A 141552-nucleotide genomic window follows, 5' to 3' on the forward strand; every position below is an offset into this window, starting at 1 on the left:
CCCTGGACCCAAACGGGCGCCCTGAGCAGCGGGGGGAGCCAAGACCTCGAGGCAATACCACAGGGGCCACCAGGTGGCGCCAGCGCAGCGCTCCTCTGGGTGGGAGTGGCCGGCTGCTGTCCTGACTCGGTTTCTCAGCCCCTCCCCTAGTGGGTCGCTGGGCAGGTGCCCGCGGGGTCAGGCCGGAGGGAGTGGCAGCACCAGGAGCAGGACCCGGCCTCCCGTGACCCCCGCAGGGGTGCCGTCCTGTGTCTCCCCACGGCCCCGGCCCACGCGGCCCACCGGCACTGCCCTGGCTCTTGTGGCCTTCAGCTGTGGGCAGGGCTGGGAGCGCTGACCTCTGCATCTTCAAGGACACGGGAGGTGCCCGCCCCCCAGCCTCGCTTCTGCACTGACGGACACGTCCCGCAGCTCAGCCGCCCGACACAGTAGTGGTCATCTCTGGCCACCCACGGGGACAGCAGCCGGGACAGCCCACAAAGCCTTCGCTTCCCTCCACTGGCGCTGGCTTGGACGGAGACAGCCCTGCGCCGACCGCGGCCGCTGTGGGGCCAGGGCCCAGCTCCGGGCCTGGAAGGTGGGCAGCACCTCCGCCAGCCGCTGCCCAGGACCGCGCACCACCCTCCCCTGCCCTTGAAATGAACCACTCCAGACAACGGCATTTCTCCGATTATAGCTTTTTCTCTTTTCTTTTCTTTTTTTATGAAAAAGATCACACAGAATTCGCCAACAAACAAAATTCCAAAAGAAACTTAAAAAAAAAAAAAAAAGGAAAACAGTTATTCCCCCAAAAAACAAAACCAAAGTCTGGCTTTTCCTTCCCTTAAGATTGTCTGGACGAGGCCTCCCGTCCCCCTGGAAGGCGCGGGGGCTGGTAAGTGCTCTCGGGGCCGAGCCAGGGGAGCAGGGGCCCCCCCTCTCTCCCTTCCTCAGCCTCTTCTCTCCCTAACTGCTTCTCCATTCTGGGGGCAAGTACAGTACACCTGGGCCAGGGTAGCGGGCAGGCGGGGGGTGCTCAGGACGAGGGGGGCCCGTGAAGCTGGGTGCTAGACACTCACAATCTAATAGGAAATAAAAAATAATATTCTGCACGTCAGAATGTGTTCGCTTTTTTTTTATAATTTCATAGCTATTTTTTCACAGTTTTAAAAAGTTTATATTTATATATATTTATATATATTTATCTTTATATATATAATTAAAAAGTTGACTCCATTTAAAGGCATATGATACAGGGGCGGGGAGAGTCTCTCGGTACAATAAAACTGTACAGGTTATAAGAACTGCCGCCTCCGGGCTGGCTGAGGCCGGGGCGGGAGGGCCGGGCGGGGCCGGGTCGAGGACTTCAGCACCATTGGGGTTGTGTGTAGTGTAAGGGGCTGGACCGGGAGGGGTGGGCTCTCCCCAGGGCCTCAGGGCAAGCAGCCCCCCGCCCTGCTGCCTGGCACCTGCCCAATGCTCCAGGGCTCCACCCTCACCTGGCTCTCTTGCTGGAGTCCAGGCCATCCTGAGGGGCAGAGGCCGGGCCCCAGGCCGGCGCCCAGACCAAGCCTGGCCTGATCAGTGAGGCTGGCAGGCATCCGGCCACTTCCCACTCCCCTCGCTGCCCATGTCACAGCGGGAGGCTTGGGGCAGGCTCCGTGCTGAGGGGGGTCAGGCCCGAGGTGCCCCGGGGAGGACCTCCAGCAGCGGGAACCCCAGAGCGAGTGTCAGTCTGGTTCCTTGGAAACCACCCCCTCCCCCAACTGAGTCCCTGGTGGGCCTGGGCATCGGCCCAGAGGCACCGGCGTCCAGGGGGACCCAGCCTAGCCAAGTGCTTACAAGGTGCTGGAGGGAAGGCCCCTGGAGGGGGCCCAGCAGAGCCATACCCTGATAGCTGAGAGGAGCCCCATCCTGAGGGGCACCAAGGGGTTTGGGAGGGGGGCTGGAGACGTGTGCACATGTGTGCACACACGTGCATGCATACAGGCACACACATGTACACGCTCACACACGCCGGGGCGTCCAAGGGCACACCTGCATGCACACAGCCAACGCACATGGCCCCCGAGACGTGGCAGTGATGGTGAGGGCCCCCATCGGCCCTCGGGGCACAAGGCAGCTGGCAGGGTGCTGGGTGCTCAGCAGAGCACAGGCACGCCGTCGGTGGAGAAGATCATGCCTGTGGTGGGCTCGTAGGTGCCCGCGAGGTAGTACAGACCCTCGCTGTCCTGGTATTTCTTGGTCTTGAGCATCTGCTCATACTGCTCCAGGCCCACCACCAGGCACTTGTGCGACACGGTCTGCACGTCGTTCTCGTCCACGTGGGAGGACTGGTAGAGGGCGCGCTGCGGGCACGGTGGGCAGGTGTCAGGGCAGGAGGGGGGCAGAAGGAAGACCCCCCTCCCAGGCCAGAGGGACCAGGGCAAACCTTGAGGGCAGAGACAGAGAAACGCCCCTCACCCCGACCCTAGAGCAGCCCAGAGACTGGGATTCTGACACAGACCGAGAGAGGCGCCAGGACAGAGCCCTGAAAGCCTACGGCCCCAAAGTATCGCGGGGACAGAGTGTGGCAGGCAGCAGTTCAGAGCCAGAACGAGGTTGGGGTTGGAGGCCTGGGCACCTCCTCCCTGCCCTCCACCACGTGCCCCTACCTCCATGAAGTCCTTTCTCTGGCTGGAGGCTCGCAGGGCCGCAGGGAGGCTGCGGCCGGACTTCTGGTCCCAGTGCTGCATGAGGGCCAGACAAGGGGCAGCGGTGAGCCTGGCCAGGCCCTGCCCCCCCCCCCAGCAGGCACCCCGGCCTCCACCCCGGGCTGGCCGGGCCCTGGCCTCACCTGGCCCTCGTGGAGGCGCTTGCCCGGGCTGGTCTCCTCAGGGTGGTAGAACCACTTGACGCGGACCACCATGTTGCTGCCCCACGACTCCCACATGCTCTGGATGCGGCCGATGTAGGGCAGGTTGGGGCGGCCAGCCGACAGGAACACGGCGCAGTCCCCGATGCGGATCATCTCCTTGCCGCGCACGATGGCTTTGTAGAACAGCTTGCGGGCCTTGCCCTTCATGCCACGGCGCTGCGGGACACACCGTGTCAGGGGCCCCAGGCCCGCCCTGCCGCCACCGGCCCTACCCACGAGCCCTGGGCTTCTGTAGAGGGCGGGCTGGGATGGAGGGGACCCTCTGCTTGCTCTAACTGGGGGAGCCTCCTTCATCTCGCTGCACACTGGGTGTCCAACAGGGGCTTCCCTGACATGCAGGACCCACAACTAAGAGGGGCTTCCATTTCCCATCCTGGAGAAGTGCACCTGCTGTCCATGAGGCTCGCGCAGCCGAACCCAGCAGGCCCCTCCTGACCCCCAATACCGCCAATTTCCAGACAGGGACAGTGAGGTCCAGTAGGGAGACAGGGCAGTGAAGCCCCGGGGCTCCCAGCTTCGCCTGTGGACAGAGCACAGGGCTCCTCCCACGTGACTCTCACTTAGCCATGTAACGTCTCCTGGGGCCACAGGACACTGGCTGTTCAGCCTCGTTCTACACCCCAACAGGTAGTGTGGGGCTGGGAGTCAGCCACCTGAGTGGCCTAACCAGGGGCGAGGGAGTGGGGGGCACGGGCCGAGGCTGTCCCTGAGACAATGTCAAGCCCCAGGGGAAGCCCCTGACTCCGGTCAGCCCAGGGCCCACAAGGCCCAGCACTCGGTGCACATCTGCCAGGCCTGTGGTGTGCTAGGTTTTTCTTAGTCACTCAACAAACATTTCCTGGGCTGGCACTGGGACACACATGCAGGTCTGAGGAGGGAACACACCTGCCATCAGGACCCCAAAATGTACCCCAGCCCCAGGCAGCTCTAGGGTCCATCGCTGTCCCTGGGGGCAACCCCTGAGAGACCAGACCTAAGCAAAGTTCTGCTCTCCCATGGATGCAGAGTGTGATGATCTAGAACCCGGATCTAAAACTCACTTTGGGGATCCCTGGGTGGCGCAGCGGTTTGGCGCCTGCCTTTGGCCCGGGGCACAATCCTGGAGACCCGGGATCGAATCCCACATCGGGCTCCCGGTGCATGGAGCCTGCTTCTCCCTCTGCCTGTGTCTCTGCCTCTCTCTCTCTCTCTCTGTGACTATCATAAATAAATAGAAATTAAAAAAAAAAACTCACTTTGCCCGTTTCACATGGGCTGCCAGCGGACTCAGATGAGCCTAAACAGGGGAGACTGCACGCTTGTTTCCCACCTTCTCCAGCAGCCCCCTTCTCTACTTTTAATTCATTGCCTCCCTGGTGGTGAAAGACTTTCTGATGTCCTTGTCACCGATTTTCTCGTACGTTCTACAAACTGCTCAAATTCTTTTCAGCTCAAGGCTAAAAATAAATTCAAGGTGAGGTGGACAGCTACGATTTCTACATCAACTCATCTCTGACGGCCACTATGTTTCTTAGCATCCAGTGGCTACTCCCCTTCTCACAGATCCTCCTCAATCCATATGGCTCCCCAGTGGGGCTGCTCCCACCCCTGCAGTGAGCATAGGACTTGGCCTGGCCAATCTGAACATCCTGTTGTCCTTCTGGCATTGTGACTGGCTCAGAGGTGGGCTTAGCATCCAAGCCAAAGGCATTCCACCAACTACTTGTAAAAAGATACTTCCATGGGGATCCCCGGGTGGCTCAGCGGTTTAGAGCCTGCCTTCAGCCCAGGGTGTGATCCTGGAGTCCCGGGATTGAGTCCCGCATCGGGGTCCCTTCATGGAGCCTGCTCCTCCCTCTGCCTCTGTCTCTGCCCACCCCCCATTTCTCTGTGTGTCTCTCATGAATAAATAAATAAGATCTTAAAAAAAAAAAAGATACTTCCTCCCTACTGTCACTTCTGAGATGGTGGAACACAAACTGGAAGCTACAGGGGCTACTTGCTGTCAAGAGGGAAGGGACCGTCAAAGCAGGAGACGTACACAAAGGTGGGAAACCCAGGAGTGAGTCTGAAGACAGCCTTCCAAACCCCTGGATCCAGTTGTACCTGAAGCTGGACACCCCTGGACGTTTCTGTCCATTGCAGCCCTGCACCCTGATGCTAACACGGGGAACGGGCCAATCACAGTGGAGGCAAATCAGCAAGAATGTGCCAGTCTTCAGCCCCTCAATAAAGCACCTGCTGGGACCAGAGCTCCAGGACGCCCAGCAGGGAATGTCTGAGTGAGGCTTGTCAGGGAAGATCCCCACATGCTCAAATGTGCTGTCCTCAGCGGTGGCCTTGCCAAGAGAGGCTCTCATCCTGGAGCCAGCGACCTGCATAGGCTGAAAGCCAGAAAACCTATGCCCCGCAGGGTCCGAGCAGATTATCTGCACCAGGTCCAAAGTGGTGCCTCCACAGCACGGAAGCCATAGGGAGAGCAGGAGCTGAGAAGGGCCCGGGGAATGAATACTCCTGGACTCCCTGCTCCGCACCCCTTCTGAAGAGCCCTCTGGGGGGTTCTAACTGCTCCTGGTGGCACAGAGGACCCCAAAGAGCCACCTGAGACAGACACCCCCAAGCTGGAGTCATGATTCAGAACTCCCCTCCACTTTTCTGGCTTTACTGTCATACACCAGGGAGCAACACAACGTAAGCCCCCTGGCAGCCTCCCCCACAAGTCATCACTATCAATCCCAAATCCCTACACCTGCCCTGGCAGGAACTGGCAATGATGAGGGGGGAGGTATGTACCCAGTGGGGCACCTCCTCCAAGCCCACCTCGGGGGTAACCTTGGGGAGCCCGGGTTAGTGGGCAAACTGCCCAGGGGCATGGGGGGGGACTGGTGACCACAGGGGCTGTTCCCTCCTGCACATGGAAGCCTCTTGGATGCCTGTGTGTGTGCATGGGCAAGCATGTTTGTGTACACGTATAGATGTGTGCTGGCATGTGCCTGTGTGTGCACGTGTACATGCATGTTCATGTCCACATGTGCACACGCCAGACGGGCACAGGGTGGGCTGGGAGGGCTCCTTCTGGAGAATCCCTCTCTACAACAAGGGTGACCGTGTGACCCTAGACCTGGGCAACCAGAATGCTGTCCCTCTGAAAGGTGGCAGTGGGTGGGCACGTGATCCGGCCACGCCCAGCAGATTCAACCCCAGATCTCTGTGGGCAAACACGGGAAAAAGCGCCTCCTGCCGGGGTTGCTCGCCTGGTCAGCCGGAGGTCCAGGGCCATTCTGCCGCAAGGGGAGAGGACGGCTAACCATGAAGCCCACGCCGAGAGAGTCAGCCTGTGGGGTTTCGAGAGCCCTCTGCATGATAACTAAATGTCTGCCCAAAGGGTCAGGGCTTGTCCCTGCCTGTTTTTTTGCCTGTGTCCCTCAGAGTGGGGGAGGGTCTGGGCTGAGATCAGAGGGCAGCACTGCTCTGGGGAGGACACGGCTTTTGGACTCATCAAAGTGGGCATCCTTGGGTGCTCTGAGACTCAGGGGACCCACGTATAAAAGGGGATCTCCCCACACAGTGGCTGGGTGGACAGGAGGTGATGGAAGGACGGGCAGGCCCCCGCCCATGGCTACCTGGGTGGGCTTGCCGAACCACTTCCAGAGCTGCCGGGCAGGCAGGAAGGCGGCGATCTTGGGTCGGTTCTCCACGGACGGCAGGCGCTGCCGCTTGGCCAGCTCCTTGGTGGTGGGAAGGTGGACGCCCTCTCTCTTCTTGGGTCGGCTCTTGGCCCCGGCCCCGGCCCCGGCCTGAGCCTTGGGCGGCATAGGCTGTGGCGGCTGCGGCGGGGGCGCCTGGGGTGGGGGCGCCGGTGCCTTCTTGCCCGGAGAGTGGGCCGAGGAGCGAGCCTTGCCTGGCGGCTTGGGCGCCTTGCTGGGGAGGGCTGGTGGGGCGGAGGGGCCGGCCGCGGGGGTGGGCGCCGCCTCGTCATCCGAGCTGCAGGAGGAATCGTCTGTGGTGGAGGAGGAGGACGAGGAGGATGAGGAGGAGGAGGAAGAGGACGAGGAGGAGGAGGAGGACGAGGAGGAGGAGGAGGAGGAAGAGGACGAGGAGGAGGAGGAGGAAGAAGAGGACGAGGAGGACGATGACGAGGAGGACGAGGAAGAGGAGGACGAGGAAGAGGAGGACGAGGAGGATGACGCCCTGGAGCTGGAGGCGCTGCAGTTCCGGCCACCGCTGCCCTGGCCCTCTTCCTCCCCCTCAGTCTCTGAGCTGCTGCTGCTGCTGCTGCCACTGTCACTGCTGCTGCCACTCTCAGACTCCTCGGCCCCGTCCTGCTCTGCCTGGCCCTTGTCAGGGCTCTTGGGGTTGCTGGAGTCCTCAAACTCGTGCCCAGTGCCGGGCTCCTGGGCCAGGTCGCCATCCATGGGCTGGGGCCGGGTGGCCTTGGGCTCACTGCTGCCTGTGGCCGGAGGGTAGCTGCCCAGGCCCAGGAGGCCCTTGGGCTCCTGCCAGCCCCCAGCCCCCGGGTCCTCCCGCAGAAGGAGGGCCTCTTTGGCCTTCTTGCTTTTGGGTGATGTCACACCCTCGTGGTCCAGCTTGACGAGCAGCTCGGCCTCCTCCCCAGGCCTCCGGGTGCCCTTGGTGGCCGCCTCCTCGGTAGCCCGGGCCTTCTTGGGCTTGGGCCGTGTGGCGGGCATGGTGATGGGCATGGTGACAAGGGGGGCAGGGGCCAGGACCGCGGCAGGGGCTGGCAGCTCCCCAAAGGGCTCGGGAGCCGGGCAGCTGGTAAAAGTGGATGGCGCTGGGCTGGGTTGTGGGGGCGCTGAGCGAGCCTTAGGGGCTTTGGCCCGCTTATCCATGGGTTCTGGGGGGCTCTTCTTGGAATTCGGGGTACTGATGGGCTCCAGGGCCAACGGGGTACCGGGGACCTCTTCTGTTGAGGGCCCCTCCTCCAGGACGGCAGCTCTATCTAGAAGAGAGAGGAAAGAGTTTATGTGAGACTAGGGCCCGGGGCTCCTGAGCCAGAAAGCCCTGTTTCAATCCCGGCCCTGCCTGTTCCTGAACAGCGCCCATTGTGGGCCCTCACATCATCATCCTACAGGTGGAGACCCTAATGGTCCCCAGCAGTGTCGGCTCTTGGCACTTGTCCCTGAACTCTGAAGTGAGCCACCTGGCTGAAGACCAACTCTGCCCCTGATGGATCAATGCACCTTCCAAAGCCTCAGTTTCCCAATCTGTCAAATGGTCCAAGCGGCCCCATGGCCGTCCCCACAGAGGTATGCAGCCTGTCCCCATCTACTCCCACCCCTGCTCTTGTGCCTTGGCTAGGACTGAGCTGGGGCCCACATACCACTCTTGGCCTTGGTGCTGGGTTTCCGCCCACGCCCTCGGGCCTTGGCACCAGACTCCTCAGACCCTGGCGTGCTCCCATCTTTGCTGTCCCCGGTATCTTTGCTGGTCTTCCGGCTGCGGCGCTTGGCACTTGGCACCAGGAGGGCTGGGGATGGCTCCGCACCTGCATGGGCAGGACAAACGGGGGCTAGCTCTCCACTTTCCTAGCTGCCTAAGCATCATCTGTCACAAGGGACAGGGGCTGGATCACCACCTGGCTGAGCTTGCTCGGCCTGCCTGAAGGGGCTGCGCGGTTGGGGAGTGTGGCCCCGTCTGCAGGGATGCCACTCAGGTGTCTACACACACAAAATATTCCACAGGGGCCCCTCGGGTGAATGGACTGGGTGGAGCTGAGCCAAGATCCCACCTTTGTGGTTTTTATAATCCACCTGGAGGATGCTCAAAACCTACAAGTCAGGCAGTCCTCAGTCCAAGTCCTGGCTCTGCTCCTAGTCATGGGACCCTGGAAGAGCCATCCCCCCACCATGAACCTGAGCTGCTATTGGTCAGTCAAAGGGGCTGGGATCTCCAGACACACAGAGCTCTCATGGACACAGGCATGGGACATTCAGTCACAGTGACCAGCCAGCCTCGATAGTCTGGGCAGTCTGGGGAACCCCAGGAGCCCCACCCATGGTTTCTGCCATTTCCATCCCATGGGTGTAAATGGTTCAAACAATGGCCAGAGCCCGAGAGTTGGGTTCACAGGGCAGGGTCACCCTCAGCAGGCAGGAGGACCACTACTCACACTGGATCTTATAGTCAGGAGGCAGGAGGCGGATGTGGGAGAGGGGGATCCTCCCTGTGTCCCCGTCATCAAATTCCACGGTGATCAGGTCCCCGTCATCCTCGAGGCCAAGCAAGCCTGTCGGCAGAGGGGCAGGGTTAGGGAGGCCAGCGGACCCCACTCTCAGAGGGGCACGAGGGCAAAAAGGGGAGCCAAAACGAGCAGGTAAGCAGCCCTGGACTTGAGACGTACAAGGGCAGGTAGAGACTGGTGTAGAATGTGAGCTTCGGAGCCATGTGGTCTCAGCAGGAGCACCAGCACGCCCATTCCAGCATCTCGACTCACTCCCAAGACCCTCCCCGAGCCAACAGGGAGCTAGGGAGCACAAGGGCAGGCACCAGAAGGGACAGTGGGAAGCGACAAGGGGCTGGTGGCAGATGGGAGCATGGCATTTCACAGACAACCACCTACACTCGGAGGGCCCAGAAGAAGGCCCAAGAGGCACCCAGCACCTCTGAAGGTAGGGGTCAGGGAATCCCAACACTGGACAGGCTGAGGGGATAGCCCTGGGGTGCAGAGGAGCTGGGTGGGTGACCCCCACCCCATTCTACATGCAGATGCCTGGTCTGGCCCCTAAGCACAGGCCGTGGGTGGTCTGCCAGCGGCAGCAGGCACACTGTGGGTGCTGGGACCTGAGGTCCCCACAGAACATTCCTGCCCACACACAAGGTTTCTGATCCACTTACTATGGATCACCAGGGCTGAAAGGACAGCCTCTTAGGAGAGGCAGACACAGACCAGAGAGGTCAGAGGAGGATGAAGAGAGAGCCCAGGACCCCAAAAGGGAATGGGGAACCCATGACAAAAGGGAGCTGGAGAAACCTGACATGGAAACAGTAGATTTTCAGAGATATTTAAGAAAATGTAACATGGATATAACCAAACATGATATGAAACAAAACAATATAAAAACAAGAAAATAGGACACAAAAAGTTCCCGGGGAAAGAAAAAGAGAAAGAGAAAGAAAAAAAAAGAAAGGAAAAAAGAAAGATAGATTGATTCAGAGAATAAGAAAAAGCTCTTAGGAATTTCTTACATGACAGGGATTTCAACAATTCAAGACAACGGGAAGGATCAGAAGGGCAGGGTTGGCCAAGGAAACCACTCAGAGGTGGAACAAAAGGGTGATGAAACAGACAGCCGGTAGGAATAAAGATACAGATGCTGTGGGCAGCACAGCTCAGGAGCGTGAGTCCCAGGGAGCAGCTCTCTGAGGGCAGCGCGGGCGTCCAGAACAGAGGACACTTGCTTCATCCAAATCACCAGCAATGCATACAGACACAGACACACAGACACAAACCCACATGAAATCCCAGATCTAGGAAGAATGAGAACATCCTAACAGTTTCCAGAGAGAAAAAAGCAAGTCTCCTACAAAGATGTGTTTTTAATCATGGCATTGAACTTCTCAGACAATTGGAAGCCAGATAAAAATGGACCAGTGACAGAAAATTATTTCCAACCTAGAATTTATTCCAGTTCTACTATCTCTAAAGAACAGTTTAGAATAAAGAGATCTTGGGCATGCAGATACTGGGCGGATTTACACCCCCCCCCACTGCACCCCCCTATACCCTTTCTCAGAAAGCTACACAAAGATTCTCTAGGACGACAAAGGAAGAGAAAGACACAATGCAGTCCAGGAGCTGGAGAAAATAGTACTCTCAGAGGGATGACCAGGGGAAGTCCCTAGAGTGACCTCATCGTGGTTTGGGGAGACAGAGAGCTCTGGGGGACCTGAATCAAGATGAACTCTTACCACGGTAAGAGGACTTCCTGCTCAGTGCCCCCCACGCTCCCACCTTCTGCCTTACATGGATACTAGGTAGCCATGGGGTGCACTGTATTTGCAGCTGGTCGGGTGGTGACTGTTGCCTGTAATGTAGTGAACATCCATATCCCTATCTCCTGGGAATGCTGGGTCTGCAACAGCTAGGGGGAGCCCAGAGGGCATCTGTGGTGTCTGACACCTCTACCTACATCTTCTGGGGCTCCTGTTATTTTCATCTGCCTAGCTCCCAATCTCTTACTCTGCTAACAGCACCCCAATTTTCCCGGGGAAGCCACCGTCCCCTCTCTTAGTACACGTGTGGAATTAGTAAGATGACCTTGCTCGCTAGTGTCGGGGATGAGACTCACAGCAGTCAAGAAAATGCACGTGACCCACACCAGTTCTGCAGGCTCCATCCCAGGACTTATATGGAAAACGAGAGAATTCTCCCAATGACAGGATTTGTTAGGATTGTGGGATCTAGTCCCCAAGGAACTGAGTGTGAAGCCAGGCCCAGACGAGAGCAGATGGAGGGCCTGAGTCCTGAGGATGCTTGTGTGAACCATTCCTGAGCCTGGCAAGGCCCAGAGGCCCCAGAAATTTTCAGCTACCAGGAGCCAGCACAAGCGTTCATGTTTCAAACAGTCAGGGCTGGGGTTCAAGTGACTCAAGAGGAAACGGGGGAATGCCAGGGAGGGTCTACAGGAGGGATGCCTCACCTCGGACCACAGTGCCTGGGTAGAGGCAACGGTACTGCTGGCTCCAGTAGGCTGCGATTCTGGTCCCTTGTGGCAAGAAGCGAGTGGAGGCTGGCCTCACGTCATTGATCTGGGAAAAACAAAGGATTGAGCACCAGGAGAGGCCGGGTTCAGCCCCGGCCCCCATCCTCCCAGCAGCCCCGCTGTCTGGCCCCTCACCGCCTCCTGCAGCAGCTGCTCCAGACAGTAGATGTGAGGCCGGTTCCCGCGCTCACCCTCCACCACCACGCGGTATCTGCAAGGCCATGGCATGTGTGGGGTGGGGTGATACAGACCGTGGACCTTCCCAGAGAGACCCCTGCACCTCAACTACTGGCCCAGAGAGCACCAGCTCAGCCTCCCAGACCACCCACGTATGATGTCAGAGCTTGGGAGTTTGCTGATGGCCTATATAAACTTGGGGAGGCTTTCCCCTTCTGGGTCTGCTTCCTCCTCTGTACAACTAGGGGTTGCAGGTCTAAACACATACTGGGGGCTGCCATGCCCACTCAGCCCCCTCAGAGAGCACCACCCTCTCAGGGTCATTCCACGGGTTCTACGGAGGAGCTGCAGCTCAGAGAAGCAAAGCTACCTGCTCACAGAGGCCCGGCAAAGCATCCCGGACATGGGACTGGGTGAGGGTCTTTGGGCTCTGAGCCCGGCGCTGGCCCCTGCCCAGGCCCCCAGGTCTCCACTCACATGTCTGGGGAGTGCACTGTCTGTACATGCCCAGCATACAGCAGCTTGTCATCCATGGGGATGAGCACACGCAAGCCGTCCTTCAGCTCATCCTTGTCGATGATGCAGGAACGAGGAGCTGTGGGGGTTGGCGAGGAGGCAGGGCTGGAGCCAGGGGGCAGCCGGGAGACCCGCCCTCGCTGCCCCAACCTCCCTTCCCCCAGGGGAAAAGGCATAAGGCTGCCTGCAGGCAGTTTGTACCCTGTGTGTGTGTGTGTGTGATTGTGTGTGCATGTGTGTGCCCACTGGTGGGCCCAGAGGCTGCCTGTAGGCAGTGTGTGCCATGTGTGTGCGTCTGTGTGTGCACACGTACATGTGTGTGCCCACCGGTGGGCCCAGACAGACCTCATGCAGGGGCACACAGTGGGGCCATGAGCAGCCCCTACTCTCCTGACCCAGGCCTCTGGAAAGATCCCAAGTGGGTAAAGACCAAGGGTGACAGCCTACATGTGCTGCCCCTCCTCTACCTCAAAGACCACCCCCTGAGGCTTGAGCATGAGGCTCCAGGTCATCAGCCCCACCACCACTTCAGCCATGCATCCCGGACTTTCTATTGGCTTGTTCTCCACCTGGGGTGCCATTCAATCTGGTGGAAGCCAAACCCCTCTAGCCAAACTTCCCAGCGAGGCTGTCAGTACTCATTGCTCCCGCCCCTCCTCATCTGTCCCCATCCCAAAGCTACCTCTGCCTCTGGCTTAAAAGCCACCTGCTTCTAGCTCCCTCAAACAACATGCTCCTCCGTTTTCCTCCTCCAGGCTCAGCCACACTGTTTCAGGGCCCTAGGCCCACTCTTCCTGCCCTGTGGGACCTTGAACCCGGCCCTGCACTGTTGTGACCAGGCTAGAGAAATCCAGACAGCTCACTGGGGTGGACAGAACAGCCAGCCCACCTGTTCACCCCTGCCTGCAGCTACACCCCTGCCACAGCCTCACCGTGGGTGCAGTGCACTTCCCACTCCTTCACGCTGAGCATGGCCACATGACTTACTCTGGCCAATGGCACAAGAGTAGGAGTGATCAAGTGCTGATTCCGAATCTGGGCCTGAGGAGGCCTTGTCAGCTCCCACTTGACCCTGTGGGCCTCTGGCAGGATGGCCACAGGAAGAGCATGCCCTGGCTCACCCACTAGTCCAGGAGCTGAATGGCCACAGAGCAGAGCCATCCCTGCATCAGAGGACCTCTAGCCATCCCACTGTTGTGGGAACAAACCCAGCTGAGGTCAGCCCATCTGCCCTGCAGATAACTGAGACACGACTACCTCTTGCCATTTCCCACTGAGTAGCTGTTTGTTACACAGCAACAGCTGAGTGATACTCCCCCGATCATGAAGTCCCTCAACCTGGTTCATCCTCTTGCTCCATATCTGTCCCACCCAATTCCCATCCTCAGTCTCCCCTCTAAGCTCCTGGAGGAGATCCCTGGGTCCAAATGCCAAGCATACATGGCTTCCCATACACCTTCCCATACATGGTGTCCTCCAGGCACCCCCCACTCTAGCTGGCAAAGCATGGCACAGGATCTCAGCCTGCTCCCTCTGTGCCCACCCTACCACCAGCCATCCTCACCCCTTATCTGTTCACATCACACAGCCCACCCCAGAACCCCTCTCCCCCTCCCAACATGGCCAAACGCACCCCATCTCCCTCCATGCTGTCTATGGCACTACAGCCCACCATCGTTTACTGGGATCCTCACAAGGGCCTCCTACCTGGACTGCCTGGGCCCCTCAGCGCCCCCCCCCCCCCATCTGTCCTCTACAAAGCAGTCAGAGAGCACTTCTCAAAACCAATCTAACTGTGCTGATCCTCCACTTACAACCTCTGACAGCTTCTTGTTTTCATTAGGGCAAAGACCGCAAGCCTGGGTCATCTGCCTCTGCCTCCTCCCCTACCCAGGGCTGTGCTCCTGCCCCCCACCAGTTTACTAAACCAGAATCAAACCGGACTCCCTCAGTTTACCACAGATACCATGCGCCGACCTCACCTCACGGCCCTTGCACGTGCCCACTCCTCATGCTAGTCAGCCCCTGCCTGCTGCTTTCCTCGGGGAAACTTCTGCAGCCCCACACTGCAGGCCGGACCAACACGGCGTTGCTGGGACTTACCTGGAGTTAGCGGCCGCTCCACGGCCCCACCACGAGGCAGGTGCTCATCCTCAGAGAAGCTCGAGTCCTGGTTGGGCTCGAAGTCCTCCTCAGCAGCCATGCTCTCCATCAGCTTGCTCACAGCTCCCCCCTTTCCCCGGTTCTGGGGACAGAGCACAACAGACCCTCAGCTTAGGACATGCCATGCAAGTCCTGCCACTTAGGACCCTCCCTGGAAACTGGGGTCATCGTCAGGCCGCAGGGGCATCTCCCACATGTGCTAGCTGGCCTCACTCCAAAGGCCAGAGGGAGAGCAGAATGAGCCTACACCCCAGATGGCCAAGACTGCATGTGCTGAGGCAGCACCTCCAGACAAACAGTGGGCTCTGAGGAAGAACAGCCTGGCCGGGGGCTGGACAGCACTGGGGGGTGGGCAGACCCAGCACATCCCCATCAGGGAGGGGGCTATGGGGACCTCACTCTTGAGCACAGAGAGCCTTACCTCCTTTTTCACCTCCTTCCCTTTGGCCTTGGCTTTGCTCCTCTTGGCGGTGGCCGGGGAGCTGGTGTGGGGAGCCCGGGTCTCAGGGGGCAGGGCAGGAACACGGGGCGGGGGTGGTGCGGCCCCTGAGCCGGCCTCCTTTCCCTTCTTCTTCTGGGTGAGGAAGCCACACAGGTGCCATCAGAGGCTGTCCTCCCCCACAACTCGCCTCTCCTGGGAGAGGAACAAAACACCTCCCCCTCCCTTCCCGCTAGTATGTTTGTTCTTAATCTTAATTGTTTTATTACTACATGTCACTTGTGTAAAAAGAAGAAAAAAAAAGTACCAAAGTGCATATAGGCGCAACTTCCTCTCCAATGTATCCTATCATGTACACAGTGCTAACAAGAATCACCAGTGGCTGCTGGTGCATCCTTCCAGAACTTGCCATGTAAACACACAGGCTATGCAGACACATTTGCGCACAAATAGTATTTTTTTTTAAACATAGATGGGAATTTGCCCAAAGTCCTGCTTTGCAACTTCTCCCCCAAGAATGTCTGATATACACAGAGGCTGCCTCACTTCAGCGGCTGCTCACGGTACAGTTCTGTGTGCGTGTGTGTGTTGGGTGGGTGCACAATTCATTTAACCACCCTCCAGGAATGACTGCATAGGTGGCTCCACTTTGCTCTTTCAAGTGATGCCACAAAAACAGGGCAGGACCAGCTAGTTCCAAAGGCACGTTCTTGGAAGGAGGAAGCAGAACCATTCACCTGACTCCAGGGCACCCCAGCAGCGAGGGGAGAGCCAGGCCCATCCTAGCTCCAAGCACCCCCAACCCAGGGATGGCAGGGTGAAGGGGCTGCTCCCGGACCCTGCCAGCGGCCTGGAGACTTCTGAGTGCACCAGCTTTGTTCGGCAAAGCACTGCAAACAACCTGGCTGTCCTGTGACCTTAGGGAAACACTGGTGCATCACCAGATCCAGTGACAAGCTTTTGGGCCAGCGGCCGAGAGTCCCATTCGAGGAAGAGATGGCGGCGGGAAGAACAAAGTGGGGACACTTGGTGCAAGAAGCAAGCTCAGGCTAAGGTCTGCACGACCCAGGGGTGATGGGCGGGCAGTGGAGACGAGGGCGGGGGTGTGTGTGTCACTTTATGCTTTTTAAAAGACACATTCCTGAAACAAAACAACCAAGTCAAGGGACCCGAGGATGTGGGAAATGAAGAAACATAAAAAGACAATACTGGGCAACGTTAAAAAAGACCACAGCGGAAGTCACGGCTTCCTACCAGACACGTAACATCCACAGCACACAGCGTCATGAGGGGCAAGGCAGACACTCAATAATTATATTTTCTTGCATCGGATGCATGCCTTAATCTTGTTCGCATTTCTGAAATCAGAAGGCATCCCGGGGGTTGAAGGAACGGCTATGATGTGGTTCTGTTGCCTTCTCCTCCAAGTACCTACTGTAAATATATCGCCCGTCCTACAGTGCCTATCTCTGCAGCTGTGTCCACAGGGGCAGGCCAGGGATGGCAAAGAAAGTTCTGAGTGGACTTGAATTTTCGCCCTTTTCTTTTTTTTTTTTTTTCCCACCCTTTTCTGTATCCTCCAAATCACTGTTATGATCAGACAACACTGATAACTGTTTCCCATGGACCAGAAGGCCCCTTTCTGGGAACCTAATTTTTCTTTCTTTCTTTTTTTTTTAGTAAGAAAGGAATGCCAGGGGCGCCTGGGTGACTCAGTCGGTTGAGCATCTAATTCTTGGTTTTGGCTCAGGTCGTGATCTCAGGGTCGTGAGTTCAAGCCCCGTGTTAGGCTCTGTGCTCAATGTGGAGTCTGCTTGAAATTCTCTCTCTCTGTCCCTCTGTCCCTCCCCACTGCTCTCTCACTTTAAAATAAGTAAAAATCTCAAAAAAAAATTAGGCTGATGGCAAATGGAAATGTACAAGTCTAAAAAGAATACAAACATTATCTCACAAAACTATGAACAGTGGTTGCCTCTGGGGTGATTTTATGGATATCTGGTTTCTCCTCTTGTTGATAATTAGCCTGTTCTGTTCTAGTCTTTTACTGTGTCATCAGAAGGCTGGGATTGGGTGAGCCCTGATCTGCTCGCCCATACACGGCACCATATCTTGGCAAAGGGCCCACAGGCAGTAAGGCCCAGGGGGTGTTCAAAGCTCAGCTTGGATGATCATGTTAGCTGCCATGACCATGGAGGGGTTATAAGGCCACCTGTAAAGTGCAGTTAATATGAGTAAGCTATCTCACAGGGTCTTGTGATACAGGGACATGGTAAGAAATATATACTTGGGGGACACATGGGTGGCTCAGTGGTTGAGCAACTGCCTTCAGCTCAGGATGTGATCCCGGGGTCCAAGACTGAGTCCCACATTGGGCTCCTTGCAGGAAGCTTGCTTCTCTGCCTCTTTCTCTGTGTCTCTCATGAATAAATAAATAAAATCTTAAAAAAAAAAGAAATATATTCTTGGTCTCTGCCCCTGGTTTCTGATCCAGGGCTCCTAAGCCCCTTGGAAACTTCCTGGATCACAGGAGCGTCTCTCTCTTGCCTTAATGAGGCAACTTCGGGTAAGTCTCTAGCTAGCCCCAGGATGAGGGCTGCTCACTAGAAACACCAAGCCAGGAGAAGAAGCCAGGAACTCTGTGAGCTCTACCCCCCCATCCTCCAGAGAGGAGAGAGGGTCCAGAGACCGAGTTAATAATCAATCCTGCCAATGAGATGAAGGCCCCATAAAACCCTAGAAGAGGGATTCAAGGAGCCCCCAGGTAGGGAGCACCTGAAGAAAGCAGGGAAGTGCCACATGATTCCCCCGTCCCTTGTCCTGAGCATCTCTTCCATCTGGCTGTTGCAGAACTGTATGCTTTCTGATAAACGGTTATAGCAAGTAAAGTACCTTCTGGGTTCTTCACGTCCCTCTGGTGAATTATCAACCCTGAGCAGCAGGTCCTGGGAACCCCCATACACAGCCTGTGCGTCCATCAGAAGCATAGGTAACAACTGAACTCCAAGACTTGTGTGTGAAGTAGGGGTGGGCTGGGGACAGTCCTGTGGGACAGGCCCCCCCACCAACTCCAGGGAGTCAGTGCCAGAAGGGTCATGAGAAGAGAGAATAGGGGTGAGAGCCTACCTGGGCCCTACCGCAGACCACTTGGTATGATCAGCATGAGTATTCTATAGTATTCCAGCACCTTCCCCCAAAGGTCTGGGAAAAGCTGAGAGGGCTCTAGCCGCAGACAAACAGGTGAGCACAAATCACTGTGGAGGACCATAGCCCCCTTACCAGGAAAGCGATGCCGAGTCTCATCCCTCATCACAATGTCCTCTAGAATATCACTGTTATTCAAGAGATCATCCTCCACCAGGGCCAGAGTGAGGGCCAGGGAGGCCTGAGTCAGAGGCCACAGCTGAGAGCTGTTAGGTCTGAATGCAATCACCCAAAGGGGGAACAAGAGGCCACTAGCTCCCTAGCAGGCAGCACAAGGAAGGGAATAGGTTAGACCATCCAAGGGTGCTCAGAGAGCAAGCGTTCTCCACCTGGGGAGCCCAGGCAGAGAATTCACTACTCAAGAAATGAGGTTTTCCTATAGGTTGTGTGTAGGAGACCACACACACCGTAGTAGGATCCAGACAGACTTTAGCAACACAATCACTGTCACATAGCACATAATGATTACCACAGAGACCCTGAGCTATGGTTTGGGCTCATCACCTGAAGTGACAGCACTTGATAGACCCGGTGACGGGTCTCCATATCAGAAACACTCCTCCAGGAGCACATAGAGTGCCCTATCACAAGTGGGGGTGTTCAGTGTTCTGATAACTGCATGTCAGGACTGCCGTTTCCTTTGGAGTCCCAGCACCTCACTCCCGTGGGACAGTGTTACCCTGAGATGGGAGGTGAGAGCGCCTCTGGGAGGATCGATCGATGGTGGGGGGGGGCCCTTCCCACCACCCCCACCCTCCACGCAGCCCCTACCTTCCTGGGGTCCTTCCTGTCCTTGGCGCGGCCAGTGTCCTTGCGGGGGCTCAGCGGGCCACCCTTGCCACAGCGGCTGGGCTTGGTGGCCGCAGGGGCTGCGCTGCTGGGGGCCGGGGCGGCGGCTGAGGCGTCGTGCAGGAAGATGCGCTCACTGCGCCTCCGTGTCCACAGGTCATCGTCGCTAGCCTCAGGCCCTGCTTCGAAGCCGGGCTCCTTTGCACCCCGCAGCTTGCGGGCCTTGCGCCCCTTCTCTGCCGCCAGCTTGGCCTTGTCGGGGCTGGCAGGACCAGGGCCCCGGGTGCTGGGTGTGGGTGAGGCCAGGGAGGGGCCTGGCTCCCCCAGTCCCTTCTTGGGCCGCAGCAGCCCGGCGGGCGACCGCTTCCGCACCTTGACCTCACTCTCCGAGTCGGTGTACTCAAACTCCGTGCCTAGATATAGACGAGGGTGGGGGCTGTGGACAGGGGCTCCCGAGGCCCCCCACTTCCCACCCACCCAGACACCCTGGTCACCAGCAGAAGGCCACAGTCCCACTCCTCTTCCTAGGGCCCTGATGCCCACAAAAGGCTTCTCATTTCCAGGAGAGAATACCAAGGCCCAGAGGAGAAAGAGGACTCACTGGGCCACACACCTGTAAGTGGCAGGTCCTGCTAGCCCCACTGCTACCCTGAACACCCTTCGGCTGCCCAGACCCTGTTCCCTAGCCCTCACCCCAAGAACGCCATCTGGGAACGGGAAGATTCCTGCCTGGCCCCATGCGCGCTCCCCAACTGCCTCCTGTGAGCTCTGTGGGAATCCCAGAAGCCAGGGCAGACTGGGAGGGCCTAACGCCTACAGGGGCAGCGGGTCCATCGGAGGCAGGTGGAAAGCCCACATGAAATCCCCAAGCCTGGTGGGTGGGAGTGGGGGCTCTCCTCCACTTCCTGGTATCGCTTCTCAGAGCTGGGAGGTCCCTGGCACCCACCCTTCCTTCGGAGGCCTCCCCAGAACTCACACAGCCCTGGGGCCGGCCCCCTCCTCTCACCCTTGAGGCTTGTCCCTTCCCACAGACAAATGGCTAGGCTTGACCCAAACCCTGGATCTCCTGGCCTCTTTTACACAAAAACCACTCCCCAGTACCCAGCTGTGCTCCATCCCTTCAAACCTGCAGGCCTTTGCTTCTGCTGGCCCCTCTGCCTGGAGCACCATCTCTGGCTTCTACCTGGAAACCTGAGTCTCCTACCTGAGAAGACCTGCTCAGAACCCTGGGGAGGGTTCTGTCTACACCTCCATCACCATAGGCACATATCCCACTGTCAGATTCCTATCCAATGTCTGCCTATCCTGTCCTGCTCTGCCCTCCAGAAGCAGATCCCCAGATTTACTACCCCAGGCCTACTGACCCCTGGGTAGCTGGCAGCTTGCCCACGAGGGCTCCTCTGGGAGGCCCAGCCCCATTGCCCAAGAGATGTAGCCTCAGTAGCTGGGCCGGGCAAGCAGGAGGCACACTCCTTGGGAAGAAGCCACTTGCAATGCTTAATGATCCCATTAATTAATCTTTTGTTAGCAGACTTCCCACTGCACAGGGAGGCAGCTGGGGGCTTTCATGGCTGATTAGGGTGCAGGCCGTAAAACACAGGCTGGAGTTCTGCAGCAGGGTGTGACGGAATGAGGCCTCACCTGATGGCAGTCTCTTGCAGAAAACCATCAGAAAACCCAGACCCAATCAAACACTGCAGGGATGTCACATAGGGCGTGGTACTACAAAGCGGACCGGGTGGTGATGGACAGTAGACACTTGCTTGAAAGAGGAAAGTTGGAGCCGTGACTAAAGTCCTGTTGGAGCACAGCACAAACAGTGCCTGGGACAGGGGCAGGGGTCTCTCTCTGTGAGGGTCTTGTGGTAGGGGCATGCATGAAGCCCAGAGAGCAGGGAGTGTGTGCCAAGGCAGTGCCTCATTGCCACATGGTGACTCAGCAGGGAGTTGAGTCCGTATCCCTGACTCCCACCCATCGTCCTGTACTCCTGCCTCCTCCCCAAGTAATAAGGCAGTAAAGGAGGAACAGACAACAAAAAGCACAAAAAATATATAAAACAGAAGAGTAAGACACAAAGTGGCTGCAAGCCAAAGGATAAAAAAGATATACCACACAAATAGCCAAAAAAGAGCTGAGGTGGCTACACTAAATATCAGACAAAAGTGATCTTAAGATAAAAATTGTTACCAGAGACAAAGAAAGACATAGCTAAATAATAAAATGGTCAATTCATTATGGAAATATAACAATTTATAAACATAGATGAACATAATAGAGAAACATATGAAAAAAGATTATACACTATGACCAACCAAAATTTATTCCAGGAATACAAGGCTGGTTCTACGTATAAGAAAATCAACGTACTGTATTAATAAAGGACAAAGACTTCATGAACATCTTAATAGAGAAAAAGTAACGGACAAAACCTAACACCCTTTTATAATAAAACCACTCAAACCAGGAACAGAAGGAAATTTCCTCGACCATAAAATTCATCTCTAACATGGTACTTAATGGCAAAAGAATGAATGTTCTCCCCCTATGATCAGAAGACAAAGATATCTATTTTTCCCATTTCTATTCAACACTATACCAAAGATTCTAGCCAAGGCAATTAGGCTAGAAAAAGAAATAAAAGGTATACATATCTGAAAGGAAAAAATAAAACTATCTTCTCTATTTGCAGATGACGTGATCTTGTATTATAGAAAATACTAAAGACTCTACTAAAAACCTACTAGAACAAGTGAGTTCAGCAAGGTTGCAGGATACCAGATCAATATACAAAAATCAACTGTATTTCTATACACTAGCAATGAACACTCCAAAAATGAAAAGAACGTAATTTACAACAGCATCAAAAAAATACTTACAAATAAACTTAGCAAAAGAAGCGCAAAACTTTTACAGTGAAAACTACATAGCACTGTTGAAAAAAATTAAAGAAATAAATGGAAAGACATCCCATATTCATGGATCAAAAAATTTATAATATTAAGATGCCAGTACTCCCCAGTATGATCTACCGATTTAACACAATTCCTAATCAGAATCCCAATTGGCTTTTTGTAGGGATTCACAAGCTAATCCTAAAATCCATATGGAATGCAAAGGTCTCTGAGGTACCAACAATCTTGAAAAAGAACAAATGGACTCATACTTCCCAATTTCAGAGCCTCCTACAATTCCTAAGGTAATCAATTCCTATGGTAATTAGACAATATGCTACTGGTCTAAGAATAGATGTATAGATTGATGGATTAGGACAGAGGGTCTGGAAATAATCCTTCATCTTTATGTTCAGTTGATTTTCTTTTTTTTTTTATTAATTAATTAATTAATTAATTAATTTCCAGTTGATTTTCCCCAAGGGCACCAGCAGCATTCTATGGGGAAGAGAAATTACTTCTCTCAACCCATGATATGGGACAATTGGATCTCCATATACAAAAGACCCCCACATCACTCCATACATAAAAATTAACTCAAAATGGATCACAGACCTAAGTATAAGTCACAAACTATAAAACTCTTAGGAAAAAATAGGACTAAATCTTTGTGACCTTTGGTTAGGCAGTATCTTTTTTTTTTAATGTAAACACCAGAAGTACAAGTAACATCTTTGGACTTCATCAAAATTTACTTTTATTTCAAACAACCCTATCAAGAAAATGAATAGACAACTTACAGAATGGGAGAAAATACTTGCAAACCATGTTTCTAATAACAGAGTTATAGCCAGAATATACAAAGAACTCTTACTCAACAACAAAATGACAAACAACCCAATTACGGAAGAAGTAAAAGATTTAAATAGGCTTTCTCCACACACAAATGGCTACTAAGCATATGAAAGGATGCTCAGCATCATCAGGAGAAATGCAAATCAAAACCACAATGACATACTACTGCACACCCACTAGAATGGCTTCCTCTCCAATAAGGCATCAGCAAGAAGACACATAACAGGTATCAGGAAGGATTGGGGAAGAAAATGGAACCCTTGCAGAATGCTGGTGGAAATATAAAATGGTGCAGCCACTTTGGAAAACAGTTTGGCAGTTTCTCAAAAGGTTAAACATAAAGTTACCAAGTAGCCCAGCAATTTTACCCTTAGATTTATAGCCAGAACTAAAAACATGTCCACCTAATAACATATACATGAATGTTCATAGCTGCATTATTCATGATAGCCCCAAACTGGAAACCAAAAAAGTAGATAAACAGGGGCACCTGAGGGGCTCAGTCAGTTAAGCATCTGCCTTTGGCTAAGGTCATCATCCCAGGTTCCTGGGATGGAGCCCCACCTCGGGCTCCTTTTCCCTCTCCCTCTGCCTGCCGCTCCCCCTGCTTGTGCTCTCTCTGTCCAATAAATAAATGGATAAAATCTTTTTTTAAGACATCAAAATAGATTTTATTTATTTATTCATGAGAGACAGAGAGGGAGAGAGAAGCAGGCTCCCTCTCGGGAGCCCAATATGGAACTCAATCCCAGGACCCCAGGACCATGACCAGAGCCAACGGCAGACACTCAACCACTGAGCCACCCAGGCACCCAAATGGATAAAATCTTAAAAAAAAAAAAATTGATAAACAAAATGTGGTATATTCATAAAATGGAATATTATTCTGCCATAAGGTCTGAAGTCACACAAGAAGAAATAATCTGAATAGACCTTTATCTATTAAAATTGAATTAGTAATTAATAACCTTATAAAACAGATAATGCCAAGCCGAGTTCACTGTTGAATTTGAACAAAAATTTAAGGAAGAAATTATATCAATTCTCTACAATCTCTTCCGGAGGAGAGAAGCAGAGGGAATATACTTCCCAACTCATTCTGAGGTCAGAATTACTCTAATACCAAAACTAGACAAAACTACAGACCAATATCTCTCATAAACATAAATGCAAGAAATTCTCAACAAAGTAGCAGCAAATCAAGCCCAACAATGTACAAAAAAAAATTACAAACCACAACTAAGTGAGATTTATCCCAGGTATGCAGGGCTTGTTCAACATTCAAAAATCAAAAATCAATTAATGTAATCCATCACATCAACCAGCTAAAAAAGAAGAATCTCATGATATTAGTAGATACAGACAGACAAAGCATTTGACAAAATCCAGTATGCATCCATAATAAAAACTCTCAGTAAACTAGGAATAGAACTTCAACTTGATAAAGAACATCTATGAAAACCCTAAATCATCATACTTACTGAAAAAAAAAAAAGAACATCTATGAAAACCCTAAATCATCATACTTACTGATGAGAAACTAGAGGCTTTTCCACTAAGATAAGGAATAAGACAAGGATGTCCCCTCTCACCATTCCTTTTCAATATCGTACTGGAAGTCCTAGCTAATGCAGTAAGACAAGGCAAAAAAAGTATATTGATAGAGAAGGAAGAAATAAAACTGCCTTTGTCCATAAATGACACAAGTATCTATATTTAGAGAATCCGAAAGAATCAACCAAAAAATCTCCTCGAACTAATAAGCAATTGTAGCAAGGTTGCATTTTATAACCTTCATATACAAAAGTCAATCATTCCTACATACTAGCAATGAAAACTGGAATTTGGGGCACCTGGGTGCCTCAGTTGCTTGGGTGCCTGCCTTTAGCTCGGGTCGTGATCCTGGTGTCCTGGGATCGAGTCCTACATGGGGCTCCCTACTCAGTGGAGGGGCTGCTTTTTCCTCTGTCCCTCTCCGCTGCTCCCACTCTCTCTGGCTCTCTCTCTCTCAAACAAATAAATAAAATATTTTAAAAAAAAGTGGAATTTGAAATTTAAAACACAATACTGTTGTGTTGGCACTCCCCAAAATGAAATACTTAAGTTAAATCTAACAAAATATGCACAAGATCTATGGGATGAAAACTACAAAATTCTGATGAAAGAAATCAAGAAAACTTTCCATGTTCATGGATAGGAACACTCAATATTGTCAAGATGTCAATTCTTCCCAATTTGATCTTTGGATTCAATGCAGTTCCACTCAAAATCCCTGAAGTGGATATCAACACACTCATGCCAAAGTTTGTATGCAGAGTCAAGAAACCCAGAATGGCTAACTCAAGATGGAAGAACAAGGTCCGAAGACTGACAGTACCTGACTGCAAGGCTTACTATAAAGCTACAGTAATTAAGACAGTGAGGTATTGGCAAAAGAAAAATCAAACAGATTAATGGAACAGAGAAAAGACCAAAAATAGTCTCCTAAAAACAGTCAAATAATCTTTAACACAGGAGTAAAGGCAATACAATGGCGAAGGGATATATATGTCTTTCCTTTTTTTTTTTTTAAGATTATATTTATTCATGAGAGAGACAGAGGGAGAGGCAGAGATACAGACAGAGAGAGTCACAGGCTCCCTGCGAGGAGCCTGATGTGGGACTTGATCCCGAGAATCCAGAATCACGCATGGAAGCAAAGGCAGACACACAACTGCTGAGCCACCCAGGCGTCTTTCCAACAAATGGTATCCTGCTGAGCCACCCAGGATAGGTCTTTCCAACAAATGGTACTAGAACCAGGAGAGATCCACAAGCAAAACAGTGAAAGTAGACACAGATCTTACACCCTTCACAAAAATTAAATGGATCACAGGCCTAAAGGTGACATGTAAAATTCAAAAACCCCCTAGAAGACCATGTAGGAGAAACCTAGATGACTTTGGTTCTGGCAGTGAATTTTTATAACACCAAATGCACAATCTGCAAAAGTTGGACTTCCCTAAAATTATACATTTCTACTTTGTGAAAGATGCCAAAAAAGAGAATGAAAGGACAAGCCATAGCCTGGGAAAAAATATTTGCAAAAGACACACCTGATAAAGGACTGCTTTCCAAAATATACTAAGAACTCTTAAAATTCAACATTAACAACCTAATTTTAAAAATGGGTCAAAAATCATAACAAGACATGTCACCAATAGTACACAGATGGCAAATAAGCATGTAGAAAAGATGTGCCACATCGTGTTATTAGGTATCTTGTTTTAATTAGCATTTCCCTATTAGAATGTCCAAAATCCAAGACACTAATCCTAAATGTTCACAGGAATGTGAAGCAACATGATTTGTCATCCACTGCTGCTGGGAATGCAAAATGGTGCAGCCACTTTTTAAGACATTATGGCGATTTCTTACAAAACTAAACAGACTCCTACCATATGATCCAGCAATCACACCCCTTGGGATTTACCCAAAGGAGTTGAAAACTTACAACCACATGCAAAAAACTGCACACAGGTGTTTATAGCAGCTTTAGTCAAAAATGCCAATACCTGGATGCCACCAAGATGTCCTGACGCCCTGGAACAAGTGAATGAATAAATAAACCGTGGGCCATGGGATGCCTGGGTGGCTCAGTGGTTGAGCGTCTGCCTTTGAGTCAGGGCGTGAATTCGGATTCCTGGGTTCAGGTCCTGCATCGGGTTCCTTGCATGGAGCCTGCTTCTCCCTCTGCCTGTGCCTCTGCCTCTTTCTGTGTCTCTCATGAATAAATAAATAATTTTAAAAAATAATAATAAAATAAAATAAAATAAACTGTGGGCCATCCAGACAATGGGATATTATTCAGAGCTAAAAAGAAACAAGCTATCAACTCATGAAAAGACATGGGCAACCTTTAATGCATACTATTAACTCAAATAAGCCAATCTGAAAAGATACCATGCTGTATGATTCCAACTACATAACATTCTGTAGAAGACAAAACTATGGAGACAGTCAGAATATCAGTGATTGCCAGGCAACCAAGGACAGGAGAGAGATGAATAGGAGGGGTACAGAGGATTTTTAGGCAGTGAAACTACTCTATATGACACTATAATGGTGGCTATACACCATTACACATTTGCCCAAACCTACAGAATGTACAACACCAGGAGTGAATCCTAAGGTCAACTATGGATTCTGGGTGACAGCGATGTGCCAATGTAGGTTCGTCAGTGGTAACAAATGCACCACTCTGGTGGGGAATGTCAATAATAGGGGAGGCTGTGCATGTGTGCAGGGCAGGGGGAATAGAGGAGTCCCTGTATCTTCCTCTCAATTTTGCTGTGAACCTAAAACTGCTCTAAAAAAATAAAGTCTATTATTTTTTTTAAAAAAAGGAATCGGGGATCCCTGGGTGGCTCAGCGGTTTAGCGCCTGTCTTTGGCCCAGGGCGGAATCCTGGAGCCCCGGGATCGAGTCCCGCGTCAGGCTCCCGGCATGGAGCCTGTCTCTCCTTCTGCCTGTGTCTCTGCCTCTCTCTCTCTATCATAAATAAATAAAATATTTTTTAAAAAAAGGAATGAAGTACTGATACATAACATGGATGAACCTTCAAACAATTAACAAATTAAAGAAGCCAGACACAAAAGACCACATGTTGTAGGATTTCATTTATATGAAATGTCCAGGAAAATGCATAGAAGACAGAAAATAATGGTTGCCTAGGGTTGGGGGTTTGGGAGAATATGGGAAATGATATGAATAGGTATGGGGTTTCTTTGGGGAGTGGGGGATAAAAATGTCCTGAAATTAGATAGTGGTAATGGTTGCATACCTCTGTGAACACAATAAAAGCCATGAAACTGCATACTTTAAAGAATGAATTTTATATTATGTGAATTATATTCCAATAAAGCTCTTACTTCTAAAGAGTAGATTCAAGTCTGACCATGTCAACAATTACATTAAATATTAATAGATTAAACACCACAGTGAAATGACAGAGATTACAAAGTAGACTAAGAAGAACAACCCAACTATAAGCTGTCTACAAGAGACTCGCTTTAAATATGAAAGCAAAGGAAAAACACAGTAAATGACCAGGAAAAGATATGCCACACAAATAGGAAGCATAAGAAAGGTGGAGTAACTATTTACTACCAGATAAGAGGGATTTCAAAACAAAACGTATTAAGAGATAGAAAAGAACATTTTGTAATGATAAAAGGATCAATTTAACAGGAAAACAGAAAATCATAAGCGTATATACACCCAACAACAGAGCTTCAAATACATGAAGCAAACATCCACAGAATTAGATTATAAGGAGAAAGAAAATCCTGCAATCATAGCTAGAGGTTTTACACACATCTGTAAGCAATTGATAAAACTAGACAAAAACTAGCAAAGATCTTTTTTTTTAAATTAAATATTCTATTTATTCATGAGAGACAGAGAGAGGCAGAGACACAAGCAGAGGGAGAAACAGGCTCCATACAAGGATCCTGATGTGGGACTCGATCCCAGGACTCTAGGATCACGCCCTGAGCCAAAGGCAGATGCTCAACCACTGAGCCACCCAGGCACCCCGATTCACAAGATCTTAACACTTTTAATCACACTGCCTTGCCTGATAGAACTGAACGATTTACCGAACAGTATATAGAATGACATCAGAATATTTATTCTTTAAGTGCATGTGGTACATTTACTATGAATACCATATACTCTCAAATTTTAAGTTTTAAAAGATTGAAATTATACAGAGTATTTTCTCTGACCAAGATGGAACAACATGAGAAATCCATAATAATACAATAACCCGGTAACCCCCACTAATATTTGGAAAATAAATAATACTTCTAATAATCACTGGATGAGAAGTAGAAATCACAACATAAATTAAGAAATGTCAGTTGAACTGAGAGTAATAATGAAAATAGAACAATAGAAAATATGTGAGATGCAGCTAAAGCAATGTTTCGAGAGAACTTTTAAGGTTTCCACAAGAAAAGAATGTCCTAAGTTGATAACCTTAAGCTTGCACATTTAAAAATAAGAAATGGTTGGCAATTATACCCAAAGTAAACAGAAGGGAGGAAATAATAGAGTAGAAATCAATGAAATTGTTAACTTCTAGCCACACTGTTCAAGAAATAGAACAGAAAGAAATTATTTGTTTGTATTGGCAATGAAAAAGAAACATCACTACAGATCCCTCAGAATTAAAAGTATAAAAGGGGGAACTGTCTGCCAATACAGTTGACAACCTGGATAAAATGCAGAAGCCTGTAGGTTCTAAGATGGCTGGTGTATTTAGGGATGAGGATGGGGGCTGAGAACAGGATGATGCTGTCTGAGTAGCCACAGCTTGATGGTAGGGGGTCAGACAGGTGGAATGAGACCACAGGGCAAGAGGGAACCAGTGAGAGGTTCCCAGCAGAGAAGTAGTCTGATCAAGTCTGAGCTTTAAAGAAGAGGCCTTCAGCTGCTTAGGTAAAAAGAATATCTGAGACGGGTGAGCCAGGAGGGAGGCCAGTGCCACTGACTCAGGGAGCCAGGGAACAATAGTAGGAGATGGGAGTGAGAGGGAGGGAGAAGGAAAAGGAAAGAGGCAGGGCCAAGGCCTGCAGACTATGAGGCCGTCCCAGAGATGGGGTCCCACGAGGCAGTACAGGCCACAAGAATGAGCTTTCGTCCTGCAGCCTGCAGGGCATGAAGCCAGGGACAGCTGGGAGAGACCCGGGTGTAGAGCTGGGTAGCACCACTGTGCTCATTCTCCCCATGCCAGCCCCTGCCAGAGGGACTCACGTCGGGGACCCTGGACGTTCACAAAAGGTAGCATGAGTGCACATATGGAACCATTTCAGTCCCCAGCCCTCAGGTGCAGTGGGGCCGGGCCCAGGAGGGGACATTGGCCCCATGAGAATAGGGGTGGGACCAGGATAAGGTCCCCTGTGTGTTTCAAGAGGCAAGCATATGACTAGAGACAGAGAGGAAGGAAGCAAGACCAGAATGAGGTCTAGCCTTCTGTGGGAGCCTTAGGAGCAAGCCATCTCCATTTGCCCATCAGGGAAGTGGGACGGTAACCCTAACAGAGTGACACAGCATGCGACAACCCCCAGTGACAACTCTCTCCAGACCCCAACCCCAGGCTGCAGGCTCATCTCACTAAATGAACCACATCAAATGCCCAGATTTAAAGAGCCTGTACCTCTATTTTGTCTATGTATGCTTAGCCAGTTCCTGTTTCTCTCTCATGGTTAAGCCTGGGTGTCACCTACCTGGAGTGGCCTCCCTCAGGCTTCTATAGCCCTCCAGAGTACAGATCTGAGGCCTCTCTGCTTCCCAGAACTGCCTATCACCGGGCATCAGAAGTGGGGGAGTCAGGAGTATTAACAGTGAAGGTCACCCTGCATAGCTCCGGAGACCCCTCCTGGGGCAGGACAGGTCCACGTTACCAGTACCAACTGTTCTGCTCGGGACATGGTTGGCCCACAAGGCAGGGCCCCACTGGCCCCCAGCTAGACTCCTTCCATTCTCTGCATCCATTTCCTGTCTGCAGAAGGGGGCAATGGAAGCCCCGCATTCCACCTGCTGGTACTCACCCATCATGTTCTGTCGTTCTTCCTTCTTCCGGGCCTTCTGCTTGGCCTCCAGCTGCACCACGGAGAGGGAAGGCCCCACTGTGGGGCTGGGGAGGGCACTGGCTGCAAAGCGGGCCAGCAAGCCCAGCCCACTCTCCTCCAGGCCCGGCGACAGGGCCCGCTCCCGGGCCACCAGCCTATAGCCGCCGGCAGCCTCGTCCTCCTCCTCCAGCTCATCCTCCTCGTCCTCCTCCTCGGAGCTCTCATCTGGTGCAGAAAACAGGGGGCGAGTCAGAGCCTTGGCCTAAGGAGGTACCGCCCCCCACCTCCCCTACTCAGCCAGAGCACCAGCAAGGGGTGCCACAGTTCCAGCCTAGCTCATTCCTCATCAGCTGGGGGTAGATCCAATACCAGCCCATAAGTCTCCCTGCCCCATGGCCCAGTAGCCCCCATCAAAGCAAGCCCAAGACGTGGGCATCCTGGATGGCCCAGAGGTGGGCAGCAGCTTTGGGAACCAGAGGTTTTCTGTAAGGGGAGCATCGACATGCACCTGTGCTGTGGGGAGGGGTACAAACACACGGACAAGGACTGGAGACAGCTCTTTCCACCATCTCACACACACACGCACATTCACGCCCCGACATACAACATGAAGGCTGAGAAAGGAGGCAGGAGAGAAGGAAAGAGGAGGCCAGGGAGGGGCAGAGAGGGTGGGAGAGGGCCCCAGGGACTCAGGTGCCTGGGGGTCTGGGGCTGGCGTTAGGAGAAGGTGGAGTTTGAGCTCTTCTTGGGGGAGCAGGAAGGCCCTGGGTTGAAGGCCCCAACAGGCTCTGAGGTTCAAAGTTGACTCCCAGCAATACCCTCAAGCCAAGAAGCCGGGGCAAATCCTGGCTCTCTGTGAGCACTTCCTGTAAGCATGTGCTCATCTGTGGTGGCGGGGGAAGGGAGTTACGTGGTGGGGGGGCCTCCCAGCCCAGCCACCCACATAACGGGAGGCTCCCCACAGGATGGCATGTATGGAAGAGAAAGCACTTTGCAGGCTCCATGAGGACCAAACAGAAACAGAGCCAGCCTGTTCTACAAAAAGAAACCACTGTCCCCAGGGCCAAGGGAGCCACAAGCTGACTAAGCCTCCTGACCCATGCAGGTCAGCCCACTTTGCACCAGGAGATGGAGGCTCAGCGTGGCCACTCAGGCAGATGCAAACTCGGGGCTGCCTGGCTGCCTTGTCACCCAGAGCCTCCTGGAAAGAATCTAAAGATGCTCCAGCCTGTCTCTCTGGTTGGCGAAGAGACTTAGTGCTTCTCCCCAGGCACATGCCTGCGACCCGGGACCTACAGCCCTGCACCCCGCTCAGACTGTGGGAACAAAGGTGGGGCAGGCAGGAGGCTGGCAGAGGGGACAGGAAAGGCAATGTTCCCTGCAGGTGAGGCTGCCCACCAAGAAGAGAGACTTGGAGGGAGGGAACAAGCTTGCTTTGGACCTTCCCAGGGAGAGAGCGCAACACCACAAGAGTGGGCAGATGAGACATCATCAGGAGCTAACTGCCCAGGGGATGCCCAAGGGACACCTGCCAAAAAGTGCCTGTCTGCCTGAAGTGCTAGGAGCATGAAGGTGGCTCTGGGGGCCGCTGACCAAGGGCAGGGCCAGGCAAGGCTAGAGGCAACTCTGCAGCAGAAAGAGGGAAGAGACATAAAGAGGTGGCCCACAGCCTCCCATATTCTACCTGGGGCAGGGAGTGCCTGGGCTCAGGGAATGGAGATGGACAGACACAGATGGCCAACTCCACATTCTCCTGCCACACCCCAAGCCACCTGCTGGCTTGGGTGCAACTAGCAGCCCAAAGTGGTGGCCCCCATGTGCACCAATGGGGGCAGGGGTTCCTTCTGTCTACCCATGTTTCCGAGGGAGCCTGGGTCTCTGTTGAGTGACCCCTGGGTGAGGGAGGTGGAAATGAGCATAAAGGAATCCCTGAAGGGAGCTGAGAAAGGAAGGAGGCAGAGACAGAGGTTTGTTAAGAGGAGGAAAAGGAGGAGGGGGAGGAGGAGGAAGAGCAGGAAGCAGAGGAGGAGGAGGAGGAGGAGGAAGAGGAGGAGAGAAGGAGAAGGAGGAGGAGGAGGAGGGAGGAGGAGGAGGCCGGGCTCCCAGAGCAATGGATGAAGCAGGATGGAGGCCAGCGGGGCAGGCAGGCGGCAAGCAGGCAGTGCACACTTGCGATCCATTCACATTGCGGACATCACATGGTTGTCTCCGCCCCAGTGAGCCACAGCGGCAAAGCAGGCTAAGTGTAGGCAGACTTTCGACAGCGCCTGGGTCCCCCACATCAGGCCTCCCTGGGGTGGGCCAATTTGAGCAGGGTGGCGGGCGGGGGGCTGGCTGGGGTGGGGGGCACAGAGTCAGATGTATGGCCAGTTTTCCCTTCTAGAGAACGCCTTTCCTGGCTGCTCAGGTGTGGAGACTCCAGAACTCTCTCCCGTCCAGAAGGACTCCCCACCAGCAATGTCCAGCAGGGAAGGGCTGGCTCTGGGTTTCTGGATGCCCGGAATGTCTACATCGGATACCAGTCAGCCAGCAGCAGCCCAACCCAGCACCTTGAGACTGATAAGTGTTTGGGAAGGAAAAGCCAAAACCAGGGTTTGCTTCCCATAAAACAAGATTATCTTGGTCTCTGGAGACTCTCCCGGCCTCCAGCAGCTACGAGCCTGACAAGCTCCCATTGGCTGCTTCCCAAGGTGGCTGGTCTGCTCAGGATGGGGTCTGTGGGGTGGAGGGGGGTGGGGGGGGCAGGGGGGCAGAGGGGGTCTCAGGACCAAGGAAACCTTTCTGGAGCTGTCCACACCTGAGGCCACAGAGCTTGCCAAGGGCACAGGGAGAAAAAGTCCCAACAAAGCAGCCCAAGGAAATAGAGAAAAACTTTTTTTTAAATAAAAACAAAATCAAAAAACTCTTTCTTGGCTCAGTACGTGGGGTTGTCTGTTGTCACTTGGTTTGGTTTTCCAAAACCTGATCGATAAATGCCAAAGCAATCCGCTGCTGCCATAGCCGATGGGGGCAAACCCCGAGGAGGGGAGGTGCAGAGGGGACACAAAGAAAAAGGGTTTTGCCTACCTACGGAGCAACGAGCCAGGCTCGGACCCAAGCTCAGTGACCCGCTGCGCCGTCTGCCCTACTCCCAGCCTTCGCTTTGCGTCCAGAGTGCAGCGTGAGAGCAAATGCAAGAGACCAAAACAGACATTCAAAGCATCATGGGTAGGGATCAAGGGTGAAGGTATGGTCAAGCTGCTGGGGGAGAGAGCAGACACTAGAAAGCCAAGCAGTCAGGGGTTTAGTACCGGATGTCAGGAAGACCCTATTACCCAAATATCCCTGTCAAGACCTGCCCAGTGCATGTGCGTGCAGCGGGGCCCCTCCCCTCCCTTCGTCTGGGCTCCCTCCACTGCTGCATCTGGCCTGGTCTGAGGCCCCCCTAGCCCCCTCTGCCCACTCTGGGCAAATGACCTCATGCTAGGACATTGATGGGGCTGTCTGCTTCGCCCCAGGGTCAGAGTCAGGTGGAGGTGGGGCAGGAAAGCTTAAGTACATGGAAGCTGGAACCCTGACTTTAAGGGGGAGGAGCTCAGGGGGTGGGAGGAGAGGAAGGGATCATGGAGGGAGGATGGTGGTGAGCCAGCAAGACTGGTCCACAGAGGCCAGGGCTAGGGACAAATGAGGCCAACCAGCCAGTTAGTGACCTCCCCCTCCTTGGCCCAGACTGCATTCACTCAGGCATGGCAGCACAAGAGAATGTGAGTCCCAAAGGCACCTGGCTCCCTACTGTGCCACCTCTTGGTCACCCAAAGTAGACCTGGGTAAGGCAGGATGGGTGGGGGGTGTGGGCAGGAAGAAGACAGACCAGTAACAGGAGCTCAGCTGGACGCAGGGTAGCATCCAGTCCTATGGCCAGAGCTAGCTCCTATCCAGGTTGGCCTTAACATATGGGCCTCACTCTGGGACCATGGGGCCTGAGCTCTGGGAATCCCTGCAGGGGGTCTGCCCGGAAGCAAGTCCTAAACCAGGGTGAGGAAACACTTAAGGATCCTCTGGCTCCCCCACTTGGCCCCTGGGACACTTCTAACCTGGGGAGGTTGGAGCCAGGACATACACAGGGACCACTGAACCCCACCTTCTCTCCACAGGTAAGGTGGATGGGGGCCCGGGGCGGGGTGGGGTGGGGCTGGGCTGCCAGCAGACCAGGCCTGTGGGCTCAGAGGCCAGTGCTCTCTCCGAAGCCTGGGCCCCGCCGCTCAACGTGGCAATGAAGCCCACAATTTCAAATCTCACAACAAAACGGGCAGCAAATGGTCTTGACCCTGCACTGCCTACACGCCCTTTAAAACAGAAATACGTGTTAGAAAACAAGTGTATATTTTTAAACCACCGTTACATAGAAATACAGCTTTAAGAAAATAAATAACAAACAAGCAGCTAAAAAACAAAAACAAAAACAAAAAAAGATGAAGCTGGAGGTGAACGCAGTTGACTTTAAACCTGAAGAATGAAGGCATGCCAACAGCTATGAGGGATATTTGAATAATAGAGAAGAGCAGCAGACTGCATATTCCAGCTCTACCCCTGGTGGGGTGGGGAGGAGGCAAGGGAAGGGGGAGGAGGAACAAATGAGGGGAGCGGCAACCTAATGGTCTAGTCAGGACACAGCAAGAGAGACAAGGCACACGGGTTTAGTTAAAAATGAACTCGGTATGTTTAATAAAGCTTGGTATTACCAAAATCGCGGTACAAACATCAAGTCACACGCCCACACGACAGAATTCCATTTACAAAGTGTCCCTCGGGAGGCCTCCTCCGGCCACGCCCGAGAGAGACCCCGACCCAGGCCTGCGGTCTAGGGGGGCAGAGGAGGTGAGGACGGGGGGCAGAGGGGAGCGTGGAGGGTGAAGACTACAAACAGTCCGTATAAAAGCTCAAAAAGAGCCAGGCCGTGGCGTTATCACAATGATACAGGTACAAGGAGAACAAAAATAGGACTCAGGCGGATACAGCAGGCTACGCTGCCAAGAACCCAGACGGCCGCCCTCTCCGAGGCGTCCCAGGGGGGCCACCTCTGCCCGCCATCTCCTGCCATCTCCTGCGTGCTCGCTCGCGCTCGCTCTCTCGCGCTCTCTCTCACTCACTCGCTCGCTAGAAAACACGGAAGGTATTTTGTGTTTGGAGCTAGTAACCTTGGTCAAACGAGTCCTCCGAAGAATCGCTGAAGGAGGAACGGGCTTCGACCTCTTGAAGCAGCAAACAAAAGGGCTGCTTCCTGCTGGCGGCCGGCTTGGGTTTCAGAGTCCGCGCGGCCGCCAGGCCCCTCTTGGTCAGCTTGGGGCCTCCAGCCAGCTTGCCGTTCTTTGCCACCATGCCACACAGGATGGAAGACGTCAGTTTGGAGCTGGACGGGCCTTGGGCAGACCACTCGTCCTTCAGGAATTCTTCGTCTTCCTCTGAGTCCGTATCTGCAGTCAAAGTAGTTTTTAATACGGTAAGTCATCGCTGAGCGCTGGGAGGGAAGGGAGGGGCTGGTGTGTCTCGTTATTCTCAGTGGCTTTGAGGACGCCCTGGCACGTGCCAGGACAGAGAGGTCCAAACGCCTACTGGCCGTGAGACAAGCCCTGTCCCACTGCTGGACCTCTTCTCCCTGCCTGGAACGCTCGCCTCTCCCCTGGGAGGCCCCCCAGGCCTCACAGAGCTCGTCCTCTCCAGGCTGGTGGCTGCCAGCACCACCCACCACACAGCCACCTCTGCAAACAGCCTTTCCGGGCCCCCGATGGAGGGAGGAGCCCCACTCTCAGAAAGGTCTCAGCCCAGGCCATGGAGATCTGTGCACTAAGCCCACAGGCTCCTTTCGGGGAGGGACAAGGCCCAAGAAAGGAAGGGCTCAGATAAAACTCTCCTGCCCCAGGATACCGGTTTCCAGCAGTGTGCTGGGCAGCCCAGACAGACTCACAACGGCAATCACACAGGCGTGTCCCAACTCTCCGCCCAGCAGCGTCACAACGGCCATCGTGAAAGCAGTTACTCCAAGGAAACTGGCAAACCATGTTCCAATTCAAGGCTTTCCTCCCCAACTTTCTCCTATCAAAGGCCTGCGTTTACCAGCACACTGCTTGCTGCTGGCTTCTCCCAAGACTCCTGCCTTACTGTGCAGGCAAGGCTAGGGTTCTTAAGCTTTCCTGGGAGAAGATCACCCAGATTTGGGAAGGGGAGCCGTCAAGCAGGCACAACTTAGGCCCCTTCCAACCCCACCCCAAATATCCTCAACACCATTTTGATCTGTTTTATATATGGGGCTGTCAAGCAAGATTTCACTGGAAGAAACGGCTCCACAGCAAAGACTATAATCCCTCAATCTGATAAAATCCACTCTGAACATAAGGAATAGCAATAGAGCTACAACTCTGGCAGCACCTGCCATCTCCAAGTCCACGAGAAAACTACACGTGAGGCAGTGTCTTCTGGCTGCCTCTTCTGACACCTAAGCTTTCCACTCCAACCAAGACCCCCAACTGTAGGATGGCCTCAAAACTCTAGGTATGGGTAGGACATGGACAAGCCCCATCAGGTCTCTGTCCGTCCTTCTCAAGGCCACATCCCAGGCTGGAGACACCCTTGGGTGATGACAACCAAGTTGGCTTCCCACCAGGCATGCCCCTCAACCCCTATTACCCAAAGTGAAAAAGAGTAGCTTTCCCTCTTTCCACATCCTGCCAGCCATCTCCATGCTAGAAAACACTCTTGACCTCACTGTGACTGCATTCTCTCATTTACCCAGAACTACAGAAAACCCAACATAAAAATTATAAACAAGAGGCACCTGGGTGGCTCAGTCGGTTAAGTGACTGACTCTTGATCTCAGCTCAGGTCTTGATCTCAGGGTCATGAGATCGAGCCCCACATTGAGCTCTGCCCTGGGAGTGGAGCCTACTTAAAAAAAAAAAAAAAAAAAAAAAAAAACAAGATCTCTCTCCACAGTCAGCTGCATATCATAGCCAGCATCTAGTTGGACACAGATCTTCTGACCTCTTTGTTGCAACTTTAACTCCTTTCTCTCACCTGGACAGTGGAATTTTAGACACAGGTTTAACAGACTAGCAATCTGAACATGGCTTTGTGTAAGCACACATCTACACACAGTGGACTGTGGCTCAGAGCACTCCAAAGACCTCAGGGACAGAGCTTATTTCTGGCCTCTAATGCCCCCCAATCACCTGTCAGTGGGAGGAATACGGGATCCTTCTGGCAGTCAGAGCAGCAGCAATCCTCCCCAATCCCTCCATCATTCTAAAACCAGCCAAGATGGAAGAATAAAGGGAAGTCCTTCTTCCCTCCTCCTCCAGGGCTATGAGTTTCTGAGATGAGCTCATGGTGGCCATGGATGGGCCTGGGCACGGCTGTTTAGATCATACCTATCCAAAACTGAGGACCACAAAAGCTATGACAATCAAGCATGTCAACACATAAGGCACAAAAGAGCTGTTTACCTCACATATATCTCTGCGTCAGCCCTAGAGACCCATTAGTTCTAAGCAACCAAACACACGAATGCTTAAAAAAAAAAAAAAAAAAAAACTGCAATAGCAGCAGCTGAATCTTATGCCACAGCCAGCTTTTACCAACATGAGCTCACTTGAAGCTCATGACAGTCTCGTGATAATATAATTGCAAGCCCATAAAAACTTTTTCTTTTCCTCGAGAAAACAAACTTTAATAGCATTACAGGTGTCTACTTTCGTGCACTTGACAGTCAACCACTATGTTCTCCCCCAATGAACCCTGCAGAGCCAATCAACAGCCTAGACACACACATCCAGGCAGGCCCAAAGAAAAAGCCCTCCACCCTAGTCAGGGCCTGGGGGCTCCCACAGCAGACTGTGCCAACAACTGCCAGGAGCCACGACGCCCCTCCTGGCCTTCCTGCAGCGGCCACGTGCTTAGTGAATGTGTCCTGGACATTAGGGGGCTCCACCCACACACACCTAGGAGTATGAATTATGTGTCAAGCAGCATCCTAGAGCCATCAGATGCCACCAAGAGCTGGCCATGGGCACACAGACACCTAGGAGCCCCTATTACATGCCACCAGAGGCCGTGGAGGGCCAGCCATCTGCATACACACACACCTAGGAGTATCTACCACGTGCCAAGCAGCATCCTAGGGCCACTAGATGCCACCAAGAGCTGGCCATGGCCACACACTTAGGAGCACCTGCTATGTGCCACCAGGGCCTGTGGAGAGCTAGCCATCTGCACACACACACTTAGAAGCATCTACTATGTGCCAAGAAGCCTCCTAGGGCCATCAGATGCCACCAAGAGCTGGCCATGGGCACACAGACACCTAGGAGCACCCGCTATGTGCCACCAGGGCCTGTGGAGAGCTGGCCATCTGCACACACACACACTTAGAAGCATCTACTATGTGCCAAGAAGCATCCTAGGGCCATCAGATGCCACCAAGAGCTGGCCATGGGCACACAGACACCTAGGAGCACCCACTATGTGCCACCAGGGCCAGTGGAGGGCTCTCCATCTGTACACACACACACTTAAAAGCATCTACCACGTGCCAAGCAGCATCCTAGGGCCACCAGACACCACTAACAGCCGGCCATGGGCACACAGACACCTAGGAGCACCTGTTACATGCCATCAGAGGCCGCGGAGGACCAGCCATCTGCACACACACCCAGGAGCACCTACTACACGCCGGCAGAGGCCCCCTGGCCCCAGGCCAGCCGCGTTCCCGAGTGCCCAGGGAAGGTGTTCCCGTGCGGCGACCCCGGCCAGTAAGAGGCCGTGCAGCAACCCCCCGTCCAGCACTGGGTGTGCTTCCCCACTCCACAGCTCAAGCCCTAGAAGCCCCCGCCCCCAGCGGTCCACTCTCGGGGACAAGGCGCGGCAGCCACCTGGAGGCCTGTGGCCCGTGCAGCCCTCAGTACGCTGCCCAGCACAGGGTGCACCCTGCTGACCCTCAGCATCCCTCAGAACCCCGGGAGAAGAATGGAGAGCCGCTTGTGGGCAGGAGAGGCCAGCTGCTCTCTATGGTCCTCGCGAGTAGCCGCTCTAGGCCAGGCGGCGGCGGACTCCATGGCGCAAACGCTTCCGCGCCCACTGCTTGCAAACCAAGCACAAGAGGGCAGGCCAACTTCCGTTCCCACCCGCCAATCACAGGCACTTCCGCTCTCCACACCCCCCACCCCACGCACTTCCGGCCTGGAGCCCACGCGCAGAGGCGGAAGAGAGACCTTCAAGTGCCCGCGAGAGAGACAGAGAGACAGAGAGACGGAGGAGCGAGGAGCGGAGGAGCGCGAGAGACAGGACGCGCCCCGCGGCGGCGCGGCGGCCGCTACTTACTGTAGGAGTAGCTGCTCACTTCCGAGGCGAACGGGGAGTGGGCCGACTTGGGCTGGCCTCTGGCCTTGAAGCCCACCTCCATCTTCCTCGCTTTGGCGGCCCGTTTGTGTTTACCTTCTCTGGAAGCCTTGAGGGACAGGCTGAGGCCTTTGGCCAGCGCCTTCCTGTCCTTGCCCAGCAGGCTGTCGTAGGGCGTCAAGTACCTGCCGCAGCCCCCGCCGCCTTTGGACTTCCCCCCAGAACAGTCCGAGAACTTGAAGGGCGACTTGAGCTTGTCCTGCTTCGTGAGGGACAGGGCCTTGTCCAGCTTGCTGGCCAGCTGCTCCTGGTCACTGGCCATCTTCTTCTTTTTAATCTTCAGCTGCAGATGGAAGTCGGGAAGTCATGGGTTAAGACATTTGGTGAACCGGGACAGTGGGTTTCAGCACACCGGCTCTGAGGAAGCTGGGCTCCAGTCCCTTCCACCTACCTCTGTGGCAAGTGCTCAACCTCTCTGAGCCTCTGTTCTTCCCGCTGGGTAAAACAGGGACAACTAGGTGCAGCTCATCTGTTTAACTCGAGTACCTAAAGCAGCCCACGAAGACTGCAGCCCAGCCTAAGTGGCCCCATCCAACTAAATGGGCTGAAGCTGCTAAGAGAATGCCCCGGGTGTGCCTCAGATGCCCAAAGCGGAACAGAGTGACTCAAGATCTCACAAATTAAATTCCTACTTGCATGTCTGCTGCAGTCATTTGTTGTCAATATGAAATGTGCAGTTTCGAAGCCATTAATGCCCCTCATTTGAACGTTTCAGCTCTATTTTCTTTAATCAGGTAACATAAGGGGGGGAGAGTTGCTATAGGGTCATTTAAACAACGTGAAGTATCCTTCACAATTCGCAAGTAAAAGATCCTGGATGTACAGGCTGGCTCTGTTCCCTCCTCCTGAATCAAGTCTCCCTTTTGTGAATATTTCCCTCGGATGGCCAAATCAACAGACACAGTCCCCTTGCATGCGGCTTTATGAGGAGAGATGACAAGGTACATTAGTATTTAGAGACAAAGGCCTTAAATGGACGATTTCAGGGCTCTGCAGAAATAAGAAAAATCAAGGAGTTGGCTCTCACCCCATTACCCCTGGGGAGTTCACAAGGAAATTACAATGGCATCAACCCCTTGTTTCTTAGAACGACAGAATGCTGAAGCTGCTCATTAGACAATTATGCCGTTAAACAACAGTAATTGCATTATTTGGTTAAGAACCTGCAGTCTCTCTTCATGGCTTCAGCAAAGCATCATGGTACGTGCACAGGGGATGTGGCTTTCATCTTAACCCTACCTGAGGCTGTGCTACTCTGGTAAGGCTCTGACCTCCTCTGGGCCTTAATTTCCCCCTTTGTGCAATAAGAAAGCCTGGAGGAGGGGATCCCTGGGTGGCTCAGTGGGTTAGTGCCTGCCTTCAGCTCAGGTCGTGATCCTGGAGTTCTGGGATCAAGCCCCACATCAGGCTCCCTGCATGGAGCTTGTTTCTCCCTCTGCCTGTGTCTCTCATGAATAAATAAATAAAATCTTTAAAAAAAATGTACTAGAAAATTTGGAAAAAAAAAAAAAAAAAGCCTGGAAGACAGTCCCTCTGGCACTAAGGCAATTGTTTCTACACTTTCTGTGCAAGACTAGGGCCAACAGACCTACAGAGAGAGAGTGAACTCTGTCTGGCATACCCTTCCAACCTCAGCAGCACACCTAGAAGACAGGGTGACTGACCTGACTCATGAAGTCCGATGAAGCTTCATGCTCATCCCAAGGCTGGTTCCTGCCCCTCGCTTTCCCCGTTCCAACGAGGGCATCATGTTCCTCTTCAGGTCCCTTGTGTCTCTTCCTCATCCCTGCTCCAAGCTCATACTCCTCTGACGTCAGCAGGGGCTTGCTGCTCAGCCTGAAACCCAGATGCACTGCTGGTCAACACCCTGACCAGGAAAGTCTCAAGGGTTGGGGGTCGGCCCTCAAGGCCCTGAAGGGTAGGCTTTGGATGTCGAAGCACAGACAGTGATGGCAGAGTGACGAATCTGGGGAGACGGATCCTGTGAAGCTATGGTGCTGGGATTCTATTTGTGAATGGGGCAGAATGAGAGTTTAACAGGAAAGAAGGAACACTTCTCCAAGGCAGTATCCTCTGCTGGCCTCTTTCTCTCGTGCTTCTTCACACACACACACACACACACACACACACACACACACACACACACCCCTTATCAAAACGTGCCGAAAACAAGGATCAGAAATGTCAAGGAACTCCTCCAGGATGGGAGGGAGATCAAGAGTCCCTGGCTGGTCTCCTGTACCCCTGGGATTAAGACAGTCAGGATACAGTCCCAGGTTGAAGGCATCTCTTGCCTACTTTAAAATAAACCCTCACAAGTAATAGAAGCAGCTAATTTTTACTCGGTGCTTTATTATGTGCTTTGTTCCATATTAATGCTTTCTATTTCAGCCACAAAATAATGTTCTACATAATGTTTTTTACACAGGGAAACTAAGGCTCCAAAAAGCCAGCACCCAGTCTGAGGTCACAACAAACACTACATGGAGCTGGGACTCAAAGGTGCAAAAACACGCCCACCTCCAGGGGCTATGCGCCCTGATCCAGTGCTGTCTGCCAGCGGCCCAGCCTCTACTGTCTTCAGCAACTGCTTTCCTACTCTCCTTTGACTGGCTATAGGGGATTTCTTCCTCTCTCGCTTCTCCTCCAACAGGAACATCCAAGGAAGATAAATGTAAGTTGTGGGGGCCCCTTGGGGTGGTCTTTTAACAAAACCTGTGGACAACCCAGTCTCTCCTCTGCCTTCTGAAGCCACCGTGTGGCCCCCTCTGCTTCCTCAAGCCAAGCATCAGGCCGCCTAGTGTCTGCCCTGCCCCGATGTCCCAGGCTGAGGCACACTCCAACTTCATTCCTCTGATGGGCCTCATTCAGTTGATGCTACTCCCTGACACCCAGGAAGACTGCAGCATCATTCCTATCCGTGCTCAGCCTGGAGGAAGAGCTCTCATTCTAGCCACCATTCAAGAAAACCTCCAAAGGTGCCACATGTAGCTTCTGCTGCCACTCAAGATGTACAGAAAGCAGTGGCCCAGGGCCACAGGCTCAGGTGCAACAAGCCAATAGGTCAGGCCAAGAGGACAGGAATGACACTGTCAGTCACATAGGGAAACAAGTGACAGCATAAGTCAAAGCCTGTCCCAGCAGGGCTGAAGCTCAGCAGATCCCTTTGCAGGGAGGAGGTGTATGGAGAAGAGCAGGAATTAGCCCCTAACCATGGAAGAAGCAGGTGTGGCAGGAAGATGGGTGAAGCGCTTAGCTGATGGCACAGGAACCTCTCTCACTGGGGTCAGCTGCCCACTCAGTGCTGGGTGGATGAGTCTGCCTGTCCATTCCGCCACTCGCCTGGCTCACCCTCCTGGCCTGGGCAGTGTGCACCATGCTCCCTGAGAGCTACCAAACCAGATGGGTCAGAGCCCGAGGGACTCGAGGTCCCCGGTGCCCAGATGCAGGCCCTGTGTGGGCCCGCACTCCTCCCCTCCGAGCTCTGTGCCAGTCCCCGACCCACCGAGGGGCCAGCCTTACTTTCCGCTACTGTTGCGGCTCTTCCCTCTCTTGCGGGGGGGCGACAGGGCGCTCAGGGCGTGGGTCCGTTTCCTCGGCCTGCCAGGGCCTCTGCGTGCCAAGCTTCTATGGGGTTCCTCGCGCCTGTCCCTTAAAAAGAATCACACGCTTGGCTGTGAACCTGGGGGGTGGAGGGGGCGCGGAGAAGGACATACGATACACACATGTCACTCGGGTCCACACACACCTCTAATGGCCTACCACAGCCAACCTACTGAGCGCCAGCGCCTACAAGAGCCCAATCAGGGCACCGCCTGCTACAGCCTTGTCACCCGGCTGGCCGGGGCCACAGGATATGGCTAGGGCGCACACTCACTCGGAATCACGGCGTCTCTGCAGCTTCACCAGCTCTCGCTGCTTCTCCTTGTACCGCCGCTGGACCTCAGCCAGCCGCATCCGGAAGTCCAGCTCCATGGCATCCATGCTTTCCAAGGAGGACTTCATGGCATACATCTGCAGGGAGAGCGGGGTGAGGATGCCAATGCCCACCAGCTCCCACTGGCTGATCAAGCGTCCACCCAGATGGGGATGGCGAGGCTTGATGGTATAACAGGGGCCCAGCTCAAACCCCACCTCTGCCACTTACTAGCCAGGGCCCTGTGGGCAGAACACAGGATAGGAACCAAAACCCAATTTTGCAGGACTGCATCAAAGCCAAAGTGGCCCCAGACAGCTGCTCAAGCAATGTGGGCCACCGTGTCATCCATCACTCACAGATGGAGGCTCAGAGAGGTGAGGCGCTTGCCCAGGGCTCACAAGCAGCAAGGGGCACAGCCAGGCCTGCTCTTCCCAACCCATCAGGCTGTCACCCATTATCACATAAATAAACTGGGATCCTGAAAGGGGAAACAGCTTGCACAGGCTGTACAGCAAGTCAATGGCAGAAGCTGGACTCAGATCAGGCCCTTTCAACTCCAAAGCCAGCCATGTCCCCAGCATGGTGGCATCTCTGGGGGACTCACCTACAACCCCACCCCTTAGGCCACAGGTAGGCAAAAACAGGCCCAGGACACCTCACCCGCTCCTCCTTCTTCTGCATCCAGCTATACTTCTTGTTGGGGTTCAGCTCCCGCGGAAGCCGCAGATTCTTGAGCGGGTCCACAAAGGGGCTGTCCAACACCTCCTTCAGCATGTGGCTACTGGCTGCCAGCAGGCTCTCCAGCGAGGGCCGTACCGCCAGGCCCCGCTCCGCACCTACATACAGGAGGCAGGTGAGCCCATGCCTCTGCGCTGGCCCCGCCATGCTGCCTGGGGGCAGGATTCACGGATACTGCAGCCAACCCCACTCAGACCCCAAACAGGGAGGAAAATGAGGCCCAGGACCAGCTCAGGGCTTGCCCAAGGTCACATGGCCCCCAGGATGCTGACTGGACTGCGGCCTTTCTGAGAAGCAAGAAATGGTGCTAAGTGAGGAGAACAAGTGAGAGCTGGGGCACACAGCATGGACCTATCCCAAATGTCCACTGCTGCACAGTCACCGAGAGTAGCCAAGCCACCGGCAGAGGTGCTTTCTAGGGTATGCCTCTTTCTGCTATCTGTCCTTTAAATATCCCATGAGGAATATGCAAGGTGTTAATTTTCAGAAAAAAAGGAACTGAAATTAAGTTATATGAAATGTAAAAGTAATACGAGAACACCAAAAATACAAAACAGGCATAAAAATGTGAAAAATGAAAACCTTCCCCTACTCAGCACAAAGTTGCCCCCACCACTGGCGGCACTACCACTGATGTTCTTGTAAAGGGCCCTGAAAACTTTTGCCCATACTCAAACATATATGACGTCTGTGGGCATCCTTTATAAATATGGAAATGGCACCAATCCACTCGGAATCACACTTCACTCCTTTTCATGTTACCGCATAATGGACATTTACCACATATGATTAGTTTGAATCTTATAAAAGCTGCCATTTCTGCAGGTCAAAAACAACAGAATTTCAGAAGTTTTCCATGACCAAACCCACTAACAGCTGTCTAGAATTCTCTTGTATTGCTGAGTTTTAATGAATCTAAATAATCCCCCATTGATGACATTTTAGTCATTTCTAAATTTTTTTTGGTACTGGATAGGTAGGCGTATAGGACACATTTTGTTTTAGGAGAATTCCTACCTGTATGATTAACATGATCAAGGTATGTGAATTTATTCCTTTGATAAATATTCCAGCTGCCCTTCAGGAAGGGCACACCAACTCAATCTCAGCAGTGGCTCATGGGAGCCCATCTCCCCTCCAACTTCTCCCAGAGTAAAAGGAGTTTTAATTTTTTTAACTGGTGTTTTCTTTGTGATCTAACATGTGGTCAGTTTCTGTGAATGTACCTGAGGTACCCATTTTTCTTTTTTTTTTTTTAATTTTTATTTATTTATGATAGTCACACAGAGAGAAAGAGAGAGAGGCAGCGACACAGGCAGAGGGAGAAGCAGGCTCCATGCACCGGGAGCCCGACGTGGGATTCGATCCCGGGTCTCCAGGATCGCGCCCCGGGCCAAAGGCAGGCGCCAAACCGCTGCGTCACCCAGGGATCCCGGTACCCATTTTTCACGTATACCTAAGGTAAAAAAGTGTATTTTTTACTTCTGATGTGTACAGTTTCATAAAATCGACATTAACAATTATCTGGCATAGATCAGGGCTTCCCAACCTTGGCACCGTCCACACACCTTGTGGTGGTGTGCTCATCCTCTGTGCTCATCCTCTGCTACAGGGCAGCTGTCCTGGGCATGCGCTGTAGGAGGTTTCGGGGCATCCCTGCCTTTATCCACTAGATGTCAGCAGTACTCCCCCAAGCTGGGACAACCAAAAGGGTCACTGCCAATAGAGCAGTGGGTTTTGCTCTCCCATATCTTTACAGAAACTGAGGCTACAAACCGTGAACCCCATCAACTCATGAGGGGCTGGTAGGAGACTGGAGTATGTGGACCACCCCAAGGTGAGATGGGTGTGCCAACGTCCTCCAAGCCAGAAGATTTTTAGCAGTTGGGTAAGGCAGGAGAGTGCAGCTCCATTACAGAGGAGGGGGACAGAGGTGTAGCTTTGTCCCCTCCTTCATCCTCCAAACCAGTCTTGCTGAGGGTTCCCGGGCAACCTGGATGACTCTGGGCCAGCTGCTATGGGATGAACTATGTCCCCCCCAAATCCACACGTTAAAGTCCTGACCCCAAACAGACACAAAGGAGTGACCAGGAGAGAGACCTCGGCAGGACCCACCCTGCCCTCACCTTGGTCTAGAACTTCAGACCCCTGGGCGGTGGGAAAACACATTTCTGTTATCTGAGTCCCCAGTTGGTGGTTTGTGATGGCAGCCCCAACTACTATACCAGCCTTGTGGCTGTACCAACATGGAGGTGACCCATGGGCCGTGGGGAAGCTCAAAGTGTGAGGACTGATGCTCAGTATCCCATCAGCAGCTGCTGGCAAGAGAAGAGACTACCAAGACCTCCCTCACCCCGGCAGTGTACACAGCACTACACACCAGCACCACTGACTGCACTTTCCAACCCAGGGTCATGGATCAAGCTCTGGGCCACACCTCAGTGTCAGAAACCAGCTGTAGGTCACAAAACCTCCTCCTGCTGTTTCCTGGAAAGTCTGCTCTTCCAGCAGCTCAGGCCAGAAACCTTAGAGTCACTCTAATACCCACTCTGACAAAACCCACTGGCTCCACCTTAATTTACCTCCACTCAGAATCCTCTTGTTCCTCACCTCCACCTGCTACCCCAGGGCCTGGAGCCTCCTCCTGGGTCTCCCTGCATCCACCCTCGCCCCAGCATCAGTTATCTACACAGCTCCACCCCCCAAAAATGACTCTATTTAAGTCTGATCCTAACACTGCAATTCTGAACCCTCTTTCAGGAGTATCCAGGGACCTACTCCCTCCCCATCCCACAACCTGCCTGTGGTCACCACTCTCCTCCTTCCACTCCACTCCCAGCCTCCTTGCTCTTATTCAACACACCACACACAGTGCCACATACACCATTCACCTCAGGGCCTTTGCAACTGCTATTCCATCAGGTTGGAATGCCATCCCAAGAAGAGTTCCTCCCTGGCCTTTCTCAGGTCACTTTATCAAGAAAGGCTTCCCTGGCCTTCTCGCTCTGTCTTGTCCCCCCTTCCCACTGTTTCCACCTACTACTGTTACTGCCTGATGGTGCCAAGGGCTACACGTGGACGACCGTGTTCAAAAACAGTGCTGGGCACACAGCTAATTGAGAACAGGTAGGACTCCAAAACAGAAAATGAAGCAAGGATGGGCAGCAATCCCCAAACCAGGCAAGCCAGCCTCAGGCCCTCCTTCCCAGATGCTGCTGGCCCTCTGCAGCCCCCACTGAAAACCCACCACCCACTGGCAGGATTCAAGAGGGTTTCCATCTTCTTCTGAAAAATGATTTTTTGTATGAAAATACGTAAATGAGGGAAAAGTCATGAACTTTAGAACAACAAGAACCAAACCGTGGGGGAGTGGGCAGCACGTAGCCAAGCTTCCAGGGGACCAGAGGACCATGACCGTGAACAAGCCCTGAAAAGGTGACCTCGGTTCTGACCTAGCAATTCCACCCCTGGATATACCCCCAGGAAAATCGGAGGTGTGACAAGGATTTTTCTTCAGGTACAATCATCACATTGTTTACCACAGCAAAATAAAACAAAAGGTAATGCCTGACAATCTAGGATGAGGTCACTGAACACTGGGGCCTCCACTAGCTGTCCCTAAAAAAAAAATTTATTTTATTTATTTATTTTTTAAGATTTTATTTATCCATTCATGAGACAGAGAGAGGCAGAGATGCAGGCAGACGGAGAAACAACTCCACGCAGGGAGCCCAACGTGGGACTCGACCCCGGGTCTCCAGGATCATGCCCTGGGCTGACGGCAGCACCAAACGCTGAGCCACCCAGGCTGCCCCTAAAAAAAGTTTTAAAGACACATAGTTTTGAAAAATATTTCATAAAGAACATGCTAAGTGAAAAGACCAGTTCACAGAACGTTGTTTACAAAATGATCTTAATTTTAGAACTGTATGTGTGTAGAAAAAGTTCTAGAAAAAATGCACCAAAACACTGGCAACGCTATTATTACCACCTGACAGCTGTCACCCAGGCCCTTCCCTCCTCCGCGCAGGTTCTGGGCCTAGCGTGGGGTGGTGAAGCCCGCCTGGCCCACAGCCCCTTCTGTACACATTTCTTGGAGTGCCCTGAGTTTCTGTGTTGAACACAAGTGGGTTTGTGCACAGCCCAGAATTTGCTGCCCTTCTGCTGAGAGCACCCGTTTCCTTGTAAGAGCTACCCCTCCCTGTACCCCAGAGGGGACAGTCCCATCAGGGGGAGTACATGATCAGCCCATTCCTTCCCATCTCCCAGACTACAGAGTGCCTCTGCAGAAAGCATGAACCCCAGGGAGCCAATGAGAATGAATCAAGTATGTTTGCCAGAACTACCAGGAAAAGAGGTGGCCTCTTTTGAGAGTCTGCTGAATTGGGCAGGCCTGTGGGCCTGCAAGGAAGTGTTGGTGACCCCCATGAGGACAGTGGGCCTGCCGTGAATGAGGCCAACAGAGAGAAAAGTGGAGCAGGTGGAGAGAGAGATGGGGAAGGGGTAAGTATGGAAAGAAACTCCTGAGGACTTGAAATGCCGAGATCCAGCCATACCTGAAACTTATTACCTAATTAGCACCATAATACTTGGGTTCCAAGAGCCAATTTCCCCCACCTTCTTCTAAGCCAGTTCAAACAAGCGTTTCTGTCCCCTGCAACCCAAACAATGGTGCCAAAACAAAACACAGCACTGACAGAACAAGGAGAAACGTCACCACTAAGAAACCCACAGACCAGCTGCACGGCAACATGTGTGTGCTCGTAACACTACCAACCTGTAAACAACCGAAATGGTAATCTTCGTTGTGTATGTTTTGCCTCAACTTTTAAAGAATGCACACAAACCATATCCTGGGGATTTTTCAAGATTTTTAAATTCTGAGAATTAGGCAACATAAAAAATGCCACAGAAACCAACCACCCATCGTGGCTCACCTCCCACCTCCTGGCTCCTCTTCTCTAGCTCCAGCTCGGCGATCTCACTCAGCAGTGTGATGCCATGCAAGAAGCTCTGCTCCAGGACCAGGCTCTGCGCTGCCTCTAGCTTCTCCAGGGCCTGGACTCCGGCGCCCGGGGAGGGCAGAGGCCTGGCCTGGGGCAGTTCTGCAGCTGCCGCCAGGGCATTCATGCCAGCCAACGGGTCCTCCAGGCCAGGCAGAAACTGGTCAGAGCCTTCCTCCTCCAGGAAGCAGGGGCCACCGGGCACAGGCGCGGCCTCCCGGGCCTCCAAACTCAGGCACTCTCCCTCCCCGGCGGGCACGTCACAGTCTGCCAATTCCAAGCTGGGCAGGGGCTCGCTCGGGGCCACCTGGGCTAGGCCTTCCTTGGGCCCCGCCTCTGCCACGGGCACAGCCATGGGCAGGTCGACGGGCACCTCCACTGGCTCCTCCTTCGCCTCCACGAGCGTCTCCGGCGTCAGTCGCGCTCCCAGGTCCGGGGCGGCTGTGCATGATTCTGTCCGGCCCGGTGAATCAACCCGCGCTTCGACCCTCTCCGAGAAGTCCGGGCACCCGGGGGGCTCCACGCCCCCCTGCCCGCTGGCGCTCAGTGCCTGGGCCTCCAGCAGACCACCTCCACAGCCAGCCGAGGGGCTTTGGACTGCTAAGGCTTCCTCGGGGGGCAGTGTCAGAGGTGACTCCAAGGATGGCAGCTCTGCAGGGCCTTCATCCATGTCCTCCACCTCCGCCTTCACCTCCCGTTCTGCTAGCGGCTCTTCATCTGGGCCCTCTCGAAGCGGCTCTGGGATCTTGGAGGGGGACAAGCGGATGGGCTTGTCTTCAGGTGAGAGCGCCAAGCGCTCAGGCCCATCAGCTGGGAGTGGCACATCGGGAGCCAGGCCGTCAGCATCAGAGGCCGCTGTGGGCTGCAGCAGGAACGGGTAGGGCCTCCCATAGTGCGGTGGCAGCGCTTGAAACGGGTACCTGGGTGGGATATCTGCCAAGGACACGGAGAGTCAGCAGGGGCCCCTTCACCTGTCATGTCTGTCCCCATTAACGCCCACCCACCAGCCAAGACGCAGACCCACGGCCACCCTCTTATCCTGGCCAGCCTACAGAGCTGGGACCTCTTCCAGGCAGCATCTGAGGATCCCTGGGGCCTTTCTGCCATGTCCGGACCACAGAGAGAAAAAGTCAGCCACCACCCTGTCCCCAAGGAGCTTCAGGTCTCAAAGGCAGAAACCAAAATCGGCTCTTTCTTTCTCTAGACCCCGACCCCTTAGCACCCAGCACAAGGCTGGCCTAGAAGCAAAGGCTCAGTAGATCCGCCAAAGGTTTTCACCCAGCCAGTGCATCTCTGGCTCTCCATTCCCACCCCATCCCATTCATGCAGAGTTGGGCCATCCAAGTTGTTCAAGAAGTAACAGTAATGCAGTGCTCCACCCCCTCTTTCTACTCTAAAACCCCCATCCTTGAGTGTAACCACTCAGGAGGAAGACGGTGTGTGGGCCAATCTCTACAATGCTCCCAGGCAAGCTCCAGGTGCTCCACAGCAACCCGACCAGGGGGAGATGGGTGCAGGGACCAGGCCCCGGGGCCAGGCATGTGCTCAGTACCAGACATTAGCATGGCATCAATCTCCCCAGAGAGGGGCAACCACTTGCCCCAAGATCACACAGCATCCTGACGGCAGAATCCTAATCTGAACTCAAATACTCCCAAGCCTGCCCTCGCACCCTTAACAGCCACCAGGGAGGAGGGATGCCACTAAGGCCACCGGCTGGCCGTCCCCACTGACACAGGCCAGGGGAAAAGCACCTGCGCTCACAGCACACAGCAAGGGGCACCCAGAACGGGAGTCCCCATGCTACTGTTGTTGGGACAACTCAGTACTTCCCGTGTTTCAGGCACAATATGCTTTATGGTTCTTACTTTCCTTAACCCTCAGAGTGGAGTCCCTCTGCAACAGTTTTGTTTTTTGGTTTTTTTTTCTTTAAGTAGCTTCCATGCCTAACATGGAGCCCAATGTGGGGCTTGAACTCCTGACCCTGAGATCTCAAGCTGAGATCGAGTCAGACATTCAATGGACTGAGCCACCAAGGCGCCCCCTGAAGAAGTTCCAATGGAATGCCCATTTCCTTGACTTTGCTCCTGAGATGGGGCCGGGAGGAGAGACATCTCTGACCCACATACTCATGCATTCACTTCAGAGCTGAGTGGCAGGCCTGATGCAGGGCAGGTGCAGGGCAGGTACCCAGCAGAGACAGAGGAGGGAAGGAGGAAAAAAGCTGGACAAATGGATGGTAAATGAGCCAGCAGGGGTTGGTCAGTGAGCCAGAGCATGCAGCCCGCAGGGGTCTGAATCACACTCCTACCCGAGAACAAGGCCTGGAAGGGGCTGGGGGCTTCCTTCTCCAGCTCCAAGTCCTTCTTCTCCACGACGTTCTCAGGAGCCTCCTCCTTGCGGGTGATGCCAGGAGTGGGCGGTGGGGAGGCAGGTGGCGGGCTGCTGGGGTGGGAGCTGGGCGTGGCAGGGTAGGCATAGGTGGGCGCCTTGGACACATCCTCCAGCTTCTGGATGACCTTGGCCTTCAGAGCAGCCACAGGAGAAGCACGGGGAGATGGTGGTGGGCTCACGGCTTTGCCATAGGTGCCTGTGGGGCCAGCGGCCAGGCCAGGGGGCTTCCGAGGCAGCAGCCCAGGGCCCGCAGCAGCCAGGCCAGCCTTGCTTGCGGCCTGCAGGCTCCGCTTGCTCACCTTCTCCTCCATCTCCACCCGATGCTCCTGGGCCTTCAGCCGCTCCTGCTGGGGAGGGGCCCAGCAGGCAGGGTCAGCACAGCAGGAGCCATCACCCGGCACCTGCTCTGTCCCTGGGACCCCCTCGAGCAGGGTCCAGGGTGCAGGCTGCCCGCCCTCCCAGTTGGCTATAGACATTCCGTCATGGCTTGCGTGTAACAAGCACAGCGTTCCTTGTGGAACCCCAGATGGGGCCGGGGGCCTTGGTGGATCTAAAGGCTCCATCCTCCAGGGCTTGGGGTGGGGGGGCCTCCAGTCCAGATCCTGGCCCTGCTGGGAGCCTCACAGTCAGAACAAGGGGGACAGGGCAGAGACAGGAGATTCCTGATGAAGGAGCCACCCCTCTCCCTGCACTTTTATGGCATTAGAATAGCTACCTTCACAGAGAACTCACTACCAACTGAGTGCTCTCCTGCCTTAGCACCTTTGGATCTCAAAATGCCTGTGGGGGGGGTCTCTCCCTATATTTGACATCTTTTGAGGAAATGGAAGGGGCTGCTTGAGGATAGCCAATGCTTGTGGGGGTGGGGGGTGGCGGGTGGGGGCAGAGGGCCAAGCAGTCAGCACATAAAACACACTGGGAAGAAATGCTCGGGGCAACAGCCACTCTCCTGATTATTAAATCTCACTGAACAATCCTGACGACGCAGGATTACCAGCATCTCCACTTTCCAAAGAAGGAAACCTGAAGCCCAGAGACATGAAGTCATTTGCCCAAGGGCACAGAGCCAAATATGCCAGAGCTAACGTTCCAGCCCGGGGCCGTCTGCTACCCTGGTCTGCTGCCTGTGCCACCTCGGCGGCCTCCTCTGGAGTGGCTACTGCACAAAGGACAGCAGGCAGCCCAGCTGGGCTGCTCAGGGAGGAGATCAGCCTGGGCTCAGGAAACCACAGCAGCCCCTGACATCTCTTCAGTGCCCAGTGCAACTTCCCAGTCCAACCAGCTGCCTCTCCTGCCTCGGTTTCCCCATCGCTCCCCACACCCTGCCCCTGCCAGCTTCCGACCACCTCTGGGCTTTGTTCACGTTGTTCCCTCTGCCTGAGGGCTTGTCCAAAGTCAACTCCTTTGGGTCTATGGACAGACACTCTCTCCTCTGGGTGGCCCTCCCTGACCACCAGCCCCTGCCACCTTCTCTCCATCCCAGTCCCTAACTGTTGAGTTTCAGCCTGTGGACCTGTCTGCCTCTCCACCACAGATGGCGCTGCAGCAGGTCCTCCTGTGGCTGCCCCCTCCCCAACTCACCACGAGCTGGGCACTCCTCTGCAGCTCCAGGGCCTGGGCTGCCTGCTGCTGCAGGTACAGGAGTTCCTGCTGCCGCAGGAAGCGCTGCTGGGAGAAGAGCTGCAGCTGCTGGGCGTGGTGCAGGGGGCCGCGGCCCGGCGGGTACAGGGCAGCCCAGAGCGGGGGTGCCGCGGCCCGCTCCATCAGCTCCGCTAGGGGCAGGATGCACAGTGAGGCTGCACCCGCCGCCCAGTGCCCCCATGGCCCCCCTGCGGGCAGGGCGGGGCCTCCCTCTGCACCCACCTCACCGGCCCAGGGGACCAGGGCCCCGTCCACACTCCAGGTGGGATGTCCCAGGCCCTCACAGCAAGCCCTTCCTCCCACCACACCCAGTGGTCTGCCTGAGGGATGGGAGGTACCAGGGCGGCAAGGGTGGGGGAGTCTAGGCCCCAGGAAGGAAAGCCTGCTTTGGTTCTGGGTAGAAGCTTATCAAAACAAGAATTCCTATAGCTTTATGACACAGGGAAACCTTGAAGCCCTGCTCTGCCTCCTATCCCATTATTCTGGGTGGACACCTCCCCAAGAAGGCCCTTGGCATCTGGGTCTGTCTCTCCAGGTGAAGCTACCACGGCCACTGACCCCCACCAAAAGGCTGCCACTTACCAAAGTGAGGAAGGTGATCACTGGGAATGACCACCAGCTGGCCTGACTGGGGGTCCCTGACGAACTGGTAGGCTGAGGGCAGGGAGCCCCCCAGGCCAGGCGGGAAGGCAGGTGCCATGCCCTGGTGCAGAGGTGGTGGGCCCAAACCTTGGACAGACCCAGGCCAGAGTCAATGCCAGGGGCCAGGGACCCAGGCCAACCCCCTTTCTGCCCACTCCCCAGACCCCCACCTCCTGGGGCCTCTGTGCAGGAAGCTGAGGGGTGACAGGCTACAAGCATGTCCACAGCCACCCACCCCTGGGCACCACTTCCAAATGGGCTCAGCAGAGGGAGCCCCGCAAGGCCTGTGTCATAGTAACTACCCTCCTCAGACACAAGAGATCAAAGTGTGGGGAGAGGAAGTGAGGCCCAGGCCCTAGCCAAAGGAAGACAGGAGCCAGCCCTGGGCATGGGTCCCGCAAGCGACTCACCTCCACCCACAGTCCAGCCACCAGTCCTATGCTCCAGGCAAGAAATGCATTGGGCCCATTCTGTCCTCAACCACCAGAGAAAGGGGACATCACCCACCCCACACTTACCATAGGGGTGTCCGGCGAGCCACATGGACGTGCTACCCGAGCGGGGCAGCCAGGGGTGAGTGGCCAGGTGGGCTGCAGGGTCAGCAGACCAACGCCCTGAGCCCGCCAGTGATGGGCCACCAGTCACCATGAGGTTGGGGTTTAGGCCATTAGCAGCACAGCTGGTGGGGTGCAAGCGGGCCAGGTCGGCCAACTCCTTACTTTCTCTGGAGGGGAAACAGAGGCATTGCCAACAGCCTGTTTGGCTTAGGGGATGTGGGAGAGAAGGGGTATCACCCCGAACACCCAGTGGACACCCAGCATAAAGAGTAACCAGCTCTGGTTCGAGAAGGGCCCCCAAGACCTCCCCCAACACTCATTGGAGAGGGGCTGTGGGGCCATCTGGCCTAGGATCAGGGTCATGGTCCAGGCAGCTCCCACTCTCAGGACAAGAGGCCAAACGCATGGAGGGTCATCCACCCTGGTCCCAAGCCCTCACCTGAGCAGCTTCTCTTGGTCTCGGTCCAGCCGTGCCCCCAGCAGCCGCTCCTCCCGATGCCTGGTCCTTTCGTCCCCACAGTCACCATCCGCCCGGCCATGCCCTGAGGGGGGCGGGCAGGCCTTGAGTCCCCAGCCCAGGGCCCAGGTGAGCCCTCCCTCCCAGCCAGGCCTCTTTGGCTCCAGGCCCCTCTATGTTCCGCAGATGCTGCTCTGTAGCTCACACGGGGAGCTGCCATGGTAGGTAAGACAGATCCCAATCTCAACCCCAAAAAAGCAGCACAGCCAGACCCAGGTCCCAGGAGTCAGTCACCACACTTGAGCCCCACGGAGGTCCCATCATGGTTGTGGCTACTGCAGACATGCGGCTGATCTTTGTAAAACCAAGACAGGAAAATAAAACCAGAGAACATGATCCACGTGGGGGTGAGTGGAAAATGTGGGAGCGGCCCCCAGGGCTCGCCTGTCCCTGCCCGAGTACCCAGCATAAAGCACCAGCCATGTACCTCCCATGAGCTGCCCGGCCCCCAGGGGTCCCTCAGAACAGAGAAGGTGGGTCCCCAAGACCAGCCTGGCACACAACCAGTTAACTCGCGGGGGGGCGGAGCCCGTGGAGGGCACCTGCCATCTGGTCTGTCCCTTCCCACCCTGCCACCTTCCTCCAGCTCCTGCCCTGGCCCCTCTTCCTTGGTGTTTTCTACACCACGAGCCAGGAACTTGGTACACCCATGGTAGACCCAAGGCAGGCTGGGGCACATGAGGCAACAGGCACTGGCATGCAGAAAGCACCTGAGACTTTTCTCGAGAGAACCCACCGGGACTGGTGTCCATCCACCTGCATCTTGAGGGACCCACCAACACTGGGAGACATGCTCAGACAGCTGAGGGGAAACAAGGGGTCTGGCAGCGGCCCCCACACTCACACCCCTCATGGGCAAGGACTCCACTTGGAATACTGCCACTGGCCATCTCCCCTTCATTTCTCCCCTCTGCATCCCCAAAACCAGGACCTAGCAAAGAACAGAGCTCTCAGGAGAGGCTCAGGAGTGCGGGGGCTTCTCCCGGGAAGGCGGGAGCCTGCGGGCCCCAAGACGAAGAGCAGGAAGCCAGAGAGAGCACAGCGGCAACACAAGCCCACATGCCCAGAGACCAAGTGCAGAGGACAGTCAGCAGCCTAGCACTGGGGAGAGGGCACATCCTAGAGGCAGCTGGACAGACTGGGACAGCGCGACCACCCGGAAGGATGGCCCGGGAGTTCCAGAGGTGGGCCCAGACAACAGGGGAACCAACAACTGGGCATCCAGCAGCCAGGCAGCAGCAAAGGCAGGCAAGGGAGCACGTGTCTTCACAACTCAGCCCCTGTGGGACACCGAGGTACATCCCTGGCCGCCCGCTAAATCATTCATGCCGGCTGCGGTCGGCAAAGGCACCGAGCACACTTCACGCATGCCAATGCCAGCCCAAGTTGCTGCAACCTCTCCCGGCCCATGGAGGGCAGGGGAGAGGCCCCCAGGGGGAGAGCAAGGCCACAGCCAGCCTGGGACAAGACCAGTGACACCAGCCAGTATCAATGTGGTTCCGGTACCCAAGGGGACCCTGAGCCCACCCACCTATTTCAGAAAGGACCGGAAGGGGCCCTAGAATCCCCCAGGGTAGCAAGGTGCAGAAGGACAGCCCGGGCTTCCGGCAGGGCCAAGGTGTGGAGGGCCACCCGGAGTCCTGCAACTGGGCTGGGAAATCAGAGTCTGTGTGCCCCAGCTTCCTCCTCCCGGGAAATGGCCTCCCAAAGCCATCTCCTGCCCCCCAGGGCTCCCTGGATTCAGGGACAAGCTTTGGCACCGACTCCTGGAGTCCCCAAAAGGGACAAGTGCCTAGAAAGTAGCCTGGCTCCAAGTCCCCTGTCCTCTGGCCTGATGCCCCTCCACGGCTCTGGCCATCACCATTCAGGGTGTCAGTGGCTTCCCATCCCAGGTCCCACCTCCCACCACAAACTCGTTCACAGTCCCACCCATCTGGGAGCACCCACCAACCCCAAGGTCACTCAAGTCAGGGCCCCAGATGGCTTCCTCCAAATTTGATTGGTCTCTGAAGAAATACAACATGCCCCCCACGACCTCACCCCAGGCTTGGCTGGACTCCAGCCCTACCCTCATCCTTCTGCGCAACCTGTCACCTCTAACCCCTGTTCACACCTGTCCCTCCCACAGAACACTAGCCCCACAGAACCACGTCCCTGTGACCATGGTTCTCCACACTCCAGTCACACTCTGGGCCACACATGTTGTTCCCTCTGCCTTCCCCATATGTTGTTCCCTTCCCCTATGCTACTCAGCCTCTCCTGTCAGAGCTTAGCTTAAACACCACCTCTTCCAGGAATCCCTCCCTGACCTCCATCAAGCTCCCTTATTTATCTCCCTCCCAGCATTGACCACACTGACCACAACATGCTACTATTCTGCTTGCTGGTTGTTCACCATCTGTCTCCTCCATGAGAATATGGACTGCTCTGATTCAAGGAGTCCCATACCTGGCTGTGGGACTTCCCTGTACAACACTTGGCATAGGAAAAGCTCCTCAATAAACATGGATGGATGGGTGGATGGGTGGGAGGGAGGGAGTGAAGGAGGAAGGAAGGAAGGAAGGAAGGAAGGAAGGAAGGAAGGAAGGAAGGAAGGAAGGGAGGGAGGGAGGGAGGGAGGGAGGGAGGGGCGGGCTGTGTGGATATCTACAGGAAGAATGAGCTATGCAGTAGGAATAGCAAGTGCAAAGGCCCTGGGGCAGAAATGTGCCAAAGAACATCAAGGAGACTGTGGTGGCTAGAGAGAAAAATAAGCAACAGGTGTACAAGAGAGGAGACCACAAAATAGGTGGGTACAGACTATAGGGCCTTGTAGGCTGTGGAAAGGAATGTGGTTTAAATTTTGTTCAAGGTAGGAGGGGAAGCTGGAGAAAAAGTAAACCAGAAAGCCCTTCACCTTCCCATGCTGACTTGCAGGCTCATCCACAAGGCAGGGATGTGGGGCAGGTCCCAGTGACACAAGACCTCACCCCAGCCCTTCTGTACCCGGCAGGACTCTAGATCTTCACCATGCATTCACTCACTTAGGGGTCATCAACCCAGGAGGTGGGTCCCAGCCCTCTCCCACTCAAGACTAGGAAACTGAGGCACAGGAAGACAAAGAAGCCTGCCCAGGTCACACCACTGACTGACAAGTATCCTTGCTGCTTACACCCCCGAGACTCCAGCTGTGCCCGGGGTGATGCAGGCACACCCCCCCAGCCATAGGTCATGCCTGTTCTGAGTCCATCTCAGGGCCTTGATGGGCCCCTGGGGGCCTTTCTTTCTCCAGAAAGACGGAGGATTCGCGGGCACAGCCGGAGGCTCTCAGACCCCATCAGGCTGAATGCGAGCAAAGAAAAGGCAGGCCTGGGGATCCCTGGGTGGCGCAGCGGTTTGGCGCCTGCCTTTGGCCCAGGGCGCGATCCTGGAGTCCCGGGATCGAGTCCCACGTCGGGGTCCCGGTGCATGGAGCCTGCTTCTCCCTCTCTCTATCATGAATAAATAAATAAAATCTTTCAAAAAAAAAAAAAAAAAGAAAAGGCAGGCCTGTTTCTGAGGCACCTACTCTGTGCCCGGCGGCCACATCGGCAATGTGGACACCAGGCCCCAGGAGACTTGGCCCTTCTGTTCAAGGTCACGTAGCTGACGAGGAAGAGACTGGATCTGAACCCACTGATGAGCAGAAGGCTCCAAAACTTCAAGGAGACAGGGGAGATGTAAAGAGATCGGGAGACCCAGGCTGACGACCACCCACTCGGCCGGGGGTGCCCCCAGCTCCTGCCCTCCCCCAGGTGCCCGACATGGGGAAAAACCACCACTTCTTACGGGAGCTGTGTGGAGAAGAACCCGGCTGCCTCCTTTTCAACGGCTGGCAGTGAAGGAGGAGGCCTGCTTCAGGCTCATCCCACACCCGTCAGCTCCTCCCTCCATCCCCACATTCTGTCACACACATACATGGTCACACACACACAGTCACTCTCAGTCACACACACTTCATGCACTCGTACTGTCACACACTGTCACACAGTCACTGTCACAGTGTCACATTCTCTCACAGTCACACACACAGTCGCACAGTCATTCACACACTCACGGTGTGATACACACCATCACAGTCACTGTCACGGTGTCACACTCATTCTCACAGTCACACACACATTCACACACTGTCACTGACAGTCACACACATTGTCACTCACACTCATAATGTCATACACTGTCACTGTCTCAGTCATTCTCACACACACAGTCACACACTCGTTTACACATGTGTCACACATTTTCATATTCATACAGTCACATGCTGTCATTGTCGGTCACACACTGTCAGTTTCACGTTGTCATGCTCACACACACATTCTCACACACACCCTGTCTCACACTCACAATGCTCTCACACACTCATACTGTCAGTCACACACATTCTCTCATAGTCACAAATCCTGTCGTGCACAGCATCACACACATTCTCACACTCAGTCACACACCTTATCTCATACATCATCTCATGCAGTCACAAAGTCACACACTCTCTCACATATTTACACACTCATACAGTCACACACTCAATCGGTGTCACACACGTGCTCTCAGTCTTACAATCACACACACAGTCACATCGTCTCTCACACGGGTTCACATGTACTCTCTCATGTGTCTTCTCTCATACATACATTTTTCTCTCACACATACTCAGGCACACATTCTCTCTCTCTCTCACAGGACCCCATAGACACACGTCCCTCAGACATAGGCAGGTACTCAGGGAACTGTGAGCCCCTAACAGTGGTGAAACACCATGTCACCAAAGCATTCCTCCTGGAAAAGGACCCAAAGAGATCTCTGGCCTCCCAGAGGGGACCCTGAATACAAACCTCTCTCCTAGCAGGAAGGCTTGTCTACCACAGAGCCAGCCACCTCTAAGCCAAGAGCTGTCACCGCCCCCCCCTTCAATTCCAGAATGAGACAGTGCCTTGGGCCAGTCCCCCTGGGTCAGAGGACAGGCTTCCATGGCTCAGGGAGGAGGGGATGAGGAGAAGCTCCACACAGAAACATGGGCTCAGTCATTCAAAAACATCCATGAGGTGTCACTCACTCTAGGCCAGAAGAAGATCCTTTGCAGCTACGTGCATGCAAATGGGTGGGGCAAAGACCACTAGGAACCGCAACACGGCCCTATGCCTTACTGCGCTCATCCAGGAGAGCAGGGCTAAAACAGCAGGTCTAGGAGACACCTGGAACAGGACAGCCACTGACCATGGACCAATGATGAAGCACAGAAGTCAGTGCAGGTGGGCACAGGGAGGCCAGACCAAGAAAGGGATGACATTCACCCAAGATGCCTCCACAGCCTACAGGAGTAAAGTCTGGGAGGTACAGGGAAGGGGGCCATCTGGGTGCTACAGACAGGGGCCCGGGATGTTGGTGAAGCCTAAGCTTGCAACAGGCTGAGTATGGGATGCTGGCTAGACACTAGAGACAGAGGCATAGGGAAGAAACCCAGGCTGGCTGTTGCAAAGTCCCAAGAGCAAGGACCAGTGGACACAGCCTCCCTGGGCCCTTATCCCAATCTCCCAACCCCAAAGCACAACACACTAAACAGCCTAGTGTCCAACCTGTAAGGAGGGTCCTTGGCTTGACAATGGGCTGACCAAGTCCACAGTCCCAACAAAAATGCCACAAATATCCTCCCTCAAAAATACCATTCCAGCAGCACAAAATGCAAGGGACAAAAAAACATACAATCGGCTAAGTTCTAGAAAAATACTCAACTTCACCAATAATTGAAAGAAACACACCATTCTTCTCCACCAAAATTATCAACAGTATTTTTTAGGCCCCAAAGTACAACATCAAGATCCATGAGAACACTGGGACCCGGTTTCCATCCATCACACTCCATCACTCACTCCCTCATTTATCAAACACCTACTACACGCCAGGTCCCACACTAGGTATAGGGAACAATGAACTACGTACGTAAGGCTGTTACTCCCTCAAAGACTTGGAACTGAAACGGTACAGCTAGCCTGTTCCTAAGAACCTATTCTTAGAAAATGACTCAAAATATCAGGAAGGTGCGATGCACAAAAATATTCAATGCAACTTCCTAAACACAAAAACACCAGAGAAGGGAAAACAAAAATGCCCGTGAGAGGAATAGTTAGCTTTACTACAGTGTGTGCTCTAGACAGAATAGTAGAGGCCGTTAAAAAAATTATACGAAGATTTCATGACAAGAGAAGAGAAAACCCACACCGTAATGGGGAAGAATACAGGCACCAGCATCGGGTGTGCTCTAGGATCCCTGCAGGTAGGTACAGGCACAATGAACAGGAAAAAGAATCCAGGGAAAGATCTGAGAGCGGTCAGAGAGTTGAGAAAATAGAATGATCCCTTTCCTTCTTACTCCTTCTCTGCATTTCACATGTTTTTCTCTGTGCATAATGGAAAAAGCACCCTCCCCCAAGTGGATAAAGGACCAGTGGTAGCAGGAAGGCAGGGAGAAGGCGGTGCAAAGAGGCTGAGGCGGGTGGAAATGGAAAGCAAAGGTGGACAGGATTTAGGGGGCGGAGGGCGGAGAGTGGGGAAGGCCAGAGCTGGGACCCAAGACCCACCTTTGACGTTGCTCAGGGACAGGGAACGCTCCTGGTCAGCCAGTCCAGGCCCCAGCCGTCCGCTGCCACCACTGTCCTTCTGCCGGGCCACGGCCACCGCAATGCCCACGGGCGGGTGTCGCACCTCTGCCTCTCCCTGGGCACCGGAGCTCTCGCGCCCGAAAGCCTTGGCACTCTCGGGCCTCTCGGGGTCCCGCTTCAGCTGCCGGCCTCCGCCGGCCGCAGGGCCCCCGGGGTGCGGCAGGCGGGCCTGGGCACGCGGGGCGCCCGCCGCCGTGGGGGCCGGCTCGGGTTTCATGGTGCCCAGGCCTCCGAAAGGGCTCTTCTTGCCGCAGCCACCGGGGCGCACAGCCACGGCCTCGCGGGCGAAACTGCCGCTGTACTTGATGAGGCTCTGCATGGCCGAGGCCTCCCCGGGCCCGTGCGCCGGGGCGTGCACGTCGGAGCCGGGCCGGGCACAGGCGGCCGTGGCGCGGGGCAGCGCGCCCCCGGGGTCCAGGTAGGCCTTCTTGGAGGCGGCCGCCTCCTCCTCGGCGCGGCTGGCGTGGTGGTGCTGCGCGGCCAGCACGGCCATCTGCGTGGTGGCGAAGTTGCCCAGCTCGAAAGGCTTCCACTTGGGCTCAGGGCCGGCGGGCGGGGGCGGCCGCGCGGGCTCCAGGCCGAAGAGCTTGGCGGCCTGCTGGGGGGCGGCGGCGGCGGGCCCGCGGGGCGCTCGCTCGCAGGCCCGCGGCTCGGCCTCGGGCTTGAGCAGCTCCTTGGACGGGAGGTAGGCCCGGGCGTCCGGGGAGGCGCGCGCGGCCCGCGCCGGCGGGGCCTCGGCGGGCGGCGGCCGCTTGAGCGAGCGGATGACCGAGTTCTTCTCGCGCAGCGCCTCGGGCCGGTCGGGCGGCGGCCGCGGGGACCCGGGCGGGGCCTGCAGGACGCCGGGCCTGCCCACCTCGCGCTCCCGGGCCCGGGCGTCGCGCGCCTGCGACGCGATCTGGATGGGCCCCGGGCGCTCGTCGAAGGCCTCCACGGAAGGCACGAAGGTGGGCGCCACCACGCGGTGCTCGCGGCCGGGCTCGCGCGCCGCCGCCGCCGCCGCCGCCGCCGCCGCCGCCGCCGCGGCGGGGAAGATGGTGTAGACGCCGGCGGGCGCGGGCTGCGGCGCGGCGAAGGCCCCGGCCGGGGCGGCGGGGGGCGCGGGCGGGCCCTTGGGCGGCGGCGGCAGCGGCGAGGGGCAGGGGCACGGCCCGGGCAGCAGGGCCTCCGCGCGCCGCAGCCGCGCGCTCTCGTCCTGGCGCGCCGCCTCCTTGGCCACCAGCGCGGGGAGCCCCGCGTCGCCCGCGCCGTTGCAGAGGCTCAGCGCCGGGGGCGGGGGCGGCGGCGGCGGCGGCGGCGGCGGCGGCGGCGGCGGCGGCGGGTTCTTGCCCTTGCACTCGGCGGCTGCGGGGCCCGGCGCGCGCGGCGGCCCCAGCTCGGCCAGGAAGGGGGACAGGCGCTCGGCGAGGCGCGGCGGCCCGCGGTCCTGGCGGCCCTCCGCGCGCGCCTCCTGGGTCAGGTCCACCACGCCGCGCGGCCCCGCAGCCTCCTCCCGGGCCCTCGGGTCCTTCTTGCCGAACAGCGGGGGCGGCTCCCCGCCGCGGCCCGCCCGCTCCTTGGCTGGGCCTTCCCGCGAAGAGCCTTTGGCCGGGGCGCTGGACGAGTGGCCGCCCGGGGTCCTGGAGGAGGGCGCGTGAGAGTGCAGGGAGCCCGGGGCCCCCGGGGCGGGCAGGTAGAAGCCATCTGCGGAGGAGAGAGCGCGGGGGTGAGCGAGTGCCCCTCCACCCAGCCACCCATTGGCGGGGTCCCTGAGGCGCCCCTGCCCCCCCCAACACCGGGATTAAGAAGGAGAGCAGGGGCAGCCCGGGGGGCTCAGCGGTTTAGCGCCGTCTTTGGCCCAGGGCTGGCCCAGGGCGTGATCCTGCAGACCCAGGATGGAGTCGCACGTCAGGCTCCCTGCATGGAGCCTGCTTCTCCCTCTGCCAGTGTCTCTGCCTCTCTCTCTTTCTCTCTCTGTCTCTCATGAATAAATAAATAAAATCTTGGAAAAAAAAAAAAAAAAGGTAGGGCAGGCTCTTCAAACGGAGGGTAAGGAGTTCACACTCTCGCCTTGGCCGTCTAAGTTTCCTCATCTGTGAAGGGGGTGGAGTCCAGGGTTGTTTTAAGGGCCTAAGAAGGTCAGGCGACCACAGTACAACTAGAAGGCACAGAAGGGTGGAGGGGGTGTGGGGCAGGAAAACAGCTAGGTGCTGCCTGAAATACTGGGTAGCAGTGAGGGCCCCAGAGAAGTCCCTCTCCGAAGCACCCCCCCAAGCCTAGTCTCCAGGCTCCTGCCCCCTCATAATACCTTTCTGGGCATCGAAAATGCTGGGCTGGCCCAGCTGGCTGAGGAGGGGGCTCCCGCTGCTGGGGGGCTCCAGGTGGTTCAGGTGGAGGTAGGATGGGTACAGCCCGCTGGGCAGATGGGAGAAGCCTGTAAGAGAGAAGAGAAAAACCGGACTGTCCCACCGCATGGACTCCCAGGAGGAACTTCCTCCAATCCCTCTATGTTTTTTGAAAATAAAATATTTTAGCTGTCAGCCCCCACCCCCACCCAGCCTGGGAGCCCTGAGATTCAGGGCCAACTCCCCAGGGCAGGCTTGACACCCCCCCCTCCTGACCCTCCCGTCTCCCTCCAGGCCAGCCCAGGAAGCCCCCAGGGGTTCAAGGCGCTCAAATCCCCCAGGAAGAGGATCAGAATGGATCCAGCTAGGCAGGGGACAGTGATGATGACAATGATGATAGCTCTAACCGCAGGCCAAATACTGCCAACTGCTTTGCCTTTGTTATTCTCATTTAAACTTCAACAAAACAAAACTCAGCAAGGCAGATGCTTTTAACGTCCATACTGTATGAGGAAACAGAGACTCAGGCAGACTACTGGCCCAAAGTCACACAGCACTGGAGCCTGACTTTGAATGGAGGTCACTGGGACTGCTAACCTCAGCCCAACACAGACCCAGTTGAGTGGTTTCCTGACTTATGCCCCCTCTCTGCTGTGTGACCCTGAGCAGGTCACTCACCTGCTCTGAATATCAGCCCACCCAGCATCTCCAGCTGTCAGGGCTCCCAGGCCAGGAAAGACTTCCTCCTGGTGAGGATCCTCCCAGTCTCTCCCCACCAGTGCTGCCCCAAATCAGGGCTTTGAGGGACAGAGAAGACAAGAAAGGGTAGCCACAGAGAAAAAGTGAGACTCCTAAGAGGATACACAGGGAATGGAGCCCCAAGAGCTGCTCAGCAAGGCCCAGAAAGCCAGGCAGACTGGCAAGCAGGTGCTGGGCACTGGGGGGAAGGTCCTGATGCTCGACCTGGGTTGGAGATCCTACAGGACCGCAGGCCCATGGGAAATCCCTGAGACTCGGGTCCCGCGTGCCCCCAGTCGCTCCCTCTGAGGCCAGAGGTCCAGAACCTATTCCTAGACACACTGGACCCGTGCTTCCCCCACAGCGCTGCCTGATAATGGCATTAACGACAATCACAGAAAAATCAAGACCACCTGAAGCACATGATCTCTTTCAGCCCTTGAAGCATCGCATGGGATCCCTGTGCTTTCCCATCCGTAAAAGAGACCTAGCCGTCCTATCTCACAGCTGGTCGTGCGGATAAAGTGAGTTCAACTGTGCAGCGCGTGGTACACAAGTCAGCACCCTCCGTGTGTGTAACCCTTACCATGTTACTAGCATTTGTAACGCGAGAGAGAAAGGAGTAGGAAAGGGTAGAGGAACAAGCCGGTGGCACACAGACACCAGGCAGCTTCTGCTCTTCGGGCTTCTCCATACTCCCCCAGCTGGCTAAAGTAGAAGGCTCAAATGGGACCCCAACTCCAAAGGACTGCCCACCATCCCAGGCCTAGAGAGGCAGGACCACCCCCACTATGGGGGGGTACACAGGATAGCAGGTGCTTGATGACACTGGCACAGAGGAGGAAGTGGGGAGACCATGCACTGTGAAAAGCCCAAGAAAGCCCTTAGCCTGCAGTGGGTGCTCCCAGGACCCAGCATCCAAAATCCGCCAGAGGCAGGGAAGGAGCTCAGGGTCCCCCAGGCCCATCCCTTTACTAACAGAGTGAGGTTCAGGAGGTCCAGCATTTGCTCAGGGCCAGCAGGAAGCCAGGCTCCCAGAAGCCCACATTTAGAAGCACCACTGAAGAATTGCAGCAGGAGAGCCCAATGGCCCTGGCCCCATTGCTCCAACAGTGATTATCGAGGGCCTCCAGGGAGACAACAGTGAGCAGAACCAAGCCGCTGCCCCCAGAGCTCACTCTGGTAAGAAAACATCTGTCCTCACAAGTAACAGGGAGCGGGGGGGGGGGGGGGGGGGGGGGTGTCAGCTGAGCCCTAAAGGATGAACAGTGGGTGAGGGGCTGTAACAGAGGAACATTTGTACAAAGGCCCTGTGGCAGTGACCAGAGGAAGTACTGAGTGTTTGAAAAACAGCAGGGAAGCTGGATGATCAGGGCTTGCCACCCACCCCCAGCCACCGCAGGAGAGATGACCAGAGGTGAAAGGGAGTGGGCAGGATGGAGAGGTGCCAGGACAGTGGCCCACAGCCCTCAGCCCCACCCACCTGGCACACTCCTTACCTTCATGGGCATGAGCAGCCCACAGCTGCACCATAGGCAGGTTGCTGGGGGTAGGGGAGCGGAAGGAGAGGTCAGAGGGTAGGGGCACGGGGCTCCCATGGGACGAGGCTGAGGGCCCCATCCCGCTGGCCACAAAGCTGCCCAAGAAGGCCTCGCCTGCAGAGAGAAGGGGGGGCTGTCAGGCACCCAGCAGGCCCCCAATGCCCAGCCCAATGCCCCAAGACCCCCATGTCTCCCCCACTTCTCGGAACTGACACTTGCAGGAACAGCAAAGAAACCTTTCCACCCCACCTCAGACCCTGGGGCTCAGGACAAGCCTGGTCACCTCAACCACATCCAATGCTTGAAAATCTTGCAAGCATAGCCCCAGAGGAGCAGCCAGAAGGAAGCCCACCACCATTAAAGACCCTCACCTCCAGGGCCCCCAGCACTCTACAGGAGGGCATTACCATCCCCAGACCCAGTGGGGACAGTCCCCCAACCTGCTGATGAAGGCTGAGGCACACCCAGGGACCTCCTGGGGCCACAGAGCAAGGAGGTGGAGGGAAAGGGGCTCAGGGCTTAACCCCCTGCTCATCCTCTGAGCTCCTGGATCAGAACGGATCCCTCAAGTCAGAGAATGATCTCCCTGAGGACCCCACAGCAGCCCTGGTGAGCTCCGAGGAGTCCCCAGCCAGCAGAGTCCCCAGCCAGCGGGGGAACCATGCACCTATTTAATGCATAAGGATCCCCCCTGATGCTGGGGGGGGGGAGTGCCTGCGGGGGTGGGAAGTGCCTGCTCCCAGCCAGCAATCCACAACCCGAAATACACACCCAGCAAACATCCAAGGACTACAGCGAATAGAGAGAAACAGCTAAGAGATGAATGAGACCCATGGGCCTCCCACTCAAGGTCCCTCAGGTAGGGGGGTGTGGTGTGGAGCTGCTGCTTGGAAAAACAATGTGCCGGGGGCCTAGGTGGAAAGCACCTACCCCTGCCACGCCCCATTCGGCCAGGCCCATGCCAGGAGGGACGCCCCCTCCCTGCCACCACCCTGCGCACTGGCCCTCAAGATCCATGCACCCCACCCTCAGGGGAAGATCCCAGCAGGCTGCCAGGTCACAGGCCAGAGGGAGGCCTGTGAGACTTGGGCAAGAGACTGCTTCTCCCTGGCCTCAGTTTGCCCATCCACAAAATGGGAATTCTAATGTCTCCCTTAAGAACCATGTGTTTAACAAGAATAACAAGACAGCGTGCGGCAGGGTCCAGTCGCAGCTACCGAGCACCAGGCAGTCTGTGGGGATTCCGAATCCTCCCCTGAGACACCCCCAGGAGGAGGGGCAGAGGCCCGCACCCAGAGCTGAGCATGGCGGGGGTGGGGGGAGGGGGGCAGCACCCAGCAGGAGCCAGCTCTGGCCAGCCGAGCTCAGGGCTTCTCCGTGTACCCCCTCAGGCTAACATCTCCACAGCCCTGTGAAGCAGGTACCATCTGCAATGACCCAAAGAAGTGACTCTGGGGGGGCCCCAGCCCACAGGGAGCTCACAGAGCCCCATCTAACCTCTCGGTCCCCAGCAGCCCTGTATGCAGGGTCTGTGTACAACAGGTGTTCACTCACTGGGGGGCACAGGATGCCAGAATGTCCACCTAGTCCCTTTGGGGTACACGAAGGGAAACCCAGACTGCAAGGGGCAGTGCCTCTGCCTTAGTCCTCCGGAGCGGAGACAGCAGCAGACAGAAGGACACCTTCTGGCCACACGTGCCATCACCAGCACCCCGCGTCCAGGGAGCCCCCCCCGCTCCAGCCCGGCCTCACCCAGCCCTCTCACCAGACTCCAGTGCCAAGCCTTCGGGACCCAGGGCCATGGTGGCCGGTCAGTACACCCATGTGGCCCAAGCCCGGGCGGCAGGGCCTCTGGGCCCCGCTAGGCCCAAGGCTTCCTCCTTGGCAGGCGGGCGGGTAGACGGCTCCGGAAGCCGGCAGCCAGAGGTTTGCGCAAGGGCTTACATCAGCCACCAGCTCTTCCTGCCTCGGGCTGCACGGAAGCCGGGTGGCCCAGGCCTGCCCCGGCCCAGGCTTGTGAAACCCGCCCAGCAGCACCCGAGGCCTGGTGGGGGGGCGCCGGTACCCGGATGCCACCAACGGCTCCCGCCTGCCACGGGCTCAACGGTGCCCCAACTCCCTGCCCCGGGTCTGGCCGGTGCCGTTGCCCCTCCTAGACCGCAGGTTCGCAACTCTATAAACCGGGCACTGCCATCCCCACCTCAGACCAGCGCCCGGGGTCTCCCTGAAGACCCCCTCCCGGCCCATTTCCACCTTAGGGGGGGCCTTACCGCCCGCTCCATCCAAGCCTCCACCAATGTCGCTTGCTAATGCGGATCCCTGTCAGCTTCACGTCCCGCCACATCCAGCGCCCAGGACCTGGGGTCAACTTCGTAGGATTGGAAGAGAGTGTAGGTGCAGCCCCTGACCCCTGAGGATACCACACAGCATCCCAGGCCATCCTGCCTGGTGTCCCTGAGGTGGAGGACAGGCAGCTGACCCCCAGACCTGGTCACCAGACTCTCCAGGCAGCTTTCTAAACCCCATCCACGACCCCCACTAATCTGGTGCTCATGTCAAAGTCTAACTATGTACCCCTGCTCCTCACACCCACCCCTGGGGACCCAGTGATGGCCTCCTGGGTCCCCAGGGGGCAGTGACAGTCAAGCCAGAGCCCACAGGGCTCTCCCTAGACTTTGCTGGAAATCCTGCGGCACAGCCGGAGGCAGGAGGGGTCTCACTCCCTCCCACCCTGGGCTGAAAGCAAGGCCTGCCCCCACACTGGTCCCAGGCTGCCCCCTGGTGGCTACAGGCGCCACGTGCTCTCTGGACGCCTGGGAAACAAACCTCCGTGGTGACCTAGACACACAGTGAAACCGAGACCAACGACCATCCTTCGGAATAATGGCCAACATGGACAGGCTCCTGGCATCACCTGTGCCTAAACCACATCACTGTCACAGGTCATTTATGGAATCTTTTTGCCGGCCTCAGTACAACCAACAATCTCAACTCAGGGGACATTGAACCAAGAGCAGAGCTGGGGCCTACCCCAGAGCCCAGCAATAGGCCCTCCGGCCCTCCACCCCTCCACCCCTCCACCCCTATGGGGGGAGGTGGCTCACAGGAGGGCCACCAGGGTACCCACACCAGAGTGTTCCCGCCTCCCCGCTTACCGTTCAGGCCAGACCAGGTAACTGGCCCCATGACCAAGAGTGTCCGACACATGCTCTGTATCTGTGCTGACACTACAGTAGCCACTGGCCACTTGTGGCTACTGAGCACTTAAGTGTGGCGGGTAAGGAAGCACATCTTTAATTTTATTAAATTTTAATTAATTTAGACTTAATTTAGCCACAGTCTGTGAAGGCTCCTCCTGGCCGGAAGCCAGAATGGGGGCAGAGATGTGACCTCTGGCAAGCCAGTCCCTCCACCATCAGAAGGGACGTGACAGAGGGGTCCCCAGGGATGGCAGAGAGACAAACCCTGGCTGCAACGCCCACTTGTTCTGTGACTTTGGGCAAGTTTTTTAATTTCCCCAGGCTGTGTGAAGAGGATCAGAGAGTAAAACAGGGATTTGCAAAATGCCTCGGTGAAGTGCCAGGCAATGTTGGGCTAACATTTTTAATCACTGTTTACAGGGACAGCCCCTGGGGCTGAGAGAAGCAGAGCAGCTGCCCAAGGCCAGGGTCTGAGAGGGACGGCTTCCCCTGCCTGTCCTTCCTTGAAACCAAATTTCATTATTATTGTTTCTTTAAAGCTTTACTTTCTATTTATTTGAGAGAGAGGTTGAGAGCAAATGAGAGGGGGGGTGCCTGGGTGGCTCAACAGTTGAGCGTCTCCCTTTGGCTCAGGTCGTGATCCCGATGTCCTGGGAGCAAGTCCCACATCAGGCTCCCTGCAGGGAACCTGCTTCTCTCTCTGCCCATGTCTCTGCCTCTCTGTGTGTCTCATGAATAAATAAAATCTTAAAGAGAGAGAGAAAGGAAAGGAAAGGAAAGGAAAAGGAAAAGGAAAAGGAAAAGGAAAAGGAAAAGGAAAGGAAAGGAAGAGACAGACAGGTCTTCTTCTCTGGTCCCCAGTGCCCAGGGAGAGGGGCGAGGGCACCCCTGCGAGGGGCAAGAAAGGAGGCACAGAAGCCCAGCTACAGGACGTGCCCCCTGCGGTGCCTGGGGGCAGGCTTCAGGGTCCCTCTGGGAGCATGAGCAGCAGGGAGCTGGGCAAGGTCACCCTACCTCTCCAGGCCTTAGCTCCCCACGTGTGCCCCTTTCCACACACACACACACACACACACACACACACACACACACACCCAAGCTGAGACCCACCACCACTCCAGGCCCTCCTGCCCCGCACACTGCCAGCCATTCACAAGCACCTCCAGGGCACGGCAGTGAGCCGTGGATTCAGGGGTGCTGGCCAGGCTATCTTCAGCCATCACTACCCCCCTCACTGATACCTGAATACAGGAAGGCCTTCAGGGATTTGCCAGCTCTGAGGCTGCCCAAGATCACAAGAGGGCAGAATTTGAAATCCAGACAAGGTCCATCGTTCCGTCTGTCCATCCATTCATCAATGCTTATGTAGGGCTATTGTGTGTTCTGGGCTGGAGAATGAAGCCCATCCAGATGCATTTTGTAAGGGGCTATGCTATGCTCATCCACCTCAGCTGGCCTCAGTAATGGATGGTGTCACTGGGGACCCTTCTAGAAGCTGACTATATAATGGGCACCTAAAGTCCTCCTCACTGGTGGGAGCAGGGAGGGGTACTTGGTGAGGTGAGGGTGGGTACAAAGGTTTAGTGAACAGTGAAGGACTTTATCACTGCAAATGGGCTGGGCTGGAACATGGAACAGCACAGCCCCATAGGCTGCACCCCAGGGCCTTTGCACCTCAGCCTAGAATCCATTCCTCCCTCCAGATAAGGCAAATTGTCTGTAAACTCCCATCTGTATGTACCTCACTCTCTTCCCCTACACCTCAAGTAACACTTGATGAATACAGCCTTCCCTAACCCTATTTTATTTATTTATTTTGCTAACCATGCTATTTCAGATTGCAACCCACCCCACCCCCACACCCTTTCCTGAATTATTTTCCACCATAGTGCTTATCACCATTTATCATACCAAATACACATTAGTTCCTTCTTTATTATAGCGCCTTGTTTACTGTCCCCCTCCACCCACTGGAACAGGAGTCGGCAAGCTTTCTCTTGAAAAGGCCAGATAAATCATTTACACATTATGGGCCTACTCTGCCTGCTGCAGGGAAAGCAGCCCCGCACACCACTTAAACTACTGGGCTTTGTTCCAATAAAACTTTATTTACAAAAACAGGAGGGGGGCTGCCTGGGTGGCTCAGTCTGTGAAGCATCCAACTCTTGATTTTGGTTCACGTTGTGATCTCAGGGTTGTGAGATCGAGCCCCTCTCCAGGTTCTGCCTCAGTGCAGAGCCTGCTTGAGATTCTGTTCCTCTCCCTCTGCCCCATCCCCTGCTAGCACTCTAAATAAACAAATAAATAAAATCTTTTTTTTTTCTTTTTTTTTTTATTTGACAGTCACAGAGAGAGAGAGAGAGAGAGGCAGAGACACAGGCAGAGGGAGAAGCAGGCTCCATGCACCGGAAGCCAGACGTGGGATTCGATCCCGGGTCTCCAGGATCGCGCCCTGGGCCAAAGACCGGCGCCAAACCACTGCGCCACCCAGGGATCCCCAAATAAATAAAATCTTTAAGGAAAAAAAAGACAAAACAGGCAGTGGACCTAATTTGGCCAGTTTGCAGGCCCCTGCGTGACAATGTGGGTTTACTCTACCCCAAGTGCCCCCTACGCTGCACATAGTAGGTGCTCAGTTAGTATTTATGGGAGGGCGGGATGGGCAAGGTCATGCTAGGGCTGAGGGAAGGAGAAGGGCGGGGCGCTTTCCTGGGACCCGACATCACAGCCAGCATTCGGCTCATTAAAGGCTTCAAGGCTTTGCTTCATTCTGTCTCCTCATCCACTCTCAACTGGGGGTGGGGGAGGTTCTTATGCCTTTTGCAGATGAGGAATTAAGGCTTTGACTCCCAAATCTACACTTTTCCGCTCAGCCATACCACCTGGACACGGGGACCCTGTTTCCATATTTTCATTTCCCAAAGCCCCTCCCCCCCCAACCACAACAGAACAAATACTTGGTCTCTTTCCATTTAAAAGGTTTTGCCCTCGGAAAGGAGCTGCATCCTTTACCGGTGTCACCAAAGGCTATCAGAGCATCTCATCAGCATGATCAAATCAGGGTTATCACCCAGAAAAGAGCTCACTCCAGCCCAGAGCACGGACATGTGACTCAGGCGTTTCTATGACAGCAGCTGAAAATAGTGTGAGGACCCTCCGGATAAAATGACCTTCAGACTCCCACGGATCCCGAGACGCAGGGACTTCTGTGATATCTAAGCCAGAGAGTGGGTTAATGCCCTCGCTGTATAAAGAAAGAGTGCCTTATCATTCAGTAAGAATCCCAACCAAATCGCTAACCACAGTAAATGGCTGAATCCGGTGAAAAATTTGTCATTTAGGATTACAAAGAAATATTAAAACAGGATGATGTCATTTTCATCTATCAAATGAGCACATTTGGGGTTTGGCTGTGGGGAGGGGCGGGGGTGAGGTGGAAAGCAGCCCAGGGAGGATCCCCAGCTTTTGGAAAGCAAATCAGCAGAACTCTTCAAGGCTGGGAAGAGGCACAGGCCCACTTTTGAGGGTCCCTCCCAAGGAAATCACCAGATGTACTTACTAGGATGCTCACTGAGTCCAAATTGATTGAGATATTCAAAGCACTCCTAATTCAAATCCCGATAGTTTGTGTGTGTGTGTATGTGTGTGTGTGTTGTGTGTGTGTGTGTGCAGCACCTAAACATTACATACAAATGGAAAGCAGAGTCTCGGAGAGAGGTATGTAGGCACACCCACATTCCCAGTGGCATTATTCGCAATAGCCCAAAGGTGGGAACCACCGAAGGGTCCACTGGATAAACAGAATGTGGTCCATCCATACAACGGAATACGACTCAGCCTTAAAAAGAAAGGAAGCTCTGACATGTGCTCCAACACGGATGAATCCTGAGGACGTTATGCTAAGTGAAATAAACCAGACACAGAAAGGTGGTAAATCTGTATGCACTGCACTGGTTTAAAAAAAAAAAAGTTACATCAAAACGCAAAGAGTCAAGAAAAGCAGAGGCAACCTGAAAGATAAGTGGGATGTCTTTGCTGTCAAATACCCAAAGGCGTGCACTTGCCCCAGTGAAGCTGCATCGCCATCAGCACACGTGGGTACAGGACCAGACCCAGGCCAGGCCAGTCCACAAATCGCCCCACCCATGTACACACAGTAGAGAAAAGATGAGGCTGGCAGTAAACACCACTGGTCAGCCCAGATATCATGTGAGGAAAAGCCATGAGTCTTGACCTCCTAACTTCACACTGCACAGAAAAATCGATTCCAGGTAGACTGGATCTCCACGTAAAAGGCAAAACAGGAAAGCTTCTAGAACGACACACTAGAAAATACCTTCACATTCAGAGGGCAAACAAAGGTTTCTTAAAGACTATGTAAAAAGCACAAATCAGGGCACCTGGGTGGCTCAGTGGTTGAGCATCTGCCTTTGACTCAGGGCGTGATCCCAGGGTTCTGGGATCGGGTCCCGCATCGGGCTCCCTCTGAGGAGCCTGCTTCTCCCTCTGCCTGTGTCTCTGCCTCTTTTTCTGTGTCTCCCATGAATAAATAAATAAAATAGTTAAATAAATAAGTAAACAAACAAACAAACAAACAAATAAATGAAGCACAAACCAAAAGCATAAGGCTGATGTACTGGGTTACATTAAAATGAGAAATGTCTAGTGGGCGCCTGGGTGGCTCAGTCAGTTAAGCATCGGACTCCTGATTTTGGCTCAGGTCGTGATATCAGGGTCGTGGGATCAGGCCCTGCATTGGGCTCTGCACCCAGCACAGCAGAATCTGCTTGAGATTCTTTGTCTCCCTCTCCCTCTGCCCCCCCACCTGTGCTCGTGCTCGAAATAAATAAATAAATAAATAAATAAATAAATAAATAAATAAATAAATAAATAAATAAGTAAATAAATAAATATCTTAAGAAAGAAGAGGAAGAGAAATATCTATTTATCACAGGACACCATTAGAAGAAAGAAAAGGGGGATCTCCGGGTGGCTCAGTGGCTTAGCGTCAGCCTTCAGCCCAGGACCTGATCCTGGAGACCCAGGATCCAGTCTCACATCGGGCTCCTTGCATGGAGCCTGCTTCTCCCTCTGCCTGTGTCTCTGTCTCTGTCTCTCATGAATAAATAAATAAGATCGTAAAAAAAAAAAAAGAAGAAGAAGAAAGAAAAGGTGAGCCACCACATTGAATGAGATCTGTGCAGCACGTCACCAAGGAAGAGTTTGTAACTAGAATACATAAAGAACTCCTGCAGGGGACCCCTGGGTGGCCCAGGGGTTTAGCACCTGCCTTTGGCCCAGGGAGCGATCCTGGAGACCCGGGATCGAATCCCACGTCGGGCTCCCGGTGCATGGAGCCTGCTTCTCCCTCCTCCTGTGTCTCTGCCTCTCTCTCTCTCTGTGTGTGTGTGACTATCATAAATAAATAAAAATTTAAAAAAAAAGAACTCCTGCAAATCAGTAAGAGAAAAACCAGCAACCAAATGTAGAAATGGGCACCAAGAGGGTGGCAAATACATCCAAATGGCCAGAAAAATGATTACTCAGCCTCTCTTGTTTTGGCTTTTTTAGTTTATTTTTTTTTTAGTAATCCCCACACCCAACATGGCGCTTGAACCCCATGATCCCAACACCAAGAGTCACATGCTCCTCTGACTGATCCAGCCCAGCGCTCCTCAGCCTCTCAAACCAGGCAGGAAATGTGAATTATAACTACTACACTGCGGGGATCCCTGGGTGGCGCAGCGGTTTAGCGCCTGCCTTTGGCCCAGGGCATGATCCTGGAGTCCCGGGATCGAGTCCCCCATCGGGCTCCCGGTGCATGGAGCCTGCTTCTCTCTCCTCCTGTGCCTCTACCTCTCTCTCTCTCTCTCTCTCTCTCTCTCTCTCTCTGTCTATCATAAATAAATAAACCTTTAAAAAAATAACTACTACATTGCCCACCAGAGGGGCTAATGTCAACAAGGAAAGATGGACAATATTAAAAATTAATACACGGCTGGAGGAGGTGCAAATTAGTATGACCACTCGGGAGAACAGTTGGACAGAATGTGCAGACTTTCTGACCCAGCCGTGCCCTCGCAGGTGTACATACACCCAAGGGTGAGGCACGGAAATGCACAAGCAAGGCCAAATTCGAGAGTCCAACCACCAATAATAGCCAAAATCTGAAAGCAACCCAAACGTCCATCAACAGCTAAATAAACACATTGTGACATCGCCACACAATAAACACCTCCCGCAAGAGGCAAGACAACCACTCAGACCAGGACTATGGTGAGTCTCACAGCAAAAGACACACAAAACACAGCACACTGCCTGCTTCGTCGTACTGCACATGTAGTGTGTGGACAGACAACTCCAATCTCTGGGGTTCGATGGGGTCACCTGGGGACAGGGAGGGGGAAGTGACCCAGGGTTACGGGGGGGGGTCCATTTGTGAAAAAGATAATAGAGCCGTACATCTATGATCTGTGCTCATTTGTCAGTATATCTTAAACCCTAGTAACAAATATCCGCAGAAGAAAGGTCAGTGGGGGTGGAGAGGCCAATCTGAACCCTAACACAGTAAATATCACATTTTGAATAATTTTTATGAACTCTCACATTGGCAAAATTTGCGAAAACTGAAGCAAGTAAAGAAATTAAAATGAGCCAAGAAAGGAAAAAGTAAAGAAAAAGAAAAAGTCCTACCAGTGACCTAGCTCTCCCCGACCCTTGGCTTTCCAGCACATAGCTTAGGCCTTGCTCTAGTTCTAGAGCCTGTCACTTCCAAGCTGTGTGGCCTTGGGGAGGATACACAACCTCTCTGTGCCTTACTTTCCAGTAAAGTGAAATGAAGGGAGTAGCAAAGGCAAGAGGCTGAGCCTGCAGCACTCCCTTACACTGGACTGGATGCAAATGCCATGCCACAGATAAGCAGGAGTGAGGGACACAGCTCCAAGCTGGGATGGTGGAAGGGGGCTTACCCTGCATGTGCTTGGTGCTGTGGCTGGGCCGCAGGACCTGTGACCACTGCCACTGTCCCCAGCCTCCCAGCAGAGGAATCTTGAGCTGCAGTCTTGAACTGCAGAGGTTTCCCCAAACCAAGCAGAGTCCTGGGAGCTGCAGGAGCCACCAGGCCAGATCAACCAGCTCTGGCCCTGCCCCCCGAGGAGGGGAGGAGTACAGCTGGGCCCCAGCTTCCCCTCCCCATCAGGCCTCTATTCCAGCTACAGCTACTGGGCTTTGTTCCTCCAGCTCCCTTTCTCGGTCAAGTGCTACCTTGCCTCCCTCCCCTCCTGCTGGGAGCCAACCCAGACTCCCTGGAGAGGGTCAGATCCCAACAGACATCTTTTAGCTCCCCGCCACCAGAGGAAGACAATCTGGGTTTAACTCAACTCCCACTTCCAGCCCCAAAAAGGGACCCCCTGTGGGTTGGGACTTTCCCTGGCCCCCACCAGAAGCCCAACCCAAGGAGGTACTCCAGTCTAAATAAAGGGAATCCTGAAACAGCCCAGGGGGGTCAAGGCCTCAGCATAGCCAGTGATATGCAAATGCAACCACCACAGCCTGGCCCCAGGGCTCCAGACACTCTCAATTCTACAGCAATTACAGAGGACTTCCCCACTAATTTCCTCCTCCGTTATTCCCCACTAACCGAGGTCTAAGGAGGGCCTTCCAGAACCACCGGGCTGAAAGCTAGGAAACCGGTGGGTGGGAATGGCAGACAGAGGAACTTGGCCTCCCCTCCCAGGCACAAGGGCCTGGGAAGGAGAGTGGGCTGGATCCCAGTAATGGTGGCACCCAGATCTGTCATGACCAATCCTTTCCCAAATGCCAGAACCTCATGAAAATGACAGCAATGCACTTCAAAATAGAAGATGGGGCACCTGGATGGCTCAGTGGTTGAGCATCTACCTTCAGCTCAGGGCTGGATCCCGGGGTCCTGGGATGGAGTCCCACATTGGGCTCCCCACTGGGACCCTGCTTCTCCCTCTCCCTCTCTCTCTGTCTCTCATGAATAAATAAATAAAATCTTAAAAAAAAAATTCTGCCTGAAGGACCTCAGTTTCCAGATTAATATGGCCTACGGAACATCCAACACAGCAAATGCAAAAGAACCCATAGCAAGGTGCATGATGTGAAATTTCAGAACACCAGTGGTGAAAAGAATAGTAACATATTAATATCTACAAGGTTTACTTTGTGCCAAACACTGTTCTGTATATTTATGTATATAAGCCCATTTAGTCTTAGCAGACAGTAAAAGGTAGGTACTGTTACTCATTTCACCAAAAACAAAACTGAAGCATGTCCAAGACCACATGGCCAACAAGCAGTAAAGCATGAATCTTAGAGCCATTGCTTTTAACGTAGTTCTCAAAGATTTTAAGCATTTGGGAAAAAAAATTTTTAAAAAGAAAAAAGGTTCACAAACAAAAGTCAAGAATCAAAATAGCATCACATTCCAGTACCACTGGAATTTAAAAGGTGATGTTGCAATTCCTTCAAAATATTAGGGGGAAATTATTTCCAAAATGCCAGTCAAGTATAAAGGTAAACTAAATGCATACTCAGGCAGACTAGGCCTCCAAAAAACTTGCCTTCCATGGATTCTTTCACAGAAAGCTACTGCAGGATTTCCTCTACCAAAACAAGGAAATAAGGCAGAAAAAAATGGGGCACCTGGGTGGCTCAGCGGTTGGCTGCCTGCCTTTGGCTCAGGCGTGATCCCACGGTCCTGGGATTGAGTCCCACATTGGGCTCCCTGCATGCAGCCTGCTTCTTCCTCTGCCTATGTCTCTGCCTCTCTCTCTGTGTCTCTCATGAATAAATAAATAAAATCTTAAAAAAAAAAAAAACAGAGGGGATCCCTGGGTGGCTCAGCGTTTTAGCGCCTGCCTTGGGCTCAGGGGATGACCCTGGAGTCGCAGGATCAAGTCCCACTTCAGGCTCCCGGTATGGAGCCTGCTTCTCCCTCTGCCTGTGTCTCTGCCTTTCTCTCTCTCTCTCTCTCTCTCTCTCTCTCTCTCTCTCTGTGTCTTTCATGAATAAATAAATAAAATCTTTTTTTTAAGTTTTTTAATAAATATTTTTTAAAAAGATAAGAAAAGGAAAGGAAAGGAAAGAAAAGAAAGAAAAGAAAGAAAAGAAAAGAAAAGAAAAGAAAAGAAAAGAAAAGAAAAGAAAAGAAAAGAAAAGAAAAGAAAAAAGAAAAGGATTCAAGGAACAGGAGCTCCAACACAGCAAGGAGGTAAAGGGATTCTGAAGGATCATGATGGCTCTACAACAGGCCAAGCACCAAACAAACCAGACTAGACTAGTAAGATGGAAAACTAGGAAGGAAATTCCCAAGAAAGGAAGCAGCTCATGCAGTAGATTTGACCAAATGAAAAGTATTCCTAGAGACGGCAAGACAGAGATTCTAAGAAATCCAGCAATTTTTTTTTAAAAAAGGCAATGAATAACTCCGAGAAATAAATGAATTTTATTATACTACTTGGCTCAAATGTAGACAATATTTACAAAGCCAGAGCCATAATAATAAACCTGGTTTAAACAAAACTGTATTTCACATAGATTGGGAGGACAGGGAAAATAAAAATGGTTGGGGGGAGCAATAGAACAACAATAATAAATATTTACTAAGTGCTTATCATGTTTCAGACACAGTTCTGAAAGTTTTTTTAATCCTCACAACAATCTCATGAAATAGATACTACTATTTTCCCTCATCTTACAGATGAGAAAACCAAGGTAGGGAGAAGTAAAGAAACTTGCCCACAGTCTCATGCTAATAAATGGGAGTCAGACTCCAACAGTCCATGAGAAATCCTCATCCGCCACACAAATCAACAAGAGAAATATAAGTAGCAGTAGGAGCCAGTTATTACACAGAAATATGGATGACAAGGCCACAAGAAATAGCCAAAAGATTTAAACAGGGAAATCAAAAATAGGAAGGTAGGTGGCAGGGGATGGCTGGTTTTCTTCATAATTCTAACACCATCTGACTTTGAAAATGATGTGTAGGGGCACCTGGGTGGCTCAGTGGTTAGGCATCTGCCTTTTGGCTCAGGGCATGATCCCAGGGTCCTGGGATCAAGTTTCACATCAGGCTCCCCCCAGGGAGCCTGCTTCTCCCTCTGCCTATGTCTCTGCCTCTCTCTCTCTCTCATGAATCAATTTAAAAAAAAATTTTTAATAAAACAAAATGATGTGTAACTCTAACGTTTATCTTAAACATAAAGCAGAACTGTACACTTTCAATGGATGAACTTTACAGTATGGAAGTTCCTCAATAAAACTAAAAAAATAAAGGAGGAAAAAAGTTTTAAGATGCACACATAATTAGATACTAACACACTCACCAGAATGAATAGAAGCTAAAGAAACTGACAATATCATGCTAATGGCATAGACATGGAGGCACCGGAACGCTACCACTAGGAACCTACAATGGTGCGACTGCTGGAAAATTCACGACCGTGAAAGCTGAACCTACATATACCCTGTAACCAAGCAATCTGCTACTAGATACTACATCTAAAGAAATGTGTACATATGCACGTGCACCAAAAGGCCATGTTCATAACAGCCCTCTCCATAAGCAAATGCTGGAAACAACTTAAATGTCCATCGACAGGTGTGGACAAATTGTGCTATTTTTATGTATAATATTCTACAGCAACAAGAAATAAATTGCTGCACACACCAGAATATGGACTAACCTCACACACGTAAAGTTGAGTGAAAGCAACCAGAGATAAAAGAGGGCATGCTGTATGATTCCATTTATAGATAGTTGAAAAATAGGTAAAAGGAATCTAAGGTACCAGAAATAAGAATGATACTGGAGGTGGGGCAGATAGTTACTAGGAGAAAACATGAAGGAGCCCTCTGGAAGCTGGAAACATCCTGATCTGGAGCTGGTTAGTAGTTACATGGGTGTGCTCATTTTGTAAATATGCAATGTTCTCAATGCTCAAGGGTGAATAAATATGCAACGTTCTAAATGCTCAAGATTGAAGCATTTTATAGTATATGTTACACCAAAAAGAGAAGAAGAAGGAGGAGGAGGAGGAGGAGGAGGAGGAGGAAGAAAACAAAAGAAAGAAATTAAATTGATGGGTGTGGGTTAGAACCCTGGAGTCTCAGGAGCCCACAGGCCATAAACACAATTCCAGAGGCCCCTGGAGAGGACCGGACTAGAACAAGGAATTAACTTGTTAGCTTGATGACTTGACTCATCAGTTAATGATAACAGTAATTACAACAATCACTTTTACTGCAACTTTTGCAGAGGGCCGGAGCTATGCTAGGCATCTAGCTAGCATTTGCTTATTGAAACGTCACAATAGCCTAATGAATTCAGTACCACAAGTGGACCCATTTTTAGAAACGAGGAAAATCAAGGCTTAGAGAATTGCATAGCTGGTAAATGGAAGAGCCAGATGGAAGACAAGCCAATCTAACCTCAGCCGCTAGGCCAACCTTCTCCAAATGAAGCAGTTCCTTATCCAGAGACTGCAGAGTAGAATCTTCAGCTGGCTCGTGAAGGCCCAAAACGTGCAAAATTGTGAGAGTGCATGGAGAGAGTGTTTCGTCCACTTTCATTAGCTCATGAAGAAATCTCGGATGCAGGTGATGGGTGCATCTGTGGCCTACAAAGATGGAGCTTTGGGGTTTGCCACCTTCGAGGGCCCAGACTTCCTCCAGAGTCAGATGCCAGGCCTCTGTGGGCAGCTGGTGTGGTAAGGACCCTGGCCCTGGGGGCTGGGACTGACCGCTGGCCAGGGCTCCCGGCAGCCCCTGGGGAGGCCCAAGACCCATCCAGACATAAGTTCCCATGGGTCCCCTCAAATGCTAGGCTGGGAAATAAAGGGCAGGGATGGTCACAGGATGGGGCTGGAGTCTTGGCAGAAGACAGGGCTACACATGACCAGAAGGGAGTTAAGTTTGCTCCACACTAGAGCCAAAGCACCCCAAGCTGGTCACAACCAAATCAAGAATGCTCAATCACTGCCCTCCTCCCCACATCTGTTCCTGCCCATTCCTCCACAAGTAGCAAATCCAACTTTTGTCCTCTTCTCTGCCTCTCCACCTCTGTCTCAGCAGCCCAACCTCTCTACAAGGCCCCAAACCCCGGCTGCCTCCAGCCTCCCTCTTGGTCACTACCACCTCCTTCACCGCCTCCTCACCACTGTCGACCAGACAGTCTCCAGCTGGCAGCCCAGACTAATTTTGTTAAATGCATATTTTGAAATAATTTCAAACTCAGAGAAAAGTTTGAAATAGTACAATGACCTGCCATATGACCTCCCCCAGGCCCAGCCACCCTGAACTCTCCCTCCCTGGATGTTAACTCCATGTCAATGATTTAGCAGTCTCCCATCCATATGTAAATTACAGGTATTACTTTTTCTCTTCCCAAGCCATTCCTGAGAGTCTTCCGTGGCCACCTGGTCCCCTGTCCCAGGTCCCCTGTCCCTACAGGGTTCAGTGTTCTTACTTCCAGAGAGCAAGGACATTCTCTTCCATAAGCATGGTACAATTATCAACTTCCATGAAACCCACCATTGATTTGATACTATCAGCTAATCTACAGCCCATATTCCCATTTTGTCAATTGTCCCTAAGATGTCCTTCAGAGCAATTTCTTCCCTGATCCAAGATTCAAACGAAGGCCATACGTTGCCTGTTGCTGTCACATTTTGTTTTTCAGTCTTTTAATCAGGAACAGTTCTTGGCCTTCCTTTGTCTTGTATGACATCGACAGTTTTAAGAGTCCAGATCAGTTCTGTAAAACGTCCCTCACTTCGAATGGCTCCCCCTGTTTCAAACCCTGAATTGCCTTCTCATTCCTCGGTGTGAAATTCCAAGACCTCATTACTGGCCTTCAGGGACCAGCAGGGTCCCCCTCCTCCCCCCCCAACTCAACTCCCCACCACTCCCCCCCAATCCCCCCTGCTCCTAGCCGCTCCAGTTCTGGGAGCCCCAGCCCAGACGGACCCTGGGCATTCTCTTTCCTTCACAGCCTGTATCTCTATTTAAAATGATTTCCTTTGCTGATCTGTGTGCTCAGTGTCTGGCCTCCACACCAGAATGAAAGCTCCAATAAGGACAAAGATTTTTGTCTGGTCATCCCCGGATTCCCAGAGCCAGAGCAGTACCTGGCATGCGAGAGGCACTTGGAAATGGTTTGCTGAGTAAATTAACAAGAAAGGAAGCACTTGGATTGACAGCCAAAGAACCAGCAGGCTCAGGAGCCAGGGGACCCGGGGGGGGGGGGGGGGGGGCCTCCAGAGTCCAGAACCTCCCCCAGGCCTCCTCCCAGCTAGAGGAGGAAGCACCCAGCAAATCTCCTTTATCTCTGGATCGCATCACTCCACCAGCCAGTCCCACTGATTAATCTCTTTAAATCAATCCCAGTAGGCTGACGGGCTGGATTCCAGAGACAGAGCTGATGGACCCTGGAGAAAGCCCATGGCCCCCTATTGTCCACTGGCCAGTCCAAAGTGCACGGCCTCTCCAACCTGATCCTTGGGTTCCACCCCCCATTCATGTATCTTCCAGGGCCCAGGCAGCCCTGGGAGTGGGGGCAGGGAGAATAAACATCCAAGTACAAAATCCTGCTAATAGGTCTTTAATTGCAGCCTGAGGAGGACCTGAGTCCAGGCCTCCCAACCCCAGAGCCCAGAGGCAAGCCTACCAGGGGCTTGTCACTTACTTGTCCATTTCACTGACCCCGGGGAACATTTAAGGGCTCACACTATAGCAATACTCAAGGTTATGGGAAAAGTAATGGCCAACCAAACCCTGTTTATTTTTTATTTACCTCCTCTTCTGCACAGGAAAGAGCCAAATCCCTCAGCCTAGACCAGTGATGCAGAAGGGCCTCTTCTCCTGGAGACCCTCACTCACACCAACACCTGCCTGGACCAGCCCAGCCCAGAGCCTCCCAGAAGGGCAAACTCTCTCTGCCTAAAATGCTGAATTCACAGGCACTCCCACCCACTCTGCCCTGCAGACTAGAAAGGGGTCCAGAGGTAATCTGGGCCTCTGCCTTGCTGTGTGATCTAGGGCAAAAGACTCAGCCTCTCCGGGCTTCCCAGAACAAAAACAAACAAAGACAGGACCGATAAAGCTGGCCAGACCTAAGTTGCTGACAGCCAAGCAGAAGAAGCGTCTGAAAGAGAAAATTTAGCACCTGCACCCAGCAAAGAAAGAGGGGGAGGGGTGTGGGTTGAGAATTTGTAATCCACCCTGCCCAAGCAGTGAATGGGAAGCAGCTCTCTACCTCCTGGCTAATGGGATTAGCACAGGGCTGGGCTCTGGGCGTTGGCCTAGGATCCAGGGTCTCCAAGTGGCCACTCATGTTGGGGGAAGCAAGGGGCAGCACCAGCTGGCCTGCAACCCTTCCTAACCAGGTGAGCACAGGCCGGCCAGCGTTTCCCAGCGCTTCCCGAGCCTGCCTGCTACTTCCTTCATGACCTCAGCAGCCAAGCACGCAGAAGTCAGGCAGCTCCTTGGGCAGGAGGCCCAAGACAGGCCTCTGCAGCCACCTCCAGCTGGACTTCCTCCTCCTGCCTGCTGCAGTAGAGGTGCTTCACCTCTCTGGCCTCAGCCTCCCCATCTACCTAATGGGTGTTAGGCAGTCTGCCCAGTGCAGCTAAATTCAGCAGAGCGGGCTCACTGCAAGCAGGCAGAGGCACCCGTTGATTGGGGCTGTTTTCACTGCTTCTCATTAGGGCATTTGGCGCCTGTTAGGCAGGAACCAGACTAGAGATGGGGTGCCGTCTCCCCTGATCTGGGAAGGCAGAAGGCCAGGGAAGGCCCTGCCAGCCAGGAAGACCCAGGCTGTGACTCTCAGGCCCCAAAACTCCACCACCACCCTGGGCCGGCCTGAGTGACCGGATGAGCTCAAAAGACACGCAAACTGGAAAATTCCCGCGGCCTCTGGGGGCAACCAAAAGGGGATGGTACAAGCGGGCCTTTGCATCCCCAGGGCCGCCCCCAACCCCTCCTTTAGTATCCAGGCACCCCTCCAGCGCCCACAGCGCACCATTTGAGAAAAAAACCATAGTCCTGGTCATGGCCCCCTGGGCAGAATGTGGGCCGGGTACAGGAAGGACCCCGCGCACCCCAGGCCAGGACCAGGTTCCCGCGCCCCGGGGCTGGGGATGTCTGTGCTGGCTGCCCCGAATGTGCCCCTCCCCTGCCCGGCGCTTCACAAAAGGCCCTTTGTCCCGCCGAGCCCCGGGACGCCGGTTCCTGAAAAGTTCCATGAGAAAAATCAAAGAGAGGCAAACACCTCTCTCGAGCCGGCCTCGCTGGAGAAGGCAAGGACCCGTGCGACCCGGCCAGGGCGGCGGGAGGTGCCCCTCCCCAGGCCGCGGGGAGAGCCGGCGGCTCCCGGAGAAATCGCAGGAGTCCGGCCGACACTCTGGAACAGGAGAGGTGGATTTTTTTAAGTGAAGCGTAGGACGCCAGGCCAAGCAGCCGGGCGCGGCCGGGAGGAGGGAGCGGGTATCCTGGAGGTCCCCGCGCTTCCCTTCCCACCCTGCTCTACCGGAGCGGCCGCAGCCCGCCCGGGACAAGCCTCTCCCAACCCGGGTGCCGTCCCCACCGGCCTCGGTGGCCCCTCTTGGGAAAGGACGGAGGCCTGCGGGCCCTCTCAGCCACCTCCTGCGCACGGGTCCATGTGAGACCTCAGGTTTTCCGTGCGCCGCTCGGGGCCGGCCAGGTCGGCTCCTGACTCGGGGGATGGCTGCGGCCCCGGCTCTGCGCCCCGCCGCGCTGCGCGCCCGCCCGCCGGAGAACGCGGGGTTCCCGGGGCCGGGGTTTAAGTCCCGGGACAGGTGCTCTCCTCTCGCGCAGCCAGGGAGGGGTCCCCGGGACGCCGAGATGTCCGTCCTCCCCACAGCCCCGGCTCTGGGGCCGGCCGGAGCCCCCCCACCCCCACCCCGCACTGTGCGAGCGAAGGAGCTAGGAACGGCCCGGAGCCCAACGGCGCCGCCGCGCAAGGGCGTTAGCCAAGAAAACGATTGAAGCTCGGGGAACGGATGTCTCAAAGGGTGTGGGGCTGGCTTCTTTTCTTGCCCAGATTTTGAACACCCCAGCCTGGGCTGGAGCCGCAGGGGCCCCGGGGTCGGAATTACTACGGGCCGCTCGGCTTTCGGCAGATGCGTGTGCTCCGAGAGGGCACTGGCGCGCCGGGGGAAGCAGCCGAGCCGCGCGCCCCTCTCCGCCGCGCCCGGGGGTCCCCCCGCCCTGGGAGCTGAGCCTACCCGCACTCCCGTGGCCCTGCCAAGGGGAAGGGAGGTGCCGCGTCCCTGCCGAGAACGCCCAGGAACAGGCCGAGTAGGTTTTCCCCGGGCCTCCCTCCCCAGGGTCCCAGGAGGGGGCGGCCAAGGCGCAGGGCACTTACCCGGGTGCGGGTGGAGATTGAGGCCGGCCATGTACTTCCCGGGCGGCAACGGGCCGGGCAAGCCAGAAGCGGGCAGGCGTCCGGCCGCAGCGGTGCCCACGCGGTGGCTGTCCATGGCCAGGCCAGACAGCAGCGGCGGCGGGGGGCCGTGCACGGACCGCGGAGGCCCGAAGTCTCGGCCATCCATCCTCCGCGGGAGTGCCGCAGCCAGCCCCCCACCCGGCCCGCGGGCCTCGCTCAGTGGGACCTAAAAGTTCGGCCTCGGCGTAGTCCCAGAGTCCTCGGGCGGCGGGGGCTCCGCGGCGTGCATGGCGGCGGCGGCCAGCGGGGCTTGCGCTCGGCGGCGGGCCCGCGGCCCGGGGCGCACAGGCGGCCGGCGGTGGGGCCCCTCCGGGCGGCCAGGCGGAGCTGCGCGAGGCGGCGCACACGGCGTCTTGGCGGGGAGAGGAGACCGGCCGCGGAAGAAACAGGATTGGGGGGGGGGGGGAGAAAAAAAGAGGGAGGGGGGAAAACAAAGTTTCAGAAAGTCGCCTTGCCGTTCGCGGTCGGGGACGGCGGATCGGGTGGCCAGAAATGAAATCGGGGGTCACCCCTTTTCCATAAAAAGTACGAAATCCATGCTCTTTCCTCCGGCGGCCTCGCGCTCCCGGGGACCCGGCTCGGGAAGTGGCCGGTGGCGCGCTGCGCCCCAGCCCAGACTGGCTCGGCGGCTCCCGGGTCCCCTCCCGAAACCCGGGAAGGCCCCTCAGCCGCGCCCGGACGGCGCAAACACAAAACCTCCCCAGTGGGATTGATTCCTGGGCGTCACATGCTCCGGGGCTTCAACCCGTGAAACCTTTCCATGGGCGCTTCGAAATGTCTCCCTCAACACTGTGTCACTATCTGATCCGGAAAGTTTAATATTTAACCTTTTTGGCCGCTGGCCTGCCTTTTTTTTTTTTTTTTTTTTGAGTCTGTTTTCCCCTAAGCTCGCCCTGAGCCGCCAATTAGTGTTGGGGTTTTTGTTGTTGTTTTTGTTGTTGTTGTTGTTTTGGGGTTTTCCTTTTTTTGTTTTTTTTTTTTCTCTAGAGAGTGCCAAGCCGGTTTATTCTTTTTTAAAGGGGCTCGTGCCTCCTCCTGCCGCCCCCCTTGGGCACGGTGAGTCGCAGAGTCTGAGTCCGAGGACTCGAGACGTGGCACTCTCTCCCGAGGACTGGAAAGAATCCTTCAAAACAAGCTTTGGTTTCATTTTCCAACGCCTTGGCCTGAGAATCCTGCGGCCCGAAGACGTGGCCTGGCGCGGGGGGTTTGGGGGAAGGGGGGCGGCCAGAGGGGAAGCAAGGGGCTGGAGGGTCTTGCCCCTACCCTAGCTTCCCCCACCACCACCACCACCCAACCCCAAAAATAACCTACAAAGAAAACCTTCGCAGCGCGGGCGGACCAAGGGGCGCCTCCCCCAGCGTTGGATAAATCCCCCTGTAGTTCCAGTTTAAAGCTGTTTGTTTAAAAGATTTGTCGTTTGCCGATTCCCATGGGGGCGGGAGGGGGGTCTCGGAGCCAACCCTGCCCTCGCTCTCCGTCTGCCCGCGTTAGCTCGGGTTCCTGATTCCGGGAGGCCCGAGCGCTCCTAGAGCCACCGATCCACGCCAAAGCCACCGGCTCCCGGGTGCCCGCCCCGCGCCGTGAGCCCCGCGCCCGGCGCCCAGCCCCCCGAGCTGCAGACCCCCCGGCCTCCTTCTCCACCCGCCCTCCCCAACTTCGCTAAGGGTGCTTATTTTAACCCGGTTTTGGTTACAAACACCCCCTTCCCTCCCTCCCTCGCTCACTCCCATCAGGCTCTGGTTACCAGATCCGCGTTTACTTTGGAAAAAATCTAAGATCGCCACATCCGAGGATACATGTCTTAAAGGAGGCGATGAGCTTTCCGTGATTTTTTTTTTAATGTTCTTTGTGTAGCTTTCTTTTAAAAGGTAGGGCTTCGGAGCATGCCCCGACGCCCCACTTTGGGGAAGTCGAGGTGGAGGCCCCCGGAACACCCTCGTTCTGGTGGAGAAGCTGGCTCGGCCATCTGCGGGCTCCACTGCGTTCTCTCTACTTTTCTCCCCCCTCTTATATGCAGTTAAAATGGCTGAATTCCGGCTTTTAATTAAAAACAGCCTATAATCGAAAACGTCTCGGCGTCCCCGGCTCCCCCGCCGCCTGCCAGGAACCGAGAAGGGAACCGACGCCCCTCAGCCCGGCTGGGCGGGCTGGATCCGGGCTGAGGACTTAGGTGGGCGCCCGAGGCACCGCGGCCCGCCCCCGCCCTCCCCAGGGCGCCCCCACCGCACGGCCGCGGACCCCCGATCCCGTTCGTGGGGCCCGGACAGCTGCGGGGATCCCCCCGCGCACCCCGAGGGGGAGGCGGGCTAGGGGGTCAGCTGGAGAAGTTTGGAGACCGTCGTGCCCGGGCAGGGACTGACGCGCGGCCCGGCGGCGTACCTGGCGCGGCGGGGCTCCCGGCTCCGGGCTCCGGTGACGGCGACTCCGGCGGTGGCCCCGACTCCCGGCGCGGCTAGGCGCCCGTGCTGCCCGCCATCCCGCGGCTGCTGCTCCCCTTCACCACCCGCAGCCGCCTCACACTTTTTGCCCGCCTTTCCTTTTTTTGGTAGAAAACCGCTCCCCGGGCCGAGCGCTCGGCGCGCCAACTCCTCCGCCCTCCCGCGGCCCGGCTCCCGCAGCCCCCGGAAAAGCCAGCTTTCCTCCCGCCGAGCTCCTCGCTTTTTAATAAAATCCAGGTAGCGCCGGTTTAAAGAATCCCAAATCTCCATATACAGCCCGGGATTGGAAAAGGTACATTACACAACCCCCCTTTCAAGTTCCTCTCGCTGGATCTAAAAAAAAAAAAAAAAAAAAAAAAAAAAAGCCAGCGGGAGGGGGGAGGGGGCGGCTGGGGGAGGGGAGTACTCTCCAGCGAAGAAACACGCATTGTTCCCGGGCGCCCGCCTCCCCCCCCCCAGGCCGGCCCCCGGCCTCCACCCATTGGCCGCGCGCACCGCCAATCACGCGCATGTAAACACCTTGGCCCTCAGCCATTCCTATAAAACCAATTACGGACCAAGGGGCTCCAGCAGTTTCCAGGCTCCCCACGGCGGGGCTGAATGATCAAAACTGGTGGTGAGAATTTTTCCCGGCCGTTTCTAGGCAGCCCTCCCCCTCCACCAGCTCGGACCCCCCCCTTCCCTCCCTCTCCTCCCTCTTCCTACCCCCTCCCCCGGCGTCTGGGCTGAGTGATCAAAATAGAGGAAGATGGTTGTCGCCGCAATCCAGGGCTTTGCAAGGCGCGGTTTAATGGGCCGCCTGTCAGCTTCCTGCTCGCAGGAGGAGGTGACGAGCCGAGCGAGCCGGGAAGGGCCTGGGGCCCGGCGGGCTGCACCCCGCGCCCGGGCCCCCTCCTACCTCCCCTGGGGCGCGCCTTCCAGAGCGCGCGGTGGAGACGCCAACACAGACAAGGGCTGCTTTTTCCCTTTTTAACTCCCCCTTTTAAAACAAAGCAGCGATTCATGCCTTTTCCCCCAGCAGCGCGGTTGGGTGGGATGGGTAGGCGTGAAGGCAGTCTTCCTAGCCCCGGCCTGCGGCTCCCTCCCTGAAACGCGGTGTCAGATGGTTACTGATTAATATTTTGGAGAGGCCGCGGCGGCGGGTAGCGGGTGAGTCTCTAATCTTCTAAAAGGGGTTCCTATAGAAACGCGCGGGCCGGGGCGCGCCCCCCGCTCGGCCCCGGCCGGGGCTGTGGCGCTCTACACAGCGCGCCCTTCCCCAAAGCCTTTCTTTGCGTGGGCGCTCCCCTCCCCTTCCCTACCCCCCCCCAAAAAAAAATCAGAGCAGAAAAAAGGATTAGATCGGCTGAGCGCGAACTGACTCCCTCTCGATTCTGACATTTCAGCCTATTAGCATTTCTCCACGGGGCCTTCTGAAACCTATTAAAGTGTAATATTAAAAACCTCTTGGCTGGGGGCCTCTCTCGCCTTCCATCCGCCGCGCCCCCTCCAGGGAGGGCGAGACCGGGAAAAAAAAAAAATCTGTTGAGCTCAGAGGAAGCAGAAGCCAAGCCCAAAAAGTGCTTGGCTGGCCGCGGCGGCCGGAGGGGGAGGGGAGCCCCAATCCCCCAGACTTTGTACTTTTATTTTGCGCTTTCAGCAAAATCCTTTCTGGGTTGAGTCGCCGGGAACTGCCCGCGGCAACGTACTTGGCTGCGGGCGCGAGGACTGCGGACGCGGTCGGAGGGACCGCCCTGGGGCCCCCGCACCCTCTCTCTGCAGCCCCGCAGGGACCCATGCCCGGCTGGGCATTACGTACCCTCAAATGGAAGCTTGGAGGGGCAGAAATCCTTGCCGATCCTGCCTCGGAGAGCTGCCGCGGTGATTAGATTTTAATTAAAACAAGAGAAGCCCGCTCTTTCGCCCCGCGCTGCGGACTCAGCGTTTTCGCATCGCTGGTTCTTTTTTTTTTTTTTTTTTTTTATCCATTTTTAAGCAACTTTTCTGGAAGGGGGGAAATGAGCTAGTTGGCGCCCGTTCGTTCTATTTTCTTTTCTCCACTTTTAGAAGAAAACGGGGAGGGGGGGAATAGGCTCAGAGAAAGCGAACTGGGGGGTGTCTAATTTAATTCCAGTATAAATTTGAGGAAAAAAGTTCAGCCTCTTGAGGGCAGTTTCAAGTTGCCCTTCCTGGAGCCTCTGCGCTGGTTTCGAGGCTGCCCTCTTTTGGAAGCTGGAGCTCCGCAGGGGGAGGAGGGAGGAGTGAGAAGTAAAGAAAGGAACGAAAATAGCCGGAGCCGAGGGGAACAGCGGCGGTGTCCGCGCTTGGAGCGGGGCGCGCAGGTCTCAGTGGCGGCTGGGGCGGCGGGAGGTTCCCGGTGCGGCCCCGGGACGGCCAGGAGCAAAGGCGGAGAGGAGAGGGGGGTTAGAGAAAGGAGGTATTGTGTCTTGTGTGCCTTGGGGGAGGGGGTTGACTGCAGAAATAAAATAAATGCAGTTGAGCTGCGCGGGGCTGCTGGAAGCCAAGGCAGGGGAAGGGTCTGTGTGTGGGGGCGCAGCCCCTGTAGGCGCCGAACATCCTAGAGCGTTATCCGAAGGCCTTTGTGGGTTTCTAATAAGCCCTCCCACGCCTGAGCCGCCTTGTTTCGCCACCCCCCTGGTTGTCCTCCAATACTCGGAGCCCAGACCCTGATCCCCGACCCCATTATCCCCGCCCTGGATCTGGAATGGGTTTTTTGTGTGGGTTTGTTTTTGGGGTTTTTTTTTTTTCATGCTTTTTTTTTTTTTAATTTTTCGTATAGCTCAAGCAAAAAATACGTATCTTGAGAAAGTTGAGGTGGGAAATACAAAAGACTTGAGAGTTGGCGGAGGGGGGGAAGCCTATTTTTATAAATGTTTAATGTTTTCACCCCTGGATGCTCCAAGACGCCGTAATTGTGATGGCGGGGTAGGTGTGCCATCAATCATTTAGTTGCTAATAAAAATTCTGCCTGTTTGCCCTGCATTTGCCAACGGCGTTTGCATTTTTCCAAGTGTGCGCCTTGTCTGCGTGGCGAACCGAGCCTGCATTTCATTAGGGTCGCGGGGCGAGACCCCCTCCCCCAGCCCCTCCTCCCGGGCCTTTGTGGGCCTCCGCCGGGTCGCGCCGCCCTCCCGGCGCACACTCACACCCGCGGCCGCGCCAGTGTCCGCCGGAGCCCGGCCGGGCGCAGGGCCTGGGGACGCGGCGGCGGCGGCGGCGGCGGCGGCGGCTCCCGGGTCCCGGCCGCGGGCTGCGCGCACAGCCTGCCCACGCCGGCTCCCCAAACGCGGCATGCGCGGGGGCGCCGCGGCCCCGCCGGCCTGTGCGCCCCCCACCCCTCGCCGCCGGCCCCCGCGCGGCCCGGTGCCCTCGCAGGCGCTGGTAAACAGCGTCCGGGAGCCATGTTGGGGGGAGGAGGATCCCAGGCCGAGGTGGGCGCAGCCCGGGCGCCTCCCGAGACCCCCGCGGCCCGTGGGGCACCCCTGGGGACCCCTTGCCAAGCCTCGGAGGCCCGGGGAAGCACGCTCGCCGCTCCGGCGGGCCACACGCGGACGCACAGCCAGGCTGGGGCGCCGTGCACCGCGCGCAGAGGCGGCGCCGGGCCGCGGTGCTCCCGGGCCTGGCCGCCATATTCCGCCCCCACCCCCCTCTGTTTACCCGGCGGGATCCGTGGCCAAAAACTGTGTTGACGCAGTGTGTGTGTGTGTGTGTTTTGTACTGACTGGGCGGAAAATCGGCATCGGCGGCGGCGGCGGCGGCGGCGGCGGGGCGGGGGGGGGGGCGCTCCTCGCAACCCAAACCCCTGTTCCCGCAGAGCCCGCCCTGGCCCGCGCTGCCGTCCAGGCCGCCCCGGGCCGCCGGAGCCGAGGCCCTTTGTGTGCTCCCTGCACGCGGCCCGACTGACGAAATTACTCCGCTTTGTCTTAAAACCCAAGGACAGGCCAGCGTTGAGCCGGGTGCGCCTTTGTGGCGGCGGCTCGGCCCGGCACCCGCAGCCTGCTCTGCCCTAGTCCGGGCCGACGCCCGCGCTTTCTGGGCCCCTGGAGGTGCTGCCCACGTGGACACATGCCCCCCGTCCCCCAGAGAAAGCTGGCATCCTTTAGTGGGCGAGGACACCCGAGCCGCCTCCACCCCTCGCGCCCCAAGCCGCCTTTCCCCGCGGGGACCCCGAGCTCCCCGCGCTGTGCCAGCTGCTCGGGGACTGGGGCCCCAGCGGCCTCCGGCCTCCTCTGCTGCCCGCTCGGGAAGCCCCGCCGGATCTGGGGCTTAACGGAGCCAGTTTTCCAGGTCCCGGGTCTGGCAACCGGGGAGCGAGCTCCGGCCCGGGCACCGCGAAAACCCGGAGAGGCTGCGCCCGGGACATCCGTCCTCGCCATCCCGTCGCTGCCCCTGGCTCAGCCGCCTTCCGCGCCGAGCGGAGGTTCGGCCGGCCCAGCCAAGAGGGATCCCAGCCCTGCAGAAAGACCAAAGACGCGGCGCCGAAGCCCAGACGCCGCCGGCACGAGCGCTCGAGCCGGTGGGCAGAGCCAGGGCTGAAGCGCCAGGCGCGGCCCCAGCGGATCGCAGCGTGTCTCGGCTCCGCCTCCGGCCCTGGCCCCTTTCCCCGGCCCCGGGTCGGGTCTTCCATTCCACTGTTTGGCTCGGAGAGGTCGGAGACGTGCTCGGTGCACAGGGGGCCGGATTCGACCATAAATCTCCATGCGGGACCTCCTTCCCGCTGCTCACACGCGCGTGCTCCTGGCCGGCCTCGCTTCCCGGGCTACACCGGGGCCCTGCTCTCAGGGTCTGGGCCTGGCGACCCCGAGGCCGGTGCAGGGCTTCCCCATTCACCAAAGGGAGGACCGGACCGGCCCATTCAGTGCCACCACCTTCCAAACCCACTGGCGCTGGACCGCACGTGGCCTGGACCTCAGGGGATTGCAGCCAGGGGTGGGGGCACCCAGGCGGGAAACTTCCTCCCAGGAAGGATCCGTGAGGCGGGAATGGGTACACGGCCACCTGCTTTAGCCCAGCTCCCGTGCCCTTAAGGGGTGACACCGGGGTTCGATCAGGGAGTCTTCATAGCTCAGCCAGCCACCCTTCTCTGCAGACCCCCCTTTAATCTGGCGCCGTCCTTCTGCCCTCTATGCTGGTGCCGTTATAGGGAGGTGGGTGTTTTGTTTTGTTTTGTTTCTTTTTGTTCCTTCTTTTTCCTTTCCTTTCCTTTTTCTTTTTCTTTTCTTTTTTTATTTTTCTTTGGCATGATGAGAACCAAGCAGGGTATCAATGTTAAAGGGCCAGGAGGGTGGGGGCTCATATAGCTCCCCACCCCATGTCAGCCTATCTCTCTCTCTAAGGCCAGGGATACCTCAGACTTTTCGCCTCCCCCACCGCCTGTGGGCACCCCACCAGGCAGTGGCTTGGGCAAAAATAGCCCAACCATTGAGAAAACAGGAATCAGAGAGGTGCTGCTGGCAGCCTGGTAGGGGCGGTGGTCTTTCTACCTGAACAGTTCCTGAGCACCTGGGGGATAGACCCAGAAAGAATGCATTTACAATAATAACGTTTAATGTCACCAGCATCGTGTGTCTCTTTGCCAGAGGGGCTGGAAACAGGCCTGCACACGTACGGAGCAGCAGCCGCGCCGGCAGAGCGCGGGATCAGGGACCAGCTCCTCGGAGCGGTTGTTGCTCTTTGCCTGGGACTTCAGTAGGACAGCCGAGAAAGGGGGAAGCATGCACCCCCTCGTCGGCGCCACACACACACACAGTGACACAATTGCAACGGCCAGCCCGTGGCAGATGCATGCCTGAGACGGAAGGTTTGGTAAACCTCGCCCCGCCACGGTCTTAGAGTGGGAGCTTTGGCTCCTTCCTAGAATTTCCAGAAGCCTGTTGGGAGGGAGCGCCGAGCCCGGAGGAACTGGAGCGCTCGGCCCGCCATCGCCGCCCCGAGAGGAGAGGCTGCAGGGCGGCATTCCGGCCGTGCTTCCCCCGGCCCGGTCCGGCCCCGCCGCGGCGCCCCGGGAAGCGTCTCGGAAAACAAAGCGCTGCGGTTTCAGCCCAAGGTTAAAGTCCACCACGAGCGTGTTTTTTATTTTCCCTCTCCGGAATCTGAGAGCGATAGCGTTTCTCCAAATAAACCGCCAATAAATCAGCTCCCGGGCCGCCCGCTGAAGAGCTCTGCTGACCTTGGAGACTCGTTTTCCTGCTTGGACCCCCTCTGAGGCAGAGCCTAGGGAGAGGCCACAGCGCCGGCCGCGTGTCCCTCTCCAGAGAGGCACGAGCCGGGGTGGCCAGGGGCTCGGGTGGGCAGTCATTGTGCCACTGTGTGCCCAGAGGGTGCGGGAGAGGTTTGGAACTGGGGGGCCATGGTTACCTGGGGAGGCTAGGGGACCTGGTTGGTAGGGGTTCTGGTGGGAGCTGGCTGCTCTGGGGGAGGCTGACCTGTGCCCATTAAGTGACTGGGGTGCCCACACTGTTCTGGGATGAACAAGGCCCCTTTGGGGGCCTCCTTCTTTGTCTGGGTGTGCCTGGGTGTGCTCTGCAGGCGAGTTTGTGCGTGTGTGACTAATGGGATTTATGTATGTCAGTGCCAGGGTGACGAATGGAGGGCTTGGCAGCACGTGTGTGGCGGGAGGAAAGGGCAGCACCAAGGTGGGGAGTCAGGGTGCTAGGAGGAGGTTGCCTCCTGCCTAGTCTTTAGGGGTTCACTTCTCTGACCACCAGTTCCCAGCTTTGGGCCTCTGAGCACCCCCTGGCAGGCCTGTGTGTGCTGAGATTTCTAGAGCAAATTCCACCGCAGCCCTGTCCCCCCTCCACCCACAAGGTACCTTGGTCCCCTCCCACAACCCTGACCCAGTCTGCACCTGCAGACCCAAGTTGGCCCTTCCCTGTCCAAGGCAGACAACTCCCAGTTTCTTTTCCATTCCGGAAAATTCTTTTGATGCAAACTAGCCCTTGCTTCATGCCAGCTTCGACAGTCCTCTGGCTTTGGTACCAAAGCGCCCATTTAACAGATGAGAAACCCAAGGAGAGGTGACGAGCTACACAGCTAAGAAGCAACAGCAGACACCCTCAACTAAACCAGGCAAGGGGATACCAATGTGGAGCTCCAGCATCCCTGGAAGCCTCCAGCCAGCCTGACCGAGACTAGGGTGGAGAACTACACTAGTCCACCCTGCCACCCCATTTACTGCCCTTCCTCATCAATCCCCTCTACTCCCTGGGGCCTCGGTCCTGCCCTCACCTAGGGGGAGGTGACAGAGGTCAGAGGTCAGTGGAAGTCCTTTGGGCCTGGGGTATGGGGGGAGGTGGAGGTCAGGCCCTCTCTGGGAGGAGGGTCACATTCCACACTCCAGGGCTGGCGGGGGCTGCAGACAGGAGTTTAGGAGAGCTGACCCTGGGTCTCCCACACCTGCTGTAGACTCTGGCTCAGGACACACCTGCACGATCACATTTCCCATCTCCCTCAGGGTCTCCTGGTGTCTGAATGCTCTTGTGTTATGGCTGCTCCTTGCACAGGCATCCTGCCCCGTGTCGTAGACACACTCACCAAAAGAGTCCCTGCAACCCAGAGAAATGGGGTGGTCTTCCTAAGGGTACCCAGCCAGGGGGGGCAGCAAGCAAGCCGAACCGGTTTCTGCCCAGCCGACCGCCTCCTGTGCTCCTCACTGGTGTTCCATGGCCCACGGTGGCATCTCAAGAGGGGACAGCAGCACCTAACATCCTCCTTCCCAGGTGTCCAGGGAGCTTCCCACACCCACAGGCTCCCAGGACCCGTGTCTGCCTCTCTCACTCGCTCATGCTCTCTCTCTCTCTCTCTCTCTCTCTCTCTCTCTCTCTCTCACACACACACACACACACACACACACACACACAATGTGTCTCTCCACCTCCCTCTTTTTTTTTTTTTTTTAATTCTTCTTTGGCATTTTCTTTCAAGCAGAAAATAAAAACATTTCCCATGGCTACAGCTTTGAAAGCTTCCCTCTTCTGCCTCTCTCTCGCTCCCACCCCCATGTGGATCCATTTCTAGAGTCAGCAGAAAGTCAAAAACAAACCCTGAAGATCAAACCTGACAGCAGCCCCCCCTTCCTGCAGCCCTCCACTTTCTCTACATGTCTTAGCCTGTCTCCACCCTGGAGATGAACAGGAGGCAGCCCCTGAACACATGCACAAATGCACTCACATACCTTCTGTGGCCGCAGGGAGTCTCTTAAGAACCATCTAGAGCCACCCCTGCCAGAAAGGCCTGCTTAGATCAGTTCCTTCTCCCAGAAGTGTCTGGGTTCTCCCTCATGCTCCCCTTTCCAGCCCTGCTCACCTGGCCCCGCTCCATCCAACCCTCCTCTGCTGACGGTTGTGGGTTGAATACCCCCAAAACTCATATGTTCAAGGTCTGGCCCCAAGACTTCAAAGTGTGACCTCATTTGGAAACAGCATCCTTGCAGATGTAGTTGGTTGCAGAGGGTACACTGGGGGAGGGGCTTCTAATCCAATATGACCAGGGTCCTTATAAAATGGGGGTCACAGGTACAGGGGGATCCTGAAAAGACAGAGACAGAGCCAGCCACCTAAGGAGACAAAGGGAGAGGCATGGACCAGGCCCCCTCACAGCCCCTGAAGGAACCCACCCCGCGCAGACCTTGATCTTGGACTTCTAGCCTTCAGAACTGAGAGATAGTAAATCTCTGTTGTTTGAGCCACTCACCCTGTGGTCCTTTGTTGTGGCAGCCCCAGCACACTACAGCATCCCAAATTTAAGTGACCACAAGTGTCAGGTGGGAAACAAGTGGGCAGAAGTAGGAGAGTGTCTAAAGAGTACCGCTTGTCACCGTCCCCACCAGTGGCCCCCAGGGGTACCAGATCTTCATGGTTCGCAGCAAGCTGGTGCGTCAGTTAGAACAAGGTAGGTTATCCTGCAGTGACAAAAATCCCTAACGTCTCACAGGCTTAGCACAACACAGAAAAATGTATTTTCCCTGACACATCCACTCTGAGCCTGGGCAACACTCCAGGGCAGCTGCCCTCCACGTGGTGGCTCAGCACCCAAGCCACTTAGGTGCTATCAGTGGTCCACCTTGATGTGAGACCATCACAGGGAAGGGAAGATCATTGCACTGGGGGTTTTACCACCAGAGCCCAGAAGTGTTACATGTCACTTGTGCTCACCATCCATGTGATCACACCCAACTAAATGGTGCTAGAAGGTGGGTCTCCTCCGCCCGCCCATGCCCAGGAAGGACAGGAGATCCTGACATGGGTGAGCACAGGCAATGTCCACCACACCTCTCCCGATCTGTTAGCTTTTTTTTTCTTAAGATTTTTTTAAGCCATCTCTATACCCAATGTGGGGCTTGAACTCACAACCCCAAGATCAAGAGTCTTGTGCTCTACCAACTGAGCCAGCCTGGTGCCCCCTAACCTTGGCACTTTCTTAAAAATCGTGGTAAAGGGATCCCTGGGTGGCGCAGCAGTTTGGCGCCTGCCTTTGGCCCAGGGCGCGATCCTGGAGACCCGGAATCGAATCCCACGTCGGGCTCCCAGTGCATGGAGCCTGCTTCTCCCTCTGCCTGTGTCTCTGCCTCTCTGTGTGTGTGTGTGTGTGTGTGTGACTATCATAAATTTAAAAAATAAAAATAAATAAAATAAATTTTTAAAAATCGTGGTAAGATATACATAATATAAAATTTACCGTCTTAACCATTTATAAGTGCAGGGCTTGGTGGCATTAAATATATTTCCTTTTTTTTAAGATTTTATTTATATGACAGAGAGAGAGCACAAGAGGGGGGAGCAGCAGGCAGAGGGAGAGGCTCTCTGCTGAGCAGGGAGCCCAACATCAGGCTTGATCCCAGAACCCCAGGATCATGACAGCCGAAGGCAGATGCTTCACCAACCAAGCCACCCAGGCGCCCCTGTACATTCCCATTTCTGTGCAGCAATCCCCACCATCCATCTCCAGAACATTTCCATCATCGCAAATTGAAATTCCATCCCCATGAGGCAGTTCCCACCCCCGTCCCTAGCCCCCACACCCACCCTCCCACTTTGTGTCTCTGTGAATGTGACTCCTCTGAATACTACACGTAAGTGGAATTATACAGTATCTCTCCCTTTTGTGTCTGGCTTATTTCACTTGGTATGTCTTCAAGGTTCATCCACGTTGGAGCAGGTGTCAGAGTGTCCTTCCTTTTTAAGGCTGAATAATATCCCATTGTATGGCTGGACCACGTTTTGTTTATCCATGAGTCTGTTGATGGACACTTGGGTTGCCTCTACCTTTTGGCTATTGTGAATAAAGCTGCTAGGAACAGATAACTCTTCAAGTTTCTGCTTCTAGTTCTTTGGGGTATAAATCCGGAACTGGAATTGCTGGATCATATGGCATTTTTATGTTTAATTTTTGGAGGTACCTCCATGCTGTTTTCCACAGCAGCTGTACCATTTTATATTCCCACCAACCGTGTATAAGGGCTCCAATTTCTCCACATCCTCGCCAACACTTGTCATCTCATATATGTGGGGGGTTTTTTTAGTAGCCATCCTAATGGACGTGGGGTGGTATCTCATTGTGGCTTTGATTTGCATTTCCCTGTTGATGAGTGATGTTGAGCATCTTTTCGGGTGCTCATTAGCCATTTGTAGATCTTCATTAGAGAAATGTCTGTGCATGTTTGCCCGTGTTTAGCGTTTTTAACTGTTGTTTGTTTTGTTTTCTATCTTTGGCACTATTTTTAACACTGCGCTGACCAAAATGGAAGCACTTGAGTGGGCCACCTGCTGATCCCTGGTTTGCAAGGCCTCCTGGAGGTTCTCCTCAGACCACCCAGGTCCGTCCAGCTCCCCCGACACTCCTAATGGTCAGTGTCCTCCTGAGGCCGCACTCCGCTTGCTTCCTTGTGTTTACCCACTCCTGTTTGTTTAACAAACACTCACCCGACAATTTGGCCAACAAAGAACCTTGAGTGTGACCAGCACAGAAAGGAGGAGCCGAGGGCCCAGGAGCAGGGCAGGGGCCAGACCAGACAGGGCCTTGGCCCACAGGAGGAAAAAGAAGTTGTAAGGAGTCGGTACCCAAACCCCTTAAATGAAAGATATACTAAGGGGGACACCTGGGTGACTCAGCGGTGGAGTGTCTGCCTTTGGCTCAGGTTGTGATCCCGGAGTACCAGGATCGAGTCCCACATCAGGCTCCCTGCATGGTACCTGCTTCTCCCTCTGCCTGTGTCTCTGCCTCTCTCTCCGTGTGTCTCTCATGAATAAATAAATAAAATCTTAAAAAAAGAAAGATATCCTGAGGCCCACAGCTAGAAAGCCCAGAAATAGAACACCCGTGGGTATGCCTGGACAGAGCCCGTTTTCTCTCTCTCTCCCCTCCCCCCACCCTCCTCCTTCTCCCTCCTCTCCTGAGTTCAAGTTCTGGCTCTGCCACCTACTTGATGTGTGACATTTGCAAAGCCCCTCCCTGTCTCAGCCTCAGTGTGCCTGTTGACCTCTCTCCCTGTCTCTGTATCTTTGCACATCCTGCCCACTGGCACACACCAGGTCACAAGCCCGGTTCCAGATGATACAATGCCACACTGGGGGGGACCACGGAACCTGGCCTTCCCAGGCCACTGTCCTGACACATCATAACCTCTGACAATGGCCACACAGTGTCTCTCTGCTGCAGTGTGACCTTGACATTCCTCCCATTCAAGGTGGAGTCATAACAAGATGCATAGCTTCCAAGGCCAGGTCAAGTCACTCTTGTGTGTTAGGATGCTCACATGGAACCCTGAACCAGCAGGTGAGAAGCTGGATTGCCCAAGGCCACCAAACCATAAAGAAACTCCTACATGCTGAGGCCACGTATAGTTTCTCCAGGGGACAAGCAGCTCTCTCGAGGTTCTCCCCACAGCTAGCACCGACTCCTGGTTGTGCTTGTGTAAGCAAGAGAAAGAAAGGAGCCTCCTCAGAACTGCATGAGTGAGGCTCAGGGGCTCTGTGACAGCCCAGGTCACACACTGGGTGGCCAAGTGGGGGCTAGAACTCAGTTCTGTTTGCCTCTGCCAGACTACCTTCACTGGTGAGTGCTTGAATGACCACAAAAGGAAATGGCCTGTACTATGGAACCAGTCAGCCTGGGTTCAAGTCCTGGCTCTGCCACCTGCTTGATATGTGATATTTGTAGTGTCACTTCCAATCTCTGAGCCTCAGCTTAGCTGTTTGCGAAATGGGGCTAACATACTTCTTTCCTGGGATCAAGTGAGGGTGTGTGTGTGCCTATATTGAGCATGCAGATGGTAGCCAATGCGCTCATCTTTCTGAACACTAGCAGGTGTTCAGATAGCCAAGGGGGCCTGGGAGCCCTGCTCCAGGGTGACCACTACCCCACTCCCTCCATTAGTGATGCCTGGGTACCAAACAGGTGCTCAGCCCAGTCCCCAGGCTACTGCTCCAATGCTTCTTGACCAGGACAGGGCCAAAGCCACCTGCATGGCTTTCCCCTGGCTGCCACAGCAAATGGCTACACGCTGGGTGGCTTTATACAACAGATACTTCTTCTCTTACAGTTTAGGAAGACAGACATTCAAAATCAAGGTGTCAGTGCAGTTGGTTCTCTCTTGAGGGCTATGGTGGAGTCTGCTCCAGGCCTGTCACCTTGTGTCTGGTGGTGGCCAGTGCTCCTGAGTCCTCCTGGACGTGAGTCTGGGCCACTCCAACCTCTGCCACCACCATTACACAGCCACCGCTCCTTTCCAGGTCTGTCTTCACATGGCAGTTCTCCTCTCCATGTGGGTCAGGCTCTCTGCCTCTTCTCCTTTTCTTATAAAGACATCAGTCATATTTGATTAAAGGCCTGCCATAGTCCAGAGGGACCTCATCTCCACTGATCACATCTGCAATGACCCTATTTCCAAATAAGGCCACGTTCTGAGCTTCCAAAGGTCAGCACTTTAACATGTCTTTCTGGGGCATGCAATTCAATCCACAACACAGACCTGGGGGCCCCCCCACCCCCCACCCCATCCCATCACCCGGACACAGCTGAAGCCCCTCCCTCAGAAGGAGTGGGTCCTCCAGCCCTGCATGAGGCAGAGAAGGAGACTGTGGTCTCATGCCGTAGGGGTAGTTCTGGCCACCAATCCCTAGCCCCCAGCGCACATTCCCTGGCACGTGCCCTAACTGGAGCGATGGCGACGCAGAGCCGCTGTGACTCCGGGGCCTGCCCCAAGCCCATGTTAGTCTTCTCGGGCTGCGGTAACAAAGACCAGGCACCTGACCTACAGGCACTCATTTCTTTCTGTTCTGGAGGCCGCAAGTCCAAGGTCAAGGTGCACACAGGGTTGGCTTCTCCTGCGGCCTCCCTCCATGGTGTGTAGACATTGTCTTCTCTCCATGTCCTCCATGGTTGTCCCCCTGTGCATGTCCGGGTCCTAACCTCCTCTTGTCACAAGGACACCAGTTCAATCGGATGAAGACCCTCCCTAGTGGCCTCCTTTTACCTTAATTACCTCCTCAAAGCTCTCGTCTCCAAATACAGATGTGTTCTGAGGTCTGGGGGCTAAGATGTCATCGTATGTATCTCGGGGGACATAATTCAGCCTGCCTTAGTCTGTTTGGGCTCCTATAACAAAAATATGTAGACCGGGGCCCTTTTTTTTTTTTTTAAGATTTATTTATTTATTTATTTATTTATTTATTTATTTATTTATTTATTTATTTATGATAGACAGAGAAAGAGAGAGAGAGAGGCAGAGACACAGGCAGAAGCAGGCTCCATGCAGGGAGCCCGATGTGGGACTCTATACCAGGTCTCCAGGATCACACCCCGGGCCGAAGGCAGTGCTAAACTGCTAAACCACCAGGGCTGCCCTAGACCGGGGCTCTTTTTTTTTTTTTCTTTTTGAATAGACCGGGGCTCTTAAACAACAGACAGGTATAATTCTAGAGGCTGGAAGCCCAAAATCAAGGCATCGGCAGACTCAGTGTTTGATGAGCACCTGCTTCCTGGCTGTTTTTTCACTGTGTGGTTATGTGACAGAAGGGACAAGAGGGTTCTCTGGGGCCTCTTTTATGAGGGCACTAATCCCACTCATGAGGGCTCCGCCCTCAGGAACTAATCACCTCCCAAAAGCATCACCTCCTAATACCATCACATCGGGGGTTAGGATCTCCACATATCGATTTCAGGGGGCAAAAACATTCAGTCCATAATCCAGCCCACACCAGAGCCCCTCTGCTTTATTATCACCCTCTCCCCCATGTTCAACCCAGTAGACCTCAGTGGACATCCACCCAGTGAACAAATGAAATGAATAATTCTGGTAGGATTTTGAAGGATGCATAGAAGTTTGCTAGGCAGAAAAGGCAGAGATAGACATTCCAGGCTGAAGCCTAGAGGGCCTGCCTGGCTCCCCGGTAGCATGCTGGGCCTGAGGGAGGGGGAGAATCAGGCACGACCCCCCCATCCCAGGTGACTGGCCACCTTAGGTCAGCACAGGTGGCAGTGGCCCTGTGCTACCCTGCTGACTTCCTACCCCTGAGCCAAGACCCATCCAGCCTCCACAAGGAGCAGGGCTCCAGCACCTTTGCCCACAGGAGCCCAGCTTAGATGATTCTAGGTATCTCTTTTCCCCTTCACGCCTGGGTGGGTTGAGCAGAATTTATTCAAACTTGCTTTTTATTGGTATTTTTGTTGAAAGCCCAGGAATTATTCATGGCTGGTTTCGGTTCTCTTCTGGCAATGACCGCATCTTTGTATACAAGGTACAAATTATGTGTCAGTTCAATTCACCGTCAATCGAAGGCTGCCCCCAAGCATCAAGCAATGGAGGCTCAGAATGCTCTAGAAGCCAAGTCTGGCTGGAGGCAGCAGGGGCCTGTGTGTGTCATGGTCCTCGAAGTCATTAGGGACAGGGGACAAGGAAGGGATACAAGGGAGGCAACTGGGAAATAAATCTGACCTCTGCCCCTTCTCCTCTGTAAGCCTGATTGAGCTCAGTCTTCCCATATAAAAATGGGAAGGAGTATTTAGCACATCCACGTTGCTTTCCACATTATCACCCATACCTAGCTGAGTGTCGCACACGGGGCCCTCTGTGAGGCCTAAGGCAGGGAGCAGAGATGCCAAAGGAAATGAGAAATGAAAACAGAGGGTCAGGGGATCCCTGGGAGGCGCAGCGGTTTAGCGCCTGCCTTTGGCCCAGGGCGCGATCCTGGAGACCCGGGATCGAATCCCACATCGGGCTCCCTGCATGGAGCCTGCTTCTCCCTCTGCCTGTGTCTCTCCCTCTCTCTCTCTCTCTCTCTCTCTCTCTCTCTCTCTCTGTGCGACTATCATAAAAAAAAAAAAAAGAAAGAAAGAAAAGAAAACAGAGGGTCAACCTCTGCTCCTCTGGCCTCCTAGGGGTGGCAATGTGAGAACATGGCCCTAGGAGATTTTGAGACTCCTCCTATTAAAAGGTGAGTTTTAGCCTGAGTGGCTAAGCGGTTTAGCGCCTGCCTTGGGCCCAGGGCACGATCCTGGAGACCCAGAAGAGTCCCGCTTTGGGCCCCCTGCAGGGAGCCTGCTTCTCCCTCTGCCTGTGCCTCTGTGTGTCTCTCATTAATTAATAAATAAAATAGTAAAAAAAAAGAACCAACAGTGTGCCATGGAAGGTCTGAGCCAGGCCTTCTAAAACTGGCATCTTTTGCTTCCGGTCTCTTGGGGTGACACTCCTGGAAGCCAGCCGCCACACTGTACGGAGGCCCCAGCAGTCCCCTGGAGAAGACCGCGTGGAGGGGACCCCCAGTCGCCAGCTTACATCCATGGGTGGGCCGCGCACGCATGTGAGCCACCTTGGAACGTGCCCTGGTGGGTGCCTCGTGGAGCAGGTGCAGCGTCGTTGCCGAGATCCGCTCAAATTGCAGACTCACAGCAAAATAAATGGCTGTCGTTTCTGAGCCACCAGTAACGGGGCGGTTGGTTATGGAGCAACAGAAAAGTCAAACATGGGGTTCAGCTGAGAATAATTTTGTAGGATATGTGTACTACACCTCCCGTGGGGGCCTAGACCCCCCCACATACCCATTGCCCAGACTCACCCTGTGGGCCTCCCTGCAGTAGTCAGCTGGTAAATGTTCAACGACAGGTTCTCCGTGGTGTCCGGGAAGGAGGCCCCCTGATTTGTAGCATCTGCCAGGCTCCGTGGTATAAATACTCCTGAATCATCATCGCTGGCCTCTGTGGAGGCCCAGCCTCCTGTTCACCAGCCTCCTCAAGGCCAAGCACTTCCCGGGTGCCCAGCGGACCTACCCGGTCCCCTGTGAGCTACCAAGATCCCAACATCCAGCTCTTGCACGTTTGGTTGTGGGGACATGGGATTCGGGGACCCAGCTCTCCCTGGGCATCAGGACATCAGGCCGTTCCCCACACTTCCCACCTCCAGCTGGTCTGAGCCTGCCAGAGACACACTGGCTCACACCCAGGTCCCTGCCCTCGGGCAGCCCCTCACTCTGGGGGGAGAGAGATGCGAGGTAGATTCTAGGATGATGATACAAAGAAGGCCAGCTGGTCTATAGAACCTGCCGGTAAGGCCCGAAACACAAAGTGGAGGGCCGACACAAGAACATCCCATGGGGAGGCAGAGCAGAGGGTTTTTAATCCTGTTCCCTGTCAGATACAAACATCATACATGCTTCTGTAAAGCACAAGAGTGTTGGGGTGACCATGGGGTCTCTGCTGGTCACAGCGTGGGCCCTTCCCAACCTTTCTCATGGCCGAATCCTACAGGTAGGATCTGTAGGTTTGTGTTGCACCTGCCAGGCCTCCAGAACAGAGCAGTGGTGCCCTTACCTGCCTGCGGGTCCAGACCCACACCCTGTATCCGCTTGCTCAGGCTGCTGAAACAAATGCCACATGCAGGGGATGCTCAAGCAACAGAAGTGTCTTCCTGGCAGTTCTGGAGGCTGGAAGTCCAAGACCCAGGTGTCAGCAAGGCTGGTTCCTCCTGAGGCCTCCGTCCTTGGTGTGTAGACGGCCGCCTTGTCTCTGCGTTCTCACGTGGCCTTCCCTCTGTGCGTGTGTTCTGGTCCCTTCTTATGAACACGCCAGTCAGACGAAAATAAGGTCCAGCCTAATGACCTCACTTGCCTTAATTACCCCTTTAGGGCAGCCCATGTGGCTCAGCAGTTTAGTGCCACCTTCAGTCCAGGGCCTGATCCTGGAGACCCAGGATCCAGTCCCACATCAGGCTCCCTGCATGGAGCCTGCTTCTCCCTCTGCCTGTGTCTCTGCCTTTCTCTCTTTCTCTCTCTCTCTCTCTCTCTCTCTCTCTCTCTCTCTCTCTGTCTCTCATGAATGAATAAATAAAATCTTTAAAAAAATCTTTAAAAAAATTACCCCTTTATTTTATTTATTTTATTTTTTTTTTTAATGATAGTTACACACACACACAGAGAGAGAGAGAGAGAGAGAGAGAGAGAGAGAGGCAGAGACACAGGCAGAGGGAGAAGCAGGCTCCATGCACCGGGAGCCTGACATGGGATTCGATCCCGGGTCTCCAGGATCGCACCCTGGGCCAAAGGCAGGCGCTAAACCGCTGCGCCACCCAGGGATCCCCAAAAATTACCCCTTTAAAGGCCCTCCCCAGGGATACCACCCCGCCATGCAGCTCTGGAGGTACCAGGGGTTAGGCCTCCAACAGACAGCCCATCACACCCCCTCCAGGTGGAGGAACCAGCCTGGGCAGTGATCAGAGGCTTGGCCAAGTCGAGCCCGATCACTATCCTACCTGCTTCTCAGATGTCTCCCACTGGGCCCAGCCTGGAGAGCCCCCAAACCAAGGATGCTCAGGCGAAGTGACTTGGCAGGGAAGGCTGGGCAGGGAGACTCGTCCGAGGTTGCTGAGGTAGGGCCCCTGAAAAGCCTACAGTCAGGAACCGGGTCAGTCATCTGCCTGGGGCATGGCATGGAGAGCACCCAGCTCCCTCCTGGTTGAATAGCTTCTCCACAAGATTCATGTCTGCAGATCTTCAGAATAGGATCTTATTTGGAAATAGGATCTGTGTAGATGTCTTTAAGATGATTACAACGGAGGGACCCCCGGATGGCTCCAACTCTTGATTTCAGCAAAGATCATGCTCTCAGGGTCATGAGATCAAGCCCCATGTTGGGCTCTGCACTCTGAGGAGTCTGCTTAAGAGTCTCTCCTTCTCCCTCTGCCCCTCCCTCCCATGTTCTCTCTCCCTCTCAAATTAATAAATACATCTTAAAAAAAAATTTTAATTAGGGCAGCCCCAGTGGTGCAGCAGTTTAGCGCCGCCTGCAGACCGGGGAGTGATCCTGGAGACCCGGGATCGAATCCCACATCGGGCTCCCTGCATGGAGCCTGCTTCTCCCTCTGCCTGTGACTCAGCACCCCCCCCCCTCTCTGAATAAATAAAATCTTTAAAAAAATTTTAATTACAATTGAAATGCAGTTAAGATGCAGTCACATTGGGGTTTTATTTAATTTATTTATTTACTTATACACTGGATTTTTAGAGTGGGCCCTTATCCAATAACTACTATTCTTTTAAGAAGTAGGAGCTTTGGATAGACACCCACACTGAGGAAGGAGCCACATGCCCACAGAGACAGACATCAGGGTAAGGGTATGCGTACCAGCCACCCACCACGAGACACTGGGAGAGGGCCATGGGAATGGGTTCTCCCCTAGGGCCTGCAGAGGGAGCATGTAACCAAGGTCTTCTGGCTTCTGGAATTGTGAGAAAATACATTTCTCAGCCACTAACTTTGCGTCGATTTGTTAGGGAAGCCCCAGGCAATTAGTACAGCGCCTGATTCTGGCTGGATCAGCCTCTGGGACCTGCTCTTCCTAGCTTACACATCCCCTCAGCTCCTCCTCCTCATCCTCTGGACCTGTCACCCAGAGGAGCTTGGAGCCTGGCCGAGAAGGTAGACAGGCACCCAACCAAACAAAGAATGGGGTGGTCAGTGCAGATGGCCATCAACACACAGAGGGGACTTTCCTTCTGCCACTGACAGTTCCGGGGCTTGGTCGGTTCTTGGTGCACTCAGGGGCAGGCCACCAAGCGAGGATCCCAGTAGCCTAGGGCCACCATGCTGCAAGGAAGCCCAGGCCACACGGACGCCCCCAGGAGGTGCCCCAGCCCACAGCCCTGGCTGAGCCGCCCCCCCCCCCACCCACTAGCATCACTTGCCTGTGCCATCAGGCTCCCTGGATCCAGGCCTGCATGCTCTCAGATGACCCCAGAGCTCGGGGTCATCTGACGGTTGCCACGTGACAGACCACAGGTGGGAACCGTGCTGAACATCTTCCCGATTTCCCAATCCGCAAAATCCTCAGCTAAAAAAAGATGGTACAAAGTGGCTACGTGTTGTACCAATTTGTTACACAGCAGTGGCAACTAGAACAGCCACCAGGCCCGGTGTGGGACAATGCTTAAGAAGGGTGGAGGCTGCCTGCCAGGACGGGCCCCATAGGACACCTTGCACCCCGCCCTGGCTGGGAGAACCTTCTCTAGTCTGACCTGCCAACACACGACAGCCCTCTGGGAGCGCCTCCCGTGGCTGCCACTCCTGGGGGAGAGAGGCCCCACCTCCATCACGGCAGGGCCTCGGTGGGAGCCAGGGGCCACGGGGCTCTGGGCTCGCTCCTTGCCCACACCAGCTGCTCCCACTCCAAATACCTGCCCTGCCCACGGCGCCCCAGATGCAGGCAGAGGGGCCCAGACAGGCTGGCCAGGGGCCCCGGTGACCACACAGCCACCATGCCTTTATTCTGTCTGCTGTGCAGCCCTGCCTGCCTGGCTCCTTTCAGCCTCCTTAACATTGGTGTTTAGACATGGGGCACCTGGGTGGCTCAGTGGTTGAGCCTCTGCCTTTGGCTCAGGTCATGATCCTGGGGTCCTGAAATCGAGTCCCAACACAGGGCTTCCCGCAGGGAACCTGCTCTCCCTCTGTCTCTGTCTCTGCCTCTATGTGTGTGTTTCTCATGAATAAATAACTAAAATCTTAAAAAACTTAAAAAAAAATGACACAGAGACCCTGAGCCTACCCAAAGACAGCAGAGACCCACACGCACACGCATACATACCCATGCACACACATGTGCAAACATACCGACCTGCTTCCCTGAGAAGTGGCCACCTCTGAACCATGCAACCGGCCATGCTGCACCAGGGCTGCAGAAGAACCGGGCATCGAGCCCAGTCCCCCCGGGACTCAATTTTCTCATCTGTGATGGGGCTGAAGATACCACCTCTTGGAAGCAACATCCTTCCTCTTTCCCTCCCACCTGCCCAGCCTCCTCTCTGAGAGCTTCTGGGGAAGGTGGGGGGGCGGCAGTGAGCGTTTAAAAGGGTGACATGAACCAGAAGGAAACACACATATTGAGCACACCTCCTGCATGCAGGCCCCAACAGGCCATGTCCCTGTGAAGCTCATCAAATACCTGCCGGCCCCAGACTCCTCAAGCTCCTCCACCAGGCCCTGCAGCCCAAACAGTTCCAGGATGAGGGAACGAGGCTGGAGAGGAGGAAGCAACTTGCTCACCAGGCCAGACCCAGGTCTGTGTGGCCTCTCCACTCCCACAGAGACCGGAATGTGCCCATTAAAGATCCAGAATCCTGTAGCTCAAAACACAAGATCTGAAACCAGGGAATCCTGGTATTTCAAAGGTATTCCTCAGCCTGGGAGACAGGCTTGTAGCCAGAGGAGTGGGCAGGGGAGGAGTGGGTGCCTTGCTGAAATAATTGGGGGCTCCCAGGTGGCTGATGACTCGGCCAGGGCAGGTAGAGGGACCTAGGCTGCCTTGCTGGGCACCAGGGTTCCCCCCCCCCTTCTCATCTTCCTCCTGCTCCTCCTCCTTCTCCTCCCCCTCCTGCTCTTTTCCCTCCTCTTCCGCTTTCTCCTCCTCCTTCCCCTCCTCCTCCCTCTAAAAATGCCTTTCAGCTGCCCTCTCGTGCCTGGAATTCCACCCTGGGCTCCACCCTGGGGCACAGGCTGCACAGGCCTTGCTCTGATGCGCAGATTCCCTGCTGCACGTCGGATCTGGGCCTCAGTGTCCCTGTCTGTAAGTGGAGACAAGAAGGGGGACCACCTGGCTGCAAAGAAAATTTGGGGTCAGTCCACACTCAGCAAATATGTGCCAAGCTCCTATTCTGACCCCAGGGGTGGGATGGGGGGCGCCACGGTGGGCAGGACCCTCTCCTCCTTCCCCTCCCAGGGCTATGGTCTGCAGGGAAGAGCCGCAGGACACAGCCATGGGGCAGGTGTCTATGGAGGCGTGCCCCTGCCATGCCTCGAGGGCCCACCAGAGCCACCCACTGCCCGGAAAAGGCTGAGCTAGCGGAGGAGGTTGCCTTCTTTTCCAGGTGAGGCCCAGTGAGGGGAGGCTGCTGGAGGTCACACAGCAGGTGGGTGGCCCTAGTCCGAGACCTCACGTCCACTCAGACACCCTCAGGCTCATTGGCCAGTCTCTGGAGCTATTTGGCCTCCTGAGTCCCCACCCAAGGCCACCAGTCACCTGGTGTTTGAGGATGATAGGGGTCAGTGTTCGGGAGTTTGAGTTGCCTGGGTGGGCCGAGGAAACCAGAGAGAGATGGAGAGGAGTGACCCCATCTGCTCTGTTTTGGGATCTCGTAGGGTTCATTAAGGGAGTGTCCCTGGAGTACCGGTGAGGGGACAGTGGGAGAAACCAAGCCAGGGTGAGCCGACCCGGCCTCCTGTACCAGCCAGTCACGGCTCAGGGCTGCCCCGAGGTGGGGGGATTCTTTCCAGCGATCCGGATCTGGCTCTGCCACACCCACGAATCAGCCAGTGACCCCAGGGCAGGCCTCTGAGAAAGGTACAGGTGTCCAAAGGATCTAAGGTCAGACTCAGAGTCATAAGGAGGCTGGAGGTTATCAAGGTTGAGGCAGAGGGGTGGGAAGCATGTGTCATGGGGACAGAGTTTCAGTTCAGGAAGATGAAAGAGCTCTGGAGAAGGATGGTGGGGATGGGTGCACAGCAGTGCAAAAGTGCTTAGCACCCCTGAACTGGACCATTTAAAATGGTGCAAACAGTAATTTTTTTAAACAACCAATTTTATTTATTTATTTATTATAGTCACACACACACACACACAGAGAGAGAGAGAGAGAGGCAGAGACACAAGCAGAAGGAGAAGCAGGCTCCATGCACCGGGAGCCCGACGTGGGACTCGATCCCGGGTCTCCAGGATCGCACCCTGGGCCAAAGGCAGGCGCTAAACTGATGCGCCACCCAGGGATCCCACAACCAATTTATTTAAAGATTTATTTATTTATTTATTTGTTCATAGAGACACACAGAGAGAGAGAGGCAGAGACACAGGCAGAGGGAGAAGCAGGCTCCATGCAGAGAGCCTGACGTGGGACTCGATCCTGGGTCTCCAGGATCACGCCTGGGGCTGCAGGTGGCGCTAAACCGCTGTGCCACTGGGGCTGCCCGCAAACAGTAAATTTTATGTTACGTGTATTTTACCAGAATTTTTTAAAATGTTAACAACAACAAAAAAAAAGGTAATCTCTAAGGGAGCCCAGGAGGGCACTGACAATGTCCCCTGCAGGTTCTCTGACAGTCTCAACAATGCCGCACCCCCTGGATGCCCCACCAGCACCCCATGACACCCCACGCCTAGTATCACCAGCACCTGAGGTGCTCGTCTGCCCAGCCCATCAGTGTCTGCGGCTGCGGCCATCTCCAGAGATGACCCCCATCACCTGCCCCTGCCAGATGGACGCTCACAGGGCTGTGACCTGCAGGGAGGGCAGTTCTGTGGGTGGTGGGCTGGCCCCAGCAGGAGGGGATGGGGTGAGATGGGGAGGATGGGGGAGGTTCAGCTCCTACAGGAATCCAGCCCCTGGGAAGGGCGCTGTGGGGAGGTTAATTTGGTTCTTCTTCTCCTGGAACCAGGTTGTCCCTGGAGACCTAATCCCTTCTGGGGATTTAAAAGCATCCAACTTGCCAAGGAAGAGGCCAGCTCCTGGCCTGAGGCGATGCCAGCTTCCCATTTTAATTGGGGTGTATTTTAGCTCTGAGCAGGAGGGTTCCCGAAGTCCCGAGGCTCCCTCCCTTTGCCCACACAGAAACAGGAGACATGTGCCCGCTCTGGGCCCGGGGTTTCCTAGCCCCCATGGCCCCATTAGCTGCCCATGCGTGTGGGCTGTGTGGCACCCACAGCCCTGGCAGGCGAGTGGCCACAGCTCCTCCCTGGGAGGGGGCGCTCCTCCTCCAGCCAGGGGCCCAGCCACCAACTATACAAAATCCCAAATCCCTGACCTCCACTCAATGCCAGTGGGACTGAGCCCAGGACTGTCCTATTTTGAACACTCAGTGTCTTGCGTCCAGGCAGCGCCTCTGCTCAGCCGCTGGTTGTCCTGCCACTACAACCACCTGGGGTAGTTGGTTAAGTGCTGCACACACACACCCCTCGCGCCCCCACCTCCCCAAAAGACGTGTTCACCTGGAACCTCAGGATATGACCTTATTTGGAAACAGTCCTCACAGATACAGTTAAGGTAAGGATCTCAAATAAAGATCATTTGTGATTAGGTGGGCCTAGATTCAATAAGTGTCCTTATAAAGAAATAGAAAACAAACACACAGATACACATGCACAAGGGGTGTGTGCAAGTGGAGGCAGAGATCCGAGTGAGACATCCACATGCCAGGGAACGCCAATGATCAAGCAGAGCCGGAGCCACCAGAATCTGGAAGAGGCCAGGGGCCGCTTCCCCGTCAGAGCCTCCAGGAGGAACTGCCCCGGCCCCACCTGGATCTCAGGCTTCTGGCCCCCACGGGGTCAGGGTAACACATTCCCCTTGTTTACAGCCACCCTCTGTGCTGCCGGCCCCAGGCCAGGCCCCAAGGGTGGACACGGGAAGAGGGGCCTTGGGGCCTCCACCCCAGCCCCAGCCCAACGGCTCCCGGCTCCTGAGGGCTAAGCTCCTGCTGCTCCGGAGCTGGGCATGGGATCTGTTTTCCATAAACACTCTTTTGAACTGAATTTCATTTTTCTCACCCAAGGAAGGCGTCTGGAAGAGAATGCCCAGACTCTCAGGGTGGAGAGTAAAGAGGGAGGAGGATGTGCCATGTTTTGTTGAGGGTTTTACCTTTTTTTTCCCCTGGCATCCTCTGTCCTTTCTGATATTTCTCTAATGAACATGGGGGCGATGGCCTCTGAAAGTGAGTTCCTGCCCCCCAGGCGGCTCTGTGATCAGGGAGCCAGGGCAGGGGAGCAGGGAGGAGCTGCAGCAGGTTTCCCAGGGTGGGCAGGAGGACACAGTGAAGGCACTCCTGGCTACTCCCCCTGTTCCCTCGCGTTGAGTGCTGGGCAATGGGGAGGGAGACGGGAAGGGAGGGGTGCTCCAGGCAGATCACAGTGACCCCCCCACCCCAGGCTATGAGCCCTCTGGTGGTGCTGGGCAGAGAGCACCTCCTCCATCCTCCTCCAAGACTCCGGTTTGGGATTTACAAGTTGATCTACACAGGCTGGGGCCTCTCTGCCCCAGATGGGGCCTCACATGGTCCCCAGAGGCTGCAGAGACCACCCGGCCAGAGGCGCCCACTCTGGAGAGGCCTGGGACTTGGTGGAAGCAGCCCCCACTCTCCCAAACTCGGCCCCTTTGCAGCATTTTTAATTTGTTTGTGCAGAAAATAAGCTAAGGGAGGCAACGGAGACTTTAAGAAAGAGCAGGCCTCAGCATTTCCCGGCGCGGGCAGCACGCCTGGGAACGGAGGGGGGAAGGGGGGGGAGGAGCATGTGGATTCATCTCCTTCCCGCGTGGACTCGCTCCCCCGTGGCCGTGTCCTCCATCACCCAGCAGAGGCCCCCCATACCCCGCATCTCGGGGCCTCGGTCCTGCGCGGGCTGAGCAAGGGCCCGGAAGGCCCCCCAGGAAGCCCCCGCGGCCAGGGCTGCCCGAGGCCGCTCCCCGGATTCCAGGGACCCGGAGCCCTGCGGGGCAGCGCGGACTTGCCCACAGGCGCGGGAAGGGGGCGGCGTGCCACGCGTGCACTTTGACTCTAGGGACAAAGCGGCTTCTGCTGCCGATGCCTCCAGGCTGGGGGCAGGCAAGCGCCGAGTGTCCCCTGGGCCGCCACGCCACGGAGCGGGAAGCCGGGCCCACGGTGGTGGCTTCTGGGCTCTCACTGGCCTGCCGCAGGGGGACTCCTCCCAGGCCCCCCACATCCCCACCCCCGGCCCCGTTGTCCCTGGCCATGCACCCCGCCATGGAGGGCAGCTGCCCAAGGCTGCCAGCACAGGTGGCTCTGAGCCCCCCACAGGCCTGGCAGGGCGGGAGGAAGCCGCAGGAGAGGGGCCAAGGGCACCCCCTCCCACGCAGCCAGCCGCGCCTGCTCCTCCAGATTCTGCAGGCTCTGCTGACACCTGCTGGCCACGCGTCCCATCACCATAGCAACCCTGGCCTGCCTCCCAACCCCACCCCCCACCCCACCCCCAGCAAGGAGGGGATGGGGTTGAGGTGGCCCGGGCCGACCTGGCGGTGTAGACACGCAGCGGGATGGGCCCGTCAGGAATGCCTGCCAATTCCACAGGGCAGCTTCCCGCTATTCCCGAGAACGCTGCTCCCCCACCACGCCAGGCCTCATCTCTCCTTCCTCCACACCCCACCTCCCCAGAGACTCCCCAGAGCCAGGGTCTACACCCAGCTGCCAGTCCTCACCATAGGACTTGTCCAAGGGCTCAGCTTCGGGGGTTCCCATCTCAGGCACCGTGACCCTCCCACCCCACTTGGGCCACCAGAAGGCAGGCAGGGGGTACCTCCCACCCACCCCAACAACTCTGGGTTTCCCTTCTCCACACTGCTGGCCTGTGTTCACCTTACTCCATCTCCTCTTCTATGCCTGGGTCCCAGCCTGCCACTGCTCACCTGGGTGCCTGCCACCCCTCACCTAGATGGCTGTCACTCCTCACCTGGATGGTTGTCACCCTTCACCTGGGAGCTTGTCACCCCTCACCCCACACCTGGGCTCCTGTCGCCCCTCAACTGGGCAGCTGTTCCCCACTCACCTGTGTGCTTGTCACCCCTGACCTGGGTGGCTGTCACTTTTCACCTAGGCAGCTGTCACCCCTCACCTGGGCAGCTGTCACAGCTGAGCCCCAGGTCCTTGCTCTTCTGTGGCCTCCAAAGCCACATGTGTGTGCCCCATAAGGAAAGTCCCAAACCCTCCCTCAGGCCAGCCACACAGGACTGCTCTTCTCACCAGGGTGCTCTGAGCATACTATCCCACCTTCCCAGAAGGTTTTTCCCAGCTCCCTCTACCTCTGTTCAGCAAAGTCTTCTAGGACATTCCACAAGCTGTGACCTCTCAAGGCCCTACCGTTACCTGGGGACTGTGTCTTGCCTGCCATGGTGTGCCCCAGTGGTGCTTCTGTGATTGCAGGGTCCCCACTGTGGGTGGGCTGAGCCCAGCACTGACGCAGGGAAGCATCTGCTAACCTGGGGCCCCCCTGCACCCCCCACTGAGGCACTGCCTCCTCCAGCCCTCCTGCCACCTTCTCTGGCCTCTCCCGCCCCTGCTGACTCTGTTCTATGGGACAACAGTCTTGACACAAGCCTGACCCCACATGCCCAGCACAGCCCTGCCCAGGACTCCCTGCCCATAGGGCCTTACACTGGACCTCAATATATAGAAACAGGGAGCTGAAGCGACCCTTCTGGAGACCTTCTAAGCCAGCTCCTCCATGGTGAGGGTTGGTAATGGACATGGGGCCACCTTCTCTATTGGTCCCTTAGGATGGGGCAACGGGCCAAAGGGATTAAGAGAAAGAGCCCTGGTCTTGCCCCAAGGTGACCAAGGGTCTTAGGTTGGTCACCCCCATCCAGGGCCTCAGTCTCCCCATCTGTGTTCAACAGATTGGGCCCATCTGATTCTGATGGGTGATGCCTGGACCGGCCCTAATGGCCAAGGGGGAGACCAGCCCCTCTCTGATGCACACCATACTCTGGGTACTGCTCCATGCTGCTGGAACCCAGCTGCCCTGAGGGCCTAGTCCAGTGCCCACACTTAGTCTTGCGCCAGCAACCTGGTAGCAGCTCCTGCAAGGTGCCCAGGAAGTCCCTGAAAGCCCTAAATCTCACCTGGCCCCAAAGAGGAGGCTGCTTGTTCCTCTCATCCCCCTCCAGTGCACTGATCATCATCATTCCAATGGCAGCACCGAGTGCCTCCCGGCCCTCCTGGCCTTCCTGGCCCAGAAAGACTGGTTGCGGGCCCACTCACAACCAGATGTCAGGGCATCTTGGCTAAGTCTGGCCACAACCATGGCCATGGTGACCAGAAGCCAGGTGTCAAGCCAGGAGAGATCCCATGGACTGGTCAGCAGCACAGCCTAGCCTCCCAACACACCTATTTCTCTGTGGCCTCTCTTCCTCCTCTCTCCACCCCCTGTTAATCTGTTTGCTCCGGGGCACCTGGGTGGCTCAGTGGTTGAACACCTGCCTTTGGCTCTGGGTGTGATCCCAGGGTCCTGGGATTAAGTCCTACATCGGGCTCCCTGCATGGAGCCTGCTTCTCCCTCTGCCTATGTCTCTGCCTCTCTGTCTCTCTCATGAATAGATAAATAAAACCTTTTTAAAAAAATCTGTTTGGTCTGAGTTTGTTTTAAAGATTTTATTTTCAAGTAATCTCTCCACCCAGCATGGGGCTCAAACTTACAACCCCCAAATCAAGAATGGCATGCTCTACTGACTGAGCCAGCCAGGCACCCCTGCCCCCTGCTGATCTGTTCATTTTATTTCTCTCTGCTTCTCTGTCTGACTCTGTGTCTGGAATTCCAGGCAGCGGGAATAGCCTATGCAAAAGCCCTGTGGTGGACCAAGCACAGAACAACAGAAGACTTGAAGGGAGACAGATATGGCAGAGCGTGGAGTACACTGAGGCAAGGGTGTGAGATGAGGATGGAACAGCACTGGATGCTGAGACTCAGAAAGAGGTCATCCCCGCTAAGAACATACAGACTTGCAAGTTGGCGGAGAACAACTCAGATCTGCTCACCTTAGATCGGATCCACAGTAGTCCTCACACTTGTGAATCAGGAAAGGATCTAGTGGACACTGTGTTCAAAAAAACCCAATCTGTCCCACCCCCATCCTGTAGTAGCCTCCATGGTTTGGGTGAACCCTAACTGTCTAGGCAAATCAGGATGTTCTCAAGGTCATAGTAATTTTTTTTTTAATTTTTATTTATTTATGATAGTCACAGAGGGAGAGAGAGAGAGAGGCGCAGAGACATAGGCAGAGGGAGAAGCAGGCTCCATGCACCGGGAGCCCGATGTGGGATTCGATCCTGGGTCTCCAGGATTACGCCCTGGGCCAAAGGCAGGCGCCAAACCGCTGCGCCACCCAGGGATCCCAAGGTCATAGTAATTGGTTCAGGGGTAGGAATAAACAAGGAATCCCAGCTCTTTGCCAGTCACCATCCTAAACTGAGTCTTTAGAGATACTACTAAGCTGCTGGATCAAGCCTGACCTGAAGTCTACCCATACCATTTCTTTATTGAAATAAATTCCCTTTATTATTAAACCAGTTTGCACTAGGTTTTCTATTGTTTTCTAGTATTTGTTACCAAACACATCCTGGGAATGCATTCTCCCAAAGACTCAATGTAGCAATGAGGCCACCTCAGAAGCCAGACAAAACAGTTTCCAGATGGCAATAAAGCAAGGAATGCCTCTCCAGTGACAGGGAGGATCAAGCTCTATTTTAAAAAGGAACAGAAGGTCTGGGAAATTTAACCCTTGAATAGCAAAGGCCTGGAATGCCCTGAGTGCTTGGGTGGGAGGGGTAGGTGGCTGGCCCGGAGATGGGGTCCAGGCCCCCTTGCTCAACAGATCTCCAATTCATGTCCCGGCGAAATGCCACCCCAACCACCGCGCCTGGCTGGCCTGTGCCCACAGCCCGCCATCCAATTCTCTCAGTGAGTGTGCCGCCAGCTTCCGCACCACCCGAGCCATGCTGGAAAATTGCCCACAAGTTAAAAGAGATTTCTTTCCAGCAGACATCACTCTGGCGGATCCGAGCCTTATCTTCCCCTTCCAGAATGAGTGTTGTTCATTTCACTTCCTAAAATATAATATAAAAAAACCCAAACCACAAACTGAAAAACAGGTGGGGCCGTTTCAGGATTTGGCTGGAGCTTGTCTGGGAGCTGATAAGGAGCAGCCAGTTGCCGGGCAACATAGCAGAAAGCCGAAGGGGAGAGGTGCCCAGCGTTTCCGGGGCACCCCCACTGCCCCCCAAAAAGATAGCTGGGCATAAGCAGGCCCAGGGCTCCATAAGGCCTTTCCCATTCTAGAGAGGTTTCATCCCTAAGTATTTGGGAGCCCAGAGGGACGAGGAGCAGAAGAGAGAGCCTGCCCATGCAGAAGCAGTGAAACAATGTCTTAATGGGGCCGAGGGGCCAACACTGGGGGTCAGGACCAGGCACCCTGGAAGCAGTCACGTCAAATGCACGTCTGACCTGGGAACTCCAACTGCAGGGCCAGGATTCTCCTAGGGGTTGCTGATGGACCACTGGGAAGCAAGTCTGCAGAGGTAGGCCACAGGGCCCTGCCTTGACCCAGCTCTGGTGCACTCAGTAATCAGTAATTGGCACGAGGTATAGAAATGGCCCAAATGATGGGGATCCCTGGGTGGCTCAGAGGTTTAGCGCCTGATATTGGCTCAGAGCATGATCCTGGAGTTCCCGGATCAAGTCCCACGTCGGGCTCCCTGCATGGAGCCTGCTTCTCCCTCTGCCTGTGTCTCTGCCTCTCTCTCTCTGTGTCTCTCATGAATAAAGAAAAATCTTAAAAAAAAAAAATAAAATGGAAAAGGCTGAGAGCTGAAGACACACTTCAGCTTTAAGGGCAGGTAGTGATCTCCTGTCTGTCGGGAAGCCTCTCCTGATTCCTGCACGTGGAAATCACCGGTCCTCCACACAGACCCTATAAGGACTTCCTCGTCTGTCTCCAGGGGCCTTCATCATGCCCTACCTAGGGATGGACGTTTCTAGAGACACCTGCCTGAGTTTCTTGTTAAATTCAGCAGCTCCACACAAGCAGCACTAATTGTCTCACACCATTTCAGCCGAGTGGGACGGGGAGAGGCATCTAGAAGCCCCTTCACCCGGTGGCTCTGATTCGGGCTCTCCCACGAGATGGCAGTCAAGATGTTGGCTGGGGCTTCGGTCATCAAAAGGCTCAACTCGACCGGAATCTCCTCTTCCAAGAGGTGTCAACTCAGCCGGAGGCCTCAGGGCCCTGCTCGGGCCTTTGCACGGCTGAGCATCCTCACAAGGTGGCGGCTGGTTTCCCGAGGGAGGGAAGCTCAAGCTGTCATGTCCTTCCTGGCCCAGCCTCCAACATTTCTGCAATAGCCTGCAGATCCTGGGTCAGGCCTATCCGACGTGGAGGGGCCACACGGGGAGGGAAGGCCAGGAGTCAGGGGTCCTTTTCTTCCTTCTGGAATATATGTTGTTGCCCATAATTAATAACATCTTATACTTCGTTTTTTGTTTGTTTTTAAAGTTTTATTTACTTATTCATGAGAGACACAGGGTGAAGCAGTCTCCCTGTGGAGAAGCAGTCTCCCTGTGGAGGGAGACTCCCTGTGGTGGCCTCATTGCTACATTGAGTCCTTGGGAGAATGCATTCCCAGGATGTGTTTGGTAACAAATACTAGAAAACAATAGAAAACCTAGTGCAAACTGGCTTAATAATAAAGGGAATTTATTTCAATAAAGAAATGGTATGGGTAGACTTCAGGTCAGGCTTGATCCAGCAGCTTAGTAGTATCTCTAAAGACTCAGTTTAGGATGGTGACTGGCAAAGAGCTGGGATTCCTTGTTTATTCCTACCCCTGAACCAATTACTATGACCTTGAGAACATCCTGATTTGCCTAGACAGTTAGGGTTCACCCAAACCATGGAGGCTACTACAGGATGGGGGTGGGACAGATTGGGTTTTTTTGAACACAGTGTCCACTAGATCCTTTCCTGATTCACAAGTATGAGGACTACTGTGGATCCGATCTAAGGCGAGCAGATCTGAGTCGTTCTCCGCCAACTTGCAAGTCCTGGAGCAACTGTTTGGGCCCCAAAAGGCTTTTTCTTCTCCCTTGCTATATTTTTTCTTTCTTTTTTTGGGAGCAGCGCCACTCTGAGATACGGGGCTTCTGGGAAACAGAGTTGAGAGTCTCGTTTGTGCAAAGAAACTGCTCTGCCTCCACACACAAGTGCTGTGTTTACGCGTGAACTGGGCCTCTTGCACGGTGGGTCATCCTTGGCCCACCTCTCTCCTGGTGACTGTCATGTCCCCCCCGTTTGGCCCAGGCAGGGGGAGGTGGAGAAGCCAGGCCGGGTAGGGTCAGGGAAGGGGCTCTGCATGCTCACTGGGGCTGCTGGGGACCTGGGGGCGGGGACACGTGGCCCCAGGCCCCCTCAGTCACTTTGGGCCTGGGGTTGCAGACTTGGCTGGGGAGTCGTCCTGGGGAGACCACACACGTATGGTTACCAGCCTGGGCCTCACACGGTCACTGACCACCCACTGTGGGCTGGGCCCCGGGCGCCGTAAAAGGAGCTTCAGGGGTCAAGAGCAAGTGGAGAGGGGGCTGGGTGGGGGGCTCAGGTCCCCATGAGGGTGGGAGCCTGGAAAGCCAGCTGCCCAGCCCAGTGGCCACAGCTGGCCCTGCACCAGCCCTGCCCTTGCCAGGGGGTCAGCAGTGTTGGGACTGGACCCCATTTATTCTTGGCCGCCGCACGGAGTCAGTGGCTCACCACTGACCTGGACTTCTCTGCCCAGAAGGACCCACAACAGTATAAAGACAGGCTGTCGTGCATAAGGACAACTGCATTCCCGCCTCTACGGTTCACTGCTGCTGCTTCTGGTTGTTGGTTTAACATTTAGGATTTTCAACATGTTTTAGGAACAAAAATCCTTAGCATCAGATTTTTTTCCCCAGACACAAGTGTTCCACGGAGATTGACTTGAACCAAACCCAGTTGAAGAGTCTCTACCTTCTCTCTGACTGAATGCAGGTCCCCAAACATTCAAAAGCTGTGCCGACCCTGCGCCCTGGATAGGGGAGACTGGCCAGCATCTTCCCTGGGGAATGTCCTCATCCACAGAGGGAACAAATGAGCCACAGGATAGGAAGCCATGCTTCCTTCCGTTCACTACTGGGGGACGGTGCCTGTTCTTTCTGGAGGCGTACTGACACCTTAAAATTCTAAACCCCTTTGGACCCTGCCATTTTATTTCTAGGAACACCTTCTGTTCGAAAGAAAAGAATACACACACGTATTGCATTTATAAGAGCATTCACTGCAGCTCTGTTTATAAAAACAGGGATGTCTGGGTAGCTCAGTGGGTGAAGCATCTGCCTTCAGTTCAGGTCAGGATCCCGGGGGTCCTGGGATGGAGCCCCGCATCGGCTCCCTGCACCCTGGGGAATCTGCTTTTTGGTCTCCCTCTGCCTGCCCCTCCCCCTGGTTGTTCTCTCTCTCTCCCCACCCCCCATCAAATAAATAGATTTTTAAAAAAATCTATAAAAACAAAGAATTAGAAACAAGCTGGGTGCCCAATCACAGGGGATTGGTTAAGTAACTCAGGCAAATAAAGCTGTCACAAATCATGATGTAGCAGATTAAAAACAAAAAGAGCACTGGGCAAGGTCATCTGTGGCGTATAATCCCATTTTAACCTCTCCTATCTGTACGTACACATACAGGTCCAAAGACAAAGGCTGGAAGGAGGCACTCTGAAATATTAATGTTGGGATTACATTATTGTCCCTTTGTTTATATTGGCTGTTTCTCAAATGAGCTTTATTTCATTAGGGAAGAAAAACTGATTGCAAAACAGAATTCAGGAGGATAATAGCAATTAGGCAATGAACAGGGAAGTCCGCACAGGGTACAGAAGCAGCTCAGGAAAAGAAGGGGTTCCCTCTGTTTGGAAGGGCTGGGACCAGGGTAGAGCACCCCTGGAGGCCAATGTCAAAGGCAGCTGGATGGTGAGGGACACAGGGGGATATCCGAAACCATGGGCAGGAGAGACACCTGGTGGGTCCCAGAGGTTGGCTGGTCAGGCAGCCAAAGCCCCCAGGAGGCCCATGGCCCTGGTCTTGCCCCCAGAGGGCAGAAGCAGTTTACAGAGTCTATGCTTCAATGGTTTCCATGTGCAAACATCGAGAAGTGAGAAGTGGGGGAAGCACTTCTTAGGGATTTAAACAAAGGCCCTTGTCTCCCTAATAGAGTGTCTATAAACCAGTAAGAAAAAAATAACATAGGTGCACCGGGTGGCTCAGTTGGTTGAGCAGCCCCTGCATCAGGCTCCGAACTTAGTGAGGAGTCAGCTTGAGATCCTCTCTCTCTCCCTGTCTCTGCCCCTTACCCTGCTTGTGCGCTCTCTCTGAATAAATAAAATCTTAAAAAAAAATAACATAGAAAAGAAACTCTCAATGGCCTTTAAATGTATAAAAAGATGCTCGACTTTGCTCATAAAAGAAATGCTTGGCAAAATCACACTTAGATACTATTTTTCACCCACCCGATTGGCAAAATTCGAAAGTTAGAGAACACCCTCTATTGGCAAGACAGTGGGAAGAAGAGATGCTTGGGCATTGCTTGTGGGAATGCAAACTGGTCCAACCCGCCCCTGTGGAGGACAACGTGGGCAGTATCTTTCTAATTACAAATGCATACACTCTCCAAGCCAGCAATTCACTCCCGGGAATTTGTTATAGACACTTGCACATGCGTAAAAGGCTAGTCAAGTGATATTATTAATTTGCAGCATTGTATGGAAGCAGAGAAGACTGAAATCATCTAAATGTTCAACCACAGGGGGATGGGTTAAAGACATCGTAACACACCACCCAGTGGAATATTACACAGCTGTCAAGAGTGACCAGGGGTGACAGGGCAATAATGGCCAAGTAGGAACTTTTGAAAACTCACCTCTTAGAGAAACAATGGAAAAAAAAACTGGAAAAATGATCAGAATCAACTGTTTCATGACTCTGGAAATTAACCAAAGGCCCGCAGTAATCTGGGGAATGTTTATTCAGAAAAAATGATGGAGTCTTAGTAGGAATAGCAGCTCAGCGGTGGCCCTGACAACAAACGGCCCATGTTTCCAGTCCCAGAAGAGCTAGGAGGAGCTGAGGGTGCTCAGAAGCCTCATTCTCAGGGAACTAGGTAGGGGGATGGGTGAGCAACTGTTGAAAATATTTACGAACAAGTGTTGTAGTGTTGCGGTGGCATGAGGCCATCAATTCACAGTCAGGGCAAATAATAGACTAAGCAAATTATTGATAAATAGACAATAAATAGTATACTAATCTAAAAGGAAAAGCAGGGGGATGAGATGTCCATAGGGGCTTTGAAAAACTCCTATAGGAGCACCTGGTGACTTGGTGGTTGAGTGTCTGCCTTCCGATCAGGTCGTGATCCCAGGGTCCTGGAATCAAGTTCCACATTGGGTCCCCACAGGTAGACCGCTTCTCCCTCTACCTATGTCTCTGCCTCTCTCTTTCTGTGTCTCTCATGAAAAAATAAAATATAAAAAGAAAGAAGAAAGAAAGAAAGAAAGAAAGAAAGAAAGAAAGAAAGAAAGAAAAAGAAAGAAAGAAAGAAAGAAAGAAAGAAAGAAAGAAAGAAAGAAAGAAAGAAAGAAAGAAAGAAAGAAAGAAAGAAAAGCTCCTACATAGCTGGATCTTTCATCTTTGGTGAGGAAGGGGACTCTGGGGTCCCTTTACTAGGGTACTAAGGGTTCCTCCCTCAGCCAATCACCTCCCAAATGACCCCCTCTCCTCATACCATCATCATGGAGGGCAGGATTTCAACACATGAATTTGAGGGAGGTCACAAACATTCAGACCATGCACTGAATGATTCCACTCCTAGAGGCCCCAGGAGCAGTCAAATTAGAGACAGAGAGTAGAAAACTCGGCTGGTGCCTTTGAAGGATTTCCTCAAAGCCCACTGAGGCTTTGTGAACAGCTCCCCCACCTCCTGGGCCCAGGGAGGAGCTCTTCAGGAGGGCCCACGTCCATCCCAGGAGGGTCTGAACGACTCCCAGGACCCTGGACCCAACCTCACGGCAGGTAGCCCACATCCACCAAGACCTCTCTACCAAATAGCCTGTGTATACCTGTGCTGATCCAGGTTTTACTCTGCACAAACTTAGCCTGATCTTGTCATCACAGCTTGTGTAGGACCCCGCAACCTGCCTTTGGGATCAACATACTGTGAACAACCTTTTGTTCTATTGCACAGAGATGTGATCTGTTCCTGTTAAGAGCTCCATACTGTAAAAAAAAAAAAAAAAAAAAAAAGAGCTCCATACTGTGCTTTACGTGAAATTACTTTTATTCACCCTGTTTCCCTATGTGTGTGTATTTTGTTTTGTTTACACCTCAGAATTAAGTTCACCCATGACAGTTGTAGAAAATCTGGAAAAGGATGGAAAAGAATTAAAAGGAAAAAAGTCACCAGAAATCCTTCCCTTTGGCAGAAGCGGTGGCTGTGGCTCCTCTTGGCCGGCAGCTCTGTGCGCAGGGAGGATGGGGCAGGAGGCGGCAGGGCGTTCCTTGCCCGTTGCCAACAGTGTGGTCAAGGACCACAAACTTGACAGCTACATCAACATGAGTTAATGTTCGTACAGTCCTGGAGGTCAGGAGTCTGACCCGAATCCTGCTGGCTAAACTCCAGGTGTCACCAGGGTTAGTTCGTCCCAGAGGCTCTAGGGGAGAACCCGTCTCCTGGACTTTCCCCGTGCCTAGAGGCCACCCACGTTCCTCAGGTCCTGGTCTTTCCAGGAATACCAGAGGCTCTCCCTCTGCTTTCTAGGACCCTCGGGATTACATGGGGCTAGTCTCCCTGTCCCAAAGCCCGCTGATGGGAGAACCTACTTCCCCTTTGCTGTGTAACCTACCATGGTCACAGGATCTGGGGATTCAGGCATGGACATCTTTGGGGCCCTTTATTTCACCTCCATGGATGGCCTGGCGGGACACTGCCAGGCCCCAGGCCCAGGCCTGTGCAGGTAGTCAGTGGGGGGGGGGGGGCTCTGGCTGTGACCACACTCCTTAATTTGGGAATGGCCAGCTGGAGGTTGCCACTCCCCCAGACCCAAAGGCAAACCTGGGTGGGGAATCACCATTTGGTAGGATTGACATCCTCTGACATTTATTCATTTTCATTTATCTGCATTTGCTACTTTACATGCCTTAATAATCATCGATGTCCTGGGTAATTAGTACATTTGGAATTGGGGAACTTGGCAACTGGGAGGTGACCTCCAAGCTCCGAAGCCGAAGCCGAGGACTGACATGTGGGCCAGATCACCCTGTGGAAAGATGCTCAGCCCACACCCAAAATACAACTCCACTTTTACAGCCCCTGAAGGCTCCTCCCAGCCTTCAAGAATTCATATGTAGATCCAGAAATTTCACTAACGAGAGTCTCTCCTAAGGAAAGAATTCTAAATATAGAAAAACACTAGCACAAGGGTATCAGAGCAGCTTTCTCTGGAAGAGTGGCTAATTAGAGACAACCTAATTGTCCAACAACGGGGGACCAGTGTCCACGTGACAGTGAACCGCATCGTTAGATTGACGAGTCTGGAAGGACACAGGATGCTTTTATTGTCGTGAGTGTAAGGCAGGATCCTAAGTCGGGTGATCGCAGCCAAAGGACGTTTTTTTAAAAGCCTGGAACGAGGACTCCAAGGACATGAACTAAAATATCAACAGAGGTTCTCTGTGGCTGTTGAGAATATGGGTCATTGCTTTTCCCCTTTGCCCTACTTCTCTGAATTTTTCAAATTTTCTGGGATAAACATAATAGAACAGTTCACCTTTAATTGAATTGGTTCTATTAAGTAACTGGGGTGTTAAAGTGTGTAAAGGTGTGTGCACACAATAGTAGTCTGAGGGTGTGAATAGGAATGTGTAAGAGTGTGGGTGTATGAACACCATGAAATCCAGTGTGTGTGTAGGTGTGTGAAGTGCAGGGGTGTGAGTGACCATGCGCAAAACCATAAGCATGAGTGTGTGTCAGTGGGTATGGGTGTGGGTGCTGGTGTGAACATGTGGCTGTGTGATGGCTGGGGTGGGGGTATGTGCAGTGGTTGTGAATGCGGGTTTGCGAGAATATGCATGTAGGAATGTGTGTGCATGTGTGTGAGCATGTGTGAATTATAACGTTTGGGGGTATCTGTGTGTGAGGAGCCATGTGTGAGTGGATGTGTGTGTGTATGTCCGTGTGCATCCGTGCTTGTGCTAGTGAGGGCCTGTGACGGTGTGAGCAGGTGGGGGGTTGGGAGTGCATGTGGCACGAGTGTGAGTAAGGGCAGTAATCTGCAGGCCAGGCCCAGGGAGTCCGAGGGGGTTCCGAGGCTGCACCCCTCCTGCAGGACCTCCATTTCCTTCCTCACTGGGGTGGATGGTCCTCAGGGCTTCCCTCCTCCTGACTTTGGCCGACCTCCTCCTGCGGCGCTGTGTGCCGCCTTTACAGCGGGGGAGAAGAGGCAACAGTCACACCCGGCCACTGCACGCAGCTCAGGCGCCAGATCAGACAGGAAAGGTCCAAGTGAAAGCATCTTCTGCGACATCAGTGACCTCCTGGCCTGAGATCTGCAGCAGGAGACACACTCATTCTCTCACCCACCACCACCTGACCATGGTGGGGTCCTGGGCAGGCCCCAAGAGCCCCAAGAAGACCCTCCACTCTAAAAGGTCAGGGTTCCGCAATGCTTTCCTCCACTGCCAGGAAAAGTAAATGCTGGCAACAAGTAAATCCTGCACAAAGCTCCTGGTGACAAAGCTTGTCATTCTTGTCCTCCCTCTGTCCTCCAGCCTCGACTCCCAAAGCTTCCAATGCAAACCCTCCACATCGGAAAGGGCCCCTGGTTCTTTCTTCTCTGCCACAAAGAAAGGCTTTACCTTAGATGGTTTTGATTTTCTTTGGAGGCTCAGCCTATGGACAAAGGCCAAGCTGCTTTCCATAGCCAACTCCCAAGTGTGAGCCCTGGCCTTTCCGGGCAGCACCAAGCCCCTTCACATTTCTCGGCCCTTTCCAGCACAGTGCTCCCCATAAAGTGGGGTATCTGCTCAGGAGGCCTGTGGGAAACATGAGTCCTCCCAGACTTGGCCAAAAGGGGCTGGTCCTCCCACCTTCACTGCAACGCCACAAGGCCATGGGCAGGGCGGGCAGGGTGAGACCAGCAGGAGCAGACAACAGCTCTGCATGCAGCTGCTCTTCCCTGACCATGAGGCACTTGCTAAAAATCCCACAACGCTAGTTCCCATTCCACATGCTCTCCAAAGGAAGACCTCCTTCTACATGACACCCCCAGTTGCGGGTGGGGCAAGCAGGCCTGTGTCCCCTTCCCTTGAACACAGCTGACCAGTGACTATCTCAATCAACAAAGTATGTGGAGGGACGCCTGGGTGGCTCAGTGGTTGAGCATCTGCCTTCAGCTCAGGTTGTGATCCCGGGGTCCTAGGAACGAGTCCCACAGTGGGGTCTCTGCAGAGAGCTGGTTCTCCCTCTGCCTGTGTCTCTGCTGTGTGTCTCTCTCATGAATAAATAAAATCTTTTTTTAAAAAAAACAAAAAGTGTGTGGAGGTGACGCTATGGGATGTCCAAGCCAAGGGCACAACCTCCAGGTTTTCTTGGGGCCCAACCACCATGCTGTGAGAAAACCCAATTAGCCCAGGTGGACAGACCACATGGAGAGGCCACACGTTGGTGTCCTGGCCACAAGCCCAGCTGAGGTCCTCATCAAGAGCCAGCACCAACCACTGTCGCCTAAGTTAAGATGCTTCCAGAAGATTCCAGCCCTCAGAAGAGCCCCTAGACACCAGGAAGCTGAGGCTGTGCCCTGCCCAAACACCTGCTCCGTGGAAGCCATGAGCATCTCCCAATTGCTCGTCTACACTCTGACTCAGTATGGCTTGTCATACAGCAGCAGTGGCCTATACCTCATGGTTTCCCAGCCCTGGCTCCCCAACCCCGGCTCCCCAACCCCGCACCACCACTTACCTGTCACCCTAATGACCGGGTCACACGTGTGTCTGAAGCAAACCCGCTGGGACTTCTTGCTCCTAGGTTCCCACAGTCTAGTCTGGCTTGGGCAGCACCAGATCAGTCCTGTCCCTCCTGGATAGGTCACAGCCAACCCCTCAAGCTCTGTCTTCTCCGTTTCTCAGTGGCTCTGGGCAGAAGTGGAGCATTGTGGGGATTGCTGCAGCAGGTGCATGCCAAGCCTGATGACTGGCTGGGACAGTTGGGAGGGATGGAGGCCCCTGCCCCCAAATCGCCATTTTGCCTTAGGGGCTCTCTTCTGGAGGACCAGGTAGGGAGTGAGGAGGAGAGCCAAGCCCTCTTCGGCCCACCTCACAGCCCTATCCTCATCCCTCTGTCCCGCAGCATCCTGGGGACCCTGGCCCCTCCCAAATCCAGGCTCCCCATTCCTGCCCTGGTCTTTCTGGCTCAGCTGCCACCTTCCACCCCCTCAACGCTGCTACCAGAACCCCTTCCCAGAGCCCAGGTCTGGTGAAGGACGTTTCTGCCTAAAACAGATGCTGCAAATAAGCTGGGTCCCAGAAGGACAAATCCTGAGGTCTGCAGAGTCGTCCGACTCAAAAGAGACAGCGGATGATGGTGGTGCTGGGGAGTGGGAAGGGGGTTAGTGCATATCAGGATAGAGTCTCAGTGTGGGGGGATGGAACGTTCTGGAGCCAGGACAGGGGTAGTGGCTGCACAGGAGCACAAATGTGCTCGATGCCCCTGGACACTTAGAAATGGTGAAGATAAAAAAAAAAAAAAGAAATGGTGAAGATAGTAAATGCTGTTATATATATTTTACCACCATTCAAAAAAAATTATATATACACATGTAAAATAAAATGGACACAGCCCCACGGTCCTCATATTCCACCCCTGTCAGTGGGCCACCAGGCAGCATGAGGGCCCGAGCTGTCACTGGGGAACAGAGCACAGCTCTGGCCCGGCCATGCCCCCGTGTACCGCCCAACCAGACCACCAGCTCTTCCCGCAGCCCAGCAACCCACAGCTCCCTCCCCAGCCTGTGAAGGCTGATCCAAGCAGCTGCCTCCTGGGGGTTCCAGGCAGGTGCAGACCCCCCTTGGGGTCTCATGTCTCCAAGCAGTAAACCCCAAAGTCAGAATAGCCGAGGGTGATGAGCACCCCCTCTCCCCGCCTTGTCCCACCCCCAGGGCTGAGGAAGGTCGCAGGGGAAAGGTCAGGGGGTGTCCCCAGCGGAAGGACTGCATGATCGTCTGGTTTTCTAAATCAAGTCCACTTTATTTGAAACTTTCCACATGCCACGAGTTTACATGAAAATACCCATTCAAAATGTCATTTGAACACAAAATTCAGGAGTCGGCATCGCTAGTCGGAAAAGGAGATCTGTGTGGAAAGGCAGGTGACACATATTTGGTCACTTAGCACCTGGTCACCACATACCGTGAGCCCCCCACCGACTCACCCCCCACCCCCTTTAAAAACATGCTGAGCTCAACTGCTTCCGGTCAGTCACACGGACAGGCAGTGGTGGCAGCGGGGCCGGTCCTAGGGTGGGACACCCCACCTGCAGCACGGTCACGTGGCCGCCTCTCTCACCCCCTTGCCCCCCAGCCCACTCTCCCACTCCGGTGAGCACAGCAGAGCCTCCGGCCCACACCATTAGGATGTCAGGGAAAACCAGCCCCTCTCAGGTTTAGCCGAGCAGTAGCTTCGGCCACAGACTGAGCCTCCCAGGTGGTGGCCATGACTCCCTGACCTCACACCACACCCCTCCATTCCCCGGCCGGCTGGCCCAGAGCAGGGCGCATGGGGTGCCTGAACCCCGAGACACGAATGCAACGCCCACCCACCCCATGGTTTCTGAAAGAGCTCTAGAAAGTAATTTAGACATTCAGGCAACACCATCCAGCCTGTGTCGGCGACCTCAGAGACTCCCATTGAGAATCTCGTACCCCCAATGTGAATGAGGCCGGTTGGCACTGTGAGAGCACCAGAGCCCCTGCTGCACAATCCTGCCCCCTCCTGTCAAAGAGGCAGAGGAGGCTCAGGGCCAAGGCCACAGGCAGTGTGGGCACCCATGTCCCCTTCCACGCCTCCAGCACCTCAGGTTTGCGGGCTGAAACCAATGAAATCTGCCACCACAGCCCACACCGCATTATCCTCATCCACTAATTTCTCATTTCTTATTTTTCCTTACAAGGCTTCAGCACTTCTCAAACCCCCGAGGAGCAGATCATAAAGGCCGGTGGGAGCAGGAGGCTGCCCACTGCACCCCCAGTGTCCCTAGGAGGACGTTGTGACAGTGGATCCACGGGAGGGTTCCCTTCCTGCAAGGTAGGGGGAGGCCATGGGATCAGTGCCTTCTTGACAGACTCAGGGAAGGCAGCTGGCACGATCAGGATGGCACTGTGTTGGTTTCAGACCCATGAGGGCCACTAGACATCCGGGTCCTGCAGCTCCTGCGGCCCTGCACCCCTGGCCCAGCCTTCCCGGCCAGACCTCCACCAAGCTTCATCCTCTCGGCCAAGTGGCCTACAGCCGTGGGTCTCGGTGCAGGGGCGGTTAAGGGGGCATTGTCCTCAACACCCAGCCTCACAGAGCTGTCCGAGGTGTGTGTGGGGGTCATCCCAGGGCCCGAGCAGCCTGGTGGACACAGGGGCCCAGATCCATGAATTCTTGGTTCCTCAAGGACAGCTGACAGGCAGGGATAAGACCCAACCCCTGGAGCATATGACAGAGTCAAGTGTCCCTAGTCCAGCCTCCTTGGGCTGGGAAGTAAAAATACTTGCACATGAGAATGAAATGCCACTGGCAGGGAAGGGAGGCTGCAGGCCTCTGCTCTCCTCAGGCTCCAAGTGCCTCCCCTCGAGAGCACCTTCAGACCCTCCGGCCAGGTTGTGGGATGGTATGGCATCCAAGTCAGAGCCCCAGGATCAGGCACATGAGGAGGAGGAGGGAGAGGAGGAGGGGGCAAGCAGAGGGGGAGGAGCAACCCACAGGGTGCTAGGGGTAGGTGGGCACAGGTGGGAGGAGAGGCCTTGGGAGGGCAGGGGCTTTTATTTTAACAAACAGATAAATGCCCTGATCTCTTCTCCATCCCACCACCACCTCCCACTGTCTTTCTTCCCTCTCTCTCTCTTTCTCTCTCTCTCACACACACACACACGCACGCACACACACATGCGCAAGCACACACTTGATCACATGCAGAAACGCACACGCGTGCACACCATGCACATGTACCCAGCAGGCCACACTCATGTGTGTGCATGCAGATGTACATGCACGCATACACACGCACAGCCACCAGTGCTGACCAGGCCCCGCCCAGCAGGCAGCATATGGTCCACACTTAACAGCCAGTTCTGCCAATTGGGGACCATTAGGGTGGGTTCTTTTCCCAGCATAAAATGCTGCAGAATATAAATTGCAATTAACACCGCTGCCAAAACAGCACTTAGCAAGAATAAGCACATTATTAACATCTGGTGAGTCCTGTCTCGGGTGTAGAAGACATGGAAGTTCCTGCTCTAGCAGAAGGATGGTTACAGAGACACTAAAACTACAAGGTCTATTGTTTGGGGGCGGCTTTCCACAGCAGCTCACGCTCCCCAGCCTCAGGTGAACAGCCCCTCCCGGCCCTATTTGTTGGCACAAGTGATGCTGCTGGTTAAAACTGCTTGCTCTTGAGAACAGACCATCCGGGAGAGTACGTGAACATTACACAATCGCAGCCTTCAACCTCCTAGTGGAAAGCTCACTCTCCAGCTTGAGCCTCCGGAGCTGCTCTGGAGAAGAGAAGGGCACCCAGAACCACCCCAGTCCCTGGGCCACCTCCCCCTGCCCCCGGGATGACACTGCCCTGCCAGTCAGGCTGTGACCAGCCACACCCTTATTTCGAGGATAAGGAGTGGTCAGTCCCCTACCACCCTTCCTAACCATCCTTGCCTGTAGGTCTCTGGACACCACCTGAAAGAAATACCCCAAAACTGGGGAGGGGAGGTGCACCCACCAACTCTCAGACCCTCGTCTACAGCCATGAGGCCCTCCAGGAACCTCAGCCCTATCTCCCATGCCCCAGGGCAGCCTGTCCCTTGCCCTGTAAGGCCAGGCATGGCTCAGACCACATCGGGACATCGAAGGTGAAGGCTGGAGGAATTTGTGTGCGGGTGGCCTGCAGAGAGGCTGCAAAGAACTGCCAGCCACAGCCCAGGGCAAGCAAGGAGGGAAGTGACCCCTGTGTTCTTAGACAGGGGCAGGGAGGAGAGAGCAGAGCCCACCAGACAGATGGTTCCTCCTAGGGCCTGACCCTGGGGGGACTGATGCCTGCAGTGGCTGTCTGGCCTCCTAGATCCCCTCCACTCCATGGGACTGGGGGTTACTGAATTGTGTGCCCCCCCAAAAAAAAACCCACGGAAGGAAAGGAAATGAAAAGCCCAGGGGCCACAACCTGGTCTTTTAGTAGGGAAGCTACAGGGCACACTACACAGAATGGGGAGGGGTCACCACAGACACAAAGTGGGAAGATGGCCAGTCCAGGGGCCCCACAGCCGATAGTGGCCAAGATGGACAGCAGCATGAGCAGGACCTGGTGGACTCTGCACCCCCAACCTAAAGGGGAAGGGAGGCCAGGAGTCCTGGGGAGGCAGCCTCTCCAGGACTGACATGCCCCTGGCTGGAAGCTGCCCAACAGTGTCCAGCATCATCTGCAAGTCTCCAGGAGCATCACCGAGAGGGTGAAGGCTGGACTTGCAGTGGAGGGAACCTGATCACAGCCCCTCGGAGGCCATCAGCCAAGGGGCTAATGGGCTCTGGGGAAGAGTTTTGCAGTCGAGAAGGCAGTGGGCTCAGCACAGGGAGGCCCTGGACACTGGGAGGTCACTCCCCATTTTTGGAATAGCTGCACTGAATTTTTTAAAGTGCTGAATAAAGCTATATGAAACGGGATAGTCTGATCACTACTCTGTCCTTAAATGTCCTTTCTAAGTTTTAATATTTCAAGTTTCTTGAATGAAGCCAGGTTTGTATTTCCCCAGAAACACAGATCTTCACGGAGTAAAGGTTCTAAAGCTGAGTGCCATGCTGGCTGTAGGGCAGGCCCTACACCTTGGGCCTCATCTTGCAATCCAAGCTCTAGGGGGGGTCCGGTCCCTGCCCAGCCAGGGGCCCTGAACTGGTCTGACACCATCTGGCTGGTAACATACTGGAGACATAATTGGGTTAAAACATGTCTTGCTGGGAAGGACAACCCTAAATCTGGAGCTCCTCACTGCATCGTGCTCCCAGCTGGCCTGAGGAGGGGGGCACTGGGCACACAGTCACCAGCCGTGCCATCATGTCCCAGTGTGAGTGCGTCCATCCACACACACACCATCACCCCCAGCCCTGGGTCCGAGACCACTCCTCCACAGAGCCTGAAAGCAGGAGGCCACGGACACATGAGCAGAGATACCCTGGAGAGTTGAGTGGCAGCACCAGGGCCCTGTGGTGCCTTGAGTACCTGGTCAGGGCCCCTTGGGAGTCAGCGCTCCATGACGGATGTGAGTCTCAGTTCAGGAACACCCACAGCAGGCCCCGCAGGTCACCCAGACAACCAGCTCTTCCTTCTCATCTTCCTCATAGATGAGCTCCACATTTCACTGAGTGCCAAGAGACTGAGAGGACACATCAGGAGGCTCTGGGGGACAATGGGGACACAGAATGTCCGGGCAGAGGGGAAGTCCTTCCTCTTGTGACCTGACGGGCCCTGGTGTCCAGCAGGGGCAGGCGGTGAGTGGCAGTAGTGAGGCCGCCCACCAGTCAGGGCAGTCCCGCTTCCAAGCCCAGGAGACAAACAGAGGTGAAAGTGGCAGGCAGGAGGCTTGGCTGCTGGAAACAGCTTCGCCCAGGGCTAGCTGTCCCCGTCACCACCACAGGTTCGGTGGCTCCTCAGCCACTCTGCTTTTAAATAAGGTGATCTCATCCAGGTGCACCATGGGGACGTCCCGGATGACATTGGTCAGGCCCTCGTGGAGCAGAGGGAAGATGACAACGTTCAGCGCGGGCCGCTCGGCCTGGAAACTGAACCAAAGGCAAGCGGTTAGCGGGACCTGGAGGTGTGGAGGGAGGGGCCACCTGTAGCCGGGCAAGGCCACACCAGCCCTCCCACCAGCAGAAGTCCAGCAGAGAACTCCAGCAGAGCGGCAGAGGGCCCGGGAGAGGCGGGAGGGGGTGGTGCAGAGGGAACCGCACCTGCTGGGGGTGGTGCCGCTTCTTGAGGACCCAAGGAGAGAGGAGGAGAGCAGCCTGTCAGAACACGCCACCGCATTCCTGCACAGCCACTGCAGGCCCCACAGCCAGAACGACACCCATAAGGGGTGGAAGGAAGGGACAGGCAGCCAAACCTGCATGGCCACAGGCCACCCTCAAGGGGCACCAACTCCCAAGTCAGGTGAGGCAGTAGCTCTCCCAGAGCCTGCTGCTGGGGGGCGCACACCTTCCTCTGAACTTGTGACAAATGGCTGCCAGCTTACCTCCCCACCCTGTCTTCCCCTGGCACAGCACAGAAGCGAACAACTGCCACAGAGATCTTGTCTCGTGTCACCCTCCCCACGACCCAAGGTGGTCAGCGGCAGAGTGGGGCCCCTCCCCCTCCCTGGTCAGAGCAAGGTCCCCATTTGTGGCAGCCCACCCCATGCAGTGGCCAAGACACATAACAGAAGTGGCGGCTGCAGGTCCAGGACAAGGGAGATATGCTGGTGAGACAGAAGACCCCAGGGTAAGTCTGGTCATGGGAGAAACTTCTGTCCCACAGTCTCGAAGCACAAGAGCTGGGAAGGTGCCCACAGGATAGGGAACCTGGGCATTTGCCAAAATTAATCAAGTCCTCTCCAGCCCCGTGCCCACTGGAAGGGACAAGGAAGCCACAGCCACAGCCCGTCCCGTGACCCCCAGCAGATGCAGTGATGGATTTGGGACACACGTAAAGTAAATGCCAGAAAAGGTACTCACAAAGCTAGATGTTTTGGCAATAGAGACGCCCAGGAAATACCTCCCAGTTCTGAGCTCAGTGTTCTGCTCACGGGCAGCAACGTCTGTGACCATGAACCTCACAGGCAAGTCCTTGCCTGCAAACCTGCTGTGTGATTTACTTGAAACAAAATATCCTCGGATGTGGGATATGCATGCAAAGACTCCTCTGCCTGCCTGCCTTCCCTTCCCAAGGCCAGCACCACCCCAGGCTCTTTACAAGCTGCTGTCAAGATGCTAAAGGGGGATTAATTTCTCACCCAAAGCCAGGAAAGCTGTGCTGCCCAGCTTGCACAGGCCCAGGCAGTTCCAGCTGTCCAGGTGGCCAGGCCCAACAGCACTTAGAAGCCACGTACAGAAGGTCCCCAGGGCAACAAGTGGAGGTGTTACCACCACAATTCAACACCACATCCTGCTTTCTCTCAGTTCACACCAGGATTCACTTGGACTTGGACAGAGCTCCAGAGAGCACATCCATAGTCACTTTCTTTGCAAAGCTCCTCCCTGGGCCTCAAGGAGCCCGTGTGCCCTCTCAGCTCCAGCCTCCTGGCCCCCACTGACCGGATGGCCAGCAACATCTCCAGAGACATCACACAGCTAGTGGGCCTTGCCCAGAGAGGAGATGAGAAGTGGTAAAAATGAAAGATGGCAATCATTCCTGTCCAAGTACAGGGCGGGGGCTCCCTTTGGGAGGGAAGGGGCCCCAAGGGTGGAGGTGAGTTCTTAATGATGGTGATAGTGGTGGGGTGTCCTGCAATCCACTCCCTGCATCCTGCCTAACTTATGTATACGTTACAATGTTCTTTTGCATGATTTAAATATAGTTTGAGTTTTTTAAGATTTTATTTATTTATTCATGAGAGACACACACAGAGAGAGGCAGAGACACAGGCAGAGGGAGAAGCAGGCTCCATGCAGGGAGCCTGATGCAGGACTCAATCCCAGGACCCCAGGATCATGCCTTGGGCCAAAGGTAGGCACTAAACCGCTGAGCAACCCAGGGATCTCCTAGTTGAGATTTAAGTAAATAGCCCCAATGAGGGATGCCTGGATGGCTCAGCAGTTAAGCGTCTGCCTTTGGCTCAGGGAGTGATCCTGGAGTCCTAGGATGGAGTCCTGCATCGGGCTCCCTGAATAAAGCCTGATTCTCTCTCTGCCTATGTTTTTGTCTCTCTCTCTTTGTCTCTGTTTCTCATGAATAAATAAATAAAATATTGGGATCCCTGGGTGGCGCAGCGGTTTGGCGCCTGCCTTTGGCCCAGGGCGCGATCCTGGAGACCCGGGATCGAGTCCCACATCGGGCTCCTGGTGCATGGGGCCTGCTTCTCCCTCTGCCTGTGTCTCTGCCTCTCTCTCTCTCTCTCTCTCTCTGTGACTATCATAAATAAATTTAAAAAAAATTAAAATAAATAAATAAATAAAATATTAAAACAACAAACAAACAAGGGCAGCCCCGGTGGCTCAGCAGTTTAGCGCCGCCTTCAGCCTAGGGTGTGGTCCTGGAGACCCAGGATGGAGTCCTACGTCGGACTCCTGGCATGGAGCCTGCTTCTCCCTCTGCCTCTGCCTCTCTCTCTGGGTGTCTTTCATGATTAAATAAATAAAATCTTAAAAACAAAAAACAAAAACAGCACCAATGAAATAAAACTTATAGCTACCCATATTTACAAGCCATTGTAGGCTAGTGACTGATGGCAAGATAAGTCTCCCCTCAGGACTTCTCCCCTGATCAGGGGCAATGGCATTCCTAACGTAAAGACTCAAGGCTGTGGCTTCTGGCCATGAGTTGAGAGGACAAGAGTCTGGCATAGGAGGTCAATGGGCTCACCCCCCGGCACCAGCTTGAGGCATCCTGAGAAGGTCTCCTGTGCTCCTCAGACCCACCTGGGCAGCAGGTTGGCATGGGACCTGCCTTGTGCAGAGCACAAGGCAGGTGCCCTAGCTGTCCTGGAACCGCCAGCCAGGATCCTCACCAAGGAGCAGAGGAGACCCACGCACAAGGGCCTGCTCACTCGTTCTAAAACCCGGCACCTGTGAGCTCAGCTGCCTAGCTCCCACAGGTGACGGGAGAGGCAGGGAGGAGACGACATGAGAAGGGGGTCAACAGAGGTTCCCCTATATGGGGCAGAAGGCTTGTCCTTCCTGGAGGGCCTGAGGATAGCACTAAAGAAAAGTTAAACTATACTTACACTCTGCCGTTGGTAATGGTGGGAAAGGAAGTACGGCAGAGAAAAATCTCTACCTGAGCTGCTGTGAACAGACCACAGGCATTGGAAAGGGTGCCTTCAGCTATCCAAATATCTCAGGATACAACAGACCTTCTCTGAACACTCCAGGAAGCAGAAAAGAGGTTTTGTTTGTTTCTAAACCGTTGTTTTGTTTAAAGAGGAAAAAGGACAGAAAATATGTGCAGGAGGGCAGAGACAGGCCCCTCTCCCTGGGACAGAGAGCCCAACCCCGCCTTAGCTGGGCCAGCCACCTGCCCTATCCACCTCCTCATCCATATCCTGCTGTCACACATTATCCTATTGTACTGTACACATTTGTTCCAGATGTGACTTAGGTGCACACAACTTGCATCAGGTTTGTTGTACTTCCTTCTGGTCCTTGCCATCTTTATGTTAAACAAAGACACACACAAAAAAAAAAAACAAAAAAAAAACAAAAAAAACAAAAAACAAAGACACAGCGTGGCCACAGTGCAGTCAGGACATGTCCACTCTGGCCTGACAGACAGGGTACCCAGCACTCCCGAGCCTCGGGCTGGCTTCCCTGGACCTCCTGCTTCGCCTGCACTGGCAGCACACCCACCCAGGCATCATCCCAGGCGGGCACATATGGAGGCTTCCCCCATACTATTATATTGATAAGCATCGTTTAATACAGCATAATTATTTCTGCATTTTGAACTGTATCCTCAAAATAAATCCTAGAAATAGGGTTACTGGGTCAAAACATTTTTATACCTCAAAAGACAAGCCTTCAACAAACTCAGACACCACTTAAGGGCTACAGTGAGAAGCCAATTGACCCACCCTTACTGGGTCAAGAGAATGGGGTCCCAGAGTGATCGAAGTGGAGAATGGCTGGGGAAAGACTCCTCAATCTCCTAGGGCAACTTAATCTTGTAAATCCACTCTGCGCCTGCCTGTGCCCCTTTCAAAGAAGCAGAGAGAACTGGCCTGGGCTCCGTGCTCATCTCTGAGACAGGCAGATGACAGCGGGGGCTCAGGAAAATTATGTCCTGCACAGTCACTGTGCTGGAACCGGTCTGGGCCTGACTCCTGAGTGAGGGTGGGGACCCTGGGACCTCAAGGTGTCAAGGAACTGGAAAGCCTCTTGGAGGGGCAGACTGGGAAACAGCCTGGAGGCGGAACTGGTTCAATCAGCCACCAAACACCTGCCCAGTATGCTTCTCTGCCAGAGAAACTAGAAACAATACTGAAGCTGATGGCCTCTTCGCCCCAAGATAAAGGTTTTACAGAAAAGCCAAAGCAGTAAGATAAGTTAGAAAAGCCACCCACACATGCCTTAACGGTCTTCAAGAAGCACAAAGGCAGACAGTTGGCCAAGAATCAGCCCAGACCCCGCTTCTACCCGCCGAGCCTCCCCTCACAGCCGTGGAGGGCCCTAGGAAAGACTACTTGGTGGGAAAGGGCTCCCTGCTGCTCAACAGCAGATGCATCCACACCATGGGGTTCTGGACCTCATCCCTCCACTCGGGTGGCCTGGACAATCTGGACCACAAGAGATTTCATCACTGATCATCTTCCACACTGATCCGTAGCCGTGGGCGACTGTCAGGCTCCTGACGTTTTCCCCCCACCCACTGGCTAGGGACTGCAGTGGGTCCCACGGCACCTGGCCTAAGGCCTGTCCACTCCCAATTCAGCCTGGGGGCTTCCCTCACAAACAGAGCCAGAACCCGCCAGCCTCCAAGCTCTGAGGCCAGGCTGAGGGTCATCAGTCCCCCTCCACTGCCCCGCCACCCCAAACCTGCAGAAGCCAAGCCCAGTCAGCCTGGTCCTTTCCCGGATCATGTGCATCTCACCATTCCAGGTAGGAATGACAAAATGCTCCCAGAAACCCACCGCGAAAACAGGGCAAGCCGACGCAATTCACGATGGAGCTCAACTGCCCCTTTACCAGCAATTAAGGCCATAAAGCAGTGCTAATTCTGTTTTTTAAAATCCACTTTCTGTTCTAAAGCTCCCAGGGTTCCCCAGACTTCAACAATTAATTGCTCCATCTGTAAACTTTACTCGTTTCTAAACACGTTTACAGAACACAAACACAGACAGAGCTGGATGCATTTTCGGGGCACAAAGCAGCTCATCGGAGCAGGAGGCCCGGGGGCCGAGCCCAGGCGCTGGCCAGGAAGGAGTAGGGCGGCAGGGGCAGGCGCAGGGAGCCCTGCACTGCGGCTCGGGCAGCTCGGGCGGCTCACGACTTGCAGCAAACTGTCTGCCGACCTCATGGGCCCACATTCCTCACCAGCACGAGACTCTGCTGAGAAATGCACTCCGGCACGCCTGGGGGAAGGAATTTCCACAGGGCCTCAGAGGCAGAGACCTGACCCCAACTAGTGGAATGTCCGACCCCGTCCGACCCGGGTCGCGCCTGCTCCCGCCCATGGACAGGACAGGTTCCCGACATTCCTGGAAAAGGAGGCTACACTGCTCTGACCCGACACTCCCTCAGGGTGACAAACGAAGGAGGTCAGGGACAAGTAAACACACGTGGCCTGGAAAGACCAGGAATGACGTGGCCCCCGAGGGCGCTGGCACTGGGAATGCCCCTGCCTTCTGGGGAGCCTACAACCAAGCTTCAGAACCAGCATGTCCTCACTTCAGACAACTTTAGCAGCAAACAGGGGACTTGGCAGGGCACAAGCATCTTCTGCCCACCACCTTGCCTCCCTGAGTGTCCCTGCCTTTCAGACAGGGCCCTGCGGGTTAGCCTGGGAGCAGCAGAGAGCCATTCCCTCGCAGGGTGACCACAGCAATGCCAAACCTACAGAGCAGTAGTAGGCCCTGCCACCACCTGAGTCACATGCATTGGGGCGGGCACAGAGTTGCTGGGGATGCTGTCCCCAGAAGGTGACTGTAGCACAGGAGGCAGGGGCCATGGCTGCTACTTTAGACAGCACAGTCCACTCAAGACAGGAAAGTGATAGACTTAAGGTCACAGAGACAGTGAGTCAAGAGGCCACAGTGTGAGCCCAGCTCATGGGATCCGAGGCAGTAAGGTAAGGTGGACCTCAGCAGGATGCCCCAAGGACCAAAGCAAGCTGTTGCCACTCTGTGTAGGACACCACGAAAAGTGGAGTGTGGGTACCGCCCTCGCCCAACCCCCAGGGGCCACGATACCTTGCAGGCGGCTTCCAGACAGAACAGAAAATCAGAAAAGCTGACAGCTCCTGGGAAAGGCCCGCCCCGCCTGATGCCAGGCCAGGGAAAGTAGGCAGCAGAGGTGTGGCTTGGCGCACAGCACAGACAGGAAGAATCAAAGGGCAGTCCCACCACAGAGGCCAAGCGGCCTAGCTCCTGCCCTGATGCTGTCCATCCTGCAGTCTGACCGAGGCCTAGATGAGGGCAGCCCTGGCTCACTCAGTCAGGACAGGATGACTCCACATTTCTAGAGAGAAATCAAATGGGTCAGACAGAGGCTGGCTCTGGGTCGGGCGTCTGAGGCCAGGAGGGATGTGGGGACAAACACCTGACCCAATGAACTTAAGGTGTTTTCACAGTGGGTGTGGAGCAGGAGGGCAGCAGGCAGAAAGCTTCATTTTGCTCCCCAGAGGGGCCCCAAGAGCTTTCAAACCCACAGGTGTCACTGCCCCACAGCACCGTCCCAGCTCTAGACAACAGGAACACCAGAGGAACCCAAAGTGGGGGCACATGCAGGAGAAACACCCCCCCCCAAAACCTAGCAAAGGTGATGCCAGGGGTCAGAGAAGGGCCCAAATGTTTAACCTCTCAAACTTGAAAGAGCAAAGAACAGAAAACAAGAGAACACGAGCACCTTTCAGGATACCGTGCCTGATAGACACACGTCGCCACCACCATTAGGACCTTCTCCAGAGCCATCACCAACTCCCTTCCCCACTGAGGAAACCTACCTAAGACCAGCCACTTCCTGAGAGGCAGGGCTGGGCTGTAAATCCCACAAGGGGCACCAAAACACCTCGGGAACACAGACACTTGTAGGTCAGACACATGAACTAGGAGGAAGGTGCTGGGCCTGAAGACAGACACCACTCCCCTGGGGACAGGACTGCAGATGTCATAGTGGCCCTGTGGCTGAGTCACCGCTGAGTCATGGAGCAACCAGACTTCAACACTCACACTCATACACTCCGGGCAGAGGAGTGGCACAAAAGCCTAGGCCCAGGGACTCCTCTTGCTCCATAATTTCTAAGCCAGAGGCAGGAAAGGAGATAAGAAAAAAGAAAGGCCTCAGAAAAGTAAGGACAGATTCCAGCCTTTCCCTTTTCCCTCTCCGAGGTGGAAGACAGGAGAGAAACCAGGGCACTACACTGGACAGGCAGGCTGCTTTGAGCCACGGCGCCATCTGCTGGACCCTTGCAGAAAAGCAACCGGGCCCCTGCTCAGGCAGCAAGGCCGGGCTGGAAGGCCAGCAGAGCCACCCTGCGCGGCTCCCCAGCCAAGAGAGACCTCTACAGGCCGTGCTGGATGACCCAGATTCCCAGCCGGAGCCATGCTCCAGACGACCGCAGGCAGCAGAGGCCACTAGGAGGGTATCCACAGATGGGGCGCCAGTGCCTCTCCCATCACTAGGCTGCATCTCAGCCCTGCCCCCAGCAGCAAGGCTGGAGAAGGGCTTCCAGTAGACCTGGATCAGAATGCAGCCTGGACAAGCACAGAAGATTCTTCAGCCCTATGCCTCCCTCAGGACTTGGGGGCTCAGGGTGAGATGGCCACAGGGTTCTGGAGAGTCCCACGCAGCACCTAGCACAGCCCTCTAGAGGGGGGG

The 141552-nt window shown here is 54.8% G+C and overlaps 2 protein-coding genes across 6 annotated transcripts in view; both read right to left on the bottom strand.

Annotated features, from left to right (window-relative positions):
- Positions 1-646: 646 nt before the first annotated feature.
- On the bottom strand, positions 647-88811 carry TNRC18 (trinucleotide repeat containing 18). Of its 4 annotated transcripts, XM_055340633.1 has the most exons (30): positions 88437-88811; positions 85977-86409; positions 66327-66482; positions 64053-64178; positions 61685-63448; positions 55008-55110; positions 54530-54735; positions 53952-54098; positions 53310-53500; positions 51646-52075; positions 49269-50267; positions 44254-44429; positions 43552-43688; positions 43197-43325; positions 41339-41510; positions 39597-39957; positions 35423-35698; positions 30225-30470; positions 18866-19296; positions 14876-15028; positions 14395-14536; positions 12253-12370; positions 11734-11809; positions 11536-11644; positions 9006-9122; positions 8217-8381; positions 6499-7835; positions 2816-3052; positions 2634-2708; positions 647-2327 (listed from the first exon to the last, which is right to left on the bottom strand). In XM_055340633.1, exons 2-30 carry the CDS (start codon positions 86161-86163, stop codon positions 2121-2123), a joined length of 8973 nt encoding a protein of 2990 aa, XP_055196608.1. In that variant the 5' UTR covers positions 86164-86409; positions 88437-88811; the 3' UTR covers positions 647-2120. The 4 variants fall into 4 exon arrangements, with proteins under 4 accessions (XP_055196608.1, XP_055196611.1, XP_055196610.1 ...); XM_055340636.1 differs by lacking the exon at positions 85977-86409; XM_055340635.1 differs by lacking the exon at positions 66327-66482.
- Positions 88812-128802: 39991 nt separating this feature from the next.
- The window catches only part of FBXL18 (F-box and leucine rich repeat protein 18), a 47736-nt gene continuing 34986 nt past the window's right edge, over positions 128803-141552 (bottom strand). The window contains exon 5 of one of the 2 annotated variants that reach the window (XM_055340014.1): positions 128803-133608. In XM_055340014.1, the coding sequence (XP_055195989.1) occupies positions 133452-133608 (157 nt within the window). In that variant the 3' untranslated portion in view covers positions 128803-133451. The remainder of the gene's footprint in view (positions 133609-141552) is intronic. The other variant, XM_055340013.1, reaches the window with a different exon arrangement.

This window comes from Nyctereutes procyonoides, unplaced genomic scaffold (assembly GCF_905146905.1).
Source record: "Nyctereutes procyonoides isolate TBG_1078 unplaced genomic scaffold, NYPRO_anot_genome, whole genome shotgun sequence".
In the NCBI taxonomy this organism is placed as follows: domain Eukaryota; kingdom Metazoa; phylum Chordata; class Mammalia; order Carnivora; family Canidae; genus Nyctereutes; species Nyctereutes procyonoides.

Bases quoted from the DNA above. Each gene is read 5' to 3' on its own strand.
- TNRC18 (XM_055340633.1), bottom strand. From the start codon at position 86,163: ATGGATGGCCGAGACTTCGGGCCTCCGCGGTCCGTGCACGGCCCCCCG. The intron at 53,501-53,951 runs GTAAGTGGCAGC...TCCTGCCCCTAG, and splicing joins TGATCACCTTCCTCACTTTG to CGGAGCTGATGGAGCGGGCC. The intron at 2,328-2,633 runs GTAGGGGCACGT...CCGTGCCCGCAG, and splicing joins AGAGAAAGGACTTCATGGAG to CGCGCCCTCTACCAGTCCTC.